The sequence below is a fragment of the Sander lucioperca genome, chromosome 20 (assembly GCF_008315115.2).
Source record: "Sander lucioperca isolate FBNREF2018 chromosome 20, SLUC_FBN_1.2, whole genome shotgun sequence".
Taxonomy (NCBI): domain Eukaryota; kingdom Metazoa; phylum Chordata; class Actinopteri; order Perciformes; family Percidae; genus Sander; species Sander lucioperca.
The window spans coordinates 433,165-577,343 of NC_050192.1; the positions used below are offsets into that span (position 1 = coordinate 433,165).

General features: G+C 42.2%; 2 protein-coding genes and 1 long non-coding RNA gene across 7 annotated transcripts; 2 read left to right on the forward strand and 1 right to left on the reverse strand.

Moving 5' to 3' along the window:
- The first annotated feature begins 28,678 nt into the window (after positions 1-28,678).
- On the forward strand, positions 28,679-75,503 carry lmo3 (LIM domain only 3). 4 transcript variants are annotated; one of them, XM_031288261.2, is made up of 4 exons: positions 28,679-29,235; positions 34,549-34,762; positions 67,482-67,607; positions 75,026-75,503. In XM_031288261.2, exons 2-4 carry the CDS (start codon positions 34,557-34,559, stop codon positions 75,129-75,131), a joined length of 438 nt encoding a protein of 145 aa, XP_031144121.1. In that variant the 5' UTR covers positions 28,679-29,235; positions 34,549-34,556; the 3' UTR covers positions 75,132-75,503. The 4 variants fall into 4 exon arrangements, with proteins under 4 accessions (XP_031144121.1, XP_035852165.1, XP_031144120.1 ...); XM_035996272.1 differs by having other exon boundaries at positions 28,679-29,232; positions 34,547-34,762; XM_031288260.2 differs by lacking the exon at positions 28,679-29,235 and adding an exon at positions 30,660-31,004.
- Positions 75,504-77,281: 1,778 nt separating this feature from the next.
- Positions 77,282-78,681, forward strand: LOC118494022. The gene is made up of 2 exons (XR_004896103.1): positions 77,282-77,671; positions 77,705-78,681. It is a non-coding gene; the product is annotated as an uncharacterized LOC118494022 (long non-coding RNA).
- A 36,398-nt stretch (positions 78,682-115,079) lies between these two features.
- Positions 115,080-117,985, reverse strand: LOC116042122 (microsomal glutathione S-transferase 1). 2 transcript variants are annotated; one of them, XM_031288258.1, is made up of 4 exons: positions 117,884-117,985; positions 117,413-117,545; positions 117,007-117,098; positions 115,080-115,361 (listed from the first exon to the last, which is right to left on the reverse strand). In XM_031288258.1, the coding sequence occupies exons 2-4, from the start codon at positions 117,527-117,529 to the stop codon at positions 115,115-115,117; spliced, it is 456 nt and encodes a 151-aa protein (XP_031144118.1). In that variant the 5' UTR covers positions 117,530-117,545; positions 117,884-117,985; the 3' UTR covers positions 115,080-115,114. The 2 variants fall into 2 exon arrangements, with proteins under 2 accessions (XP_031144118.1, XP_035852172.1); XM_035996279.1 differs by having other exon boundaries at positions 117,413-117,534; positions 117,884-117,942.
- Between the last annotated feature and the right edge of the window lie 26,194 nt (positions 117,986-144,179).

The window sequence follows — 144,179 nt, forward strand, 5'->3', positions numbered from 1 at the left end:
GTATACTCTGACTTGGATAAATACGGCTAAATATCCAAGTCAGCTAAAACATTGTAAATGTATCCTCGTCCTCTGCAATCAAATTTTCATATGCCATTTTCACTGTTGGAAACGTAGCTAGTTTTCAATATAAGTTAAGAGAAAAAGGAGTTCTGTTTTTGAGCGGCATCTAGAGTAAACCCCTAGATTCCCAGAGCAGAATTACAAGCTGAATAGCCTGCACTGTAAAAAAAAAAAAGTTATTTCACTGGAATTCACTGTATAATTTTACGGATTTTTTCCGTTTTTTCTACATTAAGTGTTAATGCCAGAAAAATACTTTTATTTAAAAAAAAACCCATTAAATTAAGGTTTTAGTCTGTAAATTGATATAATGAGATAATATAGTTGTTTAACAGGATAATTCCATTGCTTAACGATCTTGAAAGTTAAATTACATTGAATTTTATGTAAAAAGACAAAAAAAAAAACATAATTTTACGGTGTGTAAAATTGAGGCCTCTTTCTGGTTTTTTACTGTTAAACCTTAAATTTAATGTAAAGAAACGTTAAAAAACAATCGTGAAAAAACGGTAAAAAGTCTGGCAGCAAAAGTTGCCAAACACTTACCGTGAAATGACAGTAAAAAACCTTATGTTATTCTACAAAGAATTTATTTTTATATCTACTGTACATTTTCTGTATTTTCACAGTCCAACTACTGTAGATTTAAAAAGAATTGTAATCAAAAAACATATTTAGAATGTTAAACAAATGTATAAATCTGTACAAACACTGAAAAATATTGCAAAATACCTTAAAATTACATAATTTAAATGAAAACTGCTGTTTTCATACGGTTTTCTTTGGTAAATTCACAAGATTATTCAATCCATCCACAAGAACTCCCTGTTAAAGTACAGATTCCTGGATGTAAAACACATAAAAATTATGTAAAATTACTTTCAAATACCCTCCTTTAGGCATTTATTTTATGATTATCCAATCTATTTACGGTAAATTCCTGTTTAATACTGTGAGAAGATAATGGGATAATACCTTCCAGAAACATTGTAATAATAGTCATTACTTTATATAAACAATATTTGAGAGTATTTACAAGCAACTCTCCAATATATCTACATACTTTTACCATTAATGTATGTTGTTTACTTTAAATAAACATTCATTTATAGTTATTTACATGTCAAATTAATGTAAAATTACCCTATTTGACAGCCCATCTTAAAAGCTTTAGGCATTTATTTTACATGATTATCCAATCAATTTACAGTAAATTACTGTTTAATACTGGTTTTCTACTGTACAAAAAACAATATGTGATAATAACTTGCAGAACCATTATTTTATAGTCATTACTTTATATAAACGTTAATCAACTCTTCATTATGTCTACAGGCTTTTCCCCATAAATGTATAAGGGTTTACTTTATATAAACAATATTGTATAGTGTTAAAAAGAAACTAATATACTGTACTTTAATCATTAATATATCAGGTTTACTTCATACAAACAATACTTTATAGTGATTAAAAGCAACTATTCAATATATCTACAGACTTATCCCATTAATGTACTGTGTGTTTACTTTGTAAAAATATTTGACAATATTTACAATTAACTATCCAATATATGCATCAGAGACTCTTCAGAGGGTAAATATTGGTATAATGTATAGGGGTCCATTTTAGCTTATTCAATGTGGTCTCATACTGTGTGTTAGTGTTTTAATCGCTGTCAAACTTCATCCTGGCCAGTGTCTCTTAATGCAAGTCTACTAAATTCTAGCAATAGAGTAGGACTTGTATTTAGCTTTGCAGTTATTTGAAGAGGGGTTAACAGAGGTACTGAGACAGGTAGGACCAGCCATACCTGTTTAATGCATTCAATGAGGCTGACATGAACCCTCACTGCATGGACTCAACAACTCCACAGCAAAAACCCACAAGCAATTGTTCTCAATTATAGTTGGATCAATGTAATTATATTAGAAACTACACTACTGTAATATTTTGCAAGCATATTTATGGTAATACAAACAGTAAAACAACTTGGCAGCACACAAGCTTAAAAAGCTATAGGACTACTGCACCAAATCACCACTGGTGACAACGTTGCTGTCTTTGTAAAAATAAACATTCTTTCACTTAAATATTTGTGGAAACAAAGCCATAGCTTCAGTTATGGGAATGCATAAGAGACAAGAGTCAACCTAAACTACAGGCCTTGGATGTACATGATGTCTATTTTAGTCCAAGTCTGTGATATACTCATCACTATATAATCATGTTTTGGTCTGGCAAATTAGTTGACAAAAGAATCGTGCAGCCACAGTTCACATCACATAGGCCCACAACCCTATAGGCCTACAGGATGACGATACAGTACACAGAGAGCCAGGCAGCCTGCAGCCTGGGTAAGCCTTCATCTTCACCATCCTAATATTTTAGGGGCCATCTGATGTTCTTTCCTCATTTCACTTCCGTGGAGGCCATGGGCCTATTTCAGATTCATGGCCCAACATCTTTTTCCATTGACTGCTTACTTTGCTGATGTCTGCGGTGATGTCTCATACTGTGTCCACTCTGGCTTTTGATGTTTGTTCCTGTCTATGTCATGCAAACAGCTCAGAGCATGAGCTTCCCCCTTATGTGGGGTAGAATGAATATTCATGCATGTCCGGTACCTTAAATGCCTCACCAAGACCTCGGTGATCTGACCACCCCTGCCTCTGAAATTACACTACAATTTCCACTGACTTGCAATGGTTACACAGGCATTGATGCACATATTGGGCAGTGTGTGTTTCATTAAGGTGTAACATTAATAAGTTAAATGGATTGCCTGTGCCACAGCTATGCTACACTTTTATAAGGGGTGGAAAATCAATATTAATGCACACCAGTACCTCAAATACAGTATGTACCTGCTTGCCTAACTTGTTCCGCTAGTTCCAACCCTCATACAGTTTAATTCAACCCTGCGTTGATAGGAAAGTGTGTCCCCTCCTATGAAAGTCATGCCTACCGACAAACAGTATGGACATCTGCAACATTATGCTTATTTGAGAAATTATCTGTGATTTCATTTCAAAACTGAAGGAGTAGGCTTTTCATAAAAGGCTGTTAATCCACTTTAAAAACGTTGGAGTCTTCCAATACAAACTCCAAACTGTTTTAGGCAAGGCTCAGTGAATGTTATGAAAATAAGCAATTCAGAAATTTGGGGACGTTTTTACTGTTTTTCCCAATTCCCCACAGTCAGAAACTAATATGCATGCGGGACAGACCTCTTTTTAATGTATTTGGTGTACTTCAAATAGAATATGTAGCATACACGTTCTTTTCCTTATGAAGTTAAAATTGTTGTTAAAACAATTTTTCTTAATATTAAGACCCAAAGTGAGTCACAGTGTTCAACAAAATTTTGCCTCTCCCCACTTTCTACAGGTCAAAGGGAACAAAGAGTTTTTCATGGGCTGAGGTAATATACGGTGAATAAAGACAGGGAGGACACAGTATGAATAAAGCTTTACATTGGTGTGCAATATATTTTTTTTCAATTTAGCAATACATGCAATGTGTGAAAGACTGGGAAGGGATGCTAGGGCTCAACAGTTCAACCAAGGCTTCTAGCATCAACGTGAACATTGATAATCAGGGCGTGAAGCGATGTAAGACCTTAAAATGGTTGAAAAAACAGAAATGTAAACAGAAATGGTCTCTTTAGTCTAGGCTACGTGCTTCAGGAAAGTGCGCGCAGATTCAAATAATTGAATGTTGCACAATCATTGGATGAATCATGCCGGGCAGAGACGATCTTGACCAATGATATTGTTTGACTTCATGGGGGGCTGTGCTAACGTCAAACTCATCTCGACGCAGAGACAGTGTGGATAATAATGTAACGCAGGAGTCAGGACTTCTCTACGATGATTCACATTCAGCCTTCACTTAAGGTAAAGTAATATTTTCTTTTATGTACATGCAGTTTCCTCACGAGATATCAACTGGACACGAGTTAAGATAACACTTGCATACGTTTCACAATTTTAAAATGTCAGCAGGGATAACGTTAGCATTTGCCGTTTATGTGCCTTATCAAAGTGTGTCTGGCGTTAGCTAACGTTACATTAAGACTGTCCTTATGTAATGTTAGCCTTGAATGTGAACCATGCACCAATCGTAATTTTAGCTAGCTAGCTAAATATATAACAGTTAACTAGACAGTTAGACAGTTTAGCAGGTCAGCTTGATTTGCTGGGTACTAGCTAATACTAGTAATTAAAGAAACGTTATAACGCTCCGTTGCTCCTAACGCTAGTAGTTAACATTACTGTTAACTAACCGGTAACCCGCCGTTTAACGTTACCACCTAGCTAGGTTATGCCTCAAGTTTACATAAGCTATCTCAGCTGACTAACTTTACGTTTGTTTCTACTTTATGAACAGTGAACCACACGTTGTAACAACAACAAGTTACAACTTGACATTAAACGGAGCGTCTGCTTTGTGGACCACAACATCTTAATTTGAACGTGATCGTTATTTTCACTCATGATTCAGTGTGTCCAACTTAACATTACCATTCTGTCTTTCCAGAGAGAATATTTCCATTCCCGCTTTCCACATAAAAATAAATGGACAGGGAATTGAACAAACTCAGAAATAAGATATAGGCTACCTGCTCTATTTATAAGTGTTTCTTCCTCCAGACAATTGCACTCAGTCTGTAATTAAATATGTATTTTAAGTTTAATTTTTGCTGTAAATCAAAATAAATAAATACCTGGTGGTCAATGCTGGCAAGCCTCCACAAATAAATCTATGTATACTACTGTTACAGTAATGTTCAAATCTCACCCTAATTCTTTAATCCTTGTTTAGGCAAGATGGAAGAAAGAATACCAAGATAAGAAGATCAAGAAGATAAAGAAAGCTAAAGTAAATAGATGTTCACTCTACAGTATCACACGTTATCATCTGTACCTTACCACATCTTTCTCACCCATGTTATGGCTCTCATTCTGTGTTCAGTTTGACAAGGATCAACAGACCAGACAGCTCTCCCACAGCCAGCCTGAGAACCTGCTTTACGGTCTGAATAGCCTGGGTGAAGTTGAAGACTCGTGCATCAGATGGCTGAGAAAAGGATAGCCCAGAGCAAGAGGGAGCCCAGCAGAGGCTAAGAAGGAGGCAGCAAAGGAGTTCACAAACACACGTACAGCTAATGGAGGTACCGAATGACAGGTCCGTTTCAGAAAGCAGGTTTAGTGAAAACTCTGAGTTTGTTAACCCTGAGATGAGGGTAATTCTGGGTTTTCCGTTTCAGAAAGAGAGGTAACCTAACCTCGGACTCTGTGAACCTAACCTAGTCGGGAACAGGTTTTCTTCTTTCAGTCTCCTCCCTCTGACACAGCTCTCTTTCATTTCATCATTCATAATTGCAGTCTGTATCAGGCGCATTTTAGTGCAGTTTGTTATCGGCATGAATAAAAAAACAGGGTTGGTTTATTAACCATGTTAGGCAGATTATAAAACGGTTTTTTTTTTCTCAAAACATGCAGTGTCCTTTTGTCGACGATCCCGGTGATGTAGAAGCTGTATTACTTCGCAGGGAGTTAAACATACGTCAGGAGATGATATTGAGGCCCCGACGCATTTTAATTTCCAGATAAATACCTATTTGAGCGGTACCGTTTTTTTCTTCCCAGTCTATCAGTTATGTAGCCTACATAACCTTATCATCCTCATATCACTAACGTCACCCATCGTGGACATGCTCTACATCCCAGCAGATTATTTGTGTCACATTACATTTTTTTGCAAACAACAGTTTTCTTTACAACATTGGTGATGCGGAGCATATTGGTAAAGCTGTATAGCAAAGCTCCGTCAGAAGAGTGTGACTCACTCTGAAACGTTTTTTAAACGTTTGTGTAGTGTTCCCTGGACACAAACCAGTAAGAGCCATTAAAAAAGAGTTCCACAGTATTGCAGGTGAATGATGTAAACCCTTTGAAATATGAGATTATGAATTATAGTTCTGTTGATGATGGTGCTGCAGCCTCAGAATGGGATTAGTAGGCCTAGGACTTTTATAGATTATAGGTTCAATACCATTTCACCAGTAATATTATACTTATGATTAAATATGATATACACTATATTGGAACTAACGCATTTACTCTAGCAGCAATTTTCTCCCATGCAAATTCTCTCTTTTAAAGCAGCCGCTGTGTTGCTTTTTTAACTAAATACATGTTCAAACTCGCTGTATGTGCAGTATTTCTGCCCACCAGTTTGTTTGTGGTTGTTACCATGGTGAATCGTAGTATCATGGCTCCATTCATGCTGCCTGAAACTGAAAACTCAGAGTTTCCATCTCAGGGTAAATCAACTCAGATATCAGGGTTACACTCAGAGTTTGTTAAACCTCCTTCCTGAAATGAGCCCCTGCATTGTTAACGGTTGCTTTACCTGGTCTGTGCTTGTAAATAAAACGAACCGGATTTGGATTTGTAACATTGTTACACCCCTTTTTGTTGGTACAGCCTTACTTGAGTCTAAACACAGTGACTTGGGACTTGTTCAAGACGGTGAAGGTTAAGATTTGTGACTTGCACATGTGTGACTTAAGACCGTTACACACTGGGGGCGTGACGAATAAGCGACGCCAATATGCAAAATAATCGCCTGTGAATATTTCACATCAAAACTATTCACACCGGCAGCGATGCAAATTTGTGACAGTTTTCAATAAAAGGTTTGGATATACACGCCAGCTCATCTACAATGTCAGTAGGACAGATGCTGAAGAGAGAGAGAAAGTGACGGAAGATGTGGTGTGAGCGGACGAGAAAGAGAGAGCAGTCGAAGCAGAGGAGAGTTAACGTTTAGTGGTGAAGATATGAAGTGATTGTACAGCAGCTAGATTCTGCAGTTTGACAACAAATAAATGCAGCAGCTCCTCAAAAGCACCAAAAGGTGTCCTGTCTGGTTTCCAGGCTGCTGAGTGGAGGGACGGGGCTAGCTTCGGATACGTCCCAGGAAAAGCTGTAACACTAAGCTACTGTAAGCTATTTATTGAGTTTCCTCTAACTCTAATTGAGTATACAGTTAATACTCAATTGAATTCCCTCTGCAAAACAGTGTAGCATATGTCTCGGGCTTATTGTGAAAGGTAAAAACGGAAAGAATGTTTCTGGCAAGAAACTGTAAAGGTTGAAGGGAGTAATAAAGTTTGCTGACGTACAGTCTGTAGTTGGGACAGCAGCCTCCGTGTTGTTGTTTGGTGATCCTCATAAGTAAACACTACTTGTGACAAAAACAACAGTTCGAAAAAATATATTGACATGTGAAATAATCGTCCCTGGTGTGCAGTGGTCTTTAATCTCACCTCTGATATTTTTGATTAAGAGCTACTCTCTGGCGAAGCCACAAACCACAAATGTAAGACTCAAACTATGATGTCATCAGGTTACTAAGCTGCTTCATAGACAATGAATGTGAAACGAATTTTGTAGAATAAAAAAAAACCAAATGAGGTTTATTCTATGTTAGCATTTTATTTCTGAAACAGAAACTCTACCCGTTACCTCTGAACATCCCCCTGGGTGATCTCAGTGTCATCTTTCAAATATTTCTCAATTCATTGTTTTTGGAAAAGCTCCAGACATTATATCAGATGACATCACAAATTTGAGTTTTTAGATTTTGGAGAGAGTTGTTCATGTTCACTGACATTTTTAACACACATGTATGAATTCCCAAATTGCCCATAGTTCCCCTTTTGCTATAATTCAATGTACCAGACAGTTTTTGCTCCCATAAGTTTATTCATATGTGAACTTTAAGGATAGCACTGTTTAAATAGTGCATTTCTTTGTAAAGCATGCAGTAAATGGTCATTCTATAATACTTTCTGGTTATGATACATCTTAAAATCTCATACATCTCAAATAGGGATCTTCAGTGAATGGATTGGACAATGCTGTAAAATGTCAGCAGAAAAAATTATATATTTATTGCGTGTAAAAGTAGTTGATGCAATTGCACTTTTACATAGCCCTTTTGGTTTTTGTACATTCAAAACCCCATTTACTAATGAGGAAGTTGTGAACATATATTGGTTAGTAATAGTAATTACTGTCAAATAATGTTTATGAAGTAAATCCCATGCACTTATAAGAAAAGTCTGTAGATATATTGGTGTTGCTTGTTATTACTGTCAAATGAAGTTTATATAAAATAAACCCCCTACTTCAATGAGGAAAAGTCTGTAGATATACCAGATAGTTGCTTTTAAGTTACTATAAAACAATGTTTATATAAAGTAACCTCATATATTAATAGTAAAGGTATGTAGATATATTGGAGAGTTGCTTCTAAATTACTATAAAACTATGTTTATATAAAGTAAACCCCGTACAATAATGGTAAAAGTATATATATATATATTGGATAGTTGTTTGTAATTACTATAAAGAACAGTTTATATAAAGTAAGCCCCCATACAATAATGAGGTACAGTCTGTAGATATATTGGATAGTTGCTTATTATTACGGGCAAATAATGTTTATATAAAGTGAACACCCATACAATAATGGTAAAACTATGTGTATATATTGGATATTTGCTTGTATATATAAAGTAAACCTCGTATATTAATGGTAAAGGTATGTAAATATATTGGAGAGTTGCCTTTTATAACTATAAATGAATGTTTATTTAAAGTAAACAACATACATTAATGGTAAAAGTATGTAGATATATTGGAGAGTTGCTTGTAAATACTCTCAAATATTGTTTATATAAAGTAATGACTATTATTACAATGTTTCTGGAAGGTATTATCCCATTATCTTCTCTTTTTTGTACAGTAAACAGTATTAAACAGGAATTTACCGTAAATAGACTGGATAATCATAAAATAAATGCCTAAAGGAGGGTATTTGAAAGTCATTTTACATAATTTTTATGTGTTTTACATCCAGGAATCTGTACTTTAACAGGGAGTTCTTGTGGATGGATTGAATAATCTTGTGAATTTACCAAAGAAAACCGTATGAAAACAGCAGTTTTCATTTAAATTATGTAATTTTAAGGTATTTCTGCAATATTTCTTAGTTTTGATAAAGATTTATACAGTTGTTTAACATTCTAGAAATGTTTTATAACAAGAATTTGTTTTAATTCTACAATAGTTAGACTGTAAAAATACAGAAAATATTTACAGGAAATTTCTGTATTTAAAAAAAAAAAATTCTGTAAAATAATGTAAGGTTTTTTACTGTAATTTGACGGTAAGTGTTTGGCAACTTTGCTGCCAGACTTTTTACCGTTTTTTTACGATTTTTTTTTTTTACAGTGTGTAGTTCTTCCTCGCCTCGAACTACGTCACTGTAACGACACAGGATGCAGGGAGAACAACAGATTTTGCAGCTGCGACCTGCAGCTTTCTTGGTCAATATAGCACGCACAGGAATGTATTGCCTAAATATACTACCTTGACCATCAACACTGACTGGACATCCACATGAAAAGTAGCCAATTTCTCTTTTAAGCTTTGATTTCAAATACATTTTTAAAAAGCATATTTCAACGGCCAACAATCACATTTATGCCACAGGATTTTAATTCCTGTAACCCTAACATGCTTATTGCTAGAACATCCAAACTTTGCAAATCTTTGTTCAAAAGGCACCAACATGTGTCATGACCAATTAGAGTGTTTTATTTTGGCCTCCCATAGCTTAGCTTAGTAGGATCTCTGTGTCATAGTCTCATCTAATTTAAAGGCCTAATGTTAGAAATGTTTTTTTTAAATCATGTCACTGATAGCAAACAACATGTGCTGGGAGAAGAGTGACAGAGCCTGCAGCCATTGTGAAATGAAGTGATTAGCCATCTTAATTAGCTGTCGTCTTTGGCCCTGGCCTTCTCTGCATGATGGAAAGTTGTGCTCTGAGGATCAATAGGGAGTAAAACAACAGCCACCCACAAGCCTCCTCTTAATCAACAATTCCTCTGCTTGGAAGCTGAAAAACAGGGACAAAGTGAGAGGGCAGGCTGTTTAGGGTAGAGGACACGGTTTGCCCTCACTTTTGGCATCTGTTCAGCTCATTATTCATCCAGTCAATAGGTGTTAAACTTCTTGCTTTATACATCAACTTGTGTTGAACTCGGCACCTTTGACCTCTATGAATCAATATTAAAGGAAACCATGTTGCAATGTTTGATTGGATAATAGAGGAATAACCCCTGTGGAACAATGGTATCCAGGTCCATCACGGTTCCATTATCTGATATCAGAGTTTTACATGCATTTTAAATATTAGTTTTATTTTAAAAAGTAGGTCTTTTTTTGTCTTCCATTTAAAATTCCATGGACACTTAACAATGTACAGTAGCTAAATTGTTTTTTATGAGATTTGCATTGCAATCTAATAACTAATATTCACAAGAACCAGGGCCATTTAATGGCTGCTTCAAATGAAAGAGTAGTCAGGTTGTTATTACTTTGATACTAGTCTATATCCACAACGTTCCACTTCCGGGATTGCTGCAATGCCACCGGAAATTCCACCAGATGTCCCTCATTTCGCTAGACTACCTGTCCAATCTGAGTTTTCTGTTGCACGACTAAAACTACTTTTGAACGTACACGTTCCACCAAAACAAGTTCCTTCCTGAGGATATTTTGCAGAGGCACCGTTGCTCCGGCCGGCGCATAGCACCACCCAAGACGATTGTGATTGGTTTAAAGAAATGCCAATAAACCAGAGCACGTTTTTCTCCCATCCAGGAATGCTGTGTGGACTAGCCAGACCTTCCTCCGCAGCGCTGTGGAGGAAGGACTGGCAATGCAAGACTACTTTGATACCAATTCTTCCCATTTAATTACCAGGTATTACTGCTTCCTGCACTGTTAATTGCTTCCTGCACTCCTAGCACTAGTTTGAATGCCATGCCCATACCAAACAGTTGAGTTTTGGCTGCTGGAACCCCTGTGTGAGCTGTCCCTAGCTAGCTTGGTCTTGTTCTACGTGGTGATGTTCTGCTTGACCGTGGCTCAGCTGTGTGTCCCTCCAGGGGGGCTCATTTATAAGACTCCCTCCGTGCGCGACTCTAAAGCAAGAACTACTTGCTTACATATGGCCCTCAATTAGTTTGGTTACTGAGGGCCTTGGAGACACTGCACTGAAAAAATGTACTACAGCAAATGACTGACACGTTATTGTTCATAGCCGGAGGAGGCTGTTACTTGTTATTGTCCTCTCATTAGTGCCGTGAATATAGAGAAAATCACTGCATGATGATGATCTAGTGTGCTGTAGAGCTCTAGCGGCTTGAGCTAATGCTTAACTCTGTGTTGTAAAGCAACTGCTGTTTTTCTTTCTATGACTTGAAATATTTCATTATAACGAATATACCAGTGTTGTAGTACTCAAGCTCGGTCTTGGTCTTAAGACATTCTTAAATTTATGAAACACTGCTAACAAGCGGGCAGACAGACGGATGAAGTGCAAACATCTCTCCCTTCCAACTGCACTGGTATTATTTTTATTTTTTTTGGTGTATTTGTCCCACTCCTGACAGAGGTAACCACCTCGGCTTTGGAGGATGGAGAACAACACAAGCAATCTCTATGTACAACAGATGGCTTAATGTCAGAGGTACAATGAATATTTCAAAGATTTCTGTTCATATTGAAATATTTAATCCAGAGTGAGATTTGTTAAAATGTGAAAAGATGGTGTCTTCACACAGGTTGGCATTTTTCTCTCCAATTTGTACACAGAGAATTCAGCCCTGTGTGTGTGTGTGTGTGTGTGTGTGTGTGTGTGACCTTTTTTGTCTTTTTTTTGCTACAGTGTCCTGGAGGATAGAACAGGATACGTGTAGGGGGAAAGCAATATCCCATCATCAGGAAGGGAAAAACTGTACTCACAGGTATTAAATTGACAATTCATTCATGTGTATGTAAAAATGGCAACCACAAATCCAATATAAACATCCCATTCTAAGCGGCACAGTTTGACTGTCAACTGATGCTCTGCACCGCAATCAGGGATTGTCTGCGAGAGATTAAAAGATATTTTCCTCTTCAGGCGGAGTAAATTGGTTTTGGATTAAGGCTGATTGATTGCTGCTGAGGTATACAGCAGTCTGCTTGAAATGCTCAGTTCTGAACACGCAAGTCATTTCAGCCAAAGCTACTCAAGGAAATCACAGTGGATGGAATCGATAGATATTATGTAGGAGTTACCAGCATTGCATTGTTCAAGGTTATGATTAAAGGCTTGGAGAAATAACATTATATGGTAGTGAATGAGTTTGCATGTTAGTGTGAGATACAGACAGAGAGAGCTTGTGTTAAGATAACAACAGTGTGTGTGTGTGTGTGTGTGTGTGTGTGTGTGTGTGTGTGTGTGTGTGTGTGCGCGCTGGCTGGCATGTGAAATGGCATCAACATATATATTAGGGATGTCAAAATGAATGTAATTACAACACAGTAAAAGCAATAGCCTTTTAATGCCACTATTTTTTTCGATGCGCGATTAACTTGCGTGCGCAGATTGTGAAATCAGGAAGCGATGCAGCAGTAATGTTGTGGATGGCTAGCAGAAACAGAAATGGAGAAAGAAAAGGGTCTTTTGAATGGCAGGGTTTAGTTTTAAAGCCCTTCCCGATGGTTCTTTCCACCAGACTAAAGTTATCTGCATGTACTGTGGATGTGAACTGAGTTAACACCGGAGTACGTACAGTCTCAAACCCCACCTGACCATTAAAAACCTGAAAATTATCCATTTCAAGTACATTTAGTACAGAAAAAAATGTGCCATTAATTAGCGATTAATCATGAGTTAACTATAGACAATCATAAGATTAATTTGCGATTAAATATTTTATGAGCGATATGAATGAGGGATAGGAATTACCTAGAGAGGTGGGGAAAAGAATAGAGGTGGGGTATAGAGTGGGGAGTGGATAGGTGGGTGTGGTTTGAGAAAGGGGGCGTGGTTAAAGTCAGGGTTAGGGTTAAAGGGATAGGAGAGATAGGAGGAGGAATGGGTAAAAGGATAGAGGGGGAAAGGAAGTTGGGTTAAGTAATGTGTGTGGATAGATAAATGAGCATGGTTTAGGACCCCAAGATGTAAAGACGTTTTTTAAGAGAAATAAAATTTGATCGTAATATTATGTTTAAAATTTTGTTTTGTTGTCCTAACATTGGTGTGAGTGGTGGAGAAGAGAGAGAAATATCGGTGGAAAGGGGAGGTAGAGCCAAGGAGAGGAGTCAGATCGGACTGAACTCACCCCCGCTGGATCGGGCTGTATACTCTACCTACCCCTACTCCCTCCTGTTTATAAGTATCGTGCTAAACTTAAAGATCAGTAGCTAGGAAAGAATTTTAAAGTAAAAATAGGGAAGAATCGGTTCTGGGTATATTCTGGCCATAGTCGTACACAAAACTGACAGCCTTGTGCCCCGACATGTGCCTTGAGTACATGTTTTCATCACTTTCCTCCCAATTTTACCAAAAAACTCCTTTATTATAGTAAATACATGTGTAAACATTAACAGAATATTATAACGAAATAATAGCAACTTTGAAGCTATTATAGGAACTTTTTACAATAAATGGGTTTTTCTAATCTCTGTAGGAATAGTACCTATGGGAATTTTGACAGATTATTGGGACAGAACTTTAGGGTGATGAACTGTGCAAATGTATTGTAAGAACCGTGTACAATCTAGAGTGTTTTTCTTCTGAGAGTGTTCCTGTTTGTTTCCAATGCAGCGTTTATTGTTCTTCGGTGATGCTTTTTTCGTTTTTTATTCGTGCTTTTTTCCTCTTCGGTCCCCCTACAGGTTGTCTCATTGGCTGTAGTTCATTGGTGATGATGCATTTTGGCTCTCACAAGGATGTCCTTTAGGTTTGGGATTTTTTCTGTAAGCCGATATTACTCTAAAGTTTTCGACCAGTGCAGTGTTTGCAGGACTTCTTGGATTTTTTTCTTTATTCTTTGGCTGGCTCTTACCGTGTGGTTGGAGTATGTTGAAATCAAGTCTCCATTGGAGGGGTTGCTAGGGTTAGCAAGTTTTTGGAAAATCTCGTGTTGTACTTCGCTTGTACTTATATCCTCTCTGTCTTAGGGTTTGTACCAGTTGCTGTGGTGCTTCGTCTCTGTCTGCTTGATTTGAACAGATTCTATGGAATCTGAGTAGTTGCGATTTCAGGATTCCCCTAAAAACATGTTTGTGGTGGAAATTTTGCCTATTTAAGAGGGCATGCGTGTCTGTAGGTTTGAAATAAACCTTGGTTTCCAGGGTCCCTGTTTCATCAAAGTGTGGTCCTTTGTACACACTGGTGTCCAAGAAGTTGACCTGCGTTTCATGTAGTACTGGATCCAGTTTTATTAGAGTGGGATGGCCATTTAAGTAGTGGACGAAGTTCTTAAAGTCCTCTTCGGAGTGGGTCCAAATCCCCCATATGTCATCCAAGTACCTAAAGTATTCTTTGGAGAGCTTGTCACATTTGCTGGAGCAAACCGTTTGCCCATTGCTGTGCCTTTAATTTGTAGGAAATATTCTCTATTGAACTGGAAGTCATTTCTTGTTAGGCTTAAATGCAATAGCTGCAAAATGTCATCTGTTTGTCTGTTGGGTATTTTTCAAGCCATTTCTCAATGGCTAACATACCAAGGGGAATGTCAATATCGGTGTATAAGCTCTTTACATCCATTGTAAAGAGCATGCACGGTTCAATTATTTTGGTGTTTTTAATTTTTTGGATGAAATCCAAAGTGTCTTTTAAATAACTGGAGTGGCGGTTTGACAGGGGAGTTAAGAAGCAGTCTAAATACTCCACCACGCCGTAAGAGTTCCCAGAATGTCCGTTATTCGAGTGGCTGTATCGCTATTTATGGGTTGGTAAGGTAAGTAGTAAAGGTATGTAGTAGTTAGTGCCTTGTAATTGGCGTAGGGCCTCTTTTATGTAGTCTGCAGGGTCCATTATGACCACAGCACTGCCCTTGTCTGCTGGTTTTAAGACAACACTTGTGTTGTCCCGTCTGTTCTTCCTCTGTGGTGAGGTTGGGTTGGTCTTTGGTTTGTATCAGTTTGCCAATTGTTAACTGATCTGTTTCTATCAGTCTTAGTAAAACCTGAGGTAATCTATCCAGATCCGGTTCCCATTGGGATGTTGGAAGGAAGTTTTTTTTTTTTTTGGAGGTGTTGAAGGGTCGAAGTATGTGCAGAGTTTTAATCTTCTGTCATACTGTGAGAGGCCATTTCCACTAAGAACAGAGAAATGTCTGGCTGAGTCGAGTTACAACCGGGCAGTCTGATGTGTGTAGAGGTCTGTATGGTGCCCCCCTCCCCCTCACGAAACCCCTAAAAGGATGTCATTTAGGACAGCCCTACAACTAGGTGTATATGTGCAGCTAACTGAAACAACATCTAATATAGGACCACAACTACAGAACAGAAAAGGCCATGGACAATGTAAATGAGCGTCTTCTATTCAATGCAGGTTGGTTTTGATTGTTAACAGAGATACCAAAAAGGCTTTGCATGCTGCCTGCTAAACAACACTGTTATCTGCATGTTAAAAAGGCAAGAATATGTTTAATGCTATGTTCTGTTAATTTGTGCATGGGAATAAGTCATTTTTGTGCACACTTTATTGATTCAAGAGCATAATGTATTCATTTGATACCTGCTGGATTTCTGAGATACTAATAGAATATAATCTAATTAGTTGTTTGGTTGTTTTTTTAATCTGTATTAAATTAGCGCAGATAGACCCTACCCATTAAAAGTGTACAGCACAGACATCTTTCATACCATTTCATGCATTGCTCGTATTTATTCTTCAAAAGTTTTCTTTGCTGAGCTGATTTTGAAACAGGCCTTTGCTTCATTTTCCTCCAGCTATAGTCTGATGTCTTGACCTTGTTAGGTCTGTTTCTCTATAACATATTCACAACTCCAGTCATTTGAAAGTGCTGTTTTGATGTCCACCCTAATTCAATAGTATGTACATAACTTTAATTTGCATTCATTACTCAGAGGGCCAAAGGAAAAAGTTGTTATTGTGTTGTTCTGATCGATAAGTCCTTGAATATAAAATTAGTCAGAATATAGGGATTAGAATATATTGCTTTTTCTTTTGAGAAGCTTGTACACAAGAGATGCATCTAATGTAATCTAATGCCAATCTCTTTTTTTCTTGTCATCTTGTAGTCTACCTGACATCAAATTGTAAAGATATTTCATCATCTATGACATGTGGATTACAAATCACCACATGATAACTACAGAAATAATTCCTGGAGAATAAAAAAGTGTTGATAAAGAGATAATATTCCTTCTTTTCAAATCAAAAGAAACTAATAGGATGGGCGTAAGGTAGTAACTGAAAAACTCTGCTTGATTCAAAGACCTGACTGTAAAAAGTTTTCTCCTGAAGAAAAGGCCCCTCTGAAAACTGTTAACAGCGTGTTCTGCAGATTATCCACTGTAATGGGACAAAAAATGTTGAAGTTTTTAAATGTCATTTTTCAGTGCTGTGTGTACTGCTGTCCTTTCATTTACTCTGTTCCAACTGCAGTCTCTAATTAGAGAGAGGTTACACACTGTCAATACATATTTACACACAACAGATCCACTGGTATAGTTCGCTTGTACAGCACTTTGTGACTTTGTCTGTAAAAGGTGCTATATTAAATAAACTTATTATAATATTATTATTTCTTTTTTTTACAAGAAGCACCAACATGTGGAAAAATAAACACAAACTACTATGCTTACTGCACATCACACTTGTCTGTCATAATAAAATAAAAATCAACAGACATGTTGGATACTGGCACATAAAACACAGTTCCGTCGTTCGCCATGCGTCATACCACACCGGGAGTGTTTTGCCTATCCCTACTGGAGCTCGAGCCCTTTGACTCCCAGTTAAATGCCCCGCGGCTCTGTCAAAAATGACCTGGCACGTATTTTTAGCGGAGCAGAGAGCCACTTCTGGGATCCGCATTTCACAGTCTCAGTGCTGCGTACGTGAGGCTGTGATCACCAACATGATGTGATTGGAAGATTCCGGTTACGTTCTACAGTGGTGATCCCCTAAGTTACTTGTGGATCATTATCAGCATCATTGGAATGTCATTTGGACTAGAAAAGTGTGGTCGATACCAAAAGGTGACGTGAAAGCGACAGAGGGGGGTGTCCTGAACAAACCCGCCATTTTTAAATAGTTTAGCCAGCTGTGTGTTTTTTGCTGCCTCCAGCTTCATTCGAAACTAAATGTGTCTTCTGGCAACAACACACCTTCAACGTTCTGTGTGTGTCGCGTTAGGTCACGGCAGTTTACTGCGGCGCTGCTATATAAGACGACCAGCCACGCTGAGGCGGTACTAAAATCTGCAATGGAAAACGGACGCACAGTGTGTTGAGTCGAGGCGAGTCAAACAGGTACCATGTAATGGAAAAACGCCAAAAGAGAGGTAAGAGGGTCACTGAACTCCTGAACTGAAGGGGTAGAACTACCAGAAGCCAACATACACGGGGTAAGGCCGGTCCTGAGGAGCCAGCTGAATGGGAAGAACAAGGTCTGAGCCATCAACACACATGCATTGCCAGTCATTAGATACCCAGCTGGTATAATAACCTAGCCATAGGAAGAGAGAGAAGCCACTTATATCAAGACAAGAAAGCTCCTCGCAATGCATTGAGGGTTTCAGCCTTAGTCCAGCACCCTGAGACTATACACCAAGCGGAAGGAGGGTGGCCGAGGACTAGTGAGCATCAGAGCCACTATCCAGGATGAAACAACAAAGATCCAGGACTCACTAGGAAGATGGCCCCGAGCGATGACCTGCTAAGTGAGTATCTCAGGCAGCAGAGACCCAGTGATGAGGAGGCAGTGGAAGAAGAGGAACCATCATGGAAGGATAAGCCCTTGCATGGTATGTACCACCAACACATAGGAGTGGCTGATATCGAGAAATCATACCAGTGGGTGGAAAAGGCTGATCTGTCACAGGGGAACTAATCATGGCAGCACAAGAACAGGCGCTGAGCACAAGATCAATAGAGGCAGGGGTCTACTATACCAGACAGGACCCCAGGTGCAGGCTGGGTAAAGATGCCCCTGAGACAGTCCAGCACATAACAGCGGGGTGTAAGATACAGGCAGGTACGGCATTCATGGAACGCCATAACCAAGTGGCTGGCATAGTGTACAGGAACATCTGTGTTGGCGAGATGTTGGGGAGTATGGGCTAAAAGTCCTGAGGTCAGAGTGGGAGGCACCTTCAAATGTGGCAGAGAATGACAAAGCTAAGATCATATGGGACCTCCAGATCCAGACTGATAAAAGGGTGATGGCTAACCAACCGGACATTGTGGGTGAAAACAGCAGAAGGCAGTTGTGATAGATGTAGCAATCTCAAGCAATAGCAACAAGTAGAAGGAACATGAGAAGCTTGAAAAAAAATACAAAGGCTTAGAGAGCCTGAATAACAAAGACATGAATTCACATTTTTATCTACAAAATTAGTGGAAAAGTTAGTTGGGTTAAGATATTTACAGTGACTGTGTATTTACAGTAACTTTTTTTTGAATAGACAATCAATATACAACACAGGTGTGATTCAAGTCTTTTCATTTAGATGGAGATGAACTGGCTCAGTGTGTGGATTCACAATGTTGAATGTCCAGTTTTTCCAAAAGGTAAAGCTGTAGCTTCCCTTTGATTGCTGTTTCCATCTTCCACTTGCCACAGGCCACTCTTTTATTTCCTGTCCAGAGTCAGAGAGAATGAGACTGCCTATTACCAAAGTCCCAGCTCTGTGACTGCTGCTGTTCTCTTTTTATATTCTGACTAAATGAATTAAGTAATCTCCATTAACTCTCAGTGGAGTAATAAGAAGGGTCAATACTCTTTGGCCCAGCTATTCTTTAGATTTGGAGGGCTCCCTTCTGACCTATTACAGAAGGTGATTCTCGTGATTTTGTGTGGAAAGATGGCTCTGGAACTTAGCTCTGCCACTTCTCTTTCTGCCAAAAGACAAAATTGGCCTGCGGGGGAGAAGAAAAGTTGTCATTAAAATTACGTATCCCTTGACCCCACTTGAAGGTCGTATACTGGCAGCAATTACTGAGTGTGACTTTAAGGAGAGGAGAGGAGACAAGAGGAGGAGAGGAGAGGAGAGGAGAGGAGGAGAGGAGAGGAGAGGAGAGGAGAGGCTGGTCCTTAGTGGAGACAGGCTCCTGGGATATCCCCCTGGGGGAGAAAAGGGTGTGTGTGTGTGTGTGCGTGTGTGTGTGTGTGTGTGTGTGTGTGTGTGTGTGTGGGTGGGTGGGAGGGACGGGGACACTGGAGTGTCCTCTAGTAAATGTCAAAGCCCTCAAAGAAGATTCTCTTAGAAGGACAGACATCAGAAATGTTACTGATGGGACAATCCACTCACATCTGGTAATCATCTGGTAATCATGAATATCAATATTCCTCAACCTACAGCCATGTTGTTTAAAGCTTTCCATCAGCTGTTCTAAACACTGCTGTCTGTGAGTCATATGTCATACTTTTCATATTTCCAAGGTGTTTGTGATCAATTGGAGAAAGAAAAGAGGTGGGTAGAAAGGATGAACAGCCAACAATGAAAACAGAAACTTCAAGTTTTCAACAGGAAATACATGATGTAATACTATACCTCAAACTGAACGCTCAGTGTGACTGACCACACATCCTGTATGGATTTGCATTGTCATCTCACTGTTATCGTGTGAAAACCAGTGATGGACATATTTAAACTACATTCACACAAGACCAGTTTCATTATCAGATAGGCTACTTGTACTTATCTTGAATATTTATACTACTACTACTTCAGTACAGCAATTTATGTTTCATCATCCTTCCAAAATATGAAGCTGTAGGCAACATGAAGCTGTTCCTGTAAATTAATTAACTGCAACTGCAACTAAGGGCAGCATGTATGTCTGAGAGCTGGTATCAGCAGCAGCCAAGAGATCAGTTTAGGGGTCTTGGATGGTAGTAGTGAACAGTCTACAAGCGCTCAGTCCCCACCTGCACTGCTGCTTCACTGTCACACAGCACTGATGCTACGTTTACACGTGGCCGGCTATTTTCATAAACGGACATTTCAACCTCTCTGTTTTCAAAAATAACATCGTGCACAGCTGTCAGTTTTCAGAAAAGTGTTCGTTTACATGTACCCGTGTATATATGCCGTCAATGCCGTCAAGAGCATGCCAGACCTGTAGGTGGCAGTGTAACGAGAAGCTCAAGCCCACGTTAGCCAATCAGAATCCTGAAAATACAGCAACGAATAATTTCCTCTCTCTTCTCTTCCTCTCTTCCTCGGCTGCCTAAACCTCCGTTTGTCTCAGTTTACATGCAAACGTTCAAACGAAGTTTTCCAAAATCTCCACTCTGGTCGGAGGTTTTAGAAAGACTCGTTTTCAGAGGCAAATTCTCTGTTTGTGTGTAAACGAAGGGCACATACAAAGGGAAATGTCTCCCTTTTTCGGACATATAGACATGTACGTGTAAACAGGGCCTGAGAGGCTGTACTGCTTCCATTCATACAAATGTCACTTGGTTTGGTAAGATATAAAAGAGACAGCCTGTGTCCACGTCAGGCTGCTGTTTTCTACCAACGCATTCTTATGAACGGGTTCGTATGATAGACCGCCGGCTGGTCTCGTGACATCGGCTACAGAGCTCCGTGCTACAGAGCGGCAGTTGCTAGATGTTTAAGCCGCTACAGAGCTTTGTGACGCGGCTACGGTGCTCCGCATGGTGCTTCGTCAGGTTGGCGGTAGTTTGTGGTTCAGTTACCCAAAAATAGGTGACCCTGAGCCAGGTACAGAGCACCGCGAGCTGTGGGCCGTTGTTGGTTCAGTTACCCAAGAATAGGTGACTACGAGCCGGGTACAGAGCACCGCGAGCTGCCGGTCGTTGTCGGTGGTTCAGTTACCCGAGAATAGGTGACTGTGAGCCGGGTACAGAGCACCGCGAGCTGCCGGCCGTTGTCGGTGGTTCAGTTACCCGAGAATAGGTGACTGTGAGCCGGGTACAGAGCACCGCGAGCTGCCGGTCGTTGTCGGTGGTTCAGTTACACGAGAATAGGTGACTGTGAGCCGGGTACAGAGCACCGCGAGCTGCCGGTCGTTGTCGGTGGTTCAGTTACCCGAGAATAGGTGACTGTGAGACGGGTACAGAGCACCGCGAGCTGCCGGTCATTTCAGTGGAGATTACGGTTAAGTTTAGGCAAGAAAAAGTGAGCGTTATGCGGCGATGAAAGTTAAGTTAAAGTACCGAAACAATAGCCTGGAAATCCAGACCCAAATCCGAAAGATTAAGGGTCTGGCACTGAGAAATGAAAATGGCCCAACTCGAGGGGCGGCACCAAGCATGCATTTGAAAATCTCACTGCACGCAATTGGATAACACTACGACCAATCACAACAATACACGGGGTGACGTATCTAGAGCCCCACATGCTTAGCTACCAGCGGAGCTAACTGGTAGATTAAACTGTCGCCATCTGTTTAGCTCACCTCTGGCCCGCCTATATCAGATACACCGACGTGATTGGTGCAGCTCGGCTACAAGGGCATAGTTAATGAGCATCATTACTGAATGCCAGAGTGACTCGCTAAGCTAATTCAAATTGTGCTCTTCCGAGAACTCTGGATTTCCAGGGTACCGAAACGACTACTTAAGTTTAGGAAAAATATGGTGGTTTGTATTAAAACACTCCCAAGGGACACGCATTTCCTAGGTGAAAGTTTTTTGTTTTGCGCGGGAAGCGAACTCCCCTCCCTGGCTTGAAAGTCCTGTGTGTTAACGCCCACCCATCACCCCGACCACCCCCCTGCACGGCCAGCTGCGTTCTTATACAATCATACGAAATACAATGCTTATCTTTTCTTAGCTTTTCAAATGTATGGTTCATGAGAACAGGCTGCCTACGTAACCGAGCTGACCCAGTCGGTACTGGACTAGAAAAAAGAATCGGTATGAAAGATTTGTTCGTAATCAGTATATTAAATTATGTACATTGTCATAAATTAAACTACCCAATAAAGTAGCTTAACTTTGATGAACCACAACATTGATTGCTTTTAAATACATCAATAATAATCAGATATTACTTGCTAATAAAACATTCTGCACAATGAGTACTTTTAATACCTTCAGTGCATTTAACTGATTATATTTCTGTATTATTATGAAGCTGGACTTTTTGGTTTGGTGTATTTGTGGTGTTGATATTGTGACATAATAGATATTTTTTACATTGAGTCAGATGTCAGATGTGTCCACACACCCACAGATGAATATCACCCACTCAGTAATGCCTCTCAGCTCTACGGAAGGGTTTAGCATTTTTAAAATCACTATTTTAAAATCCACAGTACACTCCCGGGCCTGCACCAGACTGCAGACACACAGGTAGAACCTATCGTAGAGCATTTAGCAGCTAAAGAGACACACATTATTACTTATCTCATAGAGCATTTTTTAATCCTTCAATGTATCTGCAAATATAGGAATTGTTTTGAGAACCAGCTGTCATGGTGGTGTTTGTTTTTAGTGTTTGGTGGTGGGGTTTTTTGTTTCTTTTTCCCCCATTCCCTTTCTGTTTCTCTCCCTGGCAGTGTTGGTGCAGCTGACTGGCTGAGGGCGTGGCTGGCTGAGCTGGGTCTCTCTAAAGGTGTGGACACGCAGAGCCGATGGCCAAACGTCGGCAGAAAAGGCAGTTGGGCTGATCAGTCTCCCCAAATTGGTCAAAAAAGTGGCTCGGAACACACCAAAGTGACGAGAAGCAGGCGGCGCTGTATCGTCGCCCAAAAATGAAAACCGGCAGCTGATTGGACGAACGTGTCACATGGGTCTTGTTTCTCCGGAAATTCAAAGACAGACTGACATCTCATAATTTTACTAAAATAGTTCACCGAAACGTGTTTCTGAAAACATTTTAAGAGAGAAATAGGCCGTGCAGTTGCTGAATCTGTCTTCATTTCAGATCGACAAAGGTCAGTTTAAAAGATTTTCGTCAGATTTTGAGAGACTCTAGTCACGCTCATTCCGCTTCCTGTTTCCGGGTTAGCACTCCATACCAATACCAATCAGATGGGTCTTTGGAGTCCGACTGCCGGCAGTACCCGCCCCGCCGATTCAACATGTCAAATCGGCCAAAATGAAGGCCGATGGCCCCTCGGACGGACGACAGCACGGAACACACCGAACACACTCGAGTCACTGATCTCGCCAGACTGTCCAACGGCCGATTATCGGACCGGTGTGTCCACACCTTAATGAGGCACACCAGGAAACTCATCTTGTTATCACTCCACACATAAAAGCCCGGTCACGACTCCACTCCTTTGCCAGATTTTCCCATTGCTATCGGTAGAGTGAAGTGGCTCCTTATTCCAAGTTTCCTTATGATCTAGCCTTCCTGGTGTGTTTGAAATAGATAGATAGTTGAAATTAAGGTGTCTTTACAGCCAGGTACTTAAATACAGTTACAACATAAAACACTACTATTAATACAGTACAATACATTAAAATACGATACAGTACAATCACGATACAATATAAATGCACTTAAAAAGGAGGGATACAAAGACAACTACAGTGGGACTGCATAATGAATAAGGTGCAGAGAGGACATAAGGCAAATATATCAATGTTTGTACACAATATACTATTCCAACACAGCTCTACAATGAGCATGTTGTCATGGCAACCACCAGCATGCATGCTGTTGTTGCATCAGGCGAGCCAATCACAAGTAAGAGGAGAAGGAATCAAACTTAAAAGTTCAAGTTTAGTAGTTGTTTTTTTTTTCCCTGCATTTTTGACTCCTGGACTAACCTCAGTTTTTTCCATGTGTACAGTCTCCAGTGTTCCAGTGTTCTCCGGCTCAAGTAATTCTTCAGTACAGCCAACTTTCTTCTGCCACGCCAGCCAGCCCTCAGCTGCCACCACCTGCCCCCAGCCAGTTCTCCAGTGACCTTTTAAAAAGAAAAAATCTCAATAAACACCCTTGCTACAGCTGATACTGTCCTTCTATGACTGCTGGACCTGTAATAATAACCACTCAGTACTCTGTGTTCATAACCCAACAAAGCAATGTGGAAAGACAACACACTACATCAGTACATTAGTATTTTTTTTCATACATATGTGAGTTTTGATAAGATACATAACTCCTATTCAGTTCATGTTAATGTTCATTAGATTTATTTAAATGTTTTGATCTAAAATATGATTTATCCTTCAACTATCCATATATTACTCGACTGTTAATATATTTAATTATTTATTTCAAGATGTTCATAGGCTTGTTCAGTCCCTAAAAATCTTTATAATAATTCTTGTTTACTTCAGAGAATGAAAGAGCTGGAAGGTCAGATCTTGATGGTAACCCCAGTGTCCAGGTGGTTGAGGTTAAGCATTGACCTCGCAGGCTTCAGGGTAGTCTGAAGAGAGTTTCGTGAGAGTTTCTGCAAATCTAGAGTTAACATCCTGACACGACCCTGGAAGAGTTTGATTTCCTGTTGACCTCGGACTAATCCTGCGAGAAGGAAGTTGTTTGGAGAGAGCCGGAGGGAGACAAAAAAGATGGCGTGCGAGAATGTGAAAGTTGCGAAAGAGAATTAATTAAGACACTAAGTACAACCCTTTTGAACCATGCGCCCAGCACATGGACCCTTTTTGTCTGCCATCAAACTAGCAAAAGTGGATTCGTACATGCCCTAAACGGACCTGCGCCAGGCGCTTCACACCGTGCGCTTAGATTGTTAAAATAGGGCCTTTAGTGTTTTTCATGTTGGAGTAGCTCCAGCAGTTGTTGTGGATGTTCTTATATATATATATATATATATATATATATATATATATATATATATATATATATATATATATATATATATATATAGGTACATACATAATATATTCATATATTTTTTATCGCTCCATTATTTCCCAATTTCCTTCCTGTTGGCGACTGTAGTTTTTATCCTACGTTACTCAAACAGGAGGAAATAGTGCATCATTTGTTGGGGGAATTGCAGTCATGGGCTGTGATTAATCACGATTAATAGCAAATTTAAAATACTCGGATGTACTTGTAAACGTGCAGTATTAAAATAAATAAATTAGGGCTGTCAATCAATTAAAATATTTAATCGCGATAAATCGTGTGGTATCCATAGTTAACTCGCGATTAATCGCAAATTATTTGCACATTTATCTGTTCTAAATGCACTTTAAAAAATATGTTTTTTAAGTTTTTAATGGTCAAGTTGTGTTTGAGACTGGACATACTCCAGTTGTAACTCAGTTCACATCCACAGTACATGCAGACAACTTTAGTCTTGAGGAGAGAACCATCTGGACCCTTTTCTTTCTCCATTTATGCTCAAGGAATTTGGATTCTTTGTCATTGAATTTGTTCAAAAATCTAAGTAATGAAGTTACTCGGTCTAAGTTGAAGTTACTCGGACTGGGAAGTCTCTCTTTAGATGAAGCGTGTGGCTCTTAAAAGAGCCTTTTTTTTGTGATTCAGGATAAGGTTTGACCTCTGAAGCCATACAGAAGGGTTAGGGTTAACTCCACAGAACATGCGTGCTTTAATTGCGCCTTTTAAAAAATTAGTGCCGTTAAAAGGAATTTGCGTTTTAATCGTTATTAACACGTTCATTTTGACTGCCCTAATATATATATATATATATATATATATATATAATATTTTCAGCGGTGGATGAATCCACATTTGTTGCTCTAGTGAGTATTTGTGGCAGCAGGATGTTGTGTGTTTGGGATTGTGTCAGAATAAAGTACAGGGTGTGTGTGTTGATGGTGATGAGGAACATGTCCCTGAGTGCAACAGTGTGGCTCACTGATGAGTTTCAATAGTTTTTGGAAAACAGTGGAGCTGTGTGACCCAGAGGAAGCATATAGATCCGGCTGGCTGGACCCCTCGCCCCCAAACGAGCTGTTTATTTTGATTAAATGGTGATTTACTGTTTTACCGGGCTTTTTCAATGTAAAACAAAGCCACACTGGAGCGCTGCTTACTGCGCTCCATGGCTGCAACACAACAAGCGCCTGGAAGTATGGTGGTCACTACGGAAACCAAAACTTGTGTTACGATCGGATTCCAAACGATTCCAATAAAGAAAGGATTCCATTGGAATTGTAGCCTGACAAGCCAGACCCATATTCAGATGTTGGGTCTGGGAACTCACCATTGGCAGGGCTCAATCCGAGGGGCGGGATCAACGGGCTTTCAAATTCCCTCTGCACGCAATAGGATAGCTCCACAACCAACCAGAGTAACGCTAGTTGATAGATTAAACTTTTGCCGTATCCGGTCAGCAAAACTCCGAACACATCTTCCTTTTTTCAGAATGACTTCAGTGCCGTTCTTTGTTCTTTTCTCAAAGAAAAGCTGAACTCCAAGTCTTCCAGAGTCGTGGCCAAAACCGATTCCAAAGACAGCTGTTCACCAGCAGCAGCAGCCATCTTCTTTGTTTTCAAGTAGCAGGGAATTCACGCGGAACCGTCGCAACTCTGCCGTCATTATGTTAAGCCCGCCCACCGACTCTATACACGATGTGATTGGCCTGACTAGAGTTTGGCTTATCCAGCTCGCAAGCCAAGGGAGAGTTGCTAGACGACCCTGGCTGCAAATTACATTTGCTGCCGCTAGGGTGGTCTAGATTTCTAGGCTATTGGAATCGTAATTTTTGAAACAATTCCATGTTGGAACCGGTTCTTGATACCCAATCCTACCGAAGAATGTTAACAGCGCCAACCTGAGGAAAGTCACTCCTCCATGTTTATACTCCTTTCTGAGATGGATATAAGGCCCTCCCCCGCCTACCTCTCATTTCTGCCTCTGCCTTGCTATAGGCAGAAACTCAAACGTGACCCATCGGTGACACGGACCCCTCAGCACTGGTGCAACCAATCAGACTCAGCTCTACAACACTGCTTCAGCAGGACAGAGTGCTTTCATACACATTGGCTACATCGGCAAATGCATCGATGACATCATACCAAGGACACTGTACGGACATTCCCCTATCAGAGGCGCTCAGGGTTACTGGGGAGGTCCATGCCAAACTTAAAGCTCAGACTATATATATATATAGTCTGAGCTTTAAGTTTTATATATTCTGAGTTTAAGTATATATATATATATATATATATATATATATACAGTATATATATATATATATATTCTTCTCATGCATATAGATATGCAGATTACTACATTCCATTTTACACTCAGTTTTATTCATTTGCAATCCTGTCTATACAAATACTATACAATTATATTACTTCATTTATATTTGATTTGTTAATATATCTTAACTGCAATATATTTTGCTTGTGTTTTTCTTTTGAGTGCAAATTTGAGCATTGTTGAATTGTGTCCCAGGCCGAAGACTTCCATTGCCAATCTGCAATAACTTCTGTTATTGTTGTGCACATGACTAATAAATAACCTTAAACCTTGACACAGACAACACTTGGTAGTACATACATTAGTTGTTTATTGACAATAGGACAATATAGAATATCACCAGATCTAAACTACTGGACCAGACGAAAACAATGTAAAGACCTGTGTTTGCTGATAATGCATACACTCATGTACTGTCACCACCATCACACCTGAAGAAAATCTTTCCTCCAGTCACACACACACGCACACACGCACACGCACACACACACACACACACACACACACACACACACACACAAAGGAACATTTCAATCTGGGTCATGCATCCAGAAAAATGATCTGAAAACAAGTGTGACAACATAAAGATCTGGGAACATTTTATCCAACACGGCTTTCTCAGAAAACACTTGATTACACCCCGTCACAAATAGTTTTTTTATACGTCAGAGTGAAAATTGTCTTCTTTTGAACATGCAAAAGCATGACATTATCATTTCCCCAGTGCTTTCTGTTTTAGCACTCTGGCTAATTAGATGGGTGATAGGAGTGGCACTGATTGGCATTATAAAAGCTGCACTATCACTCCTCACTCCTCTCTCTCTCTCTCTCTCTCTCTCTCTCTCTCTCTCTCTCTGTGTGTTCAAAGTTGCCATCAGAAGAATTATTTAAGATAAAAATAAAAAAAACACTATGGAAAAAAAGATTCTCCCCTGACAGATATTATCATTACAACCCTTTATGGTAAGCGCTAACTTACTTCTTTCCCCCTTCCTCTCTTTGTTTCTCCATCTGTGCTACTCACTCTGACTTTCTCTCTCTCTCTCTCTCTCTCTCTCTCTCTCTCTCTCTCTCTCTCTCTCTCTCTCTCTCTCTCTCTCTGTGTGTCTCCCAACGGGTAAAAAAGGCAAGGAGAGAGGAAGGAGGAATAGAAGAGTGAGTGAGCTCTGTCAATTGGAGTGAGTAGCACTGCTAAGTCTGGCTCCACTACAAAGGTTAGCAGATCTGACTGTCAATAGTGTCTTGTGGGTGGGAGGGGGAGGAGACATGGGGGTAAGGTGGTGGGGGGGCGGTCGCTTTGAGAGAAAGAGATACTTTGATATTTCGGAATGTTAGAAGGGTGAATGTGGAGAACTGGAAGTTGGGGATCTAATTACCGGGCCATAATTGGGGGCTGGGGAATAGGTTGCCGTCCTCTCAACTCGCTGCAGATCAATTATGTTAAGAGAACATCTGTAAGTAGAGCTTAATGAGGTCCATTAGAGCAACATGCGCTGGCTTCCCTAACGGTGCTTGTCAGCTTCTTGGATGAGCTGGAGTGTGCTGCTGACTGGGGACCTGGTGGAGGGGCTTAAATAGAGAGGAGGCTCCACTCTCTGCAGCGTTTTCCTGCCAGAGAACCAGAGAGACACACACAAATAGACAGACAGAAAAACAGAAAGACAGACAGACAGACAGACAGGGGAGCCGGGACGCTCAAAGCCGTGGGAAAGCAGAGTTTAGGTTCAGTGTGATTTGACATCCCAACAACTGGGCAGAGAACCAACTGTTCCAACTCTTGTCGCCAAGTTTTCTTTACACAGTCTGGAGTTGCTGTGAGAAAGTTGCCTTGTGGACACTTCAGTCAAGAGAACAGAGAAAGAGAAACGCCGCTGCAGCGACCCTGAGAAGAGGTTCTGGGCATCCCTGGCTGTAATTTAAAGGTAGGCTGTGTTCACTCCTCTGCGTGTTTCTGGCTTTCCGCAAAGCAACCTGCGCGCAAAGAGTCCGCGAGCTCCGCAACGAGACATAGACACAGGCAGCATGCAGCTGCTGAGGGCAGAGCACCAAAACCCTCTGCTCATCAGAGTGGCTGCTGCTGTAACGGAGCGGCCGCCGGTGCTGAGGATGTGCTGTCGGGGTTTGGTGCTCTCATTTGATTTGTTGTTGTGAGGCGGGGCTGGGGTCAGGCACAGACAGAACAAGCGTCTCCTCTGTCCGTGTGCGCACATGTGATGGGTAGCTATATAAAATAATGGGGGTGCGTGCTTCCATTGGCATCTCCTCCATCCTCCACCCTCCACCGCTGCTTTCTGTCTCCATCTCCCATGCACAGAACAGAAGGGCACTGGGAGAGAGGTGGCAGCCTTACACACTCTACACACACACACACACTCTATACACACACTACACACACTCTGCAGAAAATTGCATGATTACCAAGATAGGCCGCCTTGAAATAATTCAATCCATGACAAAAGCTAATTACTGGCAGGTAATACGCTGTCAGCTTTAATGCTTCTCATCACTCATAATGGCGCAGAGAGCATTTTATGACCCATCTCATTATCGCTGCATTTTAGGCTGGAGCCGCATGCCAACTATTGACTTGCATCTCCTCCTCCCACAGCCCCCCCCCCCCTCCCTCCCCGCGCGCTCCCCCCTCCCTAACAGAATATTTAAGGGAATAACTTAAACCTGTCAGGCTGTGTGTTTGGAGCCCTGTGTGGAGGCGTGAGGTGCCCTAACATGTGGAGCTGGTGCAATAACAGGCCAAAGAATCCTTACAGGAAGGGTTGAAAGAAAGAGTGTGGAGAGAGGCTGCCACAAATGACGCCTTGATGGAGAATGAATGCCACTGAGAGGAATCAGGATTGATTTCATTGTCCATATTAGATTTGCTTCCTCTTTATTCTTTTCTCAGACTAGTCTGTCACTGAGCCGAATGAAAACACACCACATAACCAACAACACAGGGAATGGTGATGTTCAGTCTTTGTACTCTTCTGGCCACAGAGAATCCTTTAGAGGGACATTCAGTAGTGATACAGTCCTGAGCAGCCTGGTTTAATCTAACACAACAACATGTTGAACTCTCTCTGGACCTTTGGTAAACTACACCTGAATGAGTCTGGTTGGTGAAGGACATGTCAGTCAGGTGTCCGAAGAAACTGCTGTTTTCCAGACCCAATAATGTGTCCCTGAAGACACAAGGTGTCCTGTGGACAGACCTAGGCTACCTGTGTTTCTGGCTCTAGAATAGAATGAGCGCCGCGCGTCTGCGCGCACCCCGGCTCCAGAATTGAAGGACGTTGGGAAGAAATGGGCGTTCCGGGGGCGCGCACGCGATGCTTTCTCCGTCATATAGTGGAGCGGCTGGTAATAAGTGAATAAGTGAATGACCTTATCGTGGCGGTGTAATGTCTCAGCGGTGAGGGACCGGGCTGTGTGACTTCTCCCGCTGCTGCACCGGCTCCGCACGCTCTCCGAACGCTTTCCGCACGCTCTCCGCACGCTCTCCGCGCGCTCTCCGCGCGCTCCGCAGGCTGCACGGCGGGCGGCTCAACACCTGTAGCTGGGTACTCTCCTCGGATCCACGTGGAGCTCGTTCTGTCCATCCTGAAGATCAGCGCAATGCCAGTTTGGTGAACTTTTAGTGGCCAGAGGGACAGAGACTTAGCACTTCACACTTCTGCTTCACTTGTTGAGAAAGGTGAGAGAGCTGAGACAAGACACTCATTTAGCCTACATGTTCCAACAATCATCTTAAATGTTCATCATTCCATCCAAGCTGAAATGAATGCCAATGTGCTTGGGTGCAGGCCTGTGAGATGTGAGATGTGAATCCAGCTGTGTGAGTGTGTAGCTACTGTTGGCCGGTGATGCCCGCTGCTTGCTACGTCAAAGCGCTGATTAGGAAGCAGCGTGCAGTGAGCGCGAGCCTCCGTGTCCGTGGACAGGCGGATCAGACGGGCTGTGTGCGGCGGAGGGGAAGCATCTCTTTGTCGTGCTGACTATTAGTAACCGAGCTCTGGCCGACGGCAGGAACGGAGCCGCTCCGCAGCGTCCCCCTGCTTCTCCTTCCTCCTCCCCGGGCTCCGTGTCGGATTGTCCCCGCTGTAGGCTAACAAAGCCCGCTGCCAGCCTCCCGCAGACGGCGGCTCTCCGGACCAGGCGGCTCCGGGTTGCATGGTGGTGCTTCGGCTGCTTCAGCGCTTCAACAAATGCAGAAAAGGGAGAAAAGTTTCGGTAAGAGCTGACTTTATGAACGGCCCGTTTCATGTGTGTTTAGTGTTAGCGGTGGATCCGAGCTGCTTTTAGCCCCGCTGTACAGAGAGCTGTTACCGCTGCTAGGATGTGTGTGTGTGTGTGTGTGTGTGTGTGTGTGTGGAGCTGCATGGCAGATTGGGTCTGTGTGTTAAATCCGTTATTGGCCTTTAGCAAGCACTCCGCTGCCATGGCAACAGTAATTAAAGTGATCGGGTGAAATGTCAGCGTGTGTAATAGCAGGCTGTTGTCCGTCAGCCTCTAGCCGCTACAGCGGCTCACAGGGGGAGACATGCGGCCGAGGACGCGCAGCTGGCGGCCGCAGCGCGAGCTCCACAATGACAGGGTACACACACACACACACACACACACACACACACACACACACACACACACACACCGCCCGCACCAGGGCTCCGGGCAGCTGGCTCTCTTTCCCTTTATGGAACATGGAGCTTTTGTTCTGCACTTCCCCTCGGAGCGCTCACATTCCTGCCATGCTTCTCCCCTTCTCCCGGGTTGATTGCACAGTAAAAACCTCTTCCTTCTTTTGGTTTGCTAATGAGTCGCGGGGACTTTGTAGTGTTAACGAGGCTGGACAGGGGCAGCGCGCGCTCCGCCGGTGGCCGAGCCGAGCCCACAACCACCACAACCTGTTTCTCACTGTCTTTGCAAATGATTTACAGTAAAATATATATTGGTCTGTAGGCTAGGTATAGAATGTGTGTGAGGCGAGGGGAAATTATGGTTATGAGTATAGTGACAGGATTTCAAATGCTCTAAGCCCGTTTAATGCAACACAGGACTGTTTCCTCTCAGTCATAGTTAGACAACAAAAGGGTTTCTCCTGCTTAACTTCCAAAGTAACCACTAGTTAAGATTAGACCACAAGTTGCAAACTTGAAACTTGATAGTCCATCCCAGTGAACATCAGGTTGTGTGTGTGTGTGTGTGTGTGTGTGTGTGTGTGTGTGCGCACACTGTTTACATCAGTGTGCTCTGACACACAGTGACCACAGATGGCTGGATCTGCACTGGGATGGCTCAACCTTTCAACTTTGTGTACGCAGCCTGGCTGTAGTGAAGTTAATGCAAACCACTGACTGGCTTCCAGCGAGGAAGAGAGTCCAGAGACCGCAGCGTCCTTCAGTGCTCAGACAATGCTTCCATCACTCTGAAATGTCTCAGAACTACAGCGACATGTGTCCACTAACATGGAGAAGAGGAAGTTTACAGCAGTTTTTCAAATGACTAAAGCTGAAACTAAGAGTTATTAAGTGTGTGTCCGTGTGTGTGTGTGTGTGTGTGTGTGTGTGGTGAATGGGGGACAAAGGGGAGTGGGGGTGTGCCTCTCCTCAGGGAATGGTAGGAGAATACTAATTCCAGCCTGGTGTGAAGCCACATTGCCCCCCTCCCGCCCCCGATGGGCCAACAAAGGCTCTCCTCAGTCAGCTCAGGCCAAACAATGCAGGCCACTGCCTGTAGCCACGCCCCTTCAAACACAGAGGAGGTCAATGTGAAAAAGTGTCCTGAAGAAATGTGAAACTGTGGCTTTGTGTGTGTGTGTGTGTGTGTGTGTGTGTGTGTGGGGGGGGGCTGCATCACTGCATCTTCAGCTGTTTTACAGTATTTTACAGTGCTGGGACTACAACAGCCTCTTCATCTCTGCTGCTACATCAGGTTTTTGTTACATCTTTTTTAAATAATCAAATACATTTATAGCAGTGTTACATAACAACACTGCATGTCTGTTTCCTGGGAGGAACACTGAAATGCAGGGGGCTCCTCAAACTAGTTTCCATTAAAAGTGGTGTGTGTGTGTGTGTGTGTGTGTGTGTGTGTGTGTGTGTGTGTGTGCGTGTCCAATCCGTACTACTAACTAACTCCTTTTCCTTTGTGCATTGCATTGCACTACTTCAACAGCACACTGGCGTTTTTTTACTACACGTCATTTTTAAATAAGTGTGCACTTAATGTTAAGTACCCTTCAGTACGCTGGACTTCATTTTAAGTACACTTAGTGTAGTTTTTTTTTAGATAAACTGGGACTTCTGAATGCCATTGCCATTTAAACCTGAAAAAGGTGATTCTTTAAAACTTGTTTTCTCATCACAACTTACACATTACATTTTGTGTATTTGTTTGCACCGCATTGCACAGCCAAGGAACGTCTGCAGAGTCTGCTTACTAACCTTTGATTGAATTTGTCCCTAAAAACACCCAGCTCTGCTCCTGGCCCTGCATATACAGTAACATGGCTTGAACCTCACAGTTACAGATTATAATCAGTGTTTTGTACACACAAGTGACAAAAAGATTACATTCACATATTATAACTAATTTTTGAGTTTAAACAAAGCAGAAATTATGAATTATTTTGACCAATAGTTAAGATCAGAGGATGCTGAGTGGATCACAGACTGGTTTATGTCAAAGTTTAGTCAGGATACTGTTTTGAAACCATTCCAACTTTTTTTTTTCTTCCAAATGCTATAACATTTAATTAAACACCCAAAATGCAATGAAAGTAATCATTAATTTTACCTGTGAAGAATGTTGTATGGGTTCCATACAACGTACATCCATGCACCCATGTTATTTTTGGGCAATTTGTTTTTCTGATATTAAAAAAACATTGAAAACACAAGGACAACACAAGGGTTAAAATCTGTTATTTGACAATGAAGAAATATATGAATGAAATAATTATGAATGCTTTTTTTCACGTGTCTTATTTCATTTGAGTGTTATTTTAAAGGTGTATTAAATACATGAATATTGTACTTTTACCAGCGCTGCTGCTCAGAGGTCGAGGAGCACAATGAAGACAAGTGACACCCTCTTTATCTGTCATCATTTCACTTTTCCTGTCAACCAAAATCTTCAAAACAAAGTTCTACATGACGTACATGTCTTGCTGTGTTTCTTTGGTTGTCCTCCTCGGTCAGGGCGCTGAGTGTTTGAAGCCTCTCTCTGTGCTTCTCCGTCAGGTATACAAATGCTCTCCGTCCAGCCGGACACCAAGCCAAAAGGCTGTGCCGGCTGCAACCGGAAGATCAAGGACCGCTACCTGCTGAAGGCCCTGGATAAGTACTGGCACGAGGACTGCCTCAAGTGTGCCTGCTGTGACTGCCGGCTGGGCGAGGTGGGCTCCACGCTCTACACCAAAGCCAACCTCATCTTGTGCCGGAGAGACTACCTACGGTAAGAGAGACTGTGTGTTCATCCTATCCAGATACGGCTCGGTGTGCCAGTGTGTACAGGGTGGCACAGTGCGTTTGTATTCACAGGAAGGCGTTTGCTTTTGGCCTGGGACCTCGTTTTAAGGCCTCACAATTTGTCACGACCCAGCTATTAGAAAAGCTGCATATTTGACCTGTAAATTATGGTATGGCACTCAAGTTTTTAATTAGTTAGACTTAGGTATATTTTGTTATCTTTTTATTGTGTTCTTTTCATTTATTGTTTTTCTTCTTTGATTATATTTGTTTTGTTTCTATTTATCTCAAATTAGCTTCAAATATGGTTGTTATGGCACCTTTTTTTAATCCTTATGTTGTCCTCCCGGGTCAAAATTAACACTCTTTTAGATGTTTTTTTTTACCTTTTTGATGCTTTTTTTCACGTTTTGCTTGCTTATATCAATGTTTTTGGCACTATTTTTCATTTGTATGAAATTATACCGAATTTTTGTGTAAGAAAAAAGCAGATATGATGAATGATTTGGACTAATGGTTAAGATCAGAGGAATGAAGGTAACGGATAATCACAGATACGTCAAACATTTAGTCAGGATAATGCTATGAAGTTGAATACAACACCCACAATTCAATGAAAGTAGAGATCTGATCCTTAATTTGACTTGTGAAGAGCGTTGTATGGTACCATCCATGTTATTCGGGACAATTTGGTGGAAAGAAACCCAAATTTCTGCTATAGAAACTTTGAAAACGGGTCAAGGAAAACAGAAAGTTTAAGATAACCAGGGCTGTTTGAAAATGAAGACCATCTAGATTTTTATAATGGATTATGTACATGTAAATTAGGTTTTTCTTAAAAAGGTCCAACTTTAAAATATGGCAGCTTGTTTTTTTTTTTAAGTGAAACTGTTAGCATCATAATTAATATCACAGGTGACAAATGATAAAGTGCAAAATTTACTCACGTGTCCGCTCCAGTCCAGCCATGTCACTAACCTTTCTGACAGTAAAGGGTTCAAGGGTTAATTATTCTCTTATAATAATAATATAATAATGTGTTTCCTGTATGGAGATGGCTCTCTTTGCACCATGATCCTCTGACTGACAGAGAGAACCGGTTGCAGCGTAAACCTTCCAGGCAGTGGAACATCAGCATTATATTGACTGATAGGATTAATTCATATATTTTGTTGTTTTTATCTAGATTGGATTTATTTGCTGTAATAGAGTTCACTCACCTGTTTATTCTGAAAAAGACTGAATCATTTCTTTAATTCACAGAAACAGACTTGTAGATCCTTTTCATTTGCAGTACAGTGTGTTTTGGAGTTTGGCATTATAGTTTATCAGTGTTTTTCCGTTATTGGACATAAGCAGTCGAGTTGGTAAGGTCCAATCCGTGATCACAGGGCAGACTCAGTACCAAACCCACATGTAGTTTCTGCATCTTTAACAAAACTCTTTAGTAATACATGGGAGTAAATCTACAGTGTTTGTGTGCTCAAAATGTATTATTGTGCCTTTTAAAAACAATTTAAAAAAGGACGTGAATAAGAGGTGAAATTATTTCCAATATGAATCAGTATGTAGATTTTGTTGACCTGGTTTTTAGAAAATAAATTACAGAACATTTACATATAATGTGAAAAGGGTTAGGGTTAGGGGGTTAATGTTAGGGTGAAATGTTGGAAAATCATTTGAGACACTTTTTTATTATTATTATTATTATTTAGTAAAGTGTTTCCATCTCCCTGTTTTACGTACCTTTAACATAGTAAAAGATGACTGAAATGAGTGAGCGTGAAGCAGCAGCGCATGTGGCTCACAGGGTAGCTCGGGTCATCCAGGTTGGTGTCTCTCTGGTGTGTATGTTTGTGTGTGTGTGTGTGTGTGTGTGTGTGTGTGTGTGTGTCTTTGTGCACGTGTGCGTGTAAAATGTATGTTGCTTTGGAATAAAGTGGAGGAGTCTCTGTTCGAAGTGTTGTTGAATAGTTAGCGTAAATAAATACTGCCTATCTGCCCGTCCTGAGTGCAATCTCATCTTTATTTATATTATATTTATTGATATTTTTTTTCCCTACGTAACACAGCTTTACTGTGCTACAATGAGAGTGGGCTAACATTAGGAAAGCTAACTGCTACTGTAAGACTGGGCTAACATTAGGAAAGCTAACTGTGCTACAGTGAGACTGGGCTAACATTAGGAAAACTAACTGGGCTACAGTGAGACTGGGCTAACATTAGGAAAACTAACTGGGCTACAGTGAGACTGGGCTAATATTAGAAAGGCTAACTGGGCTACATTGAGACTGGGCTAATATTAGGACGGCTAACTGGGCTACAGTGAGACTGGGCTAACGTTAGGACAGCTAACTGGGCTACAGTGAGACTGGGCTAACATTAAGAAAGCTAACTGGGCTAACATTAAGTAAGCCCTTCTGATGTTTGTATTCAGAGTGACTTTCACCGGTTTAGTAGAATGCTGGGTAATAATTGTTGTGTTGCAGATTGTGATTAGTTGCTCATTTTCCACAAGCCAATGACATGTGAACACACACACACTGAAGTTTAATTTGACTCAATCAAACATACACGTCCTGCTGCCCCAAATGTGTATTCATCCGCCACTGAAAATAGTTCTCAACAAAGGCACCATTTCCTCCTGTTTGAGTAGCGTTTGCTAAAAACTTCCATGACTAGCTGTTTTAACTGTTCTTAAAGAAAAAACAACCGTCTTTAGTAGGAACCAAAGGGCTTATTGAGAGACGGACTTACGGCTGTGAGTACACAGCCCACTGTTCACTGGTCTTACTGGTGGCTACTGTGTCACTAAATGTTGTGAAGGAATCCATTGTTTTCCAAAACCGATGCATTCAGGAGCAGGGTTTGTGAGCAGGCGTGCAGGAAGACCAATTCCAACATGTTATTCTTTCATCTTCAAAGTTCAAGGTGACTGAATTGATTTGACGCTCGCTATCACACAAGTGGCCTGCGCGTGGATGCGCTCTGACATCTCCTCACTGCCGGCTAATGAATGGCAAATATAGAAACGGCAGTCGTCCACATCTGATCTGCAGAGCAACAAAGAAAGCCAGGCTCCATCACGGAGCCAATCAATGGCAGCAGCATCACAAAGCAATACAATGTCACACACACACACACACACACACACACACACAAATACCCTTACTCAAAAAGCAACATCAAATCTATATTATTTCTACTTGTGTTTATCTCATCTGTCAGCACAGGTTAGCAACAGGAGAGGAAAAAATAAGCATGACTACACATTTAGTCCATTATTATATTCCGTTGGCTTTAACAGTAAATTAGTTGGGCCTTCATTATACACCCCCACTCCCTTCTCCAAGTCAATCCTTTTCTGCTTAGCAGGGTGGCATGTTATTAGGCCTGACATAACCAGGCTTAATATAATTCTTCAGGGGTCTACAACCATGAGCCATGTGATCCCACACGCAGAGAAATAATAATCCTTTATCACAACACATGCACAAACAACGGAGGAAAAAAAAAAAACATACGGGGAGAAAAAAAAAAGTAGTTTCAGCAGTCCCTGTGTGATCAAATATGATGTACAGAGAGGAGTGTGTATGCGTGTCTGTGTAACCAAGCCATCCCTTCATAAACCTGCGACTGCAAACATAATTACAGGTATTATCTCCTAGGGCTTGATTTGTGCTTTGCTCTCCGAATATGGAGAAATGCAGCATGAACATTTTATCAACAAATGATCCCTTTGAGAGCAGAGCTTCCATTGATGATAGTGGTAACAGTGCGACACCACTGTTTATGCTGATGTGTGATTTCCACAGCACACAGCGATAATGTTTGAAAGGCCAGAGGAGGGAGGAGAGCACACAGACTGACACATTTAAGTTAGAAAACGCAGAGAAAATGAAGACTGCAGTACAGCGGCCTGCTGAGTGCCAACACACACACACACACGCACATGCACACACACACACACACACACACACACACACACACACACACACTCCAAGGCCAGCTGCAGGCGTGAAAAAGCTGTTGGGCATCAGTTAATGGAAAACTGTAAATTCCAGGCATCCATTTTAAAGACAGCACCAGGAGAACACTTATTTATTTATCTATCTATTCATTCATTTTTTTTAATCCAACTTCAATTTTCCTCTACAGTGGTTTTACTAAGATTGTAAATGCAAGCAAACTCAGAGCCGTCAACATGGCTGGATTTATTAACGTTTTGGAAAGCTATCAGTGAGAGATAACCAACATGTAATAACTTACATTTTTTCCCCCTCCTTCAGAATCAACTTTGCAGTGTACGGCCACCTTGTATAACCATGTATGTAAATGTAACTGAAAATGTATCTTCTTTCATCTCACATCGGGCTTGTGACTCGTTGTCAGTTTGTATGTCGGCGTCGGGCGTGACTGTGACATCGAGTCAAGCTTTATCTCCAGGGACCGGCAGGGAGAGAGGAGGAACGGCTCCGGCTGTCTGAAACTCATCTATTCTTTTCAGAAATCTCATTTAGATACATTCTTCCTTATGAACACGTGTCACACCTTTAATAAAAAACAGTTCGGTGTGTGATTACTCACAAAGTAGCAAAATATAGTTTTCTTAGCTCAGACATTGAAATGAAGTGTTTAAGGCAGTTGAGTGCAGTTATGTACAGATGTAGCCAGTGTGTGTGTGTGTGTGTGTGTGTGTGTGTGTGTGTGTGTAGTCTTTTTGTGTGTGCTTGTAAGCACTTAGTCTCCGACTGATCTTAGAACTCACCAGGAACTCCAGTACTTTCTGTTACCCCTCTTCCTTTGTTGTTCTCTCTGTACCTGAATGATTTGGAGTCCAAACGCCTCAAGATAAGACATTACTTGCTAAAATTGAAACACGTAATGCGCATGGGTGCCCAAGTAAATTCACATCCAGTCTAAACACTGAAAAAGATCCAGCCCGGATCTGAGTATCTTGTGAGCATCCAGACCGTTCTCACCCAGAAAAAGGCCATACAGGTCAATTGTGCAAGCAGCTCATAACATATGTATCATAATGTGGCTGAAGTAATTATCATCAAACAAACACAGGACTTTGACTCAGGAGCCCGGGGTTGGTGTCCCATGTGAACACTCAGCTGAGTTGAGTCCATGATGCAATGACGTCCCGTTACTTCCTTATTTTAGTAGTTTTACGTGACTTATTCGTTTTTTTTGAAGATTATTTTTGTGGGGGCTTTTCCCTTTATTTGATAGTGACAGGAAAGGTGCGAGAGAGATGGGGGATGACACGCAGCAAAGGACCGCAGGAGAACGATGACGTTGAGGTCGTGCACTAGAAAGATGCGAGCGAAGCCATTCGGTCCGTTGTGACAGCAACGCTGCTGAATATCCAGAAGTTAAAGCCTGAGCAAGAACAATCTTTGCTGAGTTGTGTTGGTGGCCATGATGTTGTGGCCCTCCTCCCCACAGGGTTCGGGAAAAGTTTGATTTTCCAGCTCGCTCCGTTAGTGGTGAAGGAGTTCGCTAAGGCTAACGCTAGCGATGCTAATGCTAAATATAAGCCGATAGTTGTTGTCGGTCTCCCCTCTTGTTGCACATGCGCATGACATACGTCATGACCAAACGTTAGCGATTGGTTATGGCAGATCCAGAGTGGCTCTGGGCAGATCCAATAGTTTTAAACTTCAACAGAGTACCTCTCTTCAAGGAAGTTAACACTTGTCAATGGAGAGAGGCCAGACTCTCTGTACAAATGAAATGTACCAGAGTCTGGTAGGACCAGGCTAGCGGATTTATAGTTCGAATGACACGTAATGAGACAATTCCGCTTCCAACCTGTAGGAGGACCGAAGCGGGAAAATTTCTTTACTGTTGCTTTAAGTGTTTTTGTTGCTTAAACTTAACTACTTCCGCTTCACTACATTAACTACGTGTTTGAAACGGCACCTGACATGATTAAGAATTCCACCGTGGTCATGGGTAACGGTTTAAAGCATCCACCGTGTCGCGATAATAATGTCTATGCGTTAATGGTCATACATGTTGTTTGGGAGTCTTGACAATCGAGGTGTTCTGTCACTTTAGTATGAGGGCGTGTTGCCGTATCAGACACTCACTCGCTGTAAGGTGGCTGTAGAAGGGTTATAGTTTGCACAGATACAAAGTTGATAACAAGTTTTTATAACAATAATATGGAAATATCCATAGCACCTTGTTAAAGCACTCCTGCAGCATAACTCACCACTCTTCTGTCTGTGTATATATGTGTATATATGTGTGTTCCATAGTTGGACCACAACATGGATAAAAACTGCCAGCTGTGGAGTTTTGAGGAGACTGATAACATGACACAGAAGCTGCATATTTAAGGAATGACTGTTGCTAACTGTACACTGGCTAATGTAGCTTTACTGATAATGATGTAGGAGCAGCGGGGCACATCACTCAGTATTGATTGTTTATCGGTGTTTTAAGCCCCCAACGTCTCCTTCCAGGCAGCGCTTCCTGGAAGGAACTAGGATTAGGCAATGGTTAGGGTTAAGGTTATGGTTAGGGTTAGGTGCCTTGAAGTCAATGGTTGCAGCACTGCCTGGAAGGAGATGTTGGGGGCTTAAAACACCATCAAGCGTATTGATTGGTTATGCAAAATAAAATCTCCCCCACAAAAGAGATAGAGACAGCAGCAAAAGAGTGATCCGTGTCAGACTGAATAATGGAGTGGTAATGAAATGGCCATTCAGTGTGAATATCAGGCTAAAGATACAGCTACCCAAATCACACAGAGCACACTGGACTCCTGGCTCCATCTCTCATTGTTATGGCAGCGATGGATTGCAAACAGCCCCACAAAGAGCTGCAGGCCCGGGATCTTAGAGTAGCCAGAGCACAGCGTCCCACTAGGCGGAGGGTAGCCGAGCTCCTGGGAGATCTGCAGGAAGCTGCTGTAGTTTGTCATCAGCTCTCTCCTCCCTGATTCTCTGCAGGCTGAAAGATTCAGGCCAGCTCCTCTTCCTCTAATGACTAGCGCAGATGTTCAGCTCTTCTCCCGACTAACGGTGAAGGGTACCGGGACACGGTGAGCCGGCCGCTGGTCACTGACACCACAGCTTCCTGTCTTTAGCGACGCTGCTCAGGCTGCAGTCAGAGGACAGACAGTAATACTTCACATCACTGCTGACCCTTTTTAAAGCCTGTTACAATGGTGTATGTGTTTTCCCATAAAGCTTGCCCCCTATTCCGAGAAATAGTGTTCATATTGGATGATTATGAAGCAAGGGAGGTAGATGTGCAGCGTGTCCCATTTTTCTGCAGGAGACTAGGGCTGCACAATTAATCGCAATTTTATCGAAATCACAATATGGACTAGTGCAATACCCAAATCGCAGGGGGGGCGCAATATTTGTTAAAGGCAATATATGTGTCCAACCTTTCTGAATCAAATATTGTGGTGCTGGAGAATCAAATCCTATCCTACAGACTAAAGAAAAAATCTCTGTTTGGTACAGATCCTCGCAAAAATCACACTATCATCATTTACATTTTTATTGTTTAGTAATTTTCAATGAAAATGAGAATAATAATACAAAAATGATCATTCCCTTCAATATTGTGAATCATATAGAGGCATACAGGCATACATCTCAATTCTCCAGCGGCAGCCACCTTTGTTGTAAACAAATTCAACCCAAGCGCTCTTTGGTGATGTGGTTGATTCCGTTACTGTTGATCATCTGTCCATCATCATATAAACCCCACCCTGACAATTTGATTGGTCCAAACAGCTCTGGTTCGAGCATAGATGCTCCACAACGGATCAAGTCCAGACCGAACTTCCCGACCTCAAATGTTGTGGGCGGGGCTAAGTTCGGCTGGCATCCAGGCTAAGCGTGAGCAGCATACCAACCGGAACGCCATGAAACTAAGCACTTACAACCAGGACCACTAAGTTGAGTCTGAGACGAGACCGTTTGGAGATGAAGTCAAATGGGGGTCAAGTCCAAACAGTCTCGAGACCAAGTTAAAACTCAGACCACTAAAAAGAAAAGTCCTCCTCATGTGATTGACGTTGACTCTGTGGGAGCTCTGACAGTTTAAAAGTGGATGCTTGGTCGTGACATGGCGTTTCCTGTATTTGTAAATGACAATGTCAGTTACAAAACTGGTTTGGACTTGACGTAACACCTTGATTTAAGCAAGCCAAAAACAGTAAGTAGGCAGTTATTAATATAAAATGATGACCAACCTAGCTTGGATGCCAGCTGAACTTAGCCCCGCCCACAACATTTGAGGTCAGGAAGTTTGGTCTGGACTTGAGCTGTTGTGGAGCAACTATGCTCGAACCAGAGCTGTGCAGACCAATCATATTGTCAGGGCGGGGTTTATACGATGATGGACAGATGATCAACAGTAACGTAATCAACCACGTCAACAAAGAGCGCTTGGGTTGAATTTGTTTACAACAAAGATGGCTGTCGCTGGAGAATTGAGATGTGTAGATTCCTCCATCGTGTCTGTTATAGAAGATATCAACAGCGCATTAATTTTAAAAGAGGAACAGAGAACCACGATCACGTATGTATACACATTGCCACACCCGTCCGCACGACACGGAAACTGCCACCTCTGTCGAAGCCTGCCTTGGACTTGCAGCTTCTGTGACGTCTGTCTCCGTTGCTCTGATTGGTTGTAGGTCTATCCAATTGAGTGCAGAGGCATTTTCTTTCCTGGTTCGGTTGAAACACGCCCCATAATCACAGCCCAATGGAGCGGTATCAGACTCATATTCTGACTAGAATGTGAGCATGACGACGTCAGGCTATGACCAACCAACAATAGAATATAATGTCTTCAGCCTGTCTCTCCCATGTCTGCACCTGTGCTGTAATTGTTTTGGTTTTTTTTTGTTGTTAGAGGAGAATGGGGAGGGTTTGTTTTTTTGAAGGATGTGGCTCTCTAAAAGGTTACAGGACCTGCTGTGTCAGTGAATGCCACCATCATTACTTACTCTGTCCTTGTGCTTGGCCACATTTTAGTTTTTCTTTGGCGTGACAGAACAGTGCTCTGTTAACTGCAGTTTAGATCTGAAAGTCAAGTCAGTACCAAACTGGCAGACCAACAGGCTTTAGCTCCTTGATTTCCCATTTATTGAAGTCACTATCATGCTAAATGGCTCATGAGGTTTAGTATTAAAACTGGTATGCAGAGGTTCCTTTTTTGGCGCAGAGATTCCGCTCAGGACAAAATCCTTTTTGTGGCCTCAGACGCAGCCATCGTTTTTTTTTCTGGAATCACTTGAGCACTTGAGGGGGAGAATTAGCCTGGAATGTGTCGGTTCATTCAGACCCCAGATTGAATCCTGTCTCCGCTGCTTCTCATTACAATAGAACACTCAGGCTCTCCTGCTCAGCTCCTAATGGGACTCATAGGTAGAGAATGCACACACACACACACACACACACACACACACACACACACACACACTCATTTGGCCTTCTTTGATGCTGCTAATCAGGCTCTCTATCACTTTAGATGATTACCTGATTCTAATTACATACAAGGGGGAAACTTTGTTTGATGTCCTTTGTGTGTTTCTGGCTCTGGCTTCCTATAGCTTCCCCCCCCCCCCACACCCTTCTCCTCTCCCCCCCCTCCCCTGGAGACTCCTCTGTATGAGGCCAGACACAGAGACGCAGCAGCGAGGCGGCCACAGCGCTACAAGGTGAACGATTCCCCGGCACGTGTTATTATTAATAACTGCCAGAGAGAGGGGTCACCCAAGACAACTCCTTGAAAAGAACCGCGGGCAAGGCAAGTAGGCCGCAGCTGGGTGTGTTGTAAAACAATACCACCACCCCACCACCCCCCCCCCCCGCCCCTCTTCCCCGGAGGAGACACGCTGCTTAAAGCAAGAATAATGCGCGGGAGGGAGCCGCACAGCCACATTTTTCAGCCGTGAAAAATTAAGATGTCACCACCTGGCGCTTTTAAGAATACCTTTACCACTGAGCTGAAGGTATTAGAATATGAATAGGTCTCTTTCTCTGCACCCTGCTTTGTCGTTAAACTTCTGATGGCAGGGGGGGGGGGGCAGAGATGAAAATGGGAGAAATGCTAATCAGCAGTCAAATTATGGGACATCTCTAGTTAGTGGAATTTCTGGGGTTTTATAGCCATTCAGCTAGGGCTGCACAATTAATCGCAATTTTATCGAAATCACAATATGGACTAGTGCATTGTCCAAATCACAGAGGGGCGCAATATTTGTTAAAGGCAAAATCTGTGTCAAACCATTCTGACTGAAGTATTGTGGTGCTGCAGAGACAAATCCTATCCTACAGACTAAAGAAAACACACTTTGTTTGGTACAGATCCTTGCATTAATCCCACTATAATCATTTTATTCAATCATTTGTAAGATTTAAAATGAGAATAATGATACAAACATGATCATTCCCTTCAATATCGTGAATCATATCGCAATTGCAATATCAGTCAAAATAATCGCAGTTAGATAGTTTCCTCACATCGTGCAGCCCCTACATTCAGCTGCAGCAGCCCCGTCTAGTTCCAGGGAACATTCAGTGGCTGTGATTAAGGTTTGAGAGCACGGTCTAAATGTCAGCAGTTAGGAGTAAATACAGTCTAAAGCAGGACAGTGTTTTGCACCCTGAAAGTGCTTTACAGCATGATTCATAGAGTATATATATATATATATATATATATGAATTCCACATGTTGCTGTATCTTTCAGATTTCTTTTAGCAGAGGGGAATATGGGACTGCAGTTTCCTCCCACTAACCTTTTCAATTCAATTCAATTCAATTGTATTTATAGTCAAATCATAATCTCAGGACACTTTACAGATAGAGTAGGTCTAGACCACACTCATATATAATATACATAATTTACAAGGACCCAACAATTCCAGTGATTCCAGGTTTTATTTAACCCTTGTGTTGTCTTCCCCGTCGACCAGTTTTTCTGGGTCAAAATGTTAAAAAATTTAAAAACGTTTTGGTTGTCTTTTTCGACACTTTTGTCACTTTTTTCGAAGTTTTTTTTGTCCGTTTTTCGGTGTTTTTTTTTTTTTTTACAATTTTTTCCTATGTGTTTCAACGTTCTATTATCATTTTTTCTTTACATGCTATAAAATTGAACAAAACACCCAAATTCAGTGAAAGTAGTGAATTGATCATTTATTTAACTTTTGAAGAGCGTCGTATGGAACCATCCACGTTATTTTGTTTTAAAATTTGGTAGAAAGAAACCCGCATTTCTGATATAGAAACTTTTTGAAAATGGGTCAGATTTGACCCGAGGACAACAGGAGGGTTAAGCCTCTCTCAGTTTGCATGCATCACAAATCTAGCTTAACGTCCTCGACAGTACGGCACGATTCACCCCTCCATCTCTCCAAATGAAATGGGTTTTTGGTGGGGTCAAGGTTCACTGCGTGGTCTATTATGTCATGATGTGATCTGATCTGTGCTGAGGAATGGAATGGGCTGATTCTCACCATGTAGCTATCAGACCTACAGCTTCATATTTACTGTCTGTGCCTCTGCGTAAAGGCCTAACATCGCTGCATTACAACGTCCTGTTGGTTTTGGGGAGCACACGGTCAGTGAGAGGAGAGTCCGATGGTTCAGGCTCTTACAGTGATTATTCATTCTGTTAACTCTTCGATCCCTGAGAATCAAACAGCTCGGTGCGTACCCAGAGCAGAGATGGAACCACATACTGTGTAATGAATGAACACTTTTGTGTACAAAAGAGTCTTTGTTTTCACATATGATTTCACTTAAAGGTATAGCTTCCTGAAGTTTAGGAAACAGAGGTAAAAGAACTGAATGTTTGCCTTCCCTTTCTATTCATTCAAGTACCTTTTTAATATTCAGTTTTTTTTTTACGATGTATGTATCTCTTGCATGGTGCACCTTCACATTTCTTATGATTTTGTCTGAAATAGTCAAATTTAATGATAGTGACTCTTAAAATATCACAAGCAGCTAAGAAAGTTCTAACTTCTTTAAGTTAACTCTTACTATGACTTCCCTTTTAGTAGATGGCCATGATTATAACATGACTAAAAAGCAGTGACAAAGAAGGCTTAATTTGACCCAGGAAAATAAGACATATGTATTAATTATGAAAATAGGATAATTTGGTAAGACTGATCTACATCTGTGCAGTGCAGTTTTATTCAAATAGAAAGTAAAAAACTGGTACAAAGCCACAAAAGATACTGTATGTACAAATTTTCAGGTTAATGCAGTGTGAATTTTACCAGTTGGGAACTCATTTTTTCCGATTATTCTGACGCCACTTAAACGTAGCACAAATCTTGCAATGTTAACAAAAGTGTCAGGAAGATCAGGCCAGTGGTTTTTTTCTCTAATCCTGCTGACAGACAGACAAACCAACCAAGCGGACAAACCCAACCGAAAACATAATTGAATTTTGTTTGTTGACCCCGTGCTGCAGGATGAGGACCTTTTATGTAGCTGAAATATTAAAAACCAGATGGTAATAACAACTACTAACTTAAAGAAGCTAAAGATTCTGCTCTGCCATTTGTTTTTTCATGCCTCTAATCTACTGTCAATGGAACTCAACCGGCTCTGCAGATGGTTCACATTGAAAGAATACCAATGGAAGGGATTGTGCCCATTTTAACGTGAAACATATGTGCAGAAAGGGTTGGGGTTCACTGACAGTAAGTAGCCTAACAGCAGTCATAAAAATGGCATGGTCTCACTACTGTATTTGAGAAGTTATAGGGATTCAATTTGAATGGAGTAAGTGTCTTGTAACACCACTGTCATATTTTATGATTATTTTACTGGAAAACACAGTGATTGAATCTAACAGGATTTTTCCTGACTCTGCATGGGCCTTTGGGGGGGGGCTACCTACGGCAGTAAGCATGATCGGTCCGCGTAAAAGAAACAAGTCTGGGTTACTTTATTTGACAGAAATCTTTGCATTTTCCTGTTATTTCTGACAATTTGATAAACAATATATATCATGCTTGAGTAAATGTAACCCAATTAACAAAACTGATTAAGAAAAACAATAATCATATTTATATAAATCACCGGGATAGTCCGTTACAGCTGGCCGATAAAACTGAGGTTAGCTCTCATATTCAGGTTTATGTTCTGCTTGTTCAACTGTTGTTTGGTAAATTGCTCTTAAACACATTTAGAGAGGATTTGAATTTTATTCTCAGCTCTTACCATTTTGGTGCTGGTGATTTTCCTATGGTGCTGGCTAAAACCTCTTTGGGGGCCGCCAAAAATTCCTCTATGCACCGAACTAACATCCAGCAACAACTGCCTCTATAACATCAGATATGCATAGTGCTGGCAATTAGCTTGATTTAATTAGACAAATATTATTGTACTGGTTGGTTTTCTGGTTTTTGGATGTCAAGGTCCACTCTATGGGTGACTATCAGTGATCAGTTTGGGTTCTCTTGCTGGCGAGGGTGAGCAGAGGTTCTGAGCTGGCGATGACATCAGGCCTTTGGTCCAATGGTTGGGCAGTATAGTGGACTGTGTGTGTGCAGCCTTCACTTTGTGCCAGTCGTTGCTGATTCCTCACAGCCACATATTCCTGGAAGAGTTCTGAGGCTCCAAGCTTTCAGATCACACAGCTTTAGCAGAGCTGCCAGCAGGTTACGTCTTCTCCCTTAGAGGTATCTGTGTAGTAATGATGACGATACAAAGGGAAACGTCAGGGCAAATCTACCTCAAAATGTTCTTTGTATCATTACTGTGATGCTGTATGCACATTATATAAAGTCAGTGCACAGAGAGATCTACATGCATTGAAAATGTTTTCATTTGAGTAAAAAAAAAAAGCTCATTCCGAGACTTTGCGCATCACAATGTAATAGGTTCATATGTTGTGCAAATAGATTTAGAATTTGCTTTGCTCTCTGTCCTAAAACACCATTTTAAATAAATATTTGTACCCATATCAGATTGTTGGATTGAAAACACACCTTGATTGAAGAGTCTCAGGTTAGGGGTAACAGAGCAGCTGGATAACTCATGTCCAAATCCAATTATATTTCTGTCATTCAATTGCTCTCACTTTTTAAAGTGTGTGACTTAGTCACAAATTAGTTTCAGTGACACAATGTCATATAAGTAAGGCTCAATGCCCGACGAGGTGTCCATTGTCAGGTATTAATGGACGGCGAACCGTCCGACGTCACAGACATGACATGAATGTTAATTGATGGTCGGATGACATAGCCTGGTTGACAGCAGATCCTTCTCAGTTGTAACTGAGAGTGGGTCTGGGGAAGGTTCATTCACAGCCCTTTTCTAAAGAGGCGTCACCAACGGACGCCGCTCAAATGCCTCTGTACACAATTGGATAGTCCTTCAACCAATCATGATCCGGGCGATGTAGCAGTGGCAACGGCATCAATGGGTTACTGCGCTTCGGTGCGGTGGCCGTCATGTTGAATGTAAACAAAAAGCTGCTCGCCGTCGCTGCGCTATCGTCATCATGTAAAGCCCGCCTCAACGGTTGTGATTGGTGCCTCGATTTGGAAAAATTGGAAATGGGCTTGAATGGGCTCTTGGTCAGACGGACTTGCAGAGCAAATCTCAAATTTACCGGAGGTTCGTCAGTAGGGTTGGGTACTGTTTGGATTTTTACGATTCCGATGCCAAACCGGTACTTTTAAAACGATTCCGATTCCTAACCGATTCCTAAACCGATTCTTGAAAAACTGAAAAATGACATCAAAGAAAGGCTTTTTTTATGGAGTTTTTTTAAAATTGAAAATTATTTAAATTTAACAATATATTAACGTTTTAAAGTACTTAAATATATAATAAGTAAACCTAAGTCACCTAATAATAATAATGTATACTTTATTAATCCCGCAAGGGGAAATTACAACACCTAACACATAACTACAATAATTTAACAAATACCAGTTACACTATTAACAAGTAAGAACTAAATAAATGTTGTTGAGTTGGTATGCCAACCAGCTTCAAACTTTAGCAGTTCTTTTGCAGAAAAATTACCATATTTGCTTCTCTGGTGAGATACTACACCCCTCCTGACTTATGGCAGGTCCTGCACAGGAGAAACCTCTCTCAGGTGGTGTCCAAGAGGCCTGGACACACAGGGAGGAGTTTGAAAGGGCAGAGTCCCCCACCACCAGACTACAGGGTCTTGTCCTGAACGATAGACTAGCAGAGTGTAATATGTTTACTAGCGATCACGTTCAGTGAATGGTTAATATGCCTTTACGTCCGTTTTGGTGAGCCCAGAGGGAAAATATGCTATTTTAAAAGTAGCCTACATTTACGATAGCTAGCTAACGGTAGACTACAGAGAAAGGGTGATATTTTTACGTCCGTTTCGGAGCGTGTACAAAAAGCCGTCTATCAGCTGTGATTGTAGAGTGCACGTCGGGGGAATAGCGCGGACACGCGCTTCACACCGCGAGTCGCGAGCGGGCACGTGCACCACTCGGCGTAAAAGGGAGAAAGAAAAAAGCGTCTGCCGCTGTCTGGAGCGACAGAGGGAAAATATTTCAGTCGGAACCAAAATGAGGAACCGAAATTTGCGTTCTAATCCGGTCCGAATACTACCGTTTGCATAGGAACCGGATCCATAGTGGAACCGGGTTTCGGTACCCAACCCTATTCGTCAGGGTTTTCCCAGACTACAGATGACACAAATCCCAGTTCAAACCAAGTTTTATTTTGGTAGTTATTCCCATCATTTCTATCAGTGATGACTGTACTGTAAACATTGTTCTCACCAAGTGAAATAGTGAAACCAACTGGAAGAAATAGAAGCAGTCACACAACCAGACAGTTTATTAACAAAGGTCAGGCAAACATTCTGCTTCTGCTGTGTACTGAGGGATGCCTGGCAACTTTACAGGTGATCTCCCTTTCACTTTGACTTCCTCAGTGCTTTAGATCATCTCCATGAAATGCTGGTTTGATTCCAAACTGTCTGATCATGTGACCGCTCGTGTTTCCTGCCTGATCATTCACACTTCTCTTGAGTGATGTCAGTATCCTTTTTTTTAATGATTAACATTTTATTTTATTTTTAACACAAAACATACAACTCACGACATGGACACATCACCTCCTCAGCTGAACCCCCCCCCCCACCTCCTTGACTTCCCAATACAAAATGTAAGACAAGGCACGCATATGTCTATCCCCAGTACATGGCATCCTAGGAGCCCTCCACTGAGCTTAGGTACTACCCCCATTCTTTGATTGTAGGAACCCCTTCGTTCCTCCATACTTTCAGAATAATCTGTCTGGCTATCATTAAACTAGTCTGGACCCTGCTTCTTATGTGCTTATCCATCCCGCTTAGGATTGACCCATCTCCCAGAACAAATAATCTTGGGCTGAATGGAACCTGGGTCTCTGCAATCTGACTTAGGTTATCATGTATCCTGGTCCAAAATTCCTGGACCTTATCACAGGACCATAGGACATGAAGTAATTGGCCGTCCTCTGTCTTACATTTCCAACAATTTGGTGTGTCTCTTAATCCAAGTCTACAATTTGGAGGGAGTCCAATAGAAGCAACGTCAGTATCCTTAAAGCATACTTTTGCCCACCATCTTTACTTCCCGGAGACACAAGAACAATAGCCCGTCTTTTCTGAGTGTTAACATGAGGCTAATTCAGTGTTACCATGAGCCTTGTCTCAGTCCTGATAGTGTAGGTTAGCCTACCAGTCCCCATGGACAGCCTAGTGTTTCCGAGTGCTGAGATCCTCCTGTACACAGCCGCAGCTCTGGCTTTCATCACTGGCCTTATCTAATTCAGTGTCCCAAACACATCAACCAGGGTAATGAAAAATTCATTGAGTCAGTTACTTCGTGCAATTGAACACATCCATCATCTCCTGCTGCTTTGTAATATTGTAAATCATGTGGCCGTCCCAGTCAGGAACCCCTCTGACCACGCAGACCTCTTTCTAATGAATATTGACTCATATTGCGTTAAATCCATTCAAGCAAATCAAGCCTTTTAAATGTCTGAAACCCGCTGTAGCCCACTCTGGTCACGGGCGCCTAAGTGTCAGCATTCAATTGTTTTCAAGGTTTTCATTTCATTTCTCCCAGTGTAGAAGTTGATGTTGGTAACTCCATTACCGCCACAGGCTGAATGTAACTCCCCCTCCACAGTGGTAGCTTGTGTGGATTTCTCTCCTCATCCCGACTATTTGATATCCTCTCTCCTTCCAGATTAACCTTTATGGCCCTAATAAATGCTCTATATTGACATCAAAGGGATGGGAAGATGGCGCCATGCCTTATGGGAAGGGGAACACGGCCTTCTGAACGAGCCTGAGCCCAGCTTCCCTCAGCGAGCAGTAATTGTGCCCGTCCTCTCCGAAATGATGCTCTTCTTTGTCTTTTTAATTAAACTCTACTGCAGTTTGGAGGCTATTTGACCTTTGCAGGACCCTCTTTATGGGGACTGCCGCAGGTCATTTCCATGCATATATTAATGACTCGCCCTCCTTCCTTTTCCTCTCAGGCAATGATCCAGCAGGCTTTACAGATTAACGAGAGGTTTGGGTCTCAAGTATTGCCCGTTTTTAATCTGCTATGCGGGAAGTTCTTTGATAGACAAGAAGCAAAATGTTTGAGACTTCAGTTAGAATGGTTGAGGGAACGTGTATTTGAAGTGATTGTGTTCTGTCTGTGGCCATGGTTAACCTCCAGAATCCTCACCTTCAATTTCCTCTTAAGTCGATTTACAATTGAGAAAAGATTTTTTTTTCCCCTCACTTCACGGCAATATTATTTAGCAGAGTAAGAATCCGAGTTTAATAGAGGTGCAACGATGAATCGATTAATCGATTAGTTGTCAACTATTAAATTAATCGCCAACTATTTTGATAATCGATCAATCGTTTGAGTCATTTTTTTATTAAAAACAAATTCCAGCTTGTTAAATGTGATTATCTTCTAGTTTCTTCTCTCCTGTGACAGTAAACTGAATATCTTTGAGTTTTGGACAAAACAAGACATTTGAGGACGTCCTCTTAGGCTTTGGGAAACACTGATCCACATTTTTCACCATGTTTTGACATTTTTATAGATCAAATAACTACTATCAATTAATCGAGAAAATCATCGACAGATTAATCGACTATGAAAATAATCATTAGTTGCAGCCCTAGAGTTTAACCAATTCATCATTTCTTTGGCGCAAAATGAAGAAATGAAATAAAGAAATATGAGACGAGAATGAGTAAGATTTGTTTGTTTAAGATTAGAATTTAAAAAAAAAAGTGTAATAGAAACAAATAGAAATATGCTTGATCATTACACATGAGTATAAAAATACACAGATATGCAAACAACATACGTAGTGCAGGAAAGTGAGGTAATCAAGGCCCAAAAATGGATTTACTGAAATGTTTTGAAGCTTCCATGACTTAAATTCTTTAAACTTTATTCCCTTTATTATATTTTACTTAACGTTTATATATATTTTTAAACAATCAAACTGGATTAAATTGTCAGTCTAAAAACAATTTTTAAAACCTTTGGACAGAGTAAACACACCCAATTTCCAAGGCACCATACTGAGGACAAATGCATCCTGGGTATTTAGAACCTTTTCAAACTCTGGGACCAATGTTAGGTTTTCAAATGATTAAGGAATGACAAAAGAGGACAGATTAGAGGGCTGGGTGTCCATAGTGTGATCCCGTCGCCTCCCTGCTGAACTCTGAGCTGTGATTGGCTGTCATGTCTACAGCTCTGTGTTTGTGAGGAGTGTGTGCGGTCCCATGCTGGCTGCAGCGCTGCCACAGGTTTGGCTGCCACCTCTCTTCTGCAGGCATGTGAGAGGATGATAAGAGCCCACAGCCTTTGGCATTGGATACGTTTGGTTTCAGGGCTCTGTGTTTGGGAATCATCCACAGTTTCCAGCCTGTATACAATCACACTCTCATGGTCCAAAAGCTAAATAAATGCCCCTCCCTTCTGGAAGGTTTAGTGTGGTGGAGGGACTCAACGTTCTCCCTGTGGACCTGCACACATTTTGGTTTTCAACTATTGATGCTGAATTGCTCCAAATGACAAAAGCATGTGTTGTGGCGTGCGGGATCAAATGCGGCCATGCATGACTAATATGGCAGGATTTAGGAGCAGAGGAGGTAGGAGTTAGGAGGTTGGAGCAGAGAAGGGAGATATACGTTAGTCAAACACTCCCCATCTGGTGTGACCTTTAACTTCTGCGTGTGTGTTAGCAGCTCTGTGAGGATCCAGCAAGCTGTAGATGTAGAGCTGAGGCCTCCGCTGCTCTGGGATCAGCTGAGGGCTGGCTGCTCTGGGATCAGCTGAGGGCTGGGCTGGTTGCTCTGGGATCAGCTGAGGGCTGGCTGCTCTGGGATCAGCTGAGGGCTGGGCTGGTTGCTCTGGGATCAGCTGAGGGCTGGCTGCTCTGGGATCAGCTGAGGGCTGGGCTGGTTGCTCTGGGATCAGCTGAGGGCTGGCTGCTCTGGGATCAGCTGAGGGCTGGGCTGGTTGCTCTGGGATCAGCTGAGGGCTGGTTGCTCTGGGATCAGCTGAGGCTGGCTGGTGCGGTGTTCCAGTGATGGCTGTGGGCTGAAGCCTCAATAGTAAGTGGATTAGTATTTCATTAGTTGTGGATTAGAATATGTCCAGAGACAGAAAAGACAAGTGCATGTCCCTTTGCAGCAGTGAGGCCATGTCCACTGTATTGTGGATAATTACTGTTTTCCATCAAGTCATTTATAGATTTTGACATTTCTGACCGCACTTGAAGGCAGCTTCATTTCACAGGAGAGAGAGAGAAAGAAAAGGAAAGGAGCGAGACACAGCGAGTGCTTTGTTGTAGCAGGAAACAGTCAGCTGTTCCACAAACTCCCGGGCAGTTCAGAGCTTGTGTTTGGTGTTTTTAAATCTTTCTTGTGGCAGAGATAGAGGCAGAGATGGTACTGTTTCCTCTACGGGACTCTCACACCACCTCAAACCACTCCGACAAGTCTGATCTCCGTTATGTGACGCTGGGTTGCGTTTCTCCAAAACTTGAGTCTGTCTCAACTTTTCGCTGCAGGCCCGCTGCTTTTTATTTCAGAATAAATAGAAAGACCTGTATGCTGAGCCAGAGCTGTTACTGTGAGCAGTTAGTGTGTTGGTGTGTGTAGACGAGGTGGGCTTAAGCCAGGCTTTCTGCCCCCCCCCCCGCTTAATGACGCCTTTATGGAGATCAAGTAGGAGAGGAGACTGGTGCTGGCTGCAGCTGTTAGAACAGTGAGTGGTGTGTGTGTTTGTGTGTGTGTGTGTGGGTGGGGGGGGGTGTGTGGGGGGTGTGTGGGGGGGCACTGTGGAAAACAGGATTTCAACATGCTGATTGGTTGGTGTCAGCCCCACTTACAGCCGTTACTTGGATGCTATAGGCAGAGCTGTGAGGCCTGCGCTGAACCCCTGAGCGACTTCTCAATTAGTGGGCGGCCTAGCGGAACTGCCATACACACTATTGTGCGCCCCCCCCCCGCACAGCCAGCCCTGATCCAGGCGCCCACATCTCTGCAGGATCAGCGCTGGGCAGGGTATTCTGGGCTGACTCTGAGAGAACATGCTATGATAGAATCCTTTTGTGAAGCGTCTTTTAGTACAAACATCATGTGGCAGAGCGCTGAAAAGCTCTTCTCAGGCTCCTGTTGTTTTCCTAGTGCAAAGCTTTGGGAACATAATATGATGTGTTTGATGCTGTGCTCTCCTTCATGATAACCACAGTGCTCAGAACGGAGGAGTGAGATGCTTTGTGATGCGTGGAACCTGAATCTCTGTGATAACACACGCCACAATGAGGAGGGAAAAGGCCGGCTTGCGTAACCAAGCCGAGCCAGGCGCAGTCACTGTGCTACGCTTGTGTAAAATGAGATGTAAATGCGGGCAATTTTAACAGCCCGAGTTATTCATGAGGAAGCCTAAAGAAAGAGAGGAATGCTAATGCTACACACTGCTGTGCCCTTGGCCAGAGCACATTAACAAACAAGTCACTCAGCAAAGGAATTAACATCTTCATTAAGTTACCTGACAGCGTTGGCACATGCAGCCCTGCATCACTCTGTGCTGGCTGATGCAGAGCTATCTACAGACACACCTGAGCACAGTGTTAGCTCAAACTGTTTGAAGGCATCATCTCAGGATGGTTGCCCAAGCCAAGACCCTGAAAACTGAACAAAAATCTGTCTAAACTGATCATCATTTGATCATGCGATTTGCAGATGCGTTGTTAGAATTCTGGTTGTCTTCAGGTTTCACATTTGAAGAAGCTCTTAAAAAGGTCAAGTAGTACATACCAGCAAAGAATATGGAAATGGTGACCAAAACCACAGCATTAATCACTTAGCTGTACTTAGCATCAACATTGTAGAGAGCTTTTAAAAAAAACTAAGGCTGAATGACCCCATTCAGATGGAAAAATAACACAACACCACAGCATTGACCACTGGATGTCAGAGAGCAGATACCAAGGTTACTGCTCACCTAGAAACTGATGTCACATAATTACATAGTAAATATATTTCAAAACATGCCAGTATTGAAGTAATTGAGCTTGCTCCTATCGTTCTCCTTATTAAAGACTTTGAAAGTTGGTTGAAAGCTGAGGAAACCTCTAGTACACAGATATTAGGTTAGATGTATGAGTGATTTTTAGTTTAAATTAAAATCACTTGATTTGTCAGCGTGGTTTTAATGAATATAAATTCAATTTATTAGTTTCAAATCACAACAGGAGTTATCTCACGACACTTTACAGATTAGTAGGTCTAGACCACACTCTATAATTTACAAAGACCCAACAATTCCCCCCCACCCCCAAGAGCAAGCATTTGGTGCGACAGTGGTGAGGAAAAACTTCCTTTTAGGGAGAAACCTCAGACAGAACCAGGATCTTGGTGGGCGGGCATCTGATGCTGCCGGTCGGACACAGAGACACTGATACAGATATATAGATATGGAGAAATATGATTCATAATAATTATAGCAGTTGGTATGATGAACAGTGGCAATTGCAATTGCATCAATGTCATTTTAAAATGCACTTTTTTATAAATGGGTTTTTGCATTTTTGCATTCTTAACTTATTTGTATGAAATCATTTTATACATGTTTTATCCAATTAAGCCTGCATACTGCTGTCTTGATATTTAAAACTTTCCTATTTTCATTTGATTGTATTTTGTTGTTGTTTGATTTTTCATTTTTGTACTCAGGTCTCACTTGTACATTAAATCTTCATCTCAATGTGATTTCCTGATTAAATAAAGTGTATGCATATATGTATATATATATATATATATATATATATATATATATATATATATATATATATATATAGTTATAGTACCAATACAGATAATAAAACTATGACTAAAAATAATAGTATTCGTTAAGTCCAGGGTTCACATTAACTTTTTTGTTCGACAGCCCCATGGCTAGGGAATGTTCAAATTCTACCAGCCATTCAATAGACTGTCATTTGGCTGGTAGATGGTGCTAATTTTGATTTTGAAGCCTGGTTAAGTCAAGTATTGCATATTGAGATCAGATTCGAGGTAACCTTCAGAAAGTCATGTCAGGGCTGCATCTGTTCTAAACCTGATTTCCACAAAGCCCAGTGGTCCTGTTCTCTGACATGACAAGTGCTCTTAATGATGCTTAGTCTTGCTCCAGCTGCTCTAACACAAACTGCTCAGGGTTGCTCTACAGCAGTGCTACACAAAGCTTCTCACACTTTAATGCTTTTCCACATTTATGTTTGGCCAGAGCTGAGTCTTTGGTAGGCTCTCATTAATTTGATTGGCTGCACTTGGTCCATTCATTATCAAGATCTCCTTTGTTCCACAGCTTGGCTGGCTTCATTTTCACACATTTTTGCCTCATCGCCACGTTTTTGGAACAATAAAGAGCCATTATTCCCCAGGAAATGTAGGTGTTCCTGTGCATAATGCCACACTGTGATACCCAGATGAACTCAGTCATTAGGCACGGATGCATTTGATACTTAATGATATGACTATTGAGATGTTCTAACATTTGAAAGAAAAATGTTTGAAAGAAAAAATGTTTGGAGAGTTCATCTGCTTTGCAATGCAATGTCGCATGATAAAAGAAAAGTAGGCTAAACAATATATTTCTTTACTGCTAGTTAGCACTAACACGTTGTTTGAAGCTCTTTGTTTTTGCTGACTCCGTGGCTTTCTGCTGGACCGATGACCATGCCGCTGTATCACATTTACTAATTTAACAGAAATTTAAAATGTGTTTTTATTTTTTGTTAGAGAGCCTTTAGATCTGAAAACGACGAGTCAATTACTGGATAAGTTAAATGATAGAAAAGTAATCAGCAGCAGTATTGCTAATTGATTAATGGCAACGTGGTGTGGTCCTCGACGCTTCTCTCGGCTCCATGTCCATGTTTAGGAATGTTTTTGGGTTGTAAACAGGCTGTTGGTCTGACCAAGAAAGCTATTTGAGGATGTCAACTTGTTAACTTTTTCTGACTTTATATACTCCAAAGAATTTACCAATACATTAAGAAAAACTAATTGAGAGTAGGGGCTGTGTATTGGCAAGAATCTGGCGATATGATACGTATCACAATACATGGGTCACGATTCAATATATCGCAATATATTTCGATACTGTGCGTAAGGCGATATACTGGGATTTTTTTTTTAAGTATAATTTTAGAAAAACTAATATTTATAAAAAGACATGATGTGCATAAAAGTCAAAGAAGTTTACTTTAGGGAAACAATTCAGTACACAGAAAATCAAACTGCCAGTTTGGGATTGTGGTTCACAGGTACTAATTTCCACCGGTTGCGGAACGAATGTGGAACGGCTCCGTGCTCCGCCATCCGTCAATACCCACTAGGTCCAGATTTGTTGTGGAGCAGCTGCGGCCATGACTGACAGCTGATGTCACGAGGACCCATGAGATCTCGCGAATTCACGTAGAATAGAACCACAAAACCACCACCAGTTTGTTTCCATCCAGAGGAGTAGAGGGGAAACTACTCTGAGCTGTGTTTTCAAGGTGTAGTGCAGGGAAATATGATCCGCCGTGAGCACGGTGTATTTTATTTTGAAAATGAGCCGGATTTTTATTTTGTTTCTGTGCTCGATTTCCTGTCCCGCACAATCTGAATTTTACTGAATTGCTGCGGAGCTCTCCGGCATCTGCCAAAAATAGAAGCTCTGCGTATCTGCTCCGGAGGGCTGCGGATCACTGGAGCTGGGACGGAGTCGGAACGCAGCCGTTCCGCAGTCAGTGGAAATACACACATTGACTTTAATGGAAACCTAATGACTCCGCCGCCGTTCCAGAGCCGTTCCGCAGCCGTTCTGCAACCGGTGAAAATTAGGAGTGAGTGAGCAAATGTTATATGCTAAAGTAGGAAAAGTTCAGCCATAGCTACATTGTTAGCTTCTAGCAAAAAGTCAGGCACTGCTAGGCACTGTTGGCAAGGACACTAGTGGTGCATCTCAGCATAGGTCAACCACTGTCTTACATGAATATTTTTGCACATAAACAAAAAAAAAAAAAAAGATAGTGTTTTTGAAAATCGATACAGTATTGCAAAATAAAATATCACGATACTCAAGTGTATTGATTTTTTCTTACACCCCTAATTGAGAGCCTAACAACAATGCTCATAGCATTATTTGCAGGCCTACTGCTGTGAAAACGCATCATAACCAATTTGATCATGTTTATTCTAGGTGGATATAATTGTATGTAAATGCAGTAAATATGATTTCTGTCACTAAATTCTACAAATTTCTCTCCACTTGCCACATGAAAATGTTCACCTCTCTAAAATCCTACATGCAGTGTCTTATTACACACTTAGGGTTAGGGTTATGTAAAAGCCAAGGAAATTAATGAAAACAATGTTGAACTGCCGTTCTGTTAAAACTGTTTTTTGAGGAAGAATTATTTTTGCAAATGTTGAAAGTGAACCAGACCAGACAATGGATCTGATTATAAGCTACAAACAACAACAGGAAGTTGCTGGTTATGTTTTTTTGTGTGCGTGTTCTTCCACTAAAGTGAAGGGTGACACATCACTCATTTCTAAATTCTCAATCATTGGTTATATTTGCCTGTGTCTCTTAATGGTTGAATGAGAAGCTGAGAAGCTTCCACCTCAGTTTGCAGCTAAATTAAATGGCACATAGAAGTTATAAGCTCTGAAAGCACCCTATAATTGGTATGTTGTGCTTAGGAAAGCTTGGTTGCCATTAACCTCCCAACACCACAATTCACTTCACACGTCTAGCAATTACCACAGCAATAATGCCAGAGCTCGCAAATGCTTGTGTTCTGAGGTTCCTGTAATTAAGTTGGGCTTTTCACATGTAATCTGAAAATGCTAAGGGGTCAAACTGGGCACCGGTAATCACAAGCAATTGAGTCTGAAGGAGGGTCACATGAACTAGAGGCTATGTTTCCTTCCAGCACTTTATTGTCCCAATGAGAGGGGTCACATTTCCTTAAGGGGAGGTCAAGTGGGGTGCCTTTGTTTTGTTTCCTGAAAGAAGCACAGAAAGAATGTCATTTTATGGAATAAATGACAGGCCTTCAATGACAGTATAATTTTGCCTGCATTTGAAATATAGCCAATATGATATGGGAAGGAAGCTGTTAAGTCTTGTCATTTCTAATACCGAAATAAAGCAGCTCTACCATTAAAGGATAGGTAAAACCCACTCAAGGTGATGAACATGGCTAACTAATCCCAAACCTCACACTGTAACAATCTTATTAGTATTGAGTTGCTGTAATTGAGTTCTTAAAGGTTTACAATCTCTCAGGTCTGTCCTAAAACAATAACCAAGGGGACATTAAACGCTTTTTGGTCACTGTACTCAAGTGCAACAGGCTATGCCTTATAATTCAGTGTGTGTGTGTGTGTGTGTGGGAGGTTGCTAACATGCACTGATGTCTTATACGTAGACTAGGCTACTGTTCTCCTCCTGAACTCTGCTGAACTGATAACCATGAAACCAAACCATCGGAGAAGTAATGTGAGGAAGCAGGTCTGGATTCGCCACCACCGATGGAAACATTGTGGGGAAGCTGTTTGCTGACTTTGTGAGATGCACCTGCTTACAGTAAAGTTAGTTTGTCAATGACAAAGGCAGGCAGAAGTCAATGTCAAGTCTACAACATAGTGCACTAACACATTGTTGTTGATTCATTCACTACTGGATATAGAATTAGGCCTCCTTTTAAGTGCCATGTTTTTCAAATTGGCAAACGCAGCACTGGTTCCATTCTCTTTCAGTATTTTCCAAAACCTTGTTCTAGTTATTAATGTTTGAAAATACATACGAAATGACACATACACGTTTGCTTTTCTCTCACTTTCCTTGAATAATATGGCCACCATTTTGTCTCCACGCAGGACACAACTCTGGTATTTTCATTTGAACTAAAATGCTTCAGTTCAGTCGCCTGGACACATCATTTTTTTGGACCGTCCCCTCCAGTTGAGATTAGCTAAATTAGCTGTGAAGAGCAATGACTCGTGGGACTGTGCGTGTTTGGTGCAGATAATTATGGGCTGGTGTGCCACAGCCTGGCACCCAGCTTGGGATTGCAGGTGGGTTGGCGTAGGGAAGTGCCTATCAAACTGCACATCTGGCTCCTGCGGGGCTTAAAATCTTTCATTACACCCACTTCAAAATGGACCCAAACACATCCCTGCCAAAAAAACAGCTGAAAGCCGTTTCCTGGTTACTTTGTTTAAAGCCGACTTTTTTTTAAAGAGTTATTTCTCGTTTAAGGACAGAGGAACTTTGGTATTTTGACCAAGAATTATGTTAGTTGTGAGTAGATTTTGGAGAGGGGGTTGAAGGTTAAATATAAGGAATAATCTTGTAATGGTTTAGGATTGGGTTTGCTTTAAAAAAATAAAAATACATTTGATGATAGTAACTAAGGACAGGACTGCCACCAGTAGTTTATCTCTTCTTACAGTTTCAGAGAAGCGTGCAATGGTGGAACCTAAAATGGTGAGTGTTTTTCGACCTTTTGGAGGAGTTTCTATAGGAGCTAATTAGGTAGCACTCTGCTGCTGCTCTTCAGGCTGACAGTTCAGGGGAATGTTCCTCACTATGGTCTGCAGTCTCTCAGAAAGCAGGCCATAATTCATCATTAGGATATCAGAGTCCAGGTGCAGATGAGAACTGATAGAGCCGGCAGTCAGGCAAGTCGGGGCACTCAAGGAGGAAAATCTTATCCCAGGGACAATTCCCAGGTCATGCCTGTGGTAATTGAAATAATTTTGCCCCCAGAGTTGGTTAATCACTGACAATCACACACGCAGGGCGGTCAAAATTGACGCACAAGTCTGATTACATCTGCCACCTTTAATGGTCTCCCCTCCCCCGACTGCCACAGTGCACATCAGCCCTACTTTTCTGTTTCTGTTCTTCTGCTCATGTCAAGATTGTCTTGAGATGAAGTATTGATGGGCAAACCATATTTAGTATGTCTTACCTCTCTTGTACCTTGAATGGACAGACTCTTGTTTGCACAGCCAAATGTTAGCTTCTCACTGTGATTAATTTCCAAGTGGGACACCAGCGTGGCTCATCAAATGGACAAAGCGCAGTCCCATTAAAAAAGCCTGTGTTGAGATGCAACGAATCATTTGTCTGTTATTAACCCTGAGCCTGTGATTATGCAGATTGCCATAGATTTTCCCTGGTTGCCTGGAAGTGAGATCCAGGGGTTGTTCTCAGCATGGCAGGCGGACGAGGGAACGGCCGTGCATTACTGAACTTGCCACATTCATCATGTTGACTGATGGCACAGGGAGTCGGTCCCCGGGTCCCGGTGGTTAATGTAGTGGGTAATTAACTGTCATTTGCCTAGTAATAGGCCGATGATCAATGGTTTGTGAGGAAACAAATTCTAATCCGGCAGCTGATGAATGCATGCCGAGGCTGGAGCAATTGAAGTGGTGGGAGGGATGGAAGAGATCGGGTTGGGGGAGGAAGGAGGAGAGCAAAGCCGCCACCAGAATTTCAAACGGCAACTGAATGCACCCATGGTATCAGTGCCCCCCCCCCACACACACACACACTCTAAAAAATTTAATAACCCCAAAAAAGGTGAATGATGGAGGAGTTGATTGATCCTTGTGACTCCAGTTTGTTTTGTAGGCAGCGTTCAACAACTAGTTTTAAAGGGTTGGTTCCCCCAAATCACAAAATCTCTCTTCCCTCTTCCCCTATTGTTATCTATCCATGCAGATCGTTTACATTTTGTCTGCTTCTCCCTCAATACAATAGAGGTGAATGACATTCACTTTGGTGCTAACAGCATTGAAAATCACATTTAAAACATTCAACAGCCACATGTCTCTCTAGAATCCCATCTGTGTCTCTCTCCACAGAATAATCCACTGGACACTTTCATTGGGACTATAGTTTCGATACAAAATAGTTCCCATGTAAACAGTTTGAACTTAGAGATGTTTAATCCTTCCAGCACAGACTTGTTTGCCTTCGTACAGTATCAGTATCAGTAGCTCCATGTATATATTCCAGGATAATGCATTTTACTTCCTACGCCCCAGTAATTGGGCGGTCATTGTACTTTGGATTTATCTTGACAAAGCTGAGAAAAAAGCATTGGCGTGACACCACTCCTACATTCTCTCGAAGGGGCGGAGGCCTGCACATCAGATTGGGTTTTGGGGTCCACTGGGCTAAAGCCTTGTGGAATAATTTAATTGGTGTCTGTTTTTCTCTCATCAAATAGGTACCACTGAGCCGTACCAGGCTGTAATGCACAGTGAATGCCTTTTTGACTAGAACAAGGTATTGGGCACCGACTGCCTCTATTCTCTTTCAAATTCAGATTTGAGCAAAGCATGAATTTTAATTTCATGTTGTATCTTCAACCTCTTTAAATATACATGCTGTCTTGTCAGCCATGGATATGAAGTGTATGTCAAGCCCACTAGTCTACATATGTTATTCTGTTTTCTTTCTTTTTGTGAAGCAGACCCACAGTTAGAAGCCTTCTAGATATGGCAGACAGCTGTACCGTTGTCAGTCTGAGAGAGATGCGTTGGAAATGTATGTAATTATTACCAATTGTATTATAATCCAGTGCTGAAAGCATTGAGTCCTAGGCCCTGGGTCTTGCACACAAGGCCTCTAAACTGTCACCTTCTGATTGTATTGGAGCCTGTGCCTTTGAATTCATTGCAACCAAACCACGCTTAATTTGCCTCGTCCCTTGAGAGCCATTAGCGTCTGTGGCATCAAACTGGCGGAGCGGAGAAAGACGAGTGGCAGGTACACTCCATCCATCTTCCCTCCCCACAGGGTGAGCTAAGGCTTTCTGTGTGCTGCCGGTTTGAAGAGTGTTTGCCACACAAGAGCCCAGCCAGCCGGCAGGCTACAGGGTGCATGCCGGCGCTGCCACAGATCCAGGTTGGGTAGACTGTTATCAGCCGCTCCACTTCTTTAGCTCAGTAGAGACACTAACAAAGATGTGTTTGATTTGAATGTGACTGTAGGTATTGTTCCCATTAATGTGGTCTTTAGTCATTTAGTCATAGTTTAGTTTAGTCATAAACAGTGGTTAAAGTAGCACAGGAATGTACAGCATGAATTCTACAGCAGAATAGTGGATGAGAAGAAGCTAGGAGTTTGGATGTTCTGTTTGAGAACCCTGGGGGTCTTTGGAATTTTTTATTTGTATTGTATCTTATTGAATAGGTCTTTTACACGGATTCCATTTCCTTAGTAAGAAAAATCAATGCATGTATTTGCTGAAAAATATCCTCAGAAATAGATGTTCTCATATTCAGAGTCTAATACCTCAGCATGGATGTTGGTGTCTACTTAAGGCCTACAGTATATTTCTCAATGTACTGTATTTAACCATACCATTGTCTTCTTTTCAACCTAAGTAGTTTTTGTCAATGTCAACGACGTGTTTAAAACCACAACTCTTACGTTTAGGTATGAGGAGGAAAACTCTCCTGTGGGTTGTATTTCCTGCCACCACTAGGGGCGCTCACTTATGAAACGCTCCTGTGGGTCGTATTGTGGGGTGGGGGGGTGACAAACGACCTATGTGGTCGTATGGTTTGGAGGACTTCTTGACTCACACAAAAGAGTTGACTCACTCCTACCCACTTACTTAAAAGAGACTTACTTGTGTTCACTGTTATAACTTACATATGTATTGCTTTTATTCAAATGCATCATTTAAATTCATATTATTAGTTTATATTTTTTTGTTTTTGAAAAATGGGACGCCGTGCTGGCATTTATCTCAGCAGTATACAGTACATATCTCATACCAGATCTATCTTACTCTGGTCAATGCGCGGTACTATTACAGAATACTGTCCATACCATCTGTAAGATGTTAAATCATTCCTTTTCTTTCTTTAATGTGTAAACTTGCACATCGTGCAAACCTTTTACATTAAGTAATTCACGTGCTGTGTTCAAATGATTAAAGTGGCGACCAGATGGGAAACACACACAAACACAGATTCACAGAGAGCAGATTTTCACCCCGAATGTCTCAGAGCAAAGTGTGACAGTCCTTTTCACCTGGGCAGGCCACACTGCATTTGCAAGAGATGGGAGAAGAGCATGAGCAGACACGGCGAACAGTGGAACAGAATACCGTTTGGATTCAAGCTGGCAGGCAGAAAACTTAAAACATCACTTTTTTTTTTTTTACACAAAAACCCGTCATTTATAATACAGAGCCTTGAGTGCAGGCTATGTGAAAATGACTCAGATTACTGGAAAACAAGGACGTTCGACCCTGCACGGTAAGAGGCAGCTGCATTGTCGTAAGATGCCAGACAAAGTGCTGCTGTTATGCTCAAACATTCATGCTCATTATCTCGCACTGAATCTATCATTTCTTGTTCTTTTTTTAAGGATTTTTTTTTTTAGATCAATTACTCGCCTTTGTAAGGAGAGAAATAGATGAAATATCTATTTCATGTGAAGGCCTTCCGGCAATGCACATTGGTGCAGAAAAAGAGAAAGGACAAGAGATAGCACAAATGTATCCAAATTTAGATTGCTCAAAGGAGAAGGCATAATTCTTTTAATTAAGTCAGCACTAATCCGTTGAGTTGGCCCTCTTTGTTTTTCTCCCACCTACCATGTTACAAGAGATATCCTTCATTGTCTCAAGGTGTGTTGACAGTGGCTCTTAATTCTGTAGATATTCATGAGGGCACAATCTATCTGCTTCCTTTGCCTCTGGGAAACATACTTTCTGAAGGTTAATAAACAACCCTGCATTTCCCAAGCCCTGAGATCATTTATCAGATTGCGATCTCTTACAGACTCTGAGAGTGGCATGCCGTTTTATCATTTTAACAACGACGGCTAAAACTGCCTCAAGAAGTCTGCCTAATAGGTTATTTTGTTATATGATTTCGTTATCAGATATTTTTTTTCCCTTGCTAGTATAGTCTAGGTCGCTGTGTAGTAACAGCCCTGACTCCCTAATGAATACTCCCATTAATGTCCCTGGAGCAGGCCAGGAAATAATAGGCTCCTCCCTGGGCAGTAGTGCTAGCTCTGTCCCATCTATTTCTATGGCACAAGCTGTGGCCCTGTGCTACTGCAGCCCGCCTCTGTCCAACCTATTCCTGTGACTGATTCAGAGAGCCGATCATGTTAGTGTGTCTACCACAATCTCTCTGACAGCTGTCGCTCTCGTGTTTCAGACGCTCCGAGAAGCAGCACTAGCACTCGGCCTCTTGTAATTCTGTTGGCTGTATTATAATGGAAGGGTGGGACACAGTGGTGGGGGAGTCAAGTTCACAAACTCTGGACTCCAAATAATATGATACTGTACATTCAAGGTGTCTTGGAAATAAGCATGGTGTTTACCTGCCGTGTCCCCAAAACATTTAGGGAAAAAGTCACCTCATGTCTCTGTGATTTTTGTCTGTTTTATTTCAAACTAGTGGACTGTTGAAGCTTTCATTAGAGCATGGACAACAGCAGTGAGCTTCCTTATGAAATGGCACATCATCAATCAACAGTCAGTGGGAAACATGACCAGAAGATCCATACACCTAAAAAATGAGTAAAACAAGATTAAAAACTGAAAATAAAAAGGGCTGCACGATATGAGGAAGTTATGCGATAATGTTGAATACTGCGAAAACGATAGTACGTGTGATAAATAGATACTAAAGTGTACTCAGATCTGCCTTTCTGCTGCTTTCATTCTGCTAAAATACAAACAAACTGCTAGCTGTATTTAAAACAAATGAAAGGAAACAATTTCTAGCTTTCTTTTATTGAACAAATGAAACATTAAATGAAATATAAAAGACACCACCAACAAAGAATGACAGTTACATGTGTTTATTGCGGCAGTTGATATCGCGATGACGATAACACAATTTTGCAGCCCCAATAAAAAGTAATAACGGGAAAAAGACATTTGCCACGCTGCGTGTATGTCACTTTTCCTTGCTAAGCTAAGCTAAGTTAAGCTAAGCTACAGACACCTCCCAGGCTTATTGTTGTGTACTGAGTTCTGGGGGAATGACTTACATCATGTGTCTTCTCTCTCTCTCTCTCTCTGTGTGCGTGTGTGTGTGTGTGCGTGTGTGTCTCTCTCAGGTTGTTTGGTGTAACGGGGAACTGTGCAGCCTGCAGCAAGCTAATTCCAGCCTTTGAGATGGTCATGAGGGCCAAGGAGAACGTCTACCACCTGGACTGTTTCGCGTGCCAGCTCTGCAATCAGAGGTGAGTGATTGGGCCGCTCGTGCTCCTCCGCCATGCCTGCGTCTGGGCAGATGGCTGCTCAGGGAACGCAAGATCACAGCGCAGTGAATCTCGAGCGCTGCTGAACGTTGAAGACAGATCCCATATGAGAGATTTATCACTCTAACCAGTGACTTAAGAAGACACATCCGGGGCCTTAGGGACACCTGCTGCATCTGGCACAGTGATTCTAATCCTGCACTACTACAACGGTGTCAGCCCAGAGCTACAGGTGCCGCTCCATGTCCATACATACTGTATGCTTCCTATCAGTCGTCATTAGGATGTGGTCAAAGATTTCAGGACACAGCACAGGGGAAAGTTTAATAAACTCCTCACTGAATCTCTCTACAATGCCTTTATTATGTACACCGATATAATTTATTGCAATCTTATACAACACCCCTGCAATATGCCCTATCTCTGTGAAGCTTATAATACTCAGTGTCTGGTTCATAGTTAGGGGTGGTGGATTGAACTGTAATAGTGCTTCTGTCCTTCCTCATTTACATACATGAAGGGAGTTTAAGAAACAACAAAACACAGTTCCACAGTGACACACAAGTGGAGTCTGAGGGAGAGCAGGGTGAAGCCGAGGGGCAGATCAGGGACTTGACAGAGTCCAGTGATCCAGGACCAGTGGTTTCCAGTGTGGTTAAATCCAATTCCTTGGGATCCTGTGTCCGTGTTTGGCAGGAGTGGAGTGGTGGCAGGAGTCGGGTCCAGGTGGCAGGGTTAGTGAACGATATATACAAGCAACGAGAACAACAGAGAATGGGACTAACTGGGAAGTATTGTCTACGATCTGGCGCTGAGCTGAGGGAGGTTGATTGTGGCTGATGACACGCAGCTGGATACGTGGACACCTGGCTCCAGTCCTGCCATTAACTCACAGACACAAACAGAGAGAACACAGCAGATACCTGCTACACCCTGGGCCCCAGAACGTTTTCTCCACGTATGTAAAACATTACTGTTTATAGTCATGGGAACCCTCTGACCCATCGGAACATTCTGGAGATCCTCAAAGGTTCTATCTTCCCATGTTACTATGATGAAACGCTGCCTGGGAGCGTTCATGGAGTTGAATGAACAAACCAGAATGTTATCTAAGGTTAGAAGAAACACTATCGATCAGAAAACCTTAGCGGAACGTCAGGAAGGTTACTTGTTGGCCGCGTTCCTTTGTTTCTCTCACCTTCCCAAACTTGGCTTTGTTGCAGACACGTAGACACAAGCACCTGCATGCAACCACACGAACCAGACACATTGTGCATGCTAACGGCAAAGGACCTGGTTACGCACAATTAGCACTGGGTTATTGTCTTGCCACTTCAGCCGGCTGCACCAGACAGCCTCCCCTAATGGAAGAAGTCAGCTAATCTTCATCAGCCGGGTCCAGGCAGGCCAGCTTTGCTCTCCCACATTAAAACCCATTAAAGCGCGAGCAAATCTTTCTTTTTACATTAGGCCAGTTGATGAACTGTTGAATAAAATCGACGTCAGTGTGTTTCACATGGTCCACTGTGGCCTTGCAAGCACCGTTCAAATGCCCATCACAATTTCACCGGGGCCTGGCCAAGATTTATGGTGTGGCTTTAATTGAAGCTGTTCCTCGGCTCGGACTGTTTGTTTTCCTTTTAGTTTCTTTACATCGGTGGAGCTGCTGTGGGAGAAATACCTGTGCAGGAATATGACTGTAAAGGATCAATTAGTTTACCATGAGTCACAATCTAGAGACAACATATTTCAATGGGTATGTATACTTTGAAAATAAAGCTCTGACGTACAAATTATTATTGTTACCCTCTGTCTGCAAACAGGAGGCTACAGTCAACAGCCTACTAGCGAGCCGTTGTTGTATGCCACTGTAAGATTTAAGGCATAGATCTAACATTTGTGAGTTAATGAATTTCTGTCTTGAAGAAGATTTTCTGATTCAGAGCAGGTTTGATGCATTCTCAGTGATGACCACAACATTACTGAATTAGTCTAGAGTGAGTTTCTGTATCTATATCCAGATTAATAGAATGACCTTTTACACATTTTCCCAGCCTCAGCCTGAGATCTATCACGAGATCTCACTTAAGATTTCCTAAATAGTTTTTCAGCGCCTTGTTGCCTGGAAATGGGCTTCTGGTCTGGCATACCGATTTGCTGTCTTGTTCATCTACACCAGCTCAAACAAACATGAAAGCCCCCATCGACCCCTCCCCCCCCACGGGCCCTTCAATAAAGTAATCTAATCCATCTCACAAATAGCCCAGAGATTTCTCAGCGTAACATCGTCAGAAAATGTGGAATCTGATAAACAGAGCAGGCGATGGCGAGGTCAGCAGGGGTCACGCAGTGTAATTATCTGTCGCTCCTGCAGGTCAGCTGCAGCCCATGTTGCCGTTTGAAGGTTGAATTGCTACAATCAAGTCTAACCATACACCCCCCCCACACACACACACACACACACACACACACACACAAACATACTCACTCATGCATCTATCCACGCCATCAGTTGCTTTGTGGGTACATCCACCCTACTGTATCCCACAGAGCAAGGATGGGAAACGCCAAGCCAGTAATTACTCTGATTTCATCAGGGACTCCCTGCAGGACTCTAATGGTCATCGCCATGCTCAGCTATTAGAGGCCTTGCTTAAGTTATAGGCCAGTTAGTACAGGGCAGAGATGGGAGGACATGTCAGTGCAATCGTGACTGGCAACTGCTTTTTTTTTCTTTTTTGTCATCATCACCATCAAAGTGGCAGCAATCTCTGGCTTGCCACGAAAGAATCATTGAGAGCTGAACCTTTTCAGGAATAAGAAAAATGGAAAAGCCTCACCAGTTATCTTACTTGTTTATCTGCCAGAGAGCAAAAGCTCCCCCCCATCTCCACTCTGTGCATGACTTTGAAATGGTATCAAGCTGAGGGGAGTGAATAGCTCCTGTCCCTGGTCTATCAGTGAAAATATAGGATCCTACATTGGCTCTGATTGCTCATGTCTGCCCCCAGTGTGGCCTTACTCTGTTAAACTGGACATAAATCTACCGTTGTGACCTTCCCACCAGCCGGACCTGTTATTTCTTCTTCTTGGGGAAACCATGGTCTTAGAGTCAAAGGGATGGAAGGGGGGCTGGTTCTGAGAAGAGAAGGGGTGTTGATGAGGGTGGGGGTGTTGGGAATAAGGACAGAGATATGAGACTCCATCCAGCAAGCAGTTAGCCACAGATCAGCCCTGGGGGACAGCTAATCGATGGGGCTGTCGTCCAGCCTCATCATCTAGCCACTGCTGGCCCAATTTCCCCCTGATGAGCTGGAGGCCACAGTCTGGGAGGCTGGAGGAAGGTTAGAGGAGAGGGGAGCGGGGGAGAGCAGGATGGGTGACAGTGCAGGGGAAGGTCAGTGCTGATAAGGGAGGATGCTCCATACTGGAGCTTTGGAAGGCCAGACTGACACCAATTGGGTTCAGCAGAGCTAAGCTCAGCCACTGGTGCCTTGCATGTCACGAGTTAGGCTTGTTAGACAGGAGCCTAATAGCCAATAAGGGACACAGTTGTCACTTTGTGTATGATTGGTGTTGAGAACTCAGAGCTTGTGCAGCCAGCCTACAAGAGAACACAATTTAACTACGTAATCCTGCACAATTTCAAGTAAAAATGACACAATTTATACAAATAAATGTCAGTTTTTCTCCACTCGTGGAGATGATAGAATACTGTTTCAACCAATAACCAGTCCATGCATTTGCAGCACTGTAAAGATCCTAGCTGTGTACCATCAGCAGCCACATCCTTCAAGATCTGCATTTTTGGACCTTGACTAGTAGTGCTGTCAATCTTCCTTTATAATACCATTCAAATTTAATTTGTTCATGATAAAAGCATTTCATATTCACATGTGGGTAGGCCAAGGCAAGAACAGGGAGATTAGCTAACGTTAGCCAACATATTTATAAAACAATCACATCGAATAGTAATTTCAGCATTCAAATAGGATTGTTTTTTTCTACTATTCGAATTATATTCGACTTTCGGAATTCGTTCCAACAGCCCTATTGACTAGTAATGCGCACGTACCCAGATGAGTTTTGAGTTCCATTTTAGGTGCTGCCTATTTCAAAGGAAGCCAAAATGAGCTGCATTTGGAAGAACTTTTGGAATGGGATAGCCTTGCCAAATCCCTATTTTATGATTTTATGAGTAGTACTATCCATTTCTGTCTCATGACCAGGGCCACTCAGCATCTGCACACGCAGAATTCCGCAGAATGTTTCCGCAGAATGTTTCCGCAGATTAAAAAAAAGGAAAGACTATGTTTCAGTTCTGTTGTGGACTTTTTACTCTGGCAGAGCAGGGTCATATTCAATTGGATGGTGCAACAGAGCTAATATGATTGCTTCCTCCAATTGTGGCCACATTGTTTGATTAACAAATGATTTTTTTGGTGTTGCAGTACAGAAACCTGGCGTCTGAACATCACAAATGGAGACAGAATGAAAAAAAATAAATAGCAGTGGACGTTTAGCACCAAAGATGGAAACAAAGTACAAAGTAAATACATGTCAATCTCCTTCTTTCCAGATGTGAAATGATATTCTCCACGTTACGCTCCACAAAGAAACACTCATCTTCAGTGTGTCCTTGTGCTGCTGTCTCATTGCCCAGCAGCAATCTGCCAGGGAAGATTTACAACATGCTGTTACAATTAAGCATCAGTGTGACTGGGCCAAGTGTCTCTGAACCTGTTTGCATCTCAACAGTAATTAGATTTGGTGCAGTTGAGACTATTTTCTCTCTTTGACAATCTCCCTGTTTCTTCATCTGAGTGGAAAGTGAATACTCTAGTTAACACGGGCCTCCGAGGCAAATTGCTGGCATCGCAATACATCTTTTAAGTGTGTGCCTGTGGAAGCCATTCTTTCTCTTCCTCCTACAACAAGAGGTCTTTAAAGACTCATTAGTCACAGTCACCTCTCGGTAAAGGAAGGAAGATGGAGGCAGTACAGGGAAGAGACCAAGACAGCAGAAACTGACTGACCGGAAGTTCGAAACCATCGTATGATTGGCCAACTCTATGGATCCTAACAGATGTGGCGTTAAGGTTAAAGCTAGCTCATATCAGCTGCTCACACAATAACGTGCGGTTTAGCTAAATATGGGTGACTTCATAAAGGAAGAACCTGAACCTGAGTAAATTAGTACAGAATATTGAAAGCAGTGGTTTCATACAGGGTCCGGGGCTGAATGCTTTGATGAGTGGCTTGACAGTCACCAGATCTCAACCTAATTGAACCCCTATTACAGATTTTGGCGCAGCATGGCGAGGTGTCCCTATTATTCTCCTTTTTGGCATCATATTTGTACTCTTGGGGTCTACTAGAATAGGTTTACATGCTTTGATGTTCAAAAAACATTATGTTTCTCATACTGCCCACTCTGTCTGAGCTCTTGGCCCGCCTTCCTGAAAAGCCCAGTCTGCTCTGATTGGTCAGCTGGCCCACTCTGTTGTGATTGGTCAACCACATTCAAACAAGCCACTGGGCGGGCTTTGCTTGCTCAGGCAGCACCTATGGGCAACACAGATGACAAACTGGGCTGGCTTTGTCAATCAGTGACATCACTAATGGAGGAATGTGGGCGAGGCGTTTTCAGGCAGCTGAGAAAAAGTGCTGTCTGTGGAAGAGAAAGCTCCATTTGGAGTGAAATGTGTTGTTTATACACTTTATACATCTATGACATACACAACTAACTTGTTTACCAAATGTTTACTTAAAGTCCAGTAGCAGGCGACCAATATATCAGCATTGTCTAATAGAAGATGTACGTTGCAACTGTTTTTAAGGAAGTGGGAATACTCTGGCAACTCAAGGTCCTTTATTAGACACGCCTGTGTAATATCCTCATCATAATTGGTGCCCAGATGTCACATATGCTGTTGACATTTCACCGAGCAGAAACAATTTGGCCGTGTGAAATAAGTGGAGGAGGGCAGGGGTAAGAGCTGTGAGGGGGGGGGGCACTGCTAGTGGAGAGAAAAAATAAAGGGAGATAAAGTGAAAGTGGGAGTGGGCTCGGCGTCGGTAAAGACAGCCGCTTAATAGATGCTGTCATTTTCTATTAGGGTGGATGACACCATTACATGAAACACAATAATCACCATGCCAGATGAATGGATATTAGTCTTCTGGGTTTAGTTGGGTAAAAACAAGTCCTGGCAACAACCACAATAGGTATTGCAGGCTTGCAACTCAACATTAGCAGGTTTTTGCTAATCTTGAGTTGCTGGCTATTGGGATCATCTCGTACAGTTTAGGAAACGTACGAATAAAACATGTTTTATTTATATATATATATATATATGAAACTTTTTTTCTTTTATGTGCCAAGGCTGCAGTTTACTGTCTCTCATGTATCTGGCCAGGGCATTAATGGGCGGAGCTTTAAAGGTACTTCCTGATAGGATGCTGCAGGGAGTTCTTTTATGGACAAAGCTTCCAAGAAGAAGTTAACAAGGCCAGGCAGGAGTAGGTGACTGATAGACTATAATACTCATGTCATACATCGCTGAAATGTTCATGAATTCAACTCATACATCAGAGTGTGCAGCTTTACATGATTTTTTTTTTTTTTCAAAATAAATGTAAGCTCTTCCTCCGAGCATTTGGATTCCAAAAACACACCGTTCTTACACTTTTTGGTGTTTTAGTGCCAACACCTTCGGTGTTATAAGTCCTGCTAATTGGTCCCAAATGGAAGTAACAAATCAAGCTCTGAGTCTGCCCTGCAGCCCTGAATAAATGCTGCCATGTTTGTCAGGTACCTGGGCTCCGTCCCAGCACTCAACTCAGCAGTCTTAACATCCAAGGAAGTCAAACGAAGGCGACCGCCCCCCCCCCAGGTAAACACTGGCACCGCTGCTTGCCGACCTTGTCTAACCTGCACACTGAGGGAGATAAGCAGCCCTCGGGACAGAACAGAGAGAGTTACTGCTCCTGTGCGCTCAACATAATCTCCACTTGGCACTGTGCTGAAAGGTCAAGCGTAACTGTGCACCCCCCTGGCTGGAGCAGGACGGGCCTCTGCCGGGGTCAGTGGGGGTTTCTGGAAGAGCTGCAGGTGGAAAGATCCCACCCCCAAGACCTGCATTTTCCCCCCTTGTAACTGAGTTGACTGCTACCTAGAGGAGAACCTTGCAGGCACACTGCAGCGCTGCAAGTGAAGGGGGGGGGGTAGGGGGGCTGTTGGTTAGGTGTTGCTAAAGTAGAGATTTTGGTACTGTAGTCAGGAAGCTAGCTGCAGCTGGCTAGGCCTGCTAGCCTAAAGCTCAGTGCTAATGATGAGATGCTTGCTTTGATGCTTATGTAAAGCTTTCTCTCCCTCTCTCTCTCTTTGTGTGGCGCAGGTTTTGTGTGGGAGACAAGTTTTTCCTGAAGAACAACATGATCCTGTGCCAGACGGACTACGAGGAGGGGCTGATGAAGGAGGGCTACGCCCCCCAGGTCCGCTGACCCCCGCTAGACGAGGAGGAAGAGGAGGAAGAGGAGGAAGAGGAGGAGGAAGAGGAGGAGTAGGAGTGGGAGAAAGAGAGACTGAAGGAGAGACTGCTCCTGTCCAGCTCCTGGCCTCATCATGTACATAACTCAGCTTCCCTGGGAGGGTGGGAGGGGGGGTGGGGGGGGGGGCACACTCTGCTGTACAGAATAGCCATACAGACACCAACGTGGCAGGGAAAGGCCCTGGAAGCCTGCAACAAACTACACAAATGAAAACAAACAGTTTGGCCATTTCTGTGTTTATGACGGATGCTGCCTCTTTCCTCCTGGCCAACCACCAGCCGCCTCAGAGAATTCTAACCAACAGCTGATCCTGCCTGTTGGAAACAAAAAGAAAATGAACCCACCCAAAAGCAGTCTTGTCTCATCTGATCTGACTAGGACAGACAACCTACTACTTGAATCTAAAATACACTGAGGTATTGCCAATCAATGTTTTAGAGAAAAGACCTCTGTACTGTATGATAGATTTAAAACACAGTGAATGTAAACTGATGATTTATTTGTTGCTGTGCGTGCGTGCGTGCGTGCGTGCGTGCGTGCGTGCGTGGTCCATATCGTCCTTTCAGAACCCTCAGATTCCAAACTTAATCACAGGAGTAGCAACATGCTTCCAGATCACACAGCTTTATTATTTCACAAACTCTAAAATGTAGACTTTGTGACATAATCAGTGCGTTTCTCTGGATGGATGGAATCTCTCACACAGTCACTAGATGAATATATTTGAGAACACTTTGTCACTAGAAGCAGTTGACCCTTGAAGACTAGTGTTACATAGGACTACTTTTCTGGTAGCACAAAGTAAATGTGTGTGATTGGCCTATCAATGAAAAGACCTTTCCTGGTCAAAGGAGTCCACTTTTGAGGGGACCAGTCCTCTAAACTATACAATGATATCGCTTGTTTATTCCTCCCTCTATTATGACCCACAGGAGCGTTTTCCATCCTCGTGTCTAAACCCGAGAACTAACAATTGTGCTTTTTAACACGTTGTTAAAGATGTGGAAGGTTGCAGTTTGGTTACTTTTAGAATAGTCTATATCCACGAAGTTCCACTTCCGGGATTGCTCCAGTGCCGCAGGAAACTGCCAGAGGTCACTATTTTTTGGCCGGATGTCCGTCCCTATAGTTAACTGCTCCTCAGATCTCTGCAGGGTAAATCCAGACAGCTAGCTAGACTACCTGTCCAATCTGAGTTTTCTGTTGAACGACTAAAATTACTTTTGAACGTACACATGTTCCACCAAAACAAGTTCCTTCCTGAGGCTATTTTGCAGAGGCACCGTGGCTCCGTCCAGCGCCGCCCAAGACGATTGTGATTGGTTTAAAGAAATGCCAATAAACCAGAGCATGTTTTTCTACCATCCAGCAATGCTGTGTGGACTAGCCAGACCCTCCTCCACAGTGCTGTAGAGGAAGGTCTGGCAATGCGAGACTAACTCTCTTAAGGCTCTGACACACCAACCAGACGGCCAACCGTAAGCAGAAAAGGGAGTCGGACTGACCGCCTCCCCGAGTTGGTCAAAAAAAGTGCCTCGGAACACACCGAAGCGACGCCAGCTTGAGCGTACGTTCTGCGCGTTCGTGAGATGTAATACGTCTCCATAACGACAGGCAGCGCTAATCTGTATTGTTGCCCAAAAAATGAAAACCGGCAGCCGATTGGACGAACGCGCCACGTGAGTCTGGCTTCTCCCCGACCATAATGGCGGCTCGTTCGGACTGCGATCTCGTAAATTACGAAGATAGTTCACCGAAACGTGTTTCTGAAAACATTTTAAGAGAGAAATAGGCCATGCAGTTGCTGAATCTGTCTTCATTTCAGATCAACAAAGGTCAGTTTGAAAGATTTTCGTCAGATTTTGAGGGACTCTAGTCACGCTCATCCCGCTCGTCATTTCCGGGTTAGCACTCCACCAATCAGGTTGGTCATTGAGTCCGACTGCCCACCCACCGATTCAACATGTCAAATCGGCCAAAATGAAGGCCGACGGCTGACGACGGCACGGAATACACCGAACAGACTCGAGTCACTGACCGCGCCAGACTGTCCAACGGCCGATTATCAGGTTGGTGTGTCAGGGCCTTTATACAGCATGATTTACACTTTTGTGTTACATCTACGCCGTGGCTACCTGACCCTATGCCGTAGCCTGACGGGCACCTCTCCAAAAGTGTAACTACACATCGCGGCAACGCAATTTGCTCAGCTTTGGCTTGGTAGCGTTACAATTCCCCCCCGACTCATTTCCTGGTTCTCCTTCTCCATAACCAACATGAAATCAAGGAGAGAGTTAACTTTTCATGCTACAGATTTCCAACCATGGTCAGAAAGAACAGGGGAGACACTTTGTTTCTCTCACTAGGACTCTAGAGTCGCTACTCGCTCCGAAGCTAATCACCATCACTCCCTCACTTGCACACATGCACCAAACAGCAGTCAAAGTTAGCAGCTAGTTGGCTCGGAGGAGCATTCAGCAGCAGAGCCGGATGTAATACCGGAGACCAAAACAGAGCTTGAACAGTGAACAGTGGACTTCCATTCATCCTGATGATGTTGCTCTGTGTCTGCTGGATGTGTAAATAGGCAACAAACAGGTTTGGCAACAACGTTAGAAGGACTACAGTATTTTTTAAGATGTTATGCTCTCAGCTTGCTCTACTGCCCCCAAGTGGTCCAAAAACAGATGCAGCAGCTTTAAACATGATGGAGCAGATGTAATGCCTGTGGACAAACACGTGGCTGTGCCACGCTATCTTTCATGGGGTGGGGGGGGGGGGAGAACCAGAGGCACCGTTCCATTCCTGAGATGCATTGTGTCAGGGCTACATTCAGCAAGGTTTAGGCAGCCGGGTTCTGACTGTGACTCCAGCTTCTGTTCTGAAAGAGGGCTGTGTATTTTTTGCTGGAAACAGTCTTTCTATTTATGAAAACCTTGCTTTCATACTGCTCAAAGGGAAACGTGGGGACATGCTGGTGGAGGCGGTTTGTTGTGGGGGTGTACAGATTGGTCCGGGGTGGTGGGGGTTGGTTACTTTTTGTATACTATTTATTTGATAAGCATTACCTGTTGTCCAACATTTGGCATTGTTTGACATGCTGATGATGATTTCTCAGTCTCTGTTTGGCGTATGTTGAGGGTAGCTGTGTCATTTCCCACACAGCTTTGGGTTCAGTGAACTGCTCTCTGCAACAGGGCGGCCATCTTGGTCCCAGCAGCTCCCTGGCTGCAGAGGAATTCCATCCGGTATTAACTGTCAGCATCTGAGCGTGTGCAGCAGTGCTCAGCACCATTTCTTAGCTGGAGAAAAAAACAAACATTCTTTCATTTGTAAATTGTGGGTGTACATATAAGAAATATTCATTTTGGCTTGCTACTGTACAATGATTTCTTTTTACGTGTCATCCAGCATGAGATGTTTATTTTTAGGACAACGCTTGTAAATACTGTAATTGTAATAATTTTAAGCACAAATGTAATACAGTTTTATTGTGTTACCAGTGAGTGTGGTGTCTTTTCTTTGAGTGTCGTTTCAATAGCTGTCAGGCTGTGATTTATATCTGAAGAAAGTTTAGACTTTCATACTTTGTATATCCATTTAGAAATCAAGTGTTTGCTGAAACAACTAAGGTTAAGTATTTAGCTCAAGGGCACAGCACTAGATCCAAACCCAGAGCCAGAAAGAGCCTGTTTCCTGTCCATTACCCGAACCAGCAGAGCACGGCGCAGCCTATGATATATGATTGATCTAAAGTGCAATCATTTCCTCAGTTTGTTGTCTCTGCTGCTTGTAAAATGCCCCTTTTGTCCCCATGATAGGGAGCTCAGAAATAAGAGCCTTGGTTGCATGGTTTACATTTCCCATTCAAATGAGATTCAATTTTCAAATCAATCCTTTGTTCAGCTATAAAAACACAACGGGCTTTCATCTTGTCGGAGGACAAAAAGTGTATTTATCTATTTTGGTCCTGTCATGTGTCAAACATGGAACAAGACAAAAAAAGAATTACATTGCCATCAGCAGCTTTCAAGACGAAGCGCCTGCTATCACCTCAGAGGTTGTTTCAACTAATTACCTGGATTTCAATTTACAATCACGTGGAATGTCGAAGTAAAACATTTGGATTAAAGTTATTGCTCTCATTAGCGAGGTGCATCCAAAGTGCCCTGTGAAGTTTGTCGACACTGATGCTTACATCACATTACAGAGCATAATATCCAGGCCAATTAAGCTAATTGAATTTCCTTATCCAGAGACAAAGACGAGAGAGAAACTCTTTGATTAGGCTCAAGCTGTTGGAAGTTGTTTAGTGGATGAAAACATTCAGAGTAGATGGAGATTACAGCCTAGGCAAATTAAAAGCAAGCGTGGCAACCACAGGGAGAATTCTCACTAATGGCCGACGTGTGTCATGTGTTATTATGGCTCAGCTGCTCTGGAGTCAGACGTTAGCCCCTGAATCGTAGCATCATTACCACCATGTTGTCTGGTGTCACAGGGATGATGCAACACAAAGCCATGGCTAAGTCTAGTGTACGATACTAACCATGTACCTATATTCACCACATGGCGTTATGATCACTGTGGTAGGAACAATGCTTTCATATGCTAGAGGTAAACAGAGCCCAGGAATGGATACGTTGCTTGTAAGAAGCAAAAACAAAGAAGTATTAATAGGCTTACTTCATGTGTTATCTAGGTGCCTTTGAATCCACAACGTTCCACTTCCTAGATTGCTCCGTTGCCGCCGGAAATTCGGCCGGATGTCCCTCTTTTCGGCCAGATGTCCGTCCCCTTCCTCTTTCTTTGTGTTGGCGTTCTAACCTCTGGTGGATTTGTGAGGACTATGGTTAACTGCTCCTCAGATCTCTGCAGGGTAAATCCAGACAGCTTGACTATCTGTCCAATCTGAGTTTTCTGTTGCACGACTAAAACTACTTTTGAGAGTACACATGTTCCACCAAAACAAGTTCCTTCCCGAGACTATTTAGCAGAGGCACCGTTGTTCCGTCCAGAACTTAGCTCCGCCCACGATGATTGTGATTGGTTTAAAGAAATGCCAATAAACCAGAGCACGTTTTTCTCCCATTTATCTTCTTCGAACGAAGTAGGTGGAGAGAAAAACAAACTGGGAGAATCATCAATCCTGCTTTTGATTTCAATGAATACAATTGAAGGGTTATGATGGATTACAAGGGTTGATGTACCTATACCACACTAAAATGAATAGTAGGCATTGGCTTACTGGAAGGCAGAAAAGAAAACACTGTAACAAACCAAATTGCTACCATAGACAATAGGTATGGCAATCAGGGGTGTACACACCCGAACCACTTTCTTTCTTCAAGTGAGGAAAAAGAAGATTTGCAGGCTACTTGCTACTTGCACACGGGTTACTTCATATTTAATATTATACATATTGTAATTTGCTATATATACTATGTATGTTGGTTGTACATTTTATTCTACACTTATATATTGCATATATATATGTACATTCTTTTCATTACTCTAAGTATATATACAGTATATATTTTTTTTTCAGTAGTTTTTCTGGCATTTTTATCTTTGCTCTCTTATTTTATCTTATTTATTATTTCTAGTATATTTCTTGTATGTGTGTGAGTGAGTATGTGTGTATGTCCTTGTTACTTGCTGCTGTAACAAATTTCCCAATTTGGGATTAATAAAGTCCATCTATCTATCTGTATATCTAAATGCATATTTTGTAAGCGCTTGAAGATCCAATGATCACTAAAGCATATGTCATGCAAGAGAAATATAATAAACAAACAGCACTACAACCCTGATGTAGCCTGACATCGTCATACTCAGATTCTAGTCAGAATGTGAACTTCCCGACCTCAAATGTTGTGGGCGGGGCTAAGTTCGGCTGGCATCCAGGCTACCCCTGATGATGTCTAACCCTGAATATAAAGTAGCGTACTAGCATGCATTTTTTTTCTCCTGGATCAGTTATTATTGCAGAACTAAAACATATGATCGAGAAGAAACATAAAATGTAAACGGACAATATTAATGAGGAAATATAAAAAATGTGAACTGAAGGGTATACTGTATGGATAGAGGCAAACCTTGAGGTGAGAAATGTTATTTATTATTTCTGAAATCAGCAAGCTCTCCCTCAGGAATCATTTCTGGCTGCAACAAATGTTATTGACTGTTTAAAATGATTACATTTAATTTCCTTGAAAATGACATTTTCTTAAAGTTTAACATCCAGCGTATGTTTACCCAAATGACCTGAAAATAAAACACACTTTTCTAACTTCCTTCTAATTGGTTGGTTGGCTACGTGCAGATAGTTCCAGAAGCTTACACAGGTTTGAGAGATTCTTCACCTCTCATTATTTAAAGACCAGTTGCAGCTGTGACTGGTGATGCGTGCCGTATTGTTTTCTGCTTGTTTTGCTGTGTGTCCTGCGCTGTGATTGTCTTCAGGTGTGTACCTGTGCAGGTGACGTCCCTCCCACAGCTGAAGCCCCTCAGCTGTAATCAGGGAGCATAGCGTGGCCGTGCTGAGCCGGCGGAGCCACTGATTGCCAGTGTGAGTTGGACAGAGCTTTCAGTGGAAGCCAGAGTGGAGCCAGTGGGCCACAGATCCGTGTTACAGTTTTTTCCAATTGCTAAAACACAATTTTGTGAACTAGGTTGGTTTCACAGAACCACATACCCAAACTAGCAAAATACCTCATATATCCTACAAAAATGAAGCACTGCAACCAAAAGTACATAGATAGATTTTTGTCTAACCAACTACACACTGTTGGGCATAATGAAAAGCACTCTCATCTTTAGCATGCTTTGCCATAATACTAAAATAGTTCAAATTGTAGAACATTCTTCAGATTGTTCACATGCACAGAAATATTTGCAGGTACACACACACACACACACACACACACACACACACACACACACACACACACGCTGTTGAAACATTTAAATTTTTCACTAAACAAGTCAGTGCAATATATGCACAGCAGATATATTTATATTGGGCGGAACAAAAATATGCTCACAAAAAAAGAGTAAACTGAAAAAGAAAATTGCAGAAAAAATGTGCAGAAATATGAAAATAAAAGGTGCTCGTCTGTAGTTTTTTGAACCATTGAGGTGTTTGGCCAGGTGGCACATATATCATGTCCTTTTTCCATTTTTTTTGTGATTGTTGCGGGCAAAAATCCTTGATTATGCGGCACGTTTTCTTAAAAAATGCGATGGAATATGCGGGATATTTATGCAATTTCATGTGATGAAATTGTGGGAACTTGCAAAAACAACATTTTTCAACTTTTTTTTGCAACGAAAATGCGGGGATTATGAAATCATATTTTGTGCGGAAATCTACAATTTATGCGGCAATTTATGCGGCAATTTATGCGGCAAAAGTGCGGCGTATTTGAAAAAATGCGCCCCCGCATAAATATGTGGCTGATTATGTATTGAATTATGCGATCGCATAATCACATTTTTCTGGAGGGACTGATATATTGGCCAATGAGCTCATGTAGTGTTGTTCTTTTTTTTTTCATATGCTATACAATTGAATAAAACACTCTCAATGAAAGTAGTAAACTGATCCTTAATTTTACTTGCAAAGAGCATTGTATGGAACAATATGTTTTTTGGGGGCAATTTTGGTTGAAAAAAACTTCTCCTGATTTTTGCAAGTCTACATACATGTAGACCATGTTGGTTTGACCCTAGTTTATATCCTTCGCGTTCCACTTCTGGGATTGCGCCGGTGCTGCAGGAATCCCGCCGGATGCATGTATTTTCCATTTCCTTCCTCTTTCTTTGTGTTGGCGTTCTAAACTCCGGTGGATTTCTGAGGACTATGGTTAACTGCTCCTCAGATCTCTGCAGGGTAAATCCAGACAGCTAGCTAGACTATCTGTCCAATCAGAGTTTTCTCTCGCACAACTATTTTGCAGCGGCTCTGTGTGGAGCTTAGCATCGCCAGAGACGATTCTGATTGGTTTAAAGAAATGCCAATAAACCAGAGCACGTTTTCCTCCCATCCCTGAATGCTATGTGCAGTAGCCACACCCTCCTTCAGCGTGCTTTGGAGGAGGGTGTGGCAAATCAAGACTAATTTGACCCAAACAAGCCATTCTTATTTAGCCTGGTCCTACCAGACTCTGGTCCATTTCATTTGTACAGAGAGTCTGGCCTCTCTCCTTTGACAAGTGTTAACTTCCTTGAAGGCGGGTACTCTGTTGAAGTTTAAAACTATTGGATCTGCACAGAGCCTCTCTGGTAGCCTGGCTCCGCCCTCCTACGTACTGTCTGGTAGGACCAGGCTACAGGGGAGACGACAACAACTATCGGCTTAGCATCGCTAGTGTTCGCCTTAGCCAACTTCTTCACCACTAACGGAGCGAGCTGAAAAATCAAACTGTTCCCGAACCCTGTAGGGAGGAGGGCCACAACATCATGGCCACCAACACAACTCAGCAAAGATTGTTCTTGCTCAGGCTTTAACTTCTGGATATTCGGCAGCGTTGCCACAATGGACCGCATCTTTCTCCGCCGCTATTACGGAACTCGCTGAAGGTTACCGAACCTCAACGTCATCGTTCTCAGGCACTCTCTCTGTTCGCTGATTGGACCTGTTAAAATTTGATCTGAGAAAACCCAAGAATATACCGCAAACCCAGACGTAGTACTGAAGGAAAATGAAAATTGAGCGGAAGTACGTAGGAGGGCAGAGCCAGGCTAATTCTTATTGTCCCTGTTACAGTACATCTGGATATTCCCATAGGAAATATTAGGCTTAGAATCCATAGTAACTGAAGCCCTTAGTCAACTAACAATATTATTTGCCTATTCTTCAACGTTTAAGTTATCACATGATTATTTTAATAGATAGTGAAGTGAAACACATTAAACATTTCTTCTGTCTACAAGTAGCTGACCTGAGAACAATACTTGCTAAAGTCAGCCTTCTCTTGCTCCCTCGTGTGTCTAAGGTTTGGAGTAGTCCATCCCATAAACACTTGGCTGTACCAAAGGAGAAGCTAGACAGCCAGACTGTGTTTAATTCAGGAGTTTTGATTACAATATCAGCCGCTCACAACTCACTGGGGCCGTCAGTGAGATGTGCTCTCCCCTCCCTCCACCCGTAAGGGGGAAAAAAATACATCAAAGTAGAAGAAACCCTGATAAAAATAGAGAAAATGCAACAACTCTGCCACATGGAGCTGACAAAGCACAAAGAAAAGCAGAGATCCCGAACTCTCCTACATTAGGGTTGGCAGTCATTAGGAGCATTTAGAAAAAGCATTAGCTGCCAGGCTGCGTATCGTTAGCGCCTTCATCCCTGTGTTACAGCTGACCCTGGAGTTAGCGCTGCCTGTGCAGTTAGCCCTGCTCTCTGTTGCCAAACGGCTCCAGGGGCAAAAATAATGATCTTTACAGACATGCCAATGCTATCTGGACCAGATAACGTTGCTTTAATGACTCCTTATCCTTTGGCCCTTTCAAGGAGATGGGTGCCATGGCAAATATATTCTTGTTGTTGGGTCATTAGCTCTTTATTGCAGGGATAATGGAGTTTTGTGTCTGATTTGAGTGTACTTCCCAACTAAGTACAGCCTCCTGAAAGATTAGTGAGCCCTCAGTAACAATGCATAACACTGGGATTGACCAATCAGAGGCTGGTAGCCAAAACAACTCTTGACATTTGTTCTATAAAAAGAAGACACACATTAAATGAATATATACTTTTCTGGATAGTGATTGTTTGTAGCAAAGTCGTGGTTCTCTGAAGTTGTTGTTAAAAAAGTCACCACTAATTATGTAATGTCCCATCTGTGCAGCTTAACTGTGTTGACCCACTGTGGCACTATTCACGGCCAGTCAAAGCCATTTTTTAAGCCTTATTCAGATTCTGACCCTCCCAAACGAGGGAGGGAACAAGGAGCAGTAAACTCATTCCATACACTGTTCTTTAATTTCATGAGCAATACTTGGAGATAACAGCTGTGGTGTTATGAATGCAGCTGCTGCTGCGCCTCAGTCATGGCTGTCGAATCAGCTGTTTGGACTTTGACAGCTGATGGAAAGCAGCTGCTTTGACATCCCTTACTGAGGTGTAGAGAGATTCCATGCAGAATCTAATATGGATCTTTGTGGTCGCCATAGAATGTGTCCTAAATCAGGTAGTCCCTTGACCCCCTTCAGTTCCACCAACCAACAAGGTTTCTTCAAAACTAATGACTGAATGTATGTGAAATTTGCTGGGGATATTCATGGTCTCTAGAAGATGAAATGGTGCAAAGCACCAGCTTGTTTGCGATTGAAATGTTGTCATGACCTGGTAGCATTAAATATTCATTGAGAACGAGATGTGGGTGTATATTGTTTTACTTCTGATAATACCCTGCTTTCAGAGTTGTTAAGTATAAGTTCATGCTTGCAATAGGATGAAACCATTTGAGTTTAACGACTCAATGCTGTTTCCTGTGGTGGACAGTTTAAATGTATACAGTCTCAGTGGTACAGTGTTAGTGCTCTGTCACACCAGGAAGTGGCATAGCAAAATTTATCGGCACGTTCTTGTGAAGGAAGGTAGTTCTTGATTACGTGAGCTCTCGTTGGGAAGGATATATAAGATTGCATGGTGCAATGCAGCTAAAAGTCAGTGAAAACCTGCAGACTACTGATTGGTCGGAGAGAATCAACACTAATCACTGCGTCATCATAGTTTAGCCAGCGGTGTTTTTTTTGCTGCCTGCAGCTACTTTTGAAACTAAATTTGTCTGCTGGCTGTGGCAACAGCCACATGCAGAGAATCAAAAACAGCACACCTCCAACTTTCTGTGTGTGTGTCACGTTAGGTGACGGCAGTTTGCTACGGGGGCACCGCGGTCGAGCCGAGCAGAGCTGGTACTAGCAGTGCGTAAGCGCCATTAGAGTTCACCAGAGTTGAATTCTGCAAAGGTGAATGTACTTGCAGGAATTCCACTCAAATTAACTGATTTAAGTCTAAAATGTGGCTGTTATAAATGCTGACAGAGCTCTAAGAATAGCAAAATCAGTATGGTGTTCACTCTGTCAAACATATGGGGCGGCTGTGGTTCAGGAGCTAGAGCAGTCGTGGGTTGGTGGTTCGATCCCTGGCCCCTGCAGTCTACATGTCCTTGGGCAAATACAACATTCACACGTACAAGGGTGAGTGTACGTGTGAATGTTTCTCCCTCCCCTCCTGATGAACATGCTAGCCTCAGTGTGTGAGTGAGTGAATGCTGGCTTGTGTTCTGAAGTGCTTGGAGTGGTCACTAAGGGCGTTTTCACACCTGTGACCAGATTTGCTCTGGTCCGAATCAGTTGATAAGTTTGTAAACTTGGTTTGATTTCACACCTAGAAAAATCCAAATGACAAGTGACTTTGCTACATCTGCTCTGCTCACCAAGACTTCGCTCTGCTCTACCGGCGTCTGACTCCAACTTTAGCGGCGGCTGGTTTGAACACAGAGATGTGAGTGACGGCGAGCTTGACTGCTGTCTATTTCAGTGAGAGAAACATTGAAGCTGCTACAGTTTGCTGCTCTGCTGCATCGCAGATTGCTGACTACAGGAGACATTAGCTCAGACTTGTGGAGTTTATATAGTTGGTGCGATTCGAGGTCGGATCACGTTCTCACCACAAACCAACTGCTCCAGAGTTCGATTGAAAGCGTACCGAGACCACCTCATCAAGCAGGTCTCGGTACGCTTGTTTGGGCCGCTTTTGGTGCACCCAAGTGTCATTGCTGTGTTGTCACAGCTGCCCAAACAAACCGCACCAGCGGGGCAAACCAATTCAAGCGATTCATCTGAACTAAATGAGGCAGGTGTGAAAGTGCCCTAAGACTAGAAAAATGCAATATAAATGCTGTTCATTTATGTCTAGAAGGCTGTAATGGACAATGAACACAACCTTCCATGGTCACCAGTGAGGCCTTAGACTTTCAATTTGGTAGTGGAATGTTTGAATATATTCTACCCACCTTTTGCAGTAGATTGAATGTTATGTCTGATTAGCGGGCTAATCTTTATTGTTTAAACTGGCATCATGTTGTCTCTTCAGTCACAAGCTAACCCGGTTGATTATTGACATTCTAGATAGTAGAAGATGTCAGTGTCCCGGAGACACACAATTAGCACCCCATTGATTGTGTAGTTGCATCTCAAACACATGTTCCAGCCCTAATCTGACCCAGTCAACTGATCCTCTATTCAGAGAACGCATTAGGCGAGTTAGCATCGCTGAGGAATCTGCCTGTCATTAGCCACAGTGCAGTCAGGGTGCGTAGCAAGAGGCTAATGGTCGGTGAGATGCAGGATTCTGCAGGCATTCAGCTTTCTTGGTCGTTTGATGTAGCAGGGTAACCTCTACCAGATGCCCATTTAGGCCTCAGCCTAACAGCTCAACCATGTAAGCAAAATTATTGCAATCCACCTCCCACACACACACACACACACACACACACACCCACACCCCACAGCTGACCAACAGAAGCCATGCAATGCAACTTTATTTAAAGCGTTTAAATGGTAAAAGTGTGCCTCTAGTAGTGCTAAGAGAAATATTAAGGCTCTTCTCAGATGGCAGCGCTGATGTCAATACTGTCGTATCTCAAACCCTGAGAACTCGTTTGTTTGTTCAGATATGATTTATGTTGAATCAAAAGAAACAGCCAAAGCCGTAGTGTGTTTACTGATCCAGCCGCAAATCAAACATCCAATCTGGTCAGGCTGCTTCGGGAGGAGGGTGGGGGGTCGGCTTCTCTCTTTCTCCCAGTTAGTAACAGAGATCTGTGGATTTCTGTTTGTTTGTTGCACTGGTTTCTCCTACTGCCAGTGTCATGGCAATCAAGGCTGGATGCACCCAGAACAGGGGGAAACGGTGCCACCCTCCCCATCCTCCATCGCCGGCACGCCGACCCTGTGTGTTTACGATGCGCTGTTTCCATATGACCTAATCTCAAACAAATTGGAAAGATGATTGTCATCTGCAGGGGGGCAGGAGCTGCATTATTCTCAACAATAACCTTCAGAAAACCTTTCAGGAGGAAAAAAGAAAAAAGAATCAAGAAGTGGATTATTCAAAAGGCAATTTTCTCTGTTTCCAACCCACCCAGCTCGTTTGGTGGTGAAGCGATGAAACATTTATTTTGTTGTGTGAAATGGCGGAGGAGACTCAAATACACCGCTCTCTCTCTCTCTCTGGAGGATGAGTGTAATCAAACAGGGCGGATGGCAGATCTGAGGAGAACTGTGTATCAGCGATAAACAGAGGTGCAGTCTTAGAAAATACAGAAAGCAATAGTTCTACCTGAACATTACACACACTTACAAACTTTCAGATAAATGTACAAGCAGGCAATGGAAATCAAAATGAATATGTGCAAGACACAATATATGACCAAAAGCCTGTGGACACCCCTGTGTGCTTTTAGCCTACTCTTACTTTTTTTAAGTTGACTTGAAGGGAAATCTGAAAGCTTCAGCATAAAATGGTGCTTCCATCAGTTTGGGAAAAGCCCTTTCCTGGCTGTTTGAACATGGTGATCATAGGCGTAGATTTCGGGGGTGATGCAGGGGATTTGTCCCCCTCCAATATTTAGCAGAGGTAGATTTGTCCCCCCTCAAAAAATATGAAAGACAACCCACTCCCCAAAAATAGGTCAAAATAACCATTCAGGGGGCTCAAAACATGTACGGAAACCAAGAATTGTTTCTGCTTGTGCTACATTAGGGCGTTAAAGAACACAACATGATCGTGAAAAATAAAGATAGATTCATGTAGCTTTAAACTTTGGAGCTTATGGCTTTAACACGGTATCCTTCTCTAACAGATTTGTTGTTGAGAGGTACATGGTTCCTAAAATAAACATCTCAAAACATATAAAATGTTTAGAATGTGCAGAAAGTTTTGAACAATACAGTAGAATAATGTATCATAATAATACCATAAATTGATGCAGAAAAGGCACACATTGTTGCATATAAATTCACCAGAATGCAAGAAATTAAGTGTTAAAAATGTTATTGGGAAGGACCCCAAGACCCCCTGGTTATGTGTACCCCTCCCAAGTTACAGTGGGAGAAGTAGAGGAGAAATGATGAGTGTACAGGTCCAGGTGAAAAAAACTATCTCTTTTGGATTTTCCCAAAAGAGAAGTGCGGGGGGGGGGGGGGGGGGGTTAGCCTAAGTAATAACTTTTCAATATTTGTTGAAATGCCTTTTCATTTATTTTATATAGTGTATGTCTTATAAACAAACTGAAAGTCTGTAAGCAAACAGTAAAAATCCTCAGTAGAAACCTGTCTTCATTTCAGTAGTAAGACATCCAGAATGTGTCCTGAATATAATATCAACCCAAACTATCCTTATACACCCTGAGCAATTACAAAGCCTGCAGCCTGCTTTTTCAATAATAGGCCCAGTGCACCACAAGGTCAGAATCTCTCTACCAATCAGATCTCATGAAAACATCACAGGGAAGCGGTAACCTCCATTAACTTAACGTGCACGTCTCACCCGGCTGACTGCTGCTCTGCAAGCTCTTGCTACTGAGTGTGTTATTAAGGAGGTTGAGGACAGAGGTGACGCTAACAACAACAGTGAGCTCCACTGAGTGGGCCTAGCTGTATTTGTGCAGTGGAAGTGCACAGGGGTTGCTTGATCGGGACACTGGGCCTCTGTCTTAATGGGTCCTCTGGAGATTCAGGGACAGGTGCTCCTCTTGCAAATCCAGTGCTGTCCTCCTGACATCAGGGGATTTTGATGGGGGCCAGGGCCTCGCTGTAATTACTGTTCACCGTCCCGTCACAGAACCTGACATCCCTAATTCCCCGGCAAGCCCCAGCCTGAAAGGCCAAGGTGGACCGCAGAGGCCTGCAGAGGCTGAGAGAGCTTCATTTGTGATCCGTCAGAAAGCAGGAATGGTGGAAAGTCAGTTGGATTGTGGGGCTGTCCCAGAAATCACCCCAACTGCACCGTTAGCTTGTATCAGCATTAGATTCAAGTGATATTTCGGAGTTCCTGTTGTGACAGGGATTGTTTGCTGTTTAGATTCAGGCCCACAGGAAGGAGAGATGTATGTGCTTTTGTTAAACAATAAACGTGTTAAGATTTTCATATTTCATACAGTCCCTCCTCTCTTTGTTGATGCATTTGTATTGGTGAAGTCATGAAAGACGTCTTTTGGCCGCCTCCACCATTGACCCCCTGACCCCACTTGAACAATTTTGAAGAGCACACCCACATGCAGTACTTGTAGGATGTAAATCACTTTGGGTTGAATACGTGGGCAGAGTGAGAGAGGAACAGAATATGAGAGAAAGCAGAAACAGAGTGGCTGCTGATAGATACCGGAGTGTTTTGTCTCTGAAGATGGAGCGAACCAGTTGAGCAGGGCAGTCTCTGGAGAGCAGCTGGGCCAAAGCCATTGCCCGAGGCCCTACCCCGGGGCCTCCCAGCCCCATACAGCACCACTGAGGCACCAGGACGTACCTGGGACTGCCTGCATGGACAACAAAGAAACCAAAACTGTGAGTATGAATTATTGATTTGTGGCAAAAAGGGAAGGTGGTTAACAATACTGCAATACAGGCAGTGAGTTACAGCTGTAATCAACATGTTAGAATCAGCACAGGCAATGCACTGGAGGCCTTTCACTATCATTTAGCCAGTACTTGACCAGATGTGTGCTCTATATTCAGTACATACTTAGAGTGCATAAAATACTCAGAATCCTCTGAACCAAACTATTCACATCTGTGTATCTCTTTTTTGTTTGTGTAGATGGCTTCTAAATAATGAGTGCAATCGGTCAGGCTCCAACAGAGAATTATGGGCATACTGTTAGCATGTTGTCATGGAAAATTGGTCCTTTTCAAAAATGTCATCAATTTAATGTTGCTTGACCTAACCTTAAGGGATTACAAGGATTTAGTATTACACTCCCATAAAACTTGCTAGTTAAACAGTTAAATGATATATTGACAAAAGTGAGGATTCAAAAGTTTTCGGGCATGGATAGAAAGTCCAACATAAGGAACTGATAATTCACAGGTAACCAGAATGGAGCAGGAATAAAGCTGCAGGCAGACAAGCAGGTCCAGATACAGCTTTCAAGATACAGGTTGCAGGGTTTAGGTAAAGATTCCAGATTACTTTTCTAGTAATTCTTACCTTTTTAACAGAACCTGTGTGGTCACCATAGGCAACTACTCGTTCTCTACAACTCAAATTGCCTATGGTGTTCCGCAGGGTTCCACTTTAGGCCCAATTTTATTTTCTATTAATATGCTTCCACTCAACCAAATTATCCAGCGGCACAATGTTTGTTTTTGTTGCTATGCTGACGACACACAGATACCTCCCGCTGAGAACCAACGACCCAAGAAGCCTGGCTCCTGTCTCAGACTGCCTCAAAGATGTGAACCCCTGGATGGCCCATAACTTTCTCCAACTAAATAACTCCAAAACCTGAAATAGTACTGTTCATTCCACCCAACACTATCACCAGTCCCATCAGCCTACTGCCAGAAACGTACGTGTCATTTTTATGTAAAGTACATGTATTTCTCCTTACAAGCAGAGATGTGGGTTTTTCATGTGTGCATGCATGTCTACTCTAGGCTCGCAAACTGTAGTTTAGGCTAGTTGGTTTGTGAGCAACACACAGATCCCCATATTTTGCAGTTCTCCTTTTTGTTAATAAACCATTTAAACCTGCTTGGTTCAGTTCTGTATTCAAGCGGAAGGTTAACATGGCGTGTCACCCATGATTTTTCCCTAACCTTAACTAAGTGGTTTTACCCTGCACGTGGAAAAATGACGCCTAGAGACCCGACCAAGCACATCAAAGAATAGAGTTTCTTGTTAAAGAGTTAATACTGAAAATACAGAGAACTACTGTAAAAAGTGTTTATATTACATCAGTTTAATAAAACCTCCTAGTTATGTTCAGCTGTAAGAAGTTTCTTCTGATTAGTCAGCTAACTTATTTACTATCGCTAATATATATGTTGTTTGTATATGTTGTTTGTATACCTGGAGTGGTAACAAAAATAATTTCCCCCTGGGATTATTAAAGTATTTCTGATTATGATTCTGATTCTGATTAATAAAGGTTTACCTGGAACATCTGCTGCTGTTGTTCTCCACCAGTAACAGTTTTGCATGGCTCTCAGTGGAAACATTTATTTTAAATTTGGATGGAAAAGGAGTTTTCCCATAAGACAGCATCCATACCTCAAAGTACCCCAATCAAAGCAACTCCTCCAAGACCTTTTTATTGAGGCTGGCGTTAAAAGGTACCCCCCCCCCCCCCCCCTTCCCCCATTCCTCCCGTCCCTAAACTTAATCAAGCGGTGAAGTGAGGAAACAAGGGGTAGTAGATAAAAGTGTTGGGAATGGTAATGATGCCAAGTAATGATTTCCCTGGAGGAAATCTGATCTATTGCCACGGGGAAAAGATGGAGAAGAAAGGCCTGGGGGAGGGAGGGGGTAACCACATCAGCATTTCATGCAGGAGCACCTAAGCCATAGGGAGGAGAGACCAAATAATGCAGAGGTAAGATTTTTAGCACCCTGTGGGTGCCTTCATCTGCCCCTCTCTCGCTCATTCTCTCTCTCTCTCTCTCTCTCTCTCTCTCTCTCTCTCTCTCTCTCTCTCTCATTCTCTTCATTCCTCCTCTGTACTGGGAGCAGATAGCATGTATAAAGACAGAATGCTCGTGGGGAATGAAGGTCTAGTGCAAGGTGAAATTAAACAGCTGAAAGGTATGATTTAACAATGTTCAAAACTCAGTAAGTGCAAGGTAAACAATAAATTAGACGCGTCTGTGTCAGGAGGACAGGAAAAGGGGGCAAAAATCTCTTTATCGATCCCAACGTCAAAAATGAATCTGCTCCTGTGCTCCTCCTGCCAAGGCTGGTGGAAAGTAAAGAAATCAAAGCAGTTAGTGGAACAGCCCTCGTCTGTGCTGCTTTCCAACCTTCCTTTTACCTTTTTCTTTTCTCAGGATGCAAGACTTTTCATAGAAGTAATCCTGACTTTTTTACACTGTTATCTCTGCACGAACAATTTAATTCAGACACATGTGACTAGGTAGGCCTATATATACGACTTAATGCCGTAGCTAAATAAGAAACAAGAAGTGTTATTATGGGATTATAACAAAAGCTTCAGGTATTTGTATACATCTTAGATTAGACTTTGGTTGAATGCTCGAAACTAACGGAGACGCTGACTGCCGAACAGAGCGGCGCTATGAAGGAGATGACATTTCAGCAGCGCTGGGAGGGGATTGGCGCACGTTGTGTTTGTTTACTAGAAAGTCCATGTGTTTTGGGAGTGAACAGACAATATATTGCAGAATCACTCTCAAAGAAAAGGTTAAGGAGTCAGATATTATTCTCAGGAGTTGGGGGAGGCCAAACCAGAGAAAAAAATGAAATGAAATGAGACAAAATGAAAGTGGATATTGGACTTTTATTCATCGGGTTGACACAAACAAGTCCCCTGCTAATGTTGCTCTGTGTAAACAGACAACTATTTGTCCGGCAAAAAAAGTCAGCTACTGGTCCATCCACCACCCCAACCTAAAGAACACACTACTTCCTGCACTGGAGCTGGACATACAGCATTCTCCTGTAGAACTGTCCTGCCGAAAAACAGGACAAGGAAGGTGTAAACTGTCGTTGCCCTTTTGACTTTTTTAATTTTGTAAAAACCTGTAAGACGTATATACCCATTCATACACAGTCATCATCTTACTTTGCTCACTTCCTGCTTTATTTTGATACTCATGTTGCAGGTCACTTTCTTTCTGTTCTTTGCCTGCCTTCCTGATCACCCGCCCCACCCTAATGTCCTGCACTCGTGTCCAACTGTCTCCCTTCCTCTCTCATGTGTATATATTCACTCACTTGCTGTTTGTTCTCTGCCGGTTCATCTTAGGCTACGTTCACACCGCAAGTCTTAATGCTTAATTCAGATTTTTTGCTCAGATCTGTTTTTTTGTTTGGACGTTCACATGACCTTTTAAAATGTGGCCTATATCAGATTCCAGTGTGAACTGTTTGCGGTTTTGAAATGACCCGCATGTGCAAAAGAACAATAACAATGACATCAGACGCAGCACGCTGTTGCACTAAAGTTAGGGAGGTTATGGAGGAAGTCAGCATTTTCATTTTTATTTCAAAATGTTTGTGTAATGGCAGCCGTAACATTAATGAGCCGGTGCTGAGGAGGAGAAGAATGAATCAGCTATTTTGGCCTTTTGTGGGGTTATGGCTGCAAATTCACTACAGAGGTCTGTGTGACCGCACAACCGATTTGCACGTCAGGACCGTTACAGGCCTCCACCAGAGTTTCCTCTGGCTTCGCCCTCGCACGCGCTCACGCGCCACCTCCCCGGCGGTGCGGGCGAGATGGGCCGGTGGTGCGCCCGACCCCGAGGGACCGAGATCCCACTTTCATTGCGCCACGGGGCGACCTTCTGACTCGCGCGCGTTAAGGCTCTTTTACACTAGACGCATCCAAGGTGGCGCGCGCCATCGTGACGTCAAAATGAGCAGAGGTCGCGCACGGCTCTTTTTTTTTCAGCGACACGCGACAAAGCGGAAACGGGAGGCCTGAACGGGTTCGCCGACAACCAGATGCCAGGACTCTCACAGTGACTGCAAGTCTCTCTTGTAAACTTACTAGGTTAAGATGAGTTCTTTTATGGTGAATGAAAGGCTTGATCCGACGAAGTAGGTCATCGAATCAAATCGAAGCATTGACGTCAATGCTGCTGCTGCCAGTTCTGCCGTTGTTTACCTTTTTCTTCTTCTTCTAGTCCGTAGAAATAGCAAAGTCGATAGCCCTTCCTCATTAGCGCCACATCTGTTCAGGAGAAGACTGCAACTAGTGTAGTGAGCACCAGCGCGGGTATAAATAGTCACGGCGATCCCATGACGTCACATTTGCACGCGCCAGCTGGGCTGCGTCTAGTATATAAGACCCTTTAAACTCCTTGGTCCGTGTTTCAAGACGGCTCGGGTGGGTTGCCGACATCGCCTTTTTTACGTGAGCCGTTCCCCGCCCTGGCGACGCGACGCGGTTGGGGCACACTGAGGACAGATCGCCCAGGTTGACAGCTGCACCGGGAGCAGGGGGCCCCGCCCCTCCCCGCGGGGAGAGAGGGTGCAGCGAGGGTTATTGAGGTAAAAGTTGCACTAAATCCGCCTTGGTTGTTCACACTGCAGCCGCATTGAAAAAAATCTGACCTGGGTCTGATTCAGGACCACATATGGAAGTGGCCTGAATCTGATTTGAAAAAAATCAGATCTGGGCTAGATTTGAGTGTTCCCACTACTTCTGAAGAAGTCTGACCTGGTCACTTGACCCCAAAAAAAGATTTGGGCCACTTTTGCCTGCAGTCTGAACGTAGCCTCATACCCTTGTGTTTTGTTAGCGTTTCAGCCTCCCCCCATGTGCTTAGTAAGTGTGTGTTTGGACCTCTCTGCCTATTTTATTGACCTGAGTCTCTGCTTAGTGTTTTTTTGGACCATTTTGACCACTGCCTGTTTTTGACGCTGCCTTTGCCCAGTGTTTTTGGAAACTGTTTCCTGGTTTTGTACCACCGTTGTACAATAAAACCCTTTTTTTTGTCTGAATCCTGCATCCTGAGGCCCCAGTTTGCCCTGACAACTGTAAGTCTGTGCCTGCATATATAAATCCCAGCAGCTCTGTTCCCTCATCCCTGAACAGCTCAGCATATCTTTTTCAGTGCTGTCTTGATCCACAAATGTACCTGCCTCCTAATACCAGCATTTTACAATCTCATTATATTATGACCACAGTAAAGCAGCTATGTCACCAGGCTCCAGGACTGGGTTGCTTTTTCTAATCTGTGGGACGAGGGATCCAGCCCAGCTTTAAGAGTTATTGTGACAGGAAGTGGGAGAGGAAACAGATGAGTACTTTATGTGTTGGGGGACATGTAAAGCATTGACAGAATCCCAGCATACAAGCTAATATGTTTACGACGGACACCCGTCTCCATCCATCCTACAGAAAAGAGACAGGTGATGAGCAACTCAGGACCACTAACAGCCATTTATTTAGCCTCCAAATGAGTTTTTCCTCACCATGCTCGGTGTATGACGTGTGTAGTAGCTATTATCCTTGCTCTGTTCAATTATTGATTTGGAGTGCCACAGGGTGAAAACCATAGCACACCACGCACAGGCCAAATAAATCTGTTTGCAATGTTTTAGGCTTTGTCTCCATCTTTCTCTCCCTCGTGCTGCGTTTCCAGATCCCAGTTCTGCCAGCAGGCTCAAACCTTTAGCAGCTCTGTTTTTCCCAAGATTGTCCCACCCGCAGCATCAGTGACATCTCCACAGTGTATGAGGGATGTTGCCTTGACAGATTCCCCCACTCATCCTTACAATCTGATCTGTCAAAGGGCTGGCTGGCAACACAACCAACACCCCGACATCCTCCAGTACTCAGTCTTTGCCTACAAGGAGCAGATTTGTCTACGCCTCCTCGGCCTGGAGAAATGTTGAAATGATCACATACAAACTGCTATAATAGTCAGTTACATCACTGTAGCACAGACACTGAGCAACCTGCAATGATGACATCACCCATTACTTATTTCTAAGAAAAGTCTTACAGTAAAACTCAGGCACAGCACACTGCCTGGCAAAGGTTTATGAACACAGTGTACTATATTTCTGCATTTGGGACGGTTGGGTTAACCTGAAACTCGAAATGGCCTGAAGGGGTGAATGCATTTTTTAGTCAATATACAGACATGTTATATTAATGGAAAGAAAACAGAATATATGAGGAAAAGCTTAACAAATGCAGAACCTTCCATACAAGTGTACTGCATCATACAATTAAGCAATCAACACCCTATGCTCTGTGACAACATGACATGTTGTGCTCTCCACAACCATTATCAAGACACCAGGGAGGGAACATATTTTGGAAGAGTGCTGCTCACCCCTTCAGTAGAGATCCAAACACATGGAGACTCTGTGACATGGAGCCTTGACGCTGTTGAGGCTAGCTTTTTCCTCTCATTCATCACTCACATGTATGTCTGCCTTGTGATAAACTGCTGTCCTCTCCAGGGTATTCTTGAATCACTTAATAAACCGGTCCAGTTTCCACCCTCTCTCTCTGAAGAGATACACCAGTAATATAACTGAAATACATGTTTGTGACACTTATACTGCCCTTGCTAAGGCGTTTACATGCTTCAACTAGTAGCATGTGTCTACATGCAACCTCAGGTCAACTGTGGAGGCAGCTTCATCTAGTGATTTAGTGAACAATCCCCCTACACTGCTAAGGAAATGCAACAAATGCAAGCAAAATCATAATATTAATAAGAAGCTACTGACGTGTCTACCTCTAGTCCATATCCACGTTCCTCCCACAAAACGAGCCCAATTGCTTAATTAGCCAAAGTCACTCATTGACTGATTGTCAACTCATTGACTGCTTACCCTAAATAAGGTGGCTCCCTGATGTTGCTCCCCTCCTGTTCCTCACTCGTGATCGATGACTAGCAGGGCCTGCTTTGGTTGTTTCATAAGTTGACCAACATTGATTGTGATTGGTGGTTCGCTGAGCGTGCAGAGCCTGCATGTCACGTCAAATTACGTTATATCAGACACAGACTTCTTCTTGTACAATAGTGTTACGTTTCTAGCTTAACGAACTGTAGTTGGGACAGACCTAACTCAATTAGCTTTGGCTGGCTCATAGCTGGCAACTATCTTTAAGTCTGGCAACTCTGCGGTGAAGAATGTTCGGGAGACGTCGTGATAACGTTGCATCAATCAGCTCCTTTATTCCTTCCTTGCAGTGAACATAAAAGACTGTCTACTGGAGCTTCACTACCCATGGAAAAGCATGTGCATCACTGTGTCTGCGGCAGCTGCCGCTTACTGTACTTTTCTACACACAGAGAGCATCACTTCCCATAACAAACCTGTTGGAGTACTGTTACGTCACATACACACGTTGCCCACATGGCCGACTGTCTTAAAGGCAGCTGTCAGCTGGTAACATTAGACATGGAAAATGAGAACTGTGCAAGTTTTCTTTTTGAATCAAGCAGCAAAACAGTTGTGGCATTTACATCAGATGTCCTGCAATGTTACTATATTGCACATGTGCACATCACAATGTCCAAACGATATATCATGCAGCCCTACTTTGCATCTCTACATGAGCTGCATTCTATTGTATTATGCTTTATGTAGCATTTTTTTTGGAGGTAAGAGTTCCTGTCCTTGCAGCCAGTCCACTGCTGTCTTGTCCAGCAGTCAGGTGTTTGTTCAGGCTCGCACTGGAGGGGTCGAGTACAAGCAGCGGGGCAAGGAGGCATTTCATTGGTTCTTCCCAAGCAGACTGCGTGGCAGTAATTGGTGGGCGATTTTACAGGATTGTTGACAGTTGCTGACAATGATAGTGATAATATGTTGCTAACATTCGGATACATAAGTGCTTTAAATGCAATCTTGGTACGTTATGGAAACTTATTCTCTACAAAAACATCTAGCAGCTGATAAGCAAGCGTTTATTAGATGTATTATAAGATGTATCTATTAACATGGCTTCTCATAATGGCAACATGTATGTCTTGCTAAAATGGTGCAGAATGATTATGAGTTAATTAGCCTCCCTCCACGTTATTGATTTTCCTCCCACAGTAGTCATTAACTCCAAACAGGCCGCCTGAATGGCCTGGATGCAGTTTGCTTCATAATACTTCACGGTATGCCCCCGTTGCTGGAGTTTCAGCCATGTGTTATTAAAGTTACTATATGTTACTTTTAAATCTTTGTGAAACTGCGTAATTTTTATATGATGATCATAAATAATGTGTAACAGCAAACAAGACATTTTTTATATAGTTTTTATTAATGCCTTTAACCCCAGTCAGATTGTTTCCGCAAAGTCACTTAATGATTTATTACTAAATCATCAAATAATCATCAAATAATCATTATTATTTATTATTACGCTACAGAGCACACATTCTGACGGGTCACAGATTTCGGTGTATTGTGTCTAGCCAGATAAAAGGTAGCAGGTAGTAGGTCTCTTTATATAGACCTAATTGTATTTTAATGTTATTGTAGAAGTTATCTGCTGTAGTTATGGCTGATACTGGGGCAGGACCATCACAGGAAAGAAGGAAATGAAACCAAGAACAACTAAAAGATAAAAGGGAAAGTAAAGGGGGGGAACCTGAGTCACACTTTGGAGACAATTACGGGATAGTAAATGATTCAAAACCGTCCCTGAATTGGCCCTCAGCTCCCGGTTTTTATTTCAGACCATGTTTGTGTTGGCCTACTATTTTCTGGTCCCTTGTCCCCCTGTAACGTTACTTGTGTAAAGCGTCCGTGGGTTTTATGAAATGTGCTATATTAATCTAAGTTATTATTCAGTGGTTGCTACAACAATCTCTTAATGCTGTGGCTTGTGACCCAGTGACAGTGATTCCCGGTTTAGCTCAGGATACATCCAAAGTAGACTGAGTTACCGTACGCAACACTTGAAATGCAACGATGCATGTGTAACTTATTCTCTTATTGTAAATGAATGATTTTCTGTCTGAGCAACACATTCATTGCAACTATATGACCTCCCAGTAACGCTAACAGTAATACAGTACTGTAAAGAAAAGATCTTTAGGACAGCAGGTGTGGTAAAAACACTACCTTTTTTTCCAAAGTGCCCACTAGAATCAACAGAAACTGAAAGTTACATATAGCCCCTTTAATCACAGGCATTGCTTATATGATTACATTTATTGCAGCGAAGGGAGGAGGTTTGTATGTAATTATTGCAAGAACAAGCTGATGGGATTTTGAACGTCTGTCACTTTCACTCAATAAAAGGAAGCATACACTTGCATACACATAGATAATGTCACTTGAAAAGAATAGCAATTAAGACAAGAGCCAAGTATTCATGAGGCAATTGTAATCTCCTCTCTTATCCAATGCCAATATCCTAGTGGAGATATGTTTTTACAGGTTAACCCAATGGTGCCATGAAACATGTTGATGCTGCACCTCTGCAAAGCTGAGCATTGGTTTGCTGCACTGTAGGCCCAGCTGAAAACAGACTACAGACTGGCCCCAGTGGAATGATGCTTATTGGGTTAAATGGGCAGCTGGATGTAGTCAGGGTTAACCTGGGGACCTAGGGACTTTGAGAGCCTTCTAAATAATTGGCGAAATGAGACTGATGATGAGTATGTGATGTTTTTCCTGACAGGAATGTCTAACAAGCCCCTGACCCCACCCCCTGCTGTGGCACAAGGCTCCACCCCCACCCCCCTGTTAGACCCCATGGTGGTCCCAGCTGCTGACACACCTACCCAACATCAAAGAAAAAGTGGCGACAAAGACGTGAAAGAAAATTACTCTCCATGCCATGTATACATCATTCAAAAATAGAAACTGGATATACAAACCATTGAGATGTTACATAAGGGCTGCACAATTAATCGAACATTAATCACGATCATGATATTGCGATATTGACATTTAAAATGCGTGCTCCGCTTATAGAAAACTCTGCTGCATATCATATCAAGCGCTTCCTAGACTAACAGCATGACTCAAGAAGGACTCAGCCAGCCAGTGCCGTGCCAGCAGTGGCATTATGCACGGCTGTTACCTTTACACACATCAGAGTGCTCAGTTATAACTCCACTCAGCATGACATTTCTCTGTTCTTGGCTGAGATGGACAGGTTAGCGCTGCAGTGTCTTAGTGTTTACACTCACTGTATAAATAACCCTAGTGGCTAGTGGTTAGCTAGCGGCTTACAGAACAACACTGTACATTTCGGTTTACATTTTTTTCAGTTAAACATTCATGTTATTAACAGAGCAGCTAATATTGGTAGTAAGATCCAACACATTCTCACTCCCAACTCGTCAAACACTGACGCTTGGTCACGACCCCCTGGCGTCACTTTTTGACGGTCTGTGTCTGGACCCTTGGCGTCATTTTTCAATGTGCAGGGTAAAACCACTTAGGATTAGGGAAAGATGGTGGGTGGGGTTACAAAATGTACGTTTCAGTGACACGTGGGGCAAGAACAGGACACGAACCCCGGTCTCCTGGGTGAAAGTCCTGTGTTGTTTGACCCACTGACCCCCCCCCAACCAGCCTTCCTATGCAGAATTTTGGTCTTTCATACTACTCTCTACCATTGTCTCTCTTAATACTACGTTGTCTTACAGCACCGTGGTCAATTTGCTGCTCTGCCCGGTGTGTTCCATACAGACACTAAAGGGTGATTTTTGTCGGTCGGTATCTGATGCAGAAAGACACTGATCAAGTATTTTACGAGGGGGTAATTTTGGTATTTTTTTACCTGGACCCTTTTCCCCATGCATTGGTATCTAAATGACTAATGTGGAACCGTACTCCTGAATAGGTGTTGTTCTTCTCCAGAGTTGCCCAGGGTGTGAGGCGCTGGATGGGTATGGGGATACTCACAAACCCCCGGCTGGTGGACGAGAGGGTCGCCTCTCTACGTCTACAGATTTGGCGGGGGAGTAGTCTTGCATTACCAGACCTTCCTCAACAGCGCTGCGGAGGAAGGTCTGGCTAGTCCTGAAAAAATGTGCTCTGGTTTTTTGGCATTTCTTTAAAAATCTCATCCCCCTTATTTGATAGCTCCTTGACTCCTCAGTCCTCGGCTGAACCAGAAGTTGTTCTGTCCCTCCTCAGTGAAGGCCGTCTCAAAGCTCTTATTTCTGCCCCGAGGAGCGAGCATCGAGGAGGGATCACCAAGGAGCTATAGCCGAGGAAAAACAAGAGCAGCCTTCCTGGAAGCTGTGCAGTTAAAGGAGTTGCTAAATCTGCCCAAACAGCTGACGTAGTTATGTGACGCTTCAGAGGAAAGGACGTCTCATCTCTCTAAAACACATTTGCTCGTTGCTTCTCTCCTCAGATGATTTCCTCGCGTCTCACCCGTGTCAATTTAAGTGCTATGGGACGTACCCATAGTCTTGGGAAGGAACTTGTTTTGGTGGAACATGTGGACGTTCAAAAGTTGTTTTAGTCGTGCAACAGAAAACTCAGATTGGACAGATAGTCTAGCTAGCTGTCTGGATTTACCCTGCAGAGATCTGAGGAGCTGTTAACCATAGTCCTCACAAATCCACCGGAGGTTAGAACACCAACACAAAGAAAGAGGAAGGGGACGGGACATCAGGCCGTAAAGAAGGACATCCGGCGGAATTTATGGCAGCAACGGAGCAATCCCGGAAGTGGAACATCGTGGATATAGACTATCTGGTCATTTGAACAGAGAAGTTTGACTGATTAGTGAACACAATGTATTTCTGTACAGTCCTTTATTGAAGTGATAGCTAAATGAAGAGCTATGTATTAATCCTCCTCAGACACTCCCTGTGGTTGATGCCATGCTCAAGCAGGAGGTGAATGATGACACTGAGTGCTGGGCAGTTTGTCTCCCGCACTAATCATCACCGTTGTGTCACATGTGTCCTAGCAGCCCAGTCTTCCACCTGAGAGGACCAGAGGATGAAATATGGCGGTGCAGTCTATCCACAGCCCCAACTCGCCTGCCACTGAGGTGGGGTGCCTGACAAGCATAAATTATGTTAATAGAATTTAATAAAAAACACTTTATTCCAAAGGTTTCAGTACTTTGAAATGTCAAGATGATCTAGTATGTTACCTGGAGAGAATTCTGAAGCTTAAGTTAGAACACTAAAATATTAAAACAAGAAATTGTGATCCCTCATGAGGAATGACAGAGCGTGATGAAAAATGGAGAATGCACAAGTGTGTCTCCCAGGTGGAGTTTTCTCCATTTATTAATTGATCTGAGCGCTGAATCTAGTCCTCTATTGTGGCTCTGTATAATGAGGAAGATATTTAACAGATTTAGGAATATTTTAATGAAAGAATGGCCTTTTTTTGTCAATTCCTCTCTGTAATTTACAATCACACTGTTATCTAAAAACAGCCAAATTGTAATTAAGTAAGAAATTGGTCTTTTGTGTTTAGTTTGGTGATTAGTAATGACGGTCTATTGAAGAGTGGAATTATCAGAAAATGATTCTTATGAATACAAAAAAACACAGTTTTGTGTGCCACCTCCCCAGCCCCCAACACACACACACACACACACACACAATGGAAAAGTAATGGCGGTGAGACTGTAAATTATCCACTGCTGGTTGTTAATTGAACATGTCCATTGTTACCATGACAGACTGCCTATTGATTGGCTCTTGGTGCTCCCACCACTTCTCTTGGCCTGAGGATACAGCCTGACGCAGAGACATGTTGTGAGCAGAGAAAGGAGGGGAAACAGACTGAAATAATAAAAAGTCAGGGTGCTGAAAAAGGCTGGGAATGAGAGAAAGAAAAACCTTGGAAATTGAATGAAAAAGAGAATCAGAAGGTGGGGGAGTAACGTTGGGTGCTTGGCCACTGTGTTCAATTACAGCATGCAGGAGGTTAAATCAATAACATTTAAATTGCTTATGGTAATCACCTGCAATGCACCTCCAATCAGTAGGATCAGCATAAGCAATGTGCTGACCCCAGCCCACTCAGCCACCGACTGAAACATGGAGAGGAGTCAGCTGGCTGGAAGGGTCAGCCTGGATTATGTGTGTGTGTGTGTGTGTGTGTGTGTGGGGGGTAGCCTAGGCTCATGACATCTTTTCTAAATTAGTAAGATGTCTTAAAATGCAAATGCTGCTCTGTGCAGTAAAAGTGAGAGAAATCCGTTTCCCCACGAGGAAGTAATGAAGAGGAGGAGACCGGCTGGAAACAGGCTGTCTTGGCTTGTTAAAATGTGGCGATGGAAAGTAAAGGTTTTGAGGTCAGAGAGGCTGAGATGTGTTTTTATTTTCAAAGGTCATTCAAACCTAACCCTAACCAAACTCAGCCTGCCCTAAAAGGGATTCACCAAATGACATTTAAGCACAATTCAAGAGGATTTAGAATATCATCTCTGTCATTATGTTCCAACTGCATACTATAAAGTAATCCTCACCGTGTTTTGAGTCTTGTAGAACATCTGCTCTAGGAAGATGACAAAGTGAAGGGCACTTCAAACGTAGCATTCCTGACGTGACAGTGATTGTCCCACAATACAGTTCATTTTATTTGGCCCATCTGTAGTTTGGCTGATATCTGTCAGCACAGGCCTTATCAATCCCTGTAAGTACACAAATGTGTTGTTACCATAATGCCTTATGCCTTTTTGTTTCTACTGGAATCATTAAGTCAAAGGACATTTCTTGAAGAGAATGAAGCCACTGTGTGTGTGCATGTTACTGTAGTGCATGTTACTGTAGTACATGTTACTGTGGTGTATGTTACTGTAGTGCATGTTACTGTGGTGCATGTTACTGTAGTACATGTTACTGTAGTGCATGTTACTGTAGTACATGTTACTGTAGTACATGTTACTGTGGTGTATGTTACTGTAGTGCATGTTACTGTGGTGCATGTTACTGTAGTACATGTTACTGTAGTGCATGTTACTGTAGTACATGTTACTGTGGTGCATGTTACTGTAGTACATGTTACTGTGGTGCATGTTACTGTAGTACATGTTACTGTGGTACATGTTACTGTAGGACATGTTACTGTGGTACATGTTACTGTAGTACATGTTACTGTTGGACATGTTACTGTGGTGCATGTTACTATAGTACATGTTACTGTAGTACATGTTACTGTGGTGCATGTTACTGTAGTACATGTTACTGTAGTACATGTTACTGTAGGACATGTTACTGTGGTACATGTTACTGTAGCACATGTTACTGTTGGACATGTTACTGTGGTGCATGTTACTGTAGCACATGTTACTGTTGGACATGTTACTGTGGTGCATGTTACTATAGTACATGTTACTGTAGTACATGTTACTGTAGTACATGTTTCTGTAGTGCATGTGGCCATGGAAAGCCCAGTATTTCACATATCGGGGAGCGGTCTGTGAGATCTCACCCTGCTCCAGTATTTTGAGTACAGCCCTTGCAAAACAGTATCTGATATGTAGATTAGATTAGATTATATAATACTTTATTCATCCCACAATGGGGAAATTCACTTGTTACAGCAACAGTTTTTCCACAATAAAAACAAACCAACAAACAACCAAACAAACAAACAACAGGCAAAACAACAGACAATGTGCAAAAAGTACTGAATGAATGTAAAGTGGCATTATATAAAAAGAATTGTAAAGTAAAGTGAGGTGGTCATAGTACGAAAAATATTGTAATCTAAGTAAGTAATTGACGTGAAATTAGATTGAATAATATGTAATTAAATAACATAGCAAAAGTAATTAACAATAATATAAATGATATTGAAGTGTGACATTAATATAAATAATATTGAAAAAGTAAGTACTCAGAATGGAAAAATATAAATACAGATAATAACAATAAAGATATACATAGAGCCATGGTGAGTGGTGGGTAATTGAAACAGGAACAGAAAACTGCAACATTATCAGGTGGTGCAGGTGTTGTAGAGTCTGACAGCGGCCGGGATGAACGACCTGTAGATCTACCGTGATCGATCTACAATCTACCATGTAGATTTATAACAGTCATTTTACTTTCATTTATGTGCACAAATGATTACATTTTGTCTGTAACACATTAACATTTACTTTCATTTATTATGTTTTCCAACCAAGAGGTACTGAAAGCCTCAGGCTGCTACTAATTAACTAGTTTGTATGATGTGTCACGGTTCTGGTCTGCGGCCGGTGGCCTTCACACTTTCTGTTTATTCAAGTATATTTTAGACCATGTGACAGTATTTGTCTCTAGGTTGGGGTTTCCTGTTTCATTAGTTGTGTGAGTTTTCTGTTTGTGTGTACCTCGTGTGTCTCTTTAGCTGTGCCCTGTATGTCTTCCCTCACCAGCCTGTCTTTTTGTTATCAGTCCTTGTTGTCTTGTTGCCACTGTTGTGATCCTGGGTTTTGTTCAGGTTCCTGTTTTATTTTGTAGTCTCTCTTTTTCTCCTGGGTCTTGTTTTACTTCCTGCCTTGTGTTTTCCCGCCTCTGTGATTGTCTGCCCCGTCCTGATGTGGTCCAACTGTTCATCAGCCCTCATGTCACCTGTCCCTCATTCCTACCCTTCTTACCTTGTGTATTTGGTTCTGTGTTATTGTTGTGTAGTTTGTCGTTTGCTTTCTACGTGTCTTGTTTTCCTGGTGGATTGGATTTTTGTGTTGGACTGACGCACAAACTGACCTATTTTGTACTTTTGCTTTGCTAGCTCAGTTGCTAACTCTGCTGTCCTCCGTTATTATTCCACTAACTTAGTTGTAAACTCCTTACTAGTCCGTTTGCTGCCTTCGCGAGAAAGGCAGGCGTCGTTGCTGGGTTTTGTTGTGTGTGTGTGTGTGTGTGTGTGTGTGTGTGTGTGTGTGTGTGTGTGTGTCTACCCAACTAGCAGACAAAAAATTCAAGCTGCGGCAACACTTTAAAATTAGCCCACCCTGCACCCCATGTGTCTATTGAGTGTATATTCTTGACGTGCAATGAATCGTTGAAATGGGGATAAGAGTGAACACTTTCAGACAGTCTCTCCTCCAAGACATTAATGCAGAAACCCAATTGTTGGACACAGCCTGCTCTATTCTACCAGAAGGTTGATCATGTATATGATACTGAGGCTTTGAATCCATAGGCGATGAACTATGTTTCTGCCAATGGGTGCTCAAAACATTTACACAATAAACCTGAAATAACCATAGCCTACATGACTTGATATACAGATTTGGAAAAAGTAGTCAAACGCATTTCAGCATCATAGGAAATTAATAGCGACACACACACACACACACACACACACACACACACACACACACACACACACACACACACACACACACATTAGAGAGGGTTATATGAGAAGATTGGCCAAGTGCACAATCCAACATCACGGTGTGTGTGAGACACCACTGCTATGGTACACCCATACAGAATGCAACATAACAGTATAGGGGCCTGCCTAACTTATAATAGCCTATCTAATGTCACTGAACACAATGAACTGATTAACCATCAACACAGCACAGGCACACACAGCTACTACATATTACAGGTTGACTTGTTACTTACTTACCATTGACTTTACTTGTGTTACAGCTGTGTGCTGGATGAATGTTGTGCAGCGTATGTTGGGTGGGAATGTAAATTTGGCCCTGACTATATGCTGGTGCACATGGGTGTTCGGGCCTGGATGCACCAACAGATTAGCTGCCTATGCTTGAATCGGTTCACTATTAATGACTGTATATTGTGTTATATGTCAGGGTGGGTATTTCTATATGTAGTGCTGAGTCGTAGCCTTGCCCATGTTGTACCTATGTGTACTGTAGGCGTTAGCACAGCAAAAACCGCTGGTAGAAGCTTGGGTAAAAGCAAGATTACTGTAGGTCGTTAATGCTGAAAATATTCAGGAGGATAGCATGCTGTATCTCATTCTACGGCACCATGTCTTCCAATGTTGAGAAGAAAGAGAGTAAAGAATCTCAAAATGTCGACATGGTGTTACCCAATTGATTCCTAATTCTCTCCGCCAGCCGTGAGTTGGATTCCGCCTAACTATTCATTAATTTTTCAGGACCTTGGGTGCCGTTGTACGATATAAATATCTGGCCCACCTCAGCACCGGTGTGGAGTGTGACTTTGAAGTTGTGCCTAATGAAGCGGCTGTGTAGTTAACCAGCTGAACAATGAGGCTCAGGGCAGATCTTAGGCGTGTGGATGACAGCTAATGAAACGCAGACACAAAGCAAAGCCAACAGACGCACACAGAGGGAACATCTTCAACTGGAGACACTACTGTATCTAATCAGGCTGTCATACATGAATATCCTCAGTACAGAGACATACATGCACATACTGTGTGTACCCATAGTAACCCTGTCTCTAACAAAATATGTAACGCACTGTAAATTAGCTTCCTGAAATGGGTTTTGGAATAAACGCATTGCTGCCAAAAGAATGTTCATATCCTTATGCAGGGACTGCAGGGAGAAGGTTGTGGTGGATGGTGGAGTGTAAACCACACCGTTGTTAGCTTTAGGCTACCATGTTGTGCTCGTAGAGACGGTCAATGGAAACGTCGTTAGCTGTTAAAAACACATTCATTATGTCAGCTGAAATGCAGTATTAACTTTCATAAGAGTACACTCTTTCCTTTACCTTAAGCACATGCTTTAAATGCCCTAAACAGAACCTTTACAACCTCAGACTTTAGTTGCGTTAGTTGGAGTGGATATTGTAGGAAGACTAAGAAAACACTTTGGCAGTGAACATTTAGCAGATATGCATAGTATATCAATTTTGTGTTGCCATTTCTAATGAATTGTAGCCTGTATGAACATTATTAGAAGACAGGGCTGATCCATACAGATAGCAAGCTTGCCTCCTAAATGACTCCGGGATGAAACAGGAAATAGTGTGATGTTATAGAGCAACATAGAGAAAGGGTGTGGAGACCAGGCAGTGGATGAGTAGAAGAGACCTGACATACTCCAGAACAGAGGTGGAGGTGGACAGCAGCATAAGAGTGGAGTAGATTTGTGGACCCCCCTGTGCAGACGGTCGCGCAACTCTTGTGGAAATAAGCAGCGGATTCAAAAAATGTAACATGAACTCTTGTGGTACCCGAGTATGTCATGGTTCACGTCCTGTCTGTTACAAGTCTGTGTTGACACATTTGCTATTTACCCTAACTTATTTCCTTCATCTTAACCATGTGCTTTAGTTGTCTCACCTCAGCCAAACCTGAATCATACTTCAGTATATGGACAGAATATCCAACTGAAAAGTGTAACACCAAACAATCTGCAGATACATTCAATATTAATATGCTGACATTTTTAGAAAAAAACACAATCCAGCAGCAGAATGTCTAAAACATATTGTGCTAATGCGAAACAGTTGCATATGTGCATAGTGTAATCGATGTGAGATGTTGCAGACAGAGTTCAGCCTACAGTGCATGCAGCCTGAGTCAGGCGTACTGGGTGTGCCTGTGCCTGTTAGTCATAGAAGGTGGAGCTGTGAAATGCTTGGCTTGTCTGAGGAATGAGAGACCCTGGAGGGCCAAGGGTCCCCAACAAATGAGCTCCCATAAAACTATTGTACTTATACAGGGACAGGACCCAATGCAGACGAGCAACCGCCCAAAGCAGCCTTCATGGTAATTTCCCTTTACTATTTACAGTGCCCACCCATGGGTTTCACTGCTCCATGTAGGAGCCAGTCACCTTCATGTGAAGCGTGAGCCATTCATCATATCAGCAGCTGACACATCCAAACAAGTCGGTACACTCTACTTCCTAAGAGCAAACACAAGCAAGAATCTGCTGATGACAACTATTCTGTATACAAATGTTAGCAAATTTGGTTAAAGCTGTTGTTGTTCCTTGCATTTAGTCTTAGCGTAATTATGTTTGAGTGTTTGTGCTCAGTTGGAAATGAAATAAAAGCTGCATTGTGGGGTATGTAGGGGAATGTTTGCAGCACAGCAAATGAAGTTAATTGTTGGAGCTGAAGCGCTTTTATGAGCTGCACCTGGTCCATAAATGATTCCTAATGAGGAGCAACTCAGTTGACTTTTAAAATGCCTCCCTCTAGTGGAGGACACACACGCTTCCAACGCCTCACAGTCAGTTCTGCTCCGTTCTGTCTGCCACAAATACAACAGCAATATATCTGAATGTGAATACTCCTGCTCCTCTGAATGTAGAATAGTAATTAACACACGTCTAGTGTGAAACATAAACTATGGATTTTAGAAACTGCTCTTTAATATCTCCCAATGTTTAGCTCCTTCTCACGTGTCTTCATTGCGTGTGTTTGTTTTATCAGTTGGCAGCACATTATTACACATTATTCATTCTGACATCAGCTGCTGAGGCAATCAAAATAGGATTCTTTTTTATCTGTGTTTTAGTCAATAAAGGAAATGAATAATGAACCCCAAAATGTATTATTATAATGTTATTAAAAGTACAGATAAAATAAAACTCATACATTGGTTTTTCAGTCTGCTATAATTAAAAACTTTAAATCAAATGTGGAGAATTACTCTTAATGGAAACACAAGGGCTATTCCCTATTCCATTAAAATGACAGGATGTCAAATAAATGATACGGCAATTTCCAATAATAGTATAATACTAATACAAGTACCAATACACTGTTAGAAAAGTCCGTAGAAAGAATATACTGTGTTAATATTAAGGGATGTTCTGTAATGATGTTTTACAGGTGTTTTTCCGTATTTTTATTATTTTTGGATGAAAAGAAAGGTCTGTCTAAAGGTACAGAGGATACACTGTAAATCTACAGAATGTTCTGTTTTTGGATTAACAGAAATGTCCGTAAATTTAACAGAAAAGGTACTGGTCATTTTCTGCCAGGACATTACCCGTTTTTCTACAGATTTTTTTCTTACAGTGTAGCTTTTTAAAACGTTTTGTTTCATATCAGGAAGAAATAAAAGGACAAGACAACAAGCAGTTTTATTTCCAGAAAGAAAATATTACAATTGCAATGTTTGAGCTGCTGACGTGTGGATGTGGATGTTTTCTTTTCTGTGCTATTATTGTCTAAGAGTAGTGTTGTTTTTGGCAGCCTGTTGTGATTTTAGTTTTAGTCTAGTCTTTGTGTCAAGCTGTCATTTTAGTTTTTTATTAGTTTTAGTCTTGTTCATACTCTTTTTAGTCTAGTCAAGGTTCAGTTGACTAACGTCTGAGCATTTTAGTCTTATTTTAATCAGAATTATCCATGACTATTTTAGTCTAGTTTTAGTCGACGAAAACTGATGAGATTTAGTCTATTTTTAGTCAATGAAAATTGTATTTTAGTCTCTTTTTAGTAATGCAATTCTATTTAATCCAGTCAATATAGTAGAAGTACCTAGTAGTATAGCCAAAACCAAAATGTTGGCCAACAAGGGATGCTTAGTACACACTAATGTCAGTCAGGTAGGAACTAAGAACCCACACCCCCCACACACACACACACTTGTCTCAGTCGTTTTCAGCTCCAGTGGCTAACGTCTAAAGCTAACGTTAAAATGAGACACATTAACCACAGCTTCATGAGTTGGCATTATCTTTCTAAAATAAAAAGTAACGTTACGTTAATGTCTTAACTTACCTCAGTTTCATTATGGAATGGCTTGAGATGTCTCTTAAGGTTCGTGGTGTTTTTTCCTTTTCATTTCGTGGCAGCATTTCTCCCCATCTTTTTCCACAACACATTCAGTTTTCTTTTCCACTTCTATGTAATGAACGTTTTTCCAGATGTTTATTCTTTTTCTCCCAAAGACGAACTCCGGCTGGCCGGCCACGGTCCCAGCTTTCTCTGTGTCAGACTTCATTTAGTTTGTTGTCGTTTACGCTCGTCTCACTCTTTAACTCACCGCTGCATCTTCTAAATTAAATAATGCCGCAACAGGGCTGGAGGAAGTAACGTCGCCTGTGTCTGCGCAGTGCGACCTGATGCAGACCCTGAAGTCAGACACAGGGAACAGAAATACTGCAAAATAATAATAATAACTTGACTAAATGAGACGAAATAACGTTATAACATTTCATCTCGTCTCGTTTTGGTCAATGAAAATGAAGAGACATTTTAGCATCGTTTTTATTTTGTAAACCACATTTAGTCTCGTTTCTATTCGTCAACAATATTGCATTATAGATTTAATTATAGTCATCGTCACATGACCAGCATACGTTGCGCCTTGTCTCGTTTTCGTCACGTGATAAAAGGTTCGTTGACAACGATATTTTGTCATAATTTTCGTTGACGAAAACAACACTAAGAGAAATTATTTCTGTTAATAAATGAAAATCCCCCTTAGTGTTTGGTTTATGCACTTATTTGGTTAACATTGTAATTACCAACAAGAAGAAATGCCAACAATTGTTTATTTTTCAGTTGTCACTTAACTAATAATAATAATAATATATTTTATTTAATGGCACCTATTATGACACTCAAGGTCCCCTTTCAACAAGAACAGTAATAAACATTTACAACAGTGAAGCATTAAGCATTAAAACAACTTAGAAGAAGCTTGTGGTTTGGGTTCCAATCCGTTAATCTTTTTACGTTATTTCACATTTGCTTACGCATGTGAAGCACACAGTCTGGTCGCACAGAATTCCGTGAAATGATCACAAACTGTTAACAGCGTATTACGTGGTGGTGGCACAGAATGTGTGAAAATTCCGTGTGGCCACCACGGAAAACAATGCCAAAGTAAAGTCAATGAGAATGACGTAGCATTAAGAGTGACTACGGTAGTGAGTACTATGTAAGGCCGAAATTCCGCGTAAGGAGGTTGGTTGGGGTGGTGGATGGGTCAAACACAGGACTTTCACCCAGGAGACCAGGGATCATGTCCCGCATGTCAAGTTTCCTAAAGTCGCTTTCTTCTTTCCCGTCCCGTTCTTCCTGCATGTCACGGAACCGTAAGCCCACCCACGACCTTTTCCTGAACCCGTCTCGTTCTTCCTGCGTATCACGGAACCGTAAGCTCACCCATGACCTTTTCCCTAAATTAAGGGGCCGTGTTTATTTAACGGAATTCTTCCGTGGCCCATCACGGAATTTTCGGCGATCCGTGTTCATTTCACAGAATTCTGTGAGAATAGGTTGGAAGCAGAACGTGACGCAGTTCCATTTGTTCTGTTTGTTCCGTAAATAAAAAATTTAAAAAAAAAAAAAACCTTGACGCAGCGAAACGCCATTGGGGCGGCATGGTAGCTCATGTACCAAGACTCAGTCCTCACCGCAACGGCCAGGGTTTGAGTCCAACCCATGGCAATTTGCTGCATGTCAGGCAGCTGTCAAATAAAGGCCAACTGCCCAAAAAAAATCATTAAAAAAAACGACTTCCTGCTTTGCGCCTGTCATAACTACTATGGCCACTGGAGGGCGCCACCACTGTAAACGTTAAGATGGATAGTAACTGCTGCTTGAACAAACAACTTGTGGGTGCATTTTCCTGGGGAGAAAAGTCTCTCTCTCTGTAAGAAATCACTGGAGAATAACAGACATACATATGTAATGCTACTATGATCTCAAACATGTCAGTGTAACATATCATCTCAGTTACATCATACTTACCTGACAGAAAGAAAGCTGACCTGTGATCTGCATTATGCTATTAGATATAGTGGCCAATATTTAAAAGTAGACGAGGCCAGGCTAGATGACCTGGACACCTAACCCTAACCCTAACCCCAGGACCCCACGGACACCTAAAACAACAAGTCAGTGTGTTTCATATACATCCTGAAGCATGTCCTTCATCATTACTGTATTAGAGGAGACCTGTGTCAATTTCTAGTGTTTAGATGCTGAAGCTTTGGTTTATATTGTGCTCACATTATCCTAATATCCTTTGCAGGTTGATCAAAGGGGGGGGACCAACTGGCCCAGCATGTCATTCACCGTAGATTTATACAGGGACCAGCACAACAAAGTACATAAAGCTGAAATGAAGTGCAAGAGTAGAGATATTTCAATTATTACTGTGGTCCAACATGACGTGTTCATCTTCCCTTGTTTTTTCGCACAGTCATCGTGAGCAGCAAAAACAGTTCCAAAGAGCAGACTTCCTGGCATTCATCCTGGGGTTTTGTAATCTGCCCTGAGCGGAAGTAACACTTACTATTAGGGGTTGCCAATGAAGTAACAATTCAGCCTCAGGTATATATTACATTACATATATTAATACACTGGTACTCCAACCATTTTAAAGTGAAAATGAACACAATTCTTATCTTGGCTGGCTTCATTTGAAGTGTCTGAATACTGCATAAGACATACTGTTATGTTTGAAGTAACTGGGTGAATTTCACCTTTAAAGCATTGTATATGAATGACCTTCTCCATTGCCAGATTGAACACCTGTACTTAAGTGAATCAGAGTCACATTGAGTTTTAGCACTTGTTCCATTCCATTACCTTGAGAAGTCATTACCCAGACACAAAGTTGATAGAAAAGTTTATTAAAAATACATTTTCCATCTATAAAAATGAGTGCTGTCAGTTTAACGGCATACATTTTTTTATCGCGAGATTAACGTTCTTTTTGGCCTAGCAAACTTTGTAGTTTTTTTCACATGCTGTCACAACTAGTAACGTTAGAAAAACTACAACACCACACCGGATCTAGCTAGACCGGAAACTAAACAACAGGCACACTGCACACACTTGTTTGGGCTTGCGAGCCGGCCAAAGAGTAGTAGGCTAACGTTACATTTTGAGTGGATGGCGAGCACGAGATGCTGAAATGGATGCCAATAAGATTCTGAATGGAAAGTTTACTTTTAAAAAGTTGCCAAATGGTTCCATTGACAAGACCAAAGTGATCTGTGTTTTGTCGTTGTGAACTGAGCTATCATCGCAGCACGTCCAGTCTGAAATACCACTTGATGGCCAAGCACACAGCTGATGCCAATTCTCCGCCCCCTCGTCAAAGCCAGGCGACAATGGATGACTTCAGACAGAAGCACATTTGCACAAAGCAAGCCGATCCACTTTTCCATGTTGATGAGACCATTAAAATGAGAAAAAATAATGGGACATTTATAATAGATAAAAACGTGCGATTAATAGTTAACTATGACATTAATGCGATTAATCGCGATTAAATATTTTAATCGTTTGACAGCACTAATGAAAATAGTTCCAGGGAATGCAAAGCATAAGTGCTAAGGATGTTTAATGATCAAGCTCATAGATAGCTGCAGCAAGAGTTAATTAGTAACAAACAGATACGATTTTATTAGAGTCCAATGCTGTCTCTAAAGGAGGAGAACGGTGCTAAGCACCCTGTAAGCCATGGAGAAGGTGACCAGCATGCCTGCTGTCCAGGACAGGGCCCTGCTGGGCTGAGGCAGAGCGCCAACGTACGAGATGGTGTGGAAGATCCGAGAGCCGGCAAACACGCGGAAGTGAAGCAGAGCAGTAGAAAGCTCAGGTCCAGTCAGCGCGTAGAGCAGGCCGACCATCACAAAGGGAACAACGCTCTCCAGGTCATTCTGGTGACACCTGCACAACAAACAGATAACACATAACATCTAGCAGTATCGGTTGGGACATGTGGCAACTTGTTTTACATATTTACAACATACCGTACTGTCCATGGAAAGTCTTGAAACTGAAAATTAATAATCTTTCCGATAAGGATTCTTTACATTGATTATACAATGTAAAGGATCATGTATTTTATTACTATTGAGAATTGAACCCTCTCTGGCTAATTCAAGACGTCCTGCAATATTTTGCAATAATGACCGGCTCTCTCTACATTATCTGGCTTATTACGGCATATTGCATGGCTATATATACGGGGGTTACCTGCTGATGACGCCTGCGTCTCGGTCGGGACAGTTAACTTTAGCGCTGATGAGCCCGGCTCTCTGGTTGAAGCCAGGTGGCCCTGGTGACTGAGCTAACCATGGAGCTAACTCATGCTCTGTTAGCACTGTTGCTATTAGCCAGAGTTGGGACTAAGTCACTGGTTTGCAAGTCACAAGTAAGTGTCAAATCTTTTCACTGAAGTCCTAAGTCAAGACAGGCAAGTCTGAGTCATAGCAGAGTATGAGGGCATTCCCTGACAGTACCTAGGTAAGGACTACTAGCCAGTCAGAAGCAGAGTATGAGGGCATTCCCTGACAGTACCTAGGTAAGGACTACTAGCCAGTCAGAAGCAGAGTATGAGGGCGTGCCCTGACAGTACCTAGGTAAGGACTACTAGCCAGTCAGAAGCAGAGTATGAGGGCGTGCCCTGACAGTACCTAGGTAAGGACTACTAGCCAGTCAGAAGCAGAGTATGAGGGTGTGCCATGCTAGCAGCTAGATGAGCATTATAACGTGTGTTACAAAGTGACGCATGTTCGTCACGGAAGTAAAGGCTGGACTACAATAGAGCTGTTTGGAGCAGTTCTAAAACACTTTGCATAAAAAAAACAACATTGATGTTTCATTCACCCACAGAGTTGTGCTTTTTCTGTTACTTATTACCACAATTTCACTGCTATAACGTTAGCAGATTGCAGCGCGTAGCCATTTACTTTAAAAGCTAGTTTCTGGGATTTAATAGCTTTAGTAGATTCAGGAAAGGAACGGAAATTCATTTATTTGTAAAACACAATTTAAATATCATACTTTTTAATCTTTGAGTTTGGGGAAATGTGTCAAGTGCTATCAAGTCAAACGGCTCAAGTCCAAGTGGAGTCACGAGTCATTGGTGTTAAAGTCCAAGTCTTTTCAGATTTTCTCCAGTGGAGTTTAAAGCCATCAAATTAGTGACTTGAGTCCAAGTCATGTGACCTGGGTCCACACATCTGCTATTAGAAGCACAAATATTGAATCGATTTTATTGATTTAAAAATGGTCTGCCAGTGTCTACGACCGTCCATGGCAACATACTTAGCAATCGTCTGTTATACGTAGCAACAGTCCGTTAAACAGATTTAACAGACCATAGAGTGCTGTGATTGATCAGAATCAAGTGTTATATTACATTATTATTTAGCTTCTTAATAATAAACGTAACTAGGATTTCTCAGCCTTTTCTAGAATGTGATTCTGTTTTTATGTCCAGAAATCTTTAATGCAACACCTGAATTGAGTTTGAGTATTACCAGTGTATCAAACCATAACTTCAAGTTTAGGGGGTTGATCATTTCACCTTCGAACTCGCTCCACATCTGGATGGGTTCTCAGCAGCTTCTTCCTCTCCTCTGCAGGCTTCAGGGCCACATCTTCCTCGTTTGAGAAAGCCTAAATATAATACATACACATACATATTATATAGAAAATATATAATACATGCATTGACTCAAAGTCTGCAGTGCAGAAGTTAGATACTAAATACATCTAATTAAGTGATTCCTTTTTAATTGGTTGCCTTTAGAAACATTTTGTTTTTCTTTCTTGGCAATCTTTTACAACCTGGCAACCTGCCGTGTGCCTCAGTTAGGCTGTGAACAGGACTTTTTATTCTGGTCTAAACACACCCTGGGACCTTCTATAAAATCATATAAAACTAATGTAAATCAGACTTGTTTTAACAGATGCGAAGGCTTGCTACCTACCCCTCTGGTCATGCGGTAGTATGCAGTCATGGGCGCCATCAGCAACATCTTCAGAATGACAATAGCTGCATAAGTGCTGAAAGCCTTAAATACCTCATCTTCCATCAGCGTTGCCATCTCTGCTGGTTTACAACTGAGAGGAAGAGACGCAATTTAGTTTAACATCCTGTTTCTGCAAAGAAATAACCTAAACAAAACGAGAAAAACTTTCAGCTGCCACAAAACTTCGACAAGAGCGTAGCATTAGTATCATTCTAAAAGTGTGATCAGAGTGTATTTGTGCCTTATACCTATAGTGGAGAAGGAAATACTCTCCGTAAGATGTAACACTCTAAAGAAGCCAATTATGTATACATCATTATATATATATATATATATATATATATATATATATATATATATATATATATATATATATATGATAATGTCAAAAATATATAGTATCATTTATAGTTTAACAGCTTAACTTACATTCTGTGGTGACTTTGCAGAAGTGGAGGAAGTCTGGGTCTGTTGCATAAAAACAAACTGACCCTTCACCCGGAATTTCAGGAGGCGGGACAACTACAACTGCTGCAGCAAAAAAACATCTGGTTACAAGATAACCTTGGTTCTATGAGTAAAGAAACTATCTCTTCTAGGGGTGTCACCATTCTCCAAATCCTCTATTTGATTAAATTTTCAATTCTAAGGTCACGGTTCAATTCGATTCTCAATTTTTACATTTATTTTTTTTAAAGCACAGATTGCTATGCCATTTTTAGACAAGACTTTTATGCAATATAATATCTGACGTTTGTTCGCAATGTACCACACTACATTGTCAAATTTAAAACATTTATTAACAACATAATGTAACAATAACTTATATCTTCAGTCAATTGGAAACTTGACAATTTGTGAATAAAGTAAAAAGAAAAAAAAGGTTTGCCGACAATGCTGAGGGCAGACGCTTCGCAGCACAGCGGTGTTTGGTGTTTTAATTCAATTCAATTCAATTCAGTTTTATTTATAATATCAAATCATAACAAGAGTTATCTTGAGACACTTTACAGATACAGATTTACTATAATTTACAAAGACCCAACAATTTCAGTAATTCCCCCAACTTTGTCTTCCAGGCAGCGCTGCCTGGAAGGCACTAGGATTAGGCAATGGTTATAGTTAGGGTTAGGTGCCTTGAAGATGACGGTCGCAGCGCTGCCTTGAAGGCTTGGTTGGGGGCTTAAAACATCATTGAGCCAGCACAGCGGTCTTAGCAGCTGAGCAGACAGAGAGCAGAGAGGGCGACTCGGCAGTCCGCTAACTTGTTGCTCTCTCCAATATAACCAATGTAACCTGCTCTGTTTAGGCTACAAAATGTGCATGCAGACTGAAATTCAACCGTGCGGTTTTGTTGGGATTAAGCTATAAGCAGAAGGAAACTCCGCTAGCAAAAACACACAGAATATGGTACACGCACATAGCAAAGCTTGCAAACTGTGGCTTTTTTGTCGACAACGCAAACATTGTCAACATAACTGGAAATCCAAAATACTTCCACACCGGCGCCTTCAGTGAAAGAGGAGAGGGTTCATGTTCTGTCGATGGGTCTCCTGCATCTGCAGTTGCCATGCTAACTTTTGACTGGCTGTAGCTAAATTAGAGGAGGTTGACTCGCAGCAGACGTGACATGGGGGCGTGGCAGCATAGACAATTCTATTTTCTATTCAAAGTTCGAGATTGTGACTTAATTTCGGTGACACCCTTAATCTCTTCACACAGTTACTGTACATATTCCATACAGTATGTATGGGAACTGACCAATTGGGGGCAGTTGACGTGGATATCACTTTACGAACACACCACTACGTGGCCCATGCCAGGGCATAAAAGGCCCAGGTATGCATGGGTTCACTGATTAACACTGATTGGAACCGAGCTGGTATCCGAGCCCTAGAGAGATAGTATCTACACTCAGAGAACCAAGATTACCTTGTAACTGAACGTTCTCCATTGTCTATCTCCCCACAGAGTTACATGCATTGCAGCATGGAGGCCCACTGGTTAGCACTGTGGCATCACAGAGCACAGAGCTGGATTGAAATCGGCGAAATATCAATTAAAACCATTTTAGACACAGTAACCAGGGACAGAATTCTGTTAACATTGTAGATCAGAGTTCTTCAATGCTGCAGATAGGTTGATTGAGTAAAGTTGAGTTTGTATGTTGAGTATATATGTAGTCTGACATTGCCAGAGCTTCCTCCACAGCACTGCGGAAGAGGGTTTGGCTAGTCCACACAGCATTCGGGGATGGAAGAAAAACGTACTCCTGGTTTATTGGCATTTCTTAAAACCAATCACAATCGCCCGGACGGAGCCCCGGTGCCTCTGCAAAATAGCCTCGGGGAGGAACCTGTTTTGGTGGAACATGTGTACGTTCAAAAGTTGTTTTAGTCGTGAAACAGAAAACTCAGATTGGACAGATAGTCAAGCTAGCTGTCTGGATTTACCCTGCAGAGATCTGAGGAGCAGTTAACCATAGTCCTCAGAAATCCACCGGAGTTTAGAACGCCAACACAAAGAAAGAGGATGGTGAAGGACATCCGGCCGGAAAGAGGGACATCCGGCAGTACCTGAACAATCCAGAAATTCGTGGATATAGACTAGTATATATGCAACTCCCTGAATCCTCCTTCAAATATAACACAAAATCATCATTATAAAATCCACTTTATAAATGTATTCCACTGCTGTTTCCAATGCAGCCAGCCTCTCTCCTCTCTGTTCTTCATCCCTCCATCAAAGCTCAGTGAACTCCTGTCTCCAGACTATTGCTAAAATTCTCCTGCATAAAGTCAAGATCCCTTTTGTTTCAAACCTTGTTGTCATTTCCCTTTAATCTAATGTGTCACTTTTTGAGAGCCAGATGCTTAAAACACTGTCAGTCTGAACTTAATCTAAGAGCCATGTCTTACCTGCATGAGGTGCTTTGAAAAGTGTGCGAAACACCTGATACAGAGACCAAGCTTGTTATTTCTCCGTGTTCAGCACCCCCCTCTCCCTGTCACATCCCAGTATGCCCAGCGCACTCACTTTGCTGGGAGGGTATATACCAGTTGGGGAGAGGAGTCACAGTCTGTTATGTGGAGTTGTGAGTGAGCAGCATCTGCTTAAGAAAAGTAGAATGTTGATAATGTGTCTATTCAGCCCAAGGCATGTTTTCCATGATCTGACATGCTGATACATGTGGAGGCATGATGCTAATGACAGGTGACACACTCACAGATGATGTTAGTTTTCTCAATTCCTCCTTCTCCTTTACTCGGTGCTGCAAAGGATCATCTGTACAGGAGTTGCTACAGCTGCGTTTTTCAGTTGTCTCTCGAACGTGTATCTGACAGAACACATTTTGTTTTAATCAATAGAGCTGTCTACACAGGCTAGTGTTTCACTCACCCTGTACGTGCGTTATCGCGACTCAAAGCCTTTTTTTATGCTTCAAGTCTATTTTCCTTTTGTGTGTTGGCCAATGTCAATGCTGGTGACCTACATTCAATACTGTGCCTGAAAGCATCCTGTGTTGATAGGGGACTGAACTTTCACTACCAGCCAAGAGAAAAAAAAAGGAAAACGTCACAATGAACCGGTGATACATTAACCACATGAGGAGCCGTAAAAATGAGATGAACCATAGGTTATGACATTTCTCCAGACTCTTTATTGATGGTGTCAAATATGGTAGCATTAGCATGCTAACATGCTAATGCTAAAGCTATGTTTCATTCTCAAGCTCCTTGAGACACAGTCAGGGCCGATGTTTCCATGGTGTGTAACTTTTGCACAGTGACTAGTGCAAAGCGTTATTATGATGTTCTGTTATTGTAACAATTATAACAATGTTATTGTAGGTGTTATAATTGATTCGAGTATATTTTAAGTATGTTATCTCTTGGATACTTGTATCTTGTTAATCAAAAAATAAAATAAGTTAAACCACAAAAAAAATTATATTATTTCTTGCATGATTCAACTTACAAAAAAATAGCAAATCAATTAAGAAGCAAGTTGTTATTAATATCATTATATTAAGAATGTCACAGATGAAGACTTATGCATCATGCTATACACATTCCTACAAACCTTGTGTTTGACAATGGCTGTCTGGTCTGTGTGTGTGTGTGTGTGTGTGTGTGTGTGTGTGTGTGTGTGTGTGTGTGTGTGTGTGTGTGTGTGTGTGTGTGTGTGTGTGTGTGTGTGTGTTAGTAGAAGCCAGCATTGTGGAGAGAAATGATTTCTGACAGTAACATTTAATTTCTCTGCAGCAACCAGTTTACTATTTGAAATTGATTATTTTTCTTGTCAGGAGCTGCCAGTGATCAATACATTATGATCACATATCATGTCAATATGGGGTTTTCTCCATGTTTTACTCACACTCTGCTGCAGGATTCCAATCTGAGTCCCGCCTGAATCAAATGGAAGCTAAGCGCCTCAGATGGATCTTAAATATCAGCAGCCAGGCGTCATCCTTTGTGCAGCAGATTCCCCAAGAAAAATAAATGTCCTGTGATTTCCCACAAGGGGTAGTAATGGCGAAAAGCTGCATTGATTCCTCGCCAGCACTGCCAGTAATTGGGATGCTGGCTGCGATATGCTGCCATTGATTTCTTATGGTAGCCAGGTTATGCTGCTGGTGTAGGACAACAATGACTAAATAACAGCCTAGCCAATGATCTTAATGCCACAAGCCAAGCACAGCTATTGATTTCATTACAAAGTGCCTCCTAGGTTCTGCACACATACATTTTTTTTATTGATCAGTGGCAATGTCCACATTACTTTCAGCACTGTCACAAGCAGCCAATCAATGACAGAAGAATGCTGAGTGCATAGAATTGCATAGGTACAGTGGGGCGCAATGAATTTGGCAGCATATAATCAGGGTTCGGAAGGTGACCCTGACTGACAGAATTGATAAGTGTGAGCATTTTCTCTGCAACCTATGGGATAAACCACAGATATGGTGTGATTAACTTGTCCAATTGGGTTTCATTTGACCCTATTCACAACTCTATGTCCCAAAGTCAGCACGAAAATAAGAAATCAGACCAGCACCCAGGCAGGAGAAACTGCTCAGATAAGACTGTATTGATGATAGGTTGGGAGTAATTTGTTCAGCCCTAACCACAAAATAGAGGAATCATATCAACTGGATAGATGGACAGCAAAATAAAGGTTGAAGCCACAATACCGGTTGATTGGTAATAATTGGTTGATTTTTGTTGAACTGGAACATGATGAAACAGTCACAGGCGACCAATTTAGTGGGCTCTAAAAGGGGTATGGGGGGGAGGGGTAGTTAAAGATGAACAAAAACATACCACATCAACTACAAAATCAGACCATACTGAACTCCTTGTAAAATAGCCAGGCTACAGATAAGGGATCTCAAAAGTCAATGCCATCATTATGCATATTGAGTGTTTCCTCCAGAATAAATCTTAAAACTTTCCTGAAAGGACATTTATTTTAGGTAATCAGCTCTTACAGCACACATCCTCTCTTGAATTAAAATGAACGGTTCATGGTGTGTCAGGATCACACTGAACAACTGATATCTGAATTTTGAAACTAAGTTTGCGATGTGTCAGTGAGGAGTGAGATTGAATTAGGGACTAATCTGTTGAGTCTAACACGTGTACCCTGTCATCCAGTGACTTAGTGTATTTGTAATGGTTTCCCTTGATGGGGGTAGCCTGCCCATGTGCTCAGGGGGCTGAGTCTGGCTGCCTTACAGACCTTTCCCTTCCAAATGGCTCCTAATGAAGAAGCTCATTAAGGACCAGCGGTTGTTCTACACTCTTAATGAGGGCCACACAGCTGCTCATTAGGCTCAGGCCTTTAGGCTTTGTCTTTTCTCCAACCACTGATAGCACCTTCTTTACATCCAACTTTTTTTTAGAAAACTATTTAGTTGAGGTGGCAGGTTAGCACATCTGGCAGTATTAAACGCCTTGTCCCTGGCTGTTAAAGGTACGGACATGTTTGAAACGAGAATATAGGTCAGCCTTAAAAAACCCTAGAGGCGGCAATGTTCACTACATTTCATAATATAAAAGTGTTGGATGGAACGTGTACCTACTGTACATTTATATGCTACCTATTTTTCAACAGCGAATACATTTAGAGAGTAATGTAATGCCAATCTGCTTTTTTGTTTCTTATAAACATATTAATAACACGTTTGGAATATCCCAAGATGGTCTTTGTTTTGGTTGCCTACATCTAACCACACATGGGCCTCAGGATTCGGATCCTGTTCTCTGGTATCAAAGTTGTTCACTTTGCCTTGACCAACGTCCCACAATATGAGTGAAACAGGAAGGTGGCCATTCAGCAATTATGTTTCCTTCTAAATGTATTTGGCAAAAACCATTTAGTTCTGTAGCAGCCTATACAGGATAAAGTGAACGTTGTGTGCTACTTACAGTAGTTTTCCAGAGCAATGCGGGATCATTACTGACATTTGAAATGAGCTCACTTTCATTTTGACTTCTTAATTAAAGACTTTAGATAATCTGGATAGTCTAAACTGTTGGCTTGTTTCCAACCTGTTTCACCATGTGACTGCTCATGTTTGTTGGACCTGTTTTTAGGGATGTCACCACCCACTGAAGGTACTTTGGTGAACACAGTGTTAGTGTAATAGCGATAAAGATGCTGTATTTCTGAATACATTGAATGGGAATATATAAGTTAAAGGATACTAAAAAATGTGCATAAAAAGGAAAAGTTAAAACTGCTAAGTTAAAATACTGCAATTCATTGCACTGCTTGGTTAAAAATATGACACATGAAAAACTTTATTAAGTTAAAATGCACTATGATGTGTAGGTCGGTAATCCATTGCTCTGACCTTTTCAGATAAAAGAGGTTTAAAAGATGAACAAGATTAAAAAAAAAGACTATGTTTTTAAAAAGTTGTCTAGTTTACCTTCATAAGATTTTGTGGAAAAAGCCCTTGAAATTACATTTTGCAGTATTTCTTTATTTCCCTAAGTTTCCAATTTTAAGTACCAGTTGTGATTTACTGATCTGTTTTCGACTGCTAATACCTCGTTTGGACTGTGTAGGGAAACGTGTGGCTTACGCTCGTCCATTACAACGTTGGACTTGACTGAAGCTACATCGTGTCTGTGTTTTACTTTCTATTTCCCCTTAACAGGGGGACATGAGCATAACCAATAGAAGTAATAGCCCAAACTCCAGAACTAAAATCCAGGTTGTAATAAAACCTTCTTCTTTAAGCCTCCCGTCTAACAGGAATGTCATGAACCATAGAAGTTATTTTTCATCATTGGGGCTGATGACTAGATCAACTCTTTACTGGTGCCAGAGACAATCAGTGATGAGCTGTTAGCACAAGACACAGCTGCTGTCTGACTATGACAGGAACAGGTTTCTGTGCTAGATGTTGTTATGATGAAGACATAAGAACATCTCAGTCTTCCATGCTGTGTACAGTCTGAACACTAGAGTCACTTGAGTAATGCCTCGCTATCACGTGCATGCTGGGATCAATGATGTCATCACATTGTGAGTTCTCTGCAGCGCTGCCTTTAGAGAAGGTTGACGTGGTAACAGAATCTAAATCAGTCATGCCTGCTTTGGGTTCTAAGTAATGGTGGGTGTGTTATCAAGCCTTCTTTATCCCTGCTTCACTCTGTTCACCTCATCTGGCCAGAGAGCTGAGTTTAGTGAATAATAAGGAGATCTCAGCAGCATGCTGAAAGAGGTAGCAGGAGGACATGCCTAAACATGGATTTATTAAGTGATCCTGTTTCAGATCTGATTAGGACACAGTTACTGTGGTCAGCATGTCCTGCAGCATGCTAATGCTAAAGTGTGGCAACATCATATACTGATGATCTTTACACTCAAAGCCTCCAAAATACTACACAGTTCCACTCATTTCTTTAAGCAGGTTGAGTCGGCCCTGATGCCACCAGAACTGCAGCAGCATTCACACATGAAAGGTATTCACAGACATATCTCTCTATGTGTTTGTATTATTATATGTGCATATCTTAGATGTTTTTGTACTGGTTAGCTATTGTTCCTAGAGTTAAGGTAAGATCACATTAGCCATCTGTTGAACATAAGTGGCCTGCATTCAGCCCAAAGACAGGAAGTGATGTCAAGGGTAATACAAATTAAGCAGAGTGATTCCAAGTAAATGCAGAAGTGCTCTTATTGGTTAAGTTCATGAAAGTAAACTCTATCTCAGCCTGCCAGCTGTTCTGTTATGCTATCGTCATGCTGTCATGCATCATCATGCACTGTCATCCATGTTCTACTGTTATATATAGCTAATAGCAACAGTGCTAACAGAGCATTAGCTCCATGGTTAGCTCAGTCACCGGGGCCACCTGGGCTGAGACTCATCAGTGTTACGTTAGTAAGTTAACTGTCCCGACAGAGACGCAGGCGTCATCAGCAGGTAACCTCCATATGAATAACCGTGTGGTACGCTGTGTAATAAGTGAGATAATGTAGAGCGAGCCGATCATTATTAAGAATCGAACCGGGGGAACAGGGAGATGCAGGACCCTGGTACAAACTGCTGCATCGCTTCCTGATTTCCCAAAGGAATTTGCTTTAATTCATTATTATCGCATTCATTTTGACATGTATATATGTATACAAGGTGCGATTTGTGAAAAAAAAAAAAAGCAGAGGGGGGGGGGGGGGTTAATCATGCACAACACAACAAAACATGCAAGAATTAAATCCCCCTTCCAATACCACCATGAATATAGAGCCACTCACCCAGCCATGCCAAAACACTTATTTATGAACTTCAACATCCAATGGAAAAAAATCTCAAAATTAAATAGCATGTGGTGTCATCATAAAACACAGCGCTTTCAAACAGGAGAGCAGAGTTCACTGCACGGCGAAAACAAAATACTTTCACCCAGAAAACCACCATCTTTTTCCTAAACTTAACGAGTCGTTTTGGTGTCTAAACTTAACTTTCATCGCCGATTGACGCTCACTTTTTCTGTCTAAACTCCACTACCACGGCCCCTGATATATATATATATATATATATATATATATATATATATATGTGTTTGAAGTTGAGATGAAGTCAAACGAGGGAAGATCACGCGTTAGAAACCAGAACAGAACATTGTCAGTGACTTCAAATGACTCTGTCAGCATCAGGGTCACATTTCTTGTAACACAAAGCGAGCTAACAGTAATGTAGCTCTCTGACATCAATGTGAGCCAGTTTCCTTCACAAACAGAGATAATTGTGGACGGTGTGCCATACTCAGCGTTCAGGGTGCGTTCACACGGCAGCCACTCTCCTTTCCTCGCCGGTGTTTGGCAGAATGAAAGCAATGCACTCTGGGTGATCAGGCCCCGGCGAGATCCTGCGCAGCGGGAGGGGCGGCTGCGCTTCATTAGGGTGCTATTTCAACAAAGCACTTTCTCTCCGTGCTGCAGAGAGGCGTGTTACCGCGGCTCAACATCCCATGCTCTCCCTCTCAGCCCTTACAAAGGGATATAAATCTCCTTTGAGCAGGATAATTACCAAGATAATTTTATCCATAACGATGCTTGTCAGTCAGGAGTGCTGATGAAATTAAAGAACTTCTTCTCCGCGAAAATTTCTCCCTGAGATTTCTCCCCAGATTTATGTGTCAGGGGAAGAAGAAAAGGAAAAGAGAAAGTGGAAGTCTGAGAAACTTTTGTGTCTATAATAGGCTGACTCCATAAATCCCCGCCGTGTTAACGCTGTGTACATTCCGCACCTGGCCTCCAGCAGGAGTCAAGCCCACATCAATTCATGAGGAAGGTTGCAGGCGAGCAAACGGTCACTGTTGTGTTGACATTATTCACAATGACAAACCTGCTGCGGTGCTGTGGCGGAACATAATGTACTCATTGTGTGGCTTCAGTCATCAGAGAACATCATTCAACTCGACACTTAATTTGCTGTTCACACACATGCTGGTAGCTATGCAGACGTGTGTTACGGGCAGATGTGGGGAGTCCAGGACAGGTCTTTAAACACAACACTGTACTTGATCATCATGTACTGTCGGATAGGAAGCTGGAGGAAGTCAGCCCTCGCTGCAAAGAAAAGCTACACCTTGATCTTGAATCTGAATTCTTACGACTTGTCTTAGTGTTTTTTTTATAAAGGGCTACTTAAATTATTTCTGAGATGCTGTTATGAGGCTCAGTGGCAAAGGTAAAGGCCTCCTGAGATAAAAGGGAAAAACAAAAGACATCACCACCTGAATGTTATAATATTTAGCATAAGCAGCGCCAAACATTTCTTCAAGGAATACATGTCTTGTGCTTTCTTTTAAAAAATGAACATGGAGGAATTGGGACCCCGTTACCCGTTGTATCACTCAACAAAGACGACTGAACAATCGCTTATGTCAAAGTTTGACAATGACAGAATTAGAGCAGGGTTTTTTCTCGGCTCCCTGTCCCCCACAGGGAACCTGGCTCACACAACTCACAAAAGAAGTTTACTTTTCGTTGTCATTTGAAATTACATTCATTTGCATTTTCTGGGAGAATGGGGCCACATGAAAAACAACGTTGCCACCAAGTGGGGCATGGAAGAGATGGAACGCATCTTTGAAATGGAACCTCGGAGCACTTGAATAGGATGAGCTGTCTGGTGATCAGCCCTGCAGGCTTTTAAAGAATCTGTAAAACTTCTCCAGATGGCTTCCAGAGTTCTGCCTTCCTCCGCTACTTCACTAACACTCGCGTCGACTAGAAACTAAAGGTGGCCGAGCCTCTGGAGAGGCGCCCTTCCTGTTGTCTTACGTTCTGCAGTCTCTGTTGATGCTTTTAAAAAACAGATGAAGACTAACTTGTTTGAACTGGCTTTTGTCTCATGTTTGTAATATTGTGTTTTTAATTTCTTTTTTTAATTTTCATTCCCATTGATATTTCATTTCTTCATTTGCTTGCTCGTTTTACTGTTCGGGTCGTTTTAACAATTTTATCATGTAAAGCACTTTGGGACTGTGTCTGTAAAAGATGCTTTATCAAATAAACTTATTATTATTATTATTATTATTATTATTATTATTATTGTCATTAATATTATTATTATTATTATTATTATTATTATTATTATTATTATTATTATTATAATTATTGGTGTAGGGAGGGACCATCGAACAATAGGCTCGTACAAGATGAGCTGCGCCTCGCCTGTAACGTGAACGAGAGCAGGCGGCAGCCGGGGGGTGGTGACAAAAAACGGCGGTCAAGTCGGACAGTTTGCAGCTGTTTCCAGCAGCCTTCAGGCTGAACAGGAAGTCACAGAAACACTCACATCCTGTTAGGTCCAATCCAGGAGATGATCTGTTGCTGATGTTAATAACAGACAAGATGATCTTTCTTATTGTGATATTATTTTATTCATATTTTTTAGTTAGTATTTATGATGACGATAATATTCTTCTTACTTATGAGATCATTTCCATTTCCACCTTATTGCATGCATGTCAACACAAAGACAGCTTCATGGTCGCAAAAACACATGGTTGCCATTGAGAAATGGTTGCAGTTTGGTTAGGTTTAGGCACCAAAACGACATGGTTAGAGTTAGGGAAAGATGTGTGTGGAGGTGGGCGTGGCCTGCAATCAGCTGCAGTGAGACAGGTGTGAGGATAGATCAGGAGAGCAGTGCAGGTGAGTTAACTGTCTCAGCTGATTCTTGTTGCATTAATTACACTCTCCCTTCATATGCAGTAGCGTGCTGGAGCTTCAGATGACTGCCAACCTCAGAGACAGTCAGTGGCGGCCCGTACCACTTTGGGGCCCTCGGCAAAACTTGAGCTGTTGCCTCTAGTATTGCAGCCAATTCCACTGTTAACCACAATATTCATACACTTGAAGAAAAACAGCATACATCCTAATGATTTACAGTTTCTTTATCTTAAAATAACAAGGACCTCTGAACAAAATGTAAGAAAATGCTGACTGTGCTGCAGCTTGACTTGGCAGAGATGGAGGGAGGAGGGGTCCCAGATGGCCCAGGGTTGGGGGGAAGGCGGGATTTAAAAGTGCATCTGTAAAGAAAGGATGAGCATTTGGGAAATAAGGGTTATTTTACAATATAGTGTAAATAAAAAAGCTGCTGTGATACCCAGTTAATAATTGCACCTAAGCAGTGTTGGGAACGTTACTTTAAAAAAGTAATTAGTTATAGTTACTCACTACTTGTTCCAAAAAGTAACTGAGTTAGTAATTGAATTACTCTATGATAAAAGTAACTCGTTACCAGGGAAAGTAACTATTTGCGTTACTGTTAAAAAAAAAAAAAAAAAAAAAAAAGTTGCTATATGTCAAAGAATTTGGATTTTTTTTTTGAGCAGTTTTTTTGTCGTGAGGGAGAAAGATCTAGCTTCTGCTGCTTGGAGGACTTTGCTCCGAGTCCTTCTTTGCTAGTGGATGGTGAGCTATCATCTGTGGTGGAGGTATCGCTGGTTTTGGCCACTAGCTTTGTAGATGCGTGTGTCGTTGTGAAATGCTTCATTAAATTAGAGTTGTTTACAACGGATGTCGAGAAAGTCTTCGCTCCTGGACATAATGTACACATTACATGCACGTTCTTGCCTTTGACCACAATGAATTTGAAGTAGTGCTTATATCTCCACCTTGAAAATGCCAACTTTTCATCGGATTGCTCCTGACTCGCCATCTCTGCTGCTTCATCGAATCTCTGTTTAGCTGGTGTGTGTGTGTGTGTGTGTGTGTGTGTGTGTGTGTGTGGCCCGTGCTGGCATGTATGTAACAACACTGGCTCTGATTGGCTACCACGAAACATGACTGTGCCTTAGCCAATCATAATCACTTACCTCGTTAATAACCCACCTCCTCACTAGCTGTGAGCCAGGGCTGCATTCGGATTACACAGTTTATTCAATCAATGCATAGTAACGCACCGCATTTAACGTCCAGTAACCTTAACGGCGTTGTAACGACGGGAAAAGTAATTCATTAGATTACCCTTTTACTGAAAAAATAACGTTGTTACCTAACGCCGTTCTTTTAGACGGCGTTATTCCAAACACTGCACCTAAGTCACATTACAGCCTACTAGTACTCTACCCATTACATACATATCACAATGTATTCAACAATAACACCAGTACATAAAGTGAACATATGATGATGAGCACAAATATGTAAACAGTCTACACAAGACGCCGCAGTAAGTGCAAAATGTGTAAGTGACGTGTTCCTAAAAACCTAAACAGCCAATAGACTAAAGAAGACATGAACGGGTGTTTTGAACTTTGGTTCGAGTAAAGTGGCGAACGTTTTGAAGTCAATCGACTCACACAGTTGTGGAGACATCCCAGTATCAATCCACATATTAACCCACGCTTCCTCCTGCTGTTGGTGTTCCTGTGTATGTACTAACCAGCAGGTATCGGGTCACCGGTGAAAGCCCTCCTGTAGTGTTCTCTGTCCTGCTGTTGTCTCCGTCATGCTGCCTGGCCCTGTACCCATACATCCATGCCCTGTACCCATACGTCCACGCCCTGTACCCATACGTCCACGCCCTGTACCCATACGTCCACGCCCTGTACCCATACGTCCACGCCCTGTACCCATACGTCCACGCCCTGTACCCATACGTCCACGCCATGTACCCATACATCCACGCCCTGTACCCATACGTCCACGCCCTGTACCCATACGTCCACGCCCTGTACCCATACGTCCACGCCCTGTACCGAGGTTAGCTTCTGTTTCGGTGAAAGGGGGCGTTGCTTTCTCCTTTACCTTGTTAAGGTAAGCTAGGTTAGCCTCCTTGTGCGCACTTCTCAAATGTACTTTCAAATTCGTGGGATTTTTCCCTTTAATAAATTGCCCACAAATTTTACCACCTTCCACTGCAAGGCACTTGTTTTTTCTGACACAGTTATAATCAAATAGGACTCTGCCGTTTTCTTCAGACTTTCGGTACCGCCATGATGCCAGACGAGGGGATGGACTATGTTGTGTTCAATTTTACATGGAATGTTGGAATTTCTGGGTTCCCAGTCGGAAACTATATATGTCTATGGAATAGACTGTATAAAACAGGTCTATGGTCGGAAATGTCAACTCTGAAAAATATAACCTAAAACAAGGACATTGACAAAGACGAAAACTAAGAACATTTTCTCAATAATTAGATTTTATGTTAGTTTGTTTTGCAAACAGACATTACAGTTTTAGTTATCGTTTTTTTGTAATGCCTCGGTTTTATTTTTATTTCAGTTAACGACAATGTTTTTTCCCTCCTAGTTTTCGTTATTTCGTTAGTTTTCGTTAACGATTATAACCTTGGTTCAGAGAAGGACTGACAATGGACTCCCAGAGACGGAGTCAGCCGGCTCCCAAATGTCAACAATATGACATGACGGTTAATGTTGAAATATGGATTTGATTGCAGGGGTATTTTGCTGATGGTAATGTGATTTATAATAATAATTATATATAATATATAATAATTTGTTCACTCATTTATTTCTTTTGTGATTTATTTATATCTTAATTTACTGATTTGTTTGCATACTTTATCTATCTTCTAGCATATAGGAAGGTAGGAGGGAGGACAGAGAATCTCCAGGGGAATATATGTGTGTGTGTGTGTGTGTGTGTGTGTGTGTGTGTGTGTGTGTGTGTGTGTGACTCGAAAGAACAGCCTCCTCAGGTGAGTACCTGCTCCTGTTTACAACCTGGCAGATGAAACTAGCCAACAATACCTACAAGTCCAGCTGAAATGATTAGACCATTTCAATGAGGAGATACTTCATTTAAGAGTGAAATAAGTTTAATGATCATGGTGCATGATAGATTGATATGTTAGTCTTTTGCGATTAGATTCCATCGCAATGTTAATAAGGGGTATAAAGGCCATGGATATATAGGACTTATCTGTTTTTCCTTCCTGTTCTTATTTATCTTTTTATTTTTTTGAACATGTTCAAAATAAACTAAAGTAAACCTTTTTATTCTTATGTCTTATATTTATCGAATATCATTGTATTGTGAAGCACTTTGTGATTTTTGTCTGTGTAAGGTGCTATATAAATAAACTTAGCTTACTGTCTACAATCTTGGGTCTTACACATGTTGATATATTGGAGCTGTTTCTAATCCCATTGTGTTGTAGATATGATGTACTAATATCTGGCTCCCATTAGACTTTAGTTTGATTATTGATACATTATTGAACATAACAGCCTGTCCATGGCTGATACAGGGCCTCTCTTGCCAACAGTTCCCAGTAGTTTGTGACGTTATTTTTCTATATCTATTCCTCTAGACATAGGAGATTTCAAAACAGATTTTATTTCTAGATAAGAGAGAAATTCAGTCTTACAGCCAAAACTGTGTTTTTAACACATTGAAAGATGTCATACAGTATTTCCACTTACCTCACCTGGTATATTACACTGCTGTCATACCTTGTTTTAAGGGTTTTAGCAGCTATGTTGTTCCATAACAGGCATGAAGGTAAGATTAGCCATTAAAGGCCATGGGTCTCATTTATAAAACTGCGTAGGATCCTTACTAAAAGTGTATGTATGCCCAAAAGCCAAAAATGGCGTACAGCAAAAAAAATTCAGATTTTATAAAACCGTGCGTACGCACATCTGTAAGCAATGTTCCCTTTATAAGTGTGTGTACGTGAATCAGCCTCTTATCCCGCCCTGTACACGCCCATTTTTAACCACAAATAGTCAATGCAAAGCACCTCCATGAATGCTGATCAGTATGTTAATGACCCTGGCAGTTGTTCTTTCGTTACGCCGAATCATGACTGGCGGAGAAAAGCAAAAAACTTCTCAGACGCTGGGGAATTGCTGCAAACTGAATTATAATTTCTGTTCTTGCACAGTGTAGGGAAACCTGATCTATAGACTACCTATATTAATAATACTGTCCAAAACGGCAGGCATTACGGCACTCGGGGACAGCTTTGATATACCAGACCTATATTTAACAGAACTACATATTATGTCCAAACAAGCCTTAGTGATAAAGTTGAAGGTTATATATAACATTTATATAAAACACTTAGCTGTCTGCCATTCCCCTCTGGAAACAGCCAGTGGGCCCCAGAGTGGCGAGTACCTGTATTTGGACCGGGATGGCACGGTTCTGGCGCGTTGGCCTCTCTACTGGACCCAATTCAGTACATAGATAGCTCAGCTTTAGGGAATTTAAATCGGCATATTAGCCAGTCATCATCATGGTCCCTGAAGTCTCTTTCTCTGATTGTCTGATTCTTCCCTTAGCGTATAGTCCTCCTGCAGGGCCAGCAGTGCCATCATGCAGCATTACGCACGGGGGTCACCGCAGTATTTATATGTTTACAACAATTTGTGATTGTTAACACCTTGCCAAAATCACAGCATCAACTAGTGGTATCTCCCACCCTGAGATACAATTTGAAGACGAAAGTCTAATAGGCAAACACACTTTTCTTCATGCAGGTTTTGTTATGAACAGTATTAAAGTTCAGACCGATAACGAGGACATTAAGTGTAACGATTGTGCGAGAGCTTAACGGCTTTATTTCCAGACTTTGACATTTGATGATATATGCACAGTATTAAAGACAGATATTTAGTTATTTACAATGTGTTCTGCTGTTATCTAATGCTAGGGTATTTGATGCTATCCTGTATTCCATGCAGCCATCTCCTCCTCCTGTGCTCCGTAGCAGAAAATGTGACGGTGAGACAGCAGCGATTAAATATTAAGAACAAATTTTTATTTAAGATTTGAGTTGGAGGTGTTTATGGAACAACTATCACTCAGTACAAGCGCAAATAACACTGCTGGATTTAATCTTCATGATGACGTGGATGATATGGAGTGAAAGAATTTACGTGAGGCATCAATACTTGAAAACATTATCAGCGTTATCGTTATTCCCACATTTACTTTCTGCAGTCTGACTTCAGTTCACCACCTCACCATCTCCCATTGTCTCCAAAATGTGCGTACGCATGGGTCAGAGTTTGCGTGGAGGACCGCACATTCTTCCGTCAAGTTTGTGTTTTATAAATCACAACCTCTGCGTGGGAAGTGGCGTACGCACATTTCAGCCCCGTTTTATGCATATGCCATGTTTATAAATGAGACCCCAGGTGTTTATGCTGGATTTTCACTATTTCACATGAGTATTTTAATAACGGATCGTCCAGTCTTGGAATGATTTGGGGATTATACCACAGGATTAATAGGGATAAATATTTATGTTATATCATTTGTTCCTGCAGCCGTTCCCAGCTGCTAATCTGTCTCACGTAGAAGCCCTCTTGAGTTATATGCTAAATAATACAGCCTATATCTTTTTGATTTGGGTGCCATTTACATTTAAATGGCTTGTAAATCTATTTCTTTAAGTACATTGTATCACACCACGGTCACCTTTAACCCTCTGAGGTCTGAGGGCATTTTTAGATATCTTCTAAAACAAAAACACAGGCTGGTGAGCAAAAAGGTTCATGTCAAGCCCTGAATATATGTCATGAAAAACACATAATATTCAAGACGCATGTGATGATCATGTTATGCAACTGCTGAATTAGAGTTAATACCTTTTTTTTTTTTTTTTTTTTTTGGTCCAATTCAGCCACTGCTTCACCCTATATCCTTACACACAACTCTCACACACACACACACACACACACACACACACTACATGTGTAACCACATGTGTAATAGTACAATAAGAAAATCCAAACGTAAAATCTCAAATCTTTGAATTAAGGGACCTCTTGTTAATTACTTAATAACGTAGGCTTTTTTATTCCTTTCTCTCGCCTTGTCATGTCTCACATGTTATCACTTATTGCACTATTAATAAGCACCAACCATCAGTCATCAAGGCCGAATTACATTTCTTCCAAAACGTATTTGCTGTTGTAAATGAATAGGATATAAAACTAAATCCACTGTCGATGTCCAGGAGACAAGGTTGGAAAGTGCATCCTCATATTAATTAATCTAAGAGTACAGAAGAATCTATAATTGTATATATGCCGTTTACTTAAGCTGAAGATTTGAATACATTCATGCTGTAAAGAACACAGTGTGTGCTCTCCCAGAGCCGTGGTTCTGCTTGGATAAGGTTAGTAAGCTGCTGTCTTTAGGCTCTGGTTCCTCACCCAGTTCTGTGTTATGTTCTATAAATCTCACCGCTGGGGCAGAGCTGCACAGCGTTCCTCAGCATGGGTAACCTTTTGAACAGAAGAACATTTTAAAGAAGGGAAATGAAAGAAAAATCAATGAGGGTGGATTTTAGTTTGAGCAGGCCAGTGTGAAAACTACAGCCGAGTATTTCACATGCAGCGGAGCCCGGCGCTGACCTCCATACAGCGGCAGATCAATGGGCCGGACGCAGGCCACCGGGGTATGGGTTGATTAATCAAAGCTAATGTTCTTTTGATCAGCGCGGTCGCCCTATTAACCGGCGGAGGCAGAGTAAAGCAGCGTGTTTTATTTACTGCTTCAGGTCCCGGGTTGCCTCCTGCTGCAGACTTCAAACAGACTGGGACAGGTCTGTCATAGCTGGGATTGATAGAAAAAGTTTCCCTCACAGCACTGTGGGTTGCTTTAATCATAAGCAGTTTGTTAAAAACATCTCTGAAAGAAAGACATTCTCTTTTGAACATGTGCTTTGTGTGTTCTCCGTACAGCTACGAACATTTTATTCAATTTAAAGGGGCACTATGCAGTTTGGGTCATTTCTTCGCTGTTTTCTCGCTTTTTGCTGGCAGGTTTCTCTATAGAGCCCCCCCCCTACAGGTTTCTCTATAGAGCCCCCCCTACAGGTTTCTCTGTGTAGAGCTCCCCCTACAGGTTTCTCTATAGAGCCCCCCCTACAGGTTTCTCTATAGAGCTCCCCTACGGGTTTCTCTGTGTAGAGCTCCCCCTACAGGTTTCTCTATAGAGCCCCCCCTACAGGTTTCTCTATAGAGCCCCCCCTACAGGTTTCTCTATAGAGCTCCCCCTACAGGTTTCTCTATAGAGCCCCCCCTACAGGTTTCTCTATAGAGCTCCCCCTACGGGTTTCTCTATAGAGCTCCCCTACGGGTTTCTCTATAGAGCTCCCCCTACAGGTTTCTCTATAGAGCCCCCCCTACAGGTTTCTCTATAGAGCCCCCCCCCTACAGGTTTCTCTATAGAGCTCCCCTACAGGTTTCTCTATAGAGCCCCCCCCCTACGGGTTTCTCTATAGAGCCCCCCCTACGGGTTTCTCTATAGAGCTCCCCTACGGGTTTCTCTATAGAGCCCCCCCTACAGGTTTCTCTATAGAGCTCCCCTACAGGTTTCTCTATAGAGCCCCCCCTACGGGTTTCTCTATAGAGCCCCCCCTACAGGTTTCTCTATAGAGCTCCCCCTACGGGTTTCTCTGTGTAGAGCTCCCCCTACAGGTTTCTCTATAGAGCTCCCCCTACAGGTTTCTCTATAGAGCCCCCCCCCTACAGGTTTCTCTATAGAGCCCCCCTACAGGTTTCTCTATAGAGCCCCCCCCCTACAGGTTTCTCTATAGAGCCCCCCCCCTACAGGTTTCTCTATAGAGCTCCCCTACAGGTTTCTCTATAGAGCCCCCCCCCTACAGGTTTCTCTATAGAGCCCCCCCCCTACAGGTTTCTCTATAGAGCTCCCCCTACAGCTTCAGAATAGATATTTGGCAGCTCCTATGTTTGCTCCAGTCTGCAGTTTCCATCCATTCCATCCAGTTTTCCATCTCTACCTTGTTAGCTGGTCCTTGAATGGGTGTATGTGTGCAGTGCCGTGAAGCAATCCGTTACATCGCGAGACCTGATATCACACAATATTTCCTGACACTGAGGCCACCCGAAAAAAAGTCATAACAATTCCAAGCTGTTCAGTTAAGGTAAATTAAGCTAAAAAAAAACTGCATAGTTCCCCTTTAAAACATTTCCTTTGACCTCATTTATGACTTTGTTGGTTGTTTGATTGTTCACTAAATAATACTTCATCATAGCAAGTATGGGCTATATTACAACACAATATAGTACAAAAAAAGCAGTTTCAAGGAAAGCACATTGCTGCTGCTGCTGCTGCTGAAATGCATGTATGCGTAGCACTATAGAGGTCATTCATTTGCATGAACTACTCCTCCATATTCAGCCCTGAAGATTTATTTTTACGGGAACTGATTTGATTCATTTTGCCAAATTGGTACACTTTCTCTGCAGTACTCTGGAGTCCCAGAAGGCCATGGTTGAGTTTTTGAAATTACTTTTCCTTACATTCCAGAACGTACATATCCAAGACACATCTGTGCAGTCTCATCCTCGCATACCATGTGGTACTGATTGTGTCTTTTTTTCTGGCATGAAGAAATGGCATCCATGATGAGACATATTTGTGAACTGCAGACTGAGGCAGACTAGCCGTTTCCCCCTGCTGCCATTCTTTGTGCTAAGCTACGCTAACCCCGTCCTGCCTCCAGCTCTGTACTAAACACACAGATGTGGGACTGACATCCATCTTCTCATCTCATTCTCAGAAAGTAACAACATGAAAAACTGTTCCTCAAAACATTTGTGGTTTAAATTTTAAATGGTATCAGAAGGTTTTGGTGAATTAATGCAAAAACAATTTGAAGTTCATGAAAATGTTTATGAGGGAACAAAAACTACCACGAAGGAACACAGAAGTTCCAGAAAAAACCCTTTTTGCATTGTGATTTTTATGAGATATAAGGCTCCATCTACACCGCTACGTTTCCGTTTAAACTAACAAGCCCAAACCTCATTTCTCATCAACATCTTCTAAAACACACAGGCTGGTGTGGTCCCCCCCCCCCCAACACACACACACACACACACACACACACACACACACACAAACTACATGTGTAATCACGTGTAACAGTACAATAAGAAAATCCAAATGTAAAATCTCAAATCTTTGAATTAAGAGACATTTTGTTAATTACTTAATAACGTAGGCTTATCAGCATTTCATTCCTTTTTTATCCTTTTTTATTCCTTTCTGGTATACTGGGCATAAACAGAAGGCAGCGTGGAGACTCTGCCCCCTGCTGGTAGTTGCCATGGTAACGTTAGTAGCTTTAGTCTCAGAACGAGATGTCATGACTGATGAGACCCAATCAGGAGGAGAGACGTTGGCGTCAGTGTCGGTGTCTCCAAAGGTCTCCGTTTGCTGCCGTTGAGACTGAAACACAACCCCGCAGATTCTAAACCAAAACTGGTCAGAAGAGTTTCCTAATGTCTCTGGTTTAGGGGCTCGGAAACACCAGAGCAGGGGGAATGAGAGGGGGAAACGCCAGAGCAGGGGGAATGAGAGGGGGAAACGTAGCAGAGGATATTCCTTTTATAAACCAAAACGCAGCAATGTAAATTTAGTGTCAGCATGTTGAAAGAAGACATAAGATTGTTGCTAGGTAGCACTACAGGTCAAGAAGTGGACAATACACCTTAATATAACACTTAATTGTAGGAAATTCTTGAAACAAGTTGATTTTGTATTAGAATCAGGAACATTTTAAGATTCAGTATTAGACAGAACAATTCTATTTTGCAGTGTGCCACTTCATATTAGAGCACAACGCATCTGTAAACAAAGTTTGGTAATAATTCTGGGGATGATTGGCTGAATAATAGAGCAGGAGAGCTGCTGTAAGTGCTGCTGAAGACCAGTCCAGTCCTAATCAGCCTCCCTGCTGTTTCTCCCAGCATGCACAGGGAGCGAGAGCAAGCTCCTGACCACAACAAGGCAATCAGCATCACACATTATGTGTTGCATGCTGCGCGGAGGGGGGAGCATTGACAACAAATTCCAGGTTTTTAATGTTTCCAGAGTTCTGATGGTGGTTCATAATGGAGGAGCTGTGTTGTGTTCTGCCACTGGGCTGTGTTGAAGGGAATGACACTGTTCTCTGCTGAATAAGGCCCCCCTGCCCCCCCTGCCCCCCCCACCCCCATTTCAGCAACCCCCCTCCTCCCCTGAAAGCGCTGCTTATAATTTCTGAGGTGAACGCACCTCCATCTTCCTTCATTTGAGAAGCCCCTCATCCCCTTCTCGCCCTTGACTCTCTCCAATGTCAGCGCTCACTTCAAAGCCTCAGAATGAGTTCTGAGGACTCCGTGGAGATTTCCCATTGCAAACAATTATTCTGTCCGTGGTTACTTGACAGAGAGTTCTTAAGATTTATATTACTAGGCCATGAATCAAATATCTCTGTGTCTCAGTGGGGCCTTGTGCTTCACAGCGGTTATGCTATTGACCAAAACCTTGAGCTGCATGTAGATTATTCTCCGTCGAGGGATCTAAGAACTGATTTCACTCGAAACAGCTCAGTCAGGAGTAAGATTTGGAGAGCAGAGTTTGGGAAAAGCAGAGTTTAGATGTAGGCGTCTTCACATTCAGAGTTTTTGGGTTGCAGAAGTTCCCAACTACTATGTAACTTCTGAGTGTTTGTGGTGCAGCCCTCCTCCCACCTTTCTCCTCTTTCCCTGAGATCCTAGCACCTCTCTGGCCTCTGTACCTGGGCTCTCCACCCGGGCTGGGGGCGGGGGGGCTTTCTTGATGTGTGGCTGTATCATCCAAAATAGATAAGGAAGCCTCTCTGTTGCCACAGGAAGGCGCTGTGAAGTCTCCCCAGCAGTGGTCCCACATAAGCATCCAATGAGAACAAAGGCTGGAGCTTTAAAAGAAGCTTCAGCCCCTCCCTCAGGGAAGCACCCACACAGACACAGCCATGTCCTGGAGGGGAAATGAATGGGAGTAAACATGGCTGAATAAATAAATGCATCAACTTTCTTTTTCTGAATTTCAGATTCTTGCTGGAGGACTTTAGAATGAAGTTTGAAACCAACGCGGGCCCACCTGAGACATGTTGCATTACAGCCAAACTCATAAACCCTTTGTTTCTGTAGTTACCAGCATTATATCATGTTCTTATGATTCAATGCAGACTTGTTTTTACTGCTCAACATTTTTCAAAGGATGCTGTATAACTTTAAAATCAGAGTTGTGACTCATACCTTCAGGCGTTGGTTTCCATTCCTTATGTAATAAAACTAACCTAGTACATTATTGTTCATTTCCAAGGTCCAGGTCAAGGTAAACTTGGTTCAGGTGGTCAAGGTGCAGATACACAAAGATACAAGAATAAATATTGATATTAATAAATTATCCATATGCTATTCCTGCCCTTACATTCCCTTAACAAACACACACACACACACACACACACACACACACACACACACACACACACACACTCTTCACTTGCACATACAGCACATTACCATGATTATCTAGAATAACAACTAGTATCATAAAAGACATATAAGAATATGCATAAGAAATAATTTCCCACTATCACAAACTATAGGTGTGAAAACGCCCATATGGTGTGAATGGGTCACATGTGAAATACTGTCAGTCTGTCCTCTGTCATGATGTCATCATGGCAGGCCGTGCTTCTTTTTTGTTCTGTGTGTTTTTGTTTGTTTTCTCTCATGTCCCTCCCTCCTGTGCCGATTACTGTGGGCTGTGGGCGCGGCTTAGCTGGCAGGTGGCACCAGGTGAAGCTCATTCCCTAATCAACCTCCTGCAGTATTTAAGGCTGGCTGTGTGATCCACTCGTTGCCAGATCGTACTGTCTACCAGTGTGCCTGCCTGCCTGCCTGCCTGCTTGTGTGCCTGCCTGCCTGCCTGCTTGTGTGCCTGCCTGCCTGCCTGCTTGTGTGCCTGCCTGCCTGCCTGCTTGCTCATCCCGCCTGCTCCCCTCTCTCTCTGTAAGAATTGGATTCATACTCAATTGTTTGTTGGACTCTGGAGGAGGCCCTACCACATGGTCAACGCCACCACTTCACTGGGCACGCTCTGGAGAGCGCACAGCACTCACCACTTGATTCCCTCGACACAACCCTCATTTTTGCCACCAGCACAATTATTGTATATATTTCACTCATTAAAACACTTAATCTTAATTATTGTGTTTTCGTCTGCTTTTGGGTTCCACCTCCTGTGCCGTTCCATAACATCCTCAGTGGACCCAAACAAGTCCTGGACCACTTTAGTTCAAAGATTATCATTCCAACATCTGGGGAACAGCTGACACGTATCAGTGTTTGGTACATACATTTACATAGCCCACTACACATCATCACAGCATTCTGGACTGAGTAAAGCATTACTATGGAGTCAGTCCGTGTACAGTAGATACCAGTTAGTAAACGGTGTCATTTTGTTGCAGGGCACCGCTGCGTCTGGGAGCTGAGCTCAATCACTGCTCATCAACTTCTCTAATGAACATGGGCTGTAAAACCTGTGTGGAGACAGGTGAGCCTGGACTGTTTTGATCTCTCAAACATGTATTCCATCTCTTCTCTCACCACAACCTCCAACCAAGGTCAGCATCAAAGGCAGGGTGCACCATGGGAAATGAGCCTGAGCGAGTGTGTGGGATCAGCACGGCATCAGAAGCTCCAGACTGACACGAGTGAAGTCTCCCGGTATCACTTCTCACTACCTGTTTGTGCCTCAGAGGAAACCAAAGGCTGCTCTAATTCTATCATTAATATCATCGCCGTCTGAGGGCCAATTATTCTCTTTTTGAGTTCCAGCTGCCCTGCCTTGAATCGGGCTCTGCTCGGCTATTTGAGCACACACTGGCTGTGTTAGTGATGGAGAGCTGTTCAGTCATCTGTGATCAAAGCCTGTGTGGATAGTGGCTTAAAGATGCAGCCAAGTTCAACACACACCAGTCCAGCAGGCCTCAGATGGCTTCTGATGGGAAAACAATGCAGTGTGATGTAGAGGCTAATGATGTACACGCACACGTTGGCCTCTGACTGCGCACATGCACCACGTTTTTCATTGTACCACATAATTTTAACTCTCCTGAGTTTTTTAAATACACATTTCAAAAAGCCCTCCAATCAAGTATTTTCAACACCGTTTGCTAAGCTTTTCAAAAGTGGCACAGACAAAATGTTGGTGTATGTTGCATTCATGTCGTATTCTGATTGGCTTGTTTGTAGATGCCATCTGTAGCAGCATCTACACATTTATGTCATGATATACAGTAGTACATATAAATGGTTAATTTGAAAAAAAAAAAAACCGATATCTCAGTTTTTATGTATTTTACTTTATCTTGTTTTTTGTCCAATCCAGGGGAATATCAATCAAACGTGTTGGTTTATTAATTTTAGAATGGCTTTTATCTGTTTTTGCATATATAAAATATGTATATGTGTGTGTATTTACATACTGTATATATGTATACACACATATGTTTGTATACACAAATATATGTATATAAATATACATATATATTCTTATTCCGTTTGAAAACGATACTTCACCCATTGGACATGAGAAACATCGGTCACATACGCTGGCATCACTCCTCTGCTGTGACGACCAATAGCAGCGCTGCGTCCCGCGATATTGATAAAAGCATGTGTAGCATCTTCTGCAGCCACAAACAGCATGACGGATCACAGCTGGGACTCACAATGGATGGTCCAGCCATTACTGCCACTGTTCCCCGCCATGCCATCTTTTCTCCATCATGAAGTGTGTGTGTGTTTGTGTGGGCTGTTGGGGGCTCACAACGTGTTGATTATTTTCCTACCTGCTGCAGGCTAAAGAAACACTGATGAATTAAACAACAGCAAAGCAATCAATCTGAGCGAGCCGACCTGTCAGGTGTGAGCGACTGGATCAGCGACGGCTGCTGCTGCTTGTTCATCCAAACCAATGGGAACCTTCAGAGAATCAAAGTGCAAACAGACCTGCGCCCTGTTAAATAACACACTGTCCATTTCACAGTAAACGCCTCACCTCCACTGGTCCAATAAGCTCATGTTGTCCTAACCGGTGTGGTCAAAGTGGAACAACAGTCCGCCGTGTGTCTCCGTGGCACACCAATGGGACAAACAAGCTTTTTGTTGGGTAATAGACCTTTTTCACGGCAGACATGTTGACATATCACTGGGACACTTGATGGAATTGCGCCATCGTTAAGGTTATCGAAATGTCTTCTGTGAAAAAGGTTAATAGCAAAATACTGTACATATCCAGACTCAGCTACCATTAAATGATTGATATGAAAATGATCTTATCAGTCCTGAGCATTAGAACCAAAATGTATACTTGCCATGCATGGAGTTTTTAACAAAATAAATAAATGAATAAGGCACTATCATAAATAGATAAAATCTATTGGCAGGAAAATTGGGGAGTGAGTGAGTGAGTGAGTGTGTGTGTGTGCGTGTGTTCTAGTGCCTCTGTCTTATCAGGTGGCAGCGTGCTACCCGATGGTCCAGATTTGAGATGATCTACATGCCGGTACGTAAATGGGATTTATCCATCAAGAGCCGACAACAGGCGCTCACTCCATCATCCCTGTTCACACAGAGCGGGTGGGGGGGGGGACAAAAAGACAAACTATGTTGCTGTAAAGTCAACAGTTTGCATCATTCTTTGAACTATGAACTTTGAATTATCTTGCTGGCCTGATTTATTATTCAGGCCAGCAAGATAAAGTTCATAATTGGCTCCCCCCAAACCCCCCTAACAGAACTCCACAGCCGGTCAGTACCAGCACTCAGGAAAGCCACTATAATCACACAGGATCCCACCCACCCCCTTCACCCATCCTTTCAGTTACTGCCATCAGGTCGACGCTACAGAGCCCCAT

Coding starts and splice junctions, on each gene's coding strand:
- lmo3 (XM_031288259.2), top strand. CDS start 31,516: ATGCAGAAAAGGGAGAAAAGTTTCG. Junction 31,541..34,548: donor GAAAAGGGAGAAAAGTTTCG/GTAAGAGCTGAC, acceptor CTTCTCCGTCAG/GTATACAAATGCTCTCCGTC. Junction 67,608..75,025: donor TGCCAGCTCTGCAATCAGAG/GTGAGTGATTGG, acceptor TGTGTGGCGCAG/GTTTTGTGTGGGAGACAAGT.
- LOC116042122 (XM_031288258.1), bottom strand. CDS start 117,529: ATGGCAACGCTGATGGAAGATGAGGTATTTAAGGCTTTCAGCACTTAT. Junction 117,099..117,412: donor ACTACCGCATGACCAGAGGG/GTAGGTAGCAAG, acceptor TATTATATTTAG/GCTTTCTCAAACGAGGAAGA. Junction 115,362..117,006: donor GATGTGGAGCGAGTTCGAAG/GTGAAATGATCA, acceptor TTTGTTGTGCAG/GTGTCACCAGAATGACCTGG.